Source organism: Thermobia domestica, chromosome 7 (genome assembly GCF_964235325.1).
Source record: "Thermobia domestica chromosome 7, izTheDome1.hap1.1, whole genome shotgun sequence".
Lineage (NCBI taxonomy): Eukaryota > Metazoa > Arthropoda > Insecta > Zygentoma > Lepismatidae > Thermobia > Thermobia domestica.
Window position 1 is genome coordinate 61,781,834 of NC_137460.1, and position 112,328 is coordinate 61,894,161.

At 35.9% G+C, this 112,328-nt stretch overlaps 1 protein-coding gene across 1 annotated transcript; it reads right to left on the minus strand.

Annotated features, from left to right (window-relative positions):
- Window positions 1-9,688: 9,688 nt before the first annotated feature.
- LOC145688887 (nose resistant to fluoxetine protein 6-like) lies at window positions 9,689-98,473 on the minus strand. The gene is made up of 14 exons (XM_081763052.1): window positions 98,163-98,473; window positions 51,933-52,114; window positions 46,947-47,128; window positions 41,279-41,505; window positions 38,494-38,661; window positions 36,388-36,481; window positions 33,233-33,361; window positions 29,389-29,554; window positions 25,362-25,441; window positions 23,264-23,359; window positions 19,772-19,901; window positions 16,347-16,521; window positions 13,119-13,261; window positions 9,689-11,383 (listed from the first exon to the last, which is right to left on the minus strand). Exons 1-14 carry the CDS (start codon window positions 98,431-98,433, stop codon window positions 11,243-11,245), a joined length of 2,184 nt encoding a protein of 727 aa, XP_081619178.1. The 5' UTR covers window positions 98,434-98,473; the 3' UTR covers window positions 9,689-11,242.
- Window positions 98,474-112,328: the final 13,855 nt, after the last annotated feature.

Consider the following 112,328-nt stretch of genomic DNA (forward strand, 5'->3'; position numbering starts at 1 on the left):
GACTCTCGGGGAAAGTGTAGAAGAAGTAAAACTTCACCATTCCACGTGCACTCCTGGGTTGGGCTACGAATTTTTCAGCAGCTCCACGTACATTTCTAGTCAATATGGTAGACGTCATGTCAGTACTTTGAAACAAAATAAGTAAGGGAGCACTAGTGCATACCAATTACTAACTAAAGATCAACACTCTGACAATACGTTTTATTGGGAGCTAAACAAATAATCGATTTAATTCCATACATTTATTATTATTATTTGCAGGAAGGGAAAACAACTTTTTTTCCTTCAAAAAATTAAGCCCTGGTAGTCGCAAATTAAGCTGTTATAAGCCTATCCTCCAAATATTGAACGCCAAGAATAATGTTTCAGGAAATAGAAGTATAAAACCTTTAAATAAAACAAAATATGAAACCGAAAACTTCAAAACTGGATAAATACAAACAAGTTATGCAGTTGGTTTTACCTTTCTTTTGTTTCTAATCGAAGTTGATCCAATGAGAAGAAAACAAGTCGACCAAATCACTATTGTTCGCTAGGCACAGTAATTAAAATTCATAAGAAAGAACTGTACCTAAAATTTACCGGAAAAGGCGCTAAATTAGAAAACAGAAATATACGTGCATACCCAGACGCTCAAAGAAGAAAGCTTGAGGACTAATCTGCCACATAGTAAATGCATGGAAAGTAGACTACAATTTGACAATGAGATTGGTTATGATACTGATATAAAATACTATATGTAGAATGTTTTATGATTGTAGGAGTCTGGGGGGGCAGTCTGGATGGCAGTCAGGGGGGCAGGAGTAGCCACCAGGGGGGCGCTCGCCCCCCTTGCCCCCCCTCTGGCGTCGTCACTGAGGGGAAGAATATGAAAATAAATAAAAACTTAATAACTCTTGAACCACCCGACCGATGTCGATCAAACTTTCAACTTAGATAAGGTTCAGACCTGTAATGTTTTTATCTCACTTTTTAGGTGCAACATAGGGGAGGGGGAGGGAGATATATGTAAAAAGAAATGAAAGTGACTGGCTTTGTGACTTCATCACTCTTTAAACCACCCGATCGATCTTAAGCAAATTTTCAATGTAGATGAGGTTTGGATCTGGGGTGTTTTTTATTATATCACTTTGACGGTAGAAGTTTGGGGTGAGGGAGAGAGAAGGAGAAGTTTTAAAATAAATAAAACTTAATAACACTTGAACCAAACTATCACTCTGAATCAAATTTTTTACGTAGATGAGGTTCAGGCCTGAAATATTTTTTTATCATTTTACTTTGACTGTAAAACTTACGGGAGGAGATATATAAAAATAAATAAAACTTAATAACTCTTGAACCACCCAACCGATTTCGATCAAATTTTCAAACTAGATGAGACTCAAACCCGAGATGATTTTTGTTCTATCACTTTGACGGTGTAACTTAAGGGAGGGGAGGGGGAGAGACATTTAAAAATAATCGAAAATGACCGATATTAGTGTCGAATCCATAGTTTTCGGGGTCGCTGAGACGAACAATGACGCTTCCGATGTCATGCATCAGAACATAAGGAGGGGAGGGGGATACAGACGTATAAAAATGATCGAAAATGACCGAAATCAAAGAGCGCTTTGGTAATAGTAAAAATTGACTGACTAACGGAACATAATACTATTTTTCTTAATTTAACCCAGGGAAGTGGGTAATTGATGTTAGTTATAACTAAAACAAGAATCCAGTTTTATATGTATTATTGAAATCTACAAAACAATATTTCTTTATCGTTATTGTCACTCAAGTTTTCATCGGAATGGTTTTACTGGCTGAAAATAAAAGAAATTGTCATACTTAACGTTAGGTCTTCATATCGACATTGTTTCAGTACTTTCCAAGTTCCAAATGTAAATTTAAAAAAAATACAATTTGAAGACTTCCTTTGCCGTTAACTGATACTTGCTGCCTGGCCAATATAATAGTGCCTCAATGCAAATACATTTCTACATTTAAATTGAATTTCCCTACTATTTTAGGGCATTCTTACACAAGTTTTAATGATAATGATAAAAAAAATAATATAAAGAAAAGTTCGCGCGTCTAGTTGAGTGATCGTAAATCGTGTTGTGGTACATTACTGAACATTTTGGACTTTCCCGATAAAGGAGTGGAAAACTATTGAAATCCGTTGCTTTCATTAAATTGCTAATTTTATTAGATCTTCACGTTTTGAGGTCCCCTGACTGCGTTTACGCAGTTCTTAGAATTATGTTATTTGTGTCTGCGATTATTTCATCCTCAATAACTCAATATTAAGTTTCAACCAATTTTCTTCAAATTTGATATGCACAAGTTATTGACCTATCTCTCGAGCTGAGTAGATTTTGATATAAATAGAACAAAGGGTGTAGAAGAGGCTTGGGTCTGACAAAAATCTCAAGATATTGTAGATGTTTGGTTCTGGCAGAGGAAAATCCTAGAGTGGGTCTTTGACTCGGCCATCCTGACTTTTTTTTTTTTTTTGTATGAAGCAAGAGAATATTTTCTAGTATTTTTGCAAATGTCATATGTACCACTCACTCAGCAACAGGTCACGTACCACAGGTTGAGAAATCATGCTCTATCCAAATTGGAAGTAACAGAGATCAACCACTTCTGGTTTTAACATTGATCACTACAGAGCGAAAACGGTAAAATATAGCGGTTTTCTGAACTATGTTAAGAGTCCTAAAAATAGGTTTATATTCAATTTCCGTTGTATTATCTTCAGTAAAACCGGAAGTGGTAGAAATCTAATGACACTTCCTATTTTCCTTTTTGAGAAAATAGAACACGTCATACAAACCGAATTTCTTCACATGGTGTACACGTGACAACGCTGTTTGTTTATCTTACGGAAAAATTCTCGGAAGCTTTAGGCAACATCTCGTGTGTATATTTCATATCAAAGCTATATAAGCACTTCTAATTTGTTTCATGGATATATCCCACAACAATACCTAGCAATTTCCCATTCCGTGAAAAAATAAGAAACGAAGAAAGAAGGAAAAAAAATGTTCGTGGTTTCTGCAGAAAGATAGGCAGATTATTATGATTACATAACTGGGGCTTCTGCACGAAGAAAGTTCAAAGCACTACATCCACAATGTAAATTCCTTGTTTAGTCAGGAATTGTGTGAAGGTAGTTAGTTAATCTTCCCGGAACTGTAACTTTTCAGCGTTTGCATTTCTCATCTATCAATTAGAGTGAACGCTTTCTACTTTCCTTCCACACACACTCACACACAAAAACGCAATTCGCCTTTCACTTTTCTTTGGCCTTGAACTTGAGTATCTCTTTCGCATTATAGTATCTCTTTTATTCCTCTTTTTTTAAAGCATAATAATATGTTAAGGGAACGGGGAAATTGCATAAATGATGTAATAGGGTGATGAATTTAATCATATATGATTAACCTATTCGATGATTGAAATAATTATACTGTAAGGTCCAAAGTTGCTGAAAAGGAAAACACGCCAATCAGAATCATTAGTATGAGGGAAAGTCAAAAAGTAAAGGGACTCTTTGAGAAAAGGAACATTTATTCTAATGATAGAAAACTGAAACATACGTTATTTTTCTACATAATCTCCCTGCACTTTAATGCACTTTTCCAAAAATTTCACAAGTTTTTGATTCCGTCGGAGAAAAAAAAAAAGTTTTTCGGTTGCGCCTATAACCAATTGAGCACCGCATCAATGACTAGCTGATGGTTGACGTTTAAATGTCTTAACTTCTGGTGATTGTAGGTGTTTCCAAACCATGTCTTACTTTCCGGTTCGTGATGATGTACACAAGTTTTATCTACAGTTACGATTTGCTGTAAAATTCCATCTCCCTCGCGACGATAACGGGCCAAATGTTTACGAGAGATGTCCAACCTTTGTATCTTGTGCTTCGCAATGCACAGCTGTTACCATACTGCACTTTCATTCGACAAATAATTTCCGCAGGTTTAACACCTTCCGTTCCGCAAACAAAAAGAGAATCACTGCCCTCATTTCCTCCTTGGTGCAGATCGACAAATGGAGCTGCCATGTATAATGGTCTGCTACATTCCAACGACTAACGCGGGAATAAGAGTGGCACGTTGCATAGAGGTGTTGCAGACGACACTAATTCAGCACTAGATACTAGCAGTGTTACCAAATCCTAGTGCGAGAAATTGCAGAAGTCCCTTTACTTTTTGACATATTCTTGTATGATTCGGTGATGACATCAATGTGGTTATATCGGGAAAACCAATAGAAAAAAATTGAGAGGAAATCTGCCATTTTTACCGACAAATTGGTAAAGTAATTAATAGGGAACAGACTAATTATAAATCATGATAAATCGATTCTCTTACATTTTAGTTTTCCAGGGATACCCTGTATATCACCTAGAATAAAAATATCTTCTCATTTCCTCCAATATTCTTGCAGGACAATACTTTTAGGTGTAATCATAAATGACGATCTCCCATGGTCTGCGTATATTTTGCCTTACATAACTTCAAAGTACGGCGTCGAGAAAAGCACTTCTTAGAGTTTACTATGCCAAGTTTAATTCACTAATTGGCTTCGGAATAATACACTGGGAAATTGCTGAAAATAATTTAAGCACTTTCCGATTGCAAATAATAATAATAATAATAATAATAATAATAATAATAATAATAATAATAATAATAATAATAATAATAATAATAATAATAATAATAATAATAATAATAATTTTAGGATTATCCACAAAGTCGTCATGTAAAAAGATTTTTATAGAAGCAAAAATGTTAACACTTCCCAGCTTATACATTTATAAATCTATTCTTCTTACTGTGAAAAACAAGCATTTTTTTTTTAACCTTTAACAAAAATGTTTATAGTCATGACACAACACAAGGAAGCAACATATTTGTGATGTATCAAAAATATGCTAATATAAACAAAAATATGTATATGAATTGTGTTAAGTTGTATGATGGTGCACAACAACTGTAATTTGCCAAATTCTTGAGTGCAATCAGGAAATAGTCTTCGTATTGTTGGAAAGCCATTAGATTTTAAAAAAGAAAAAGTGCTCAGTGATTAAACTAACAACAACATTAAGATGGTCTAAAGAGATGGGTAAAAGTTATAGCTCTGGGTGGAATGATTTAATACAGGATAAAATTCACCACGAACTTTTCTTCCTGCGGGATGACACTTCTCATTTCCAAAAGCTAAAGATTGGTTCGTTTTTCAGTGGATTAGAGCACAGCATTTAATCAAATACATGGAGTCAATTCATTTTATTTTTTAAAATCAAGATCTGCTAAATACTTTTAGCCCTCCGCGATGATCTAGTGGATAAATCTCACCTTTGGCACACGAGGTCCCGGGTTCGATTCTGGTGGGAGAACATTGGAATTTAAATCCACTAGATGGTTCAGATCCCGCGTTAAGCTGTAGGCCCACGTCTTATATAGACTTGGTGCTGAAACAGACGCTCCTCGCAACCAAGTATTAAATATGTTTCCTACTTTATAGGGATCAAATTAAGTAAAATTATTTTAACTGTATAAAAAAGAAAAAGAAACCCAAGTGAATATCCAAGATTCCACAAATATCTAAAACTGAACACTAAGGAAAGCAACTCGTAAATTCTAATCATATTCAGAGTGCCAAACTTTGCTTTGAAAGTAAAGCATTTTTCCATAATTTAGTATAGCATATTGCCTTGCGGCGGCCCCTGGGGGAAGGCTGCAGGACTGCAGCCCCCCCAACATAATTCCATATTTCCGATTCGAGACTTAATAATCAATTTTTGTATTTATGTCCTTTTTACGCGCGTTTTGTTCAATTTTTCACCTCCTTGAAGCAAATTTGTTGTTCCACTTCACCCCCTGGGACTGTCAGTACAATCTCGCCTGGCCTTTCTTACGATGCTGTGATTCTACTTCCTCCTCTTTTCAGCATGTCTATACTGGTAACGTGTGGACTTCAATACATGCAGTCCTTTCGGATGCTTGACAGTTTGCGCAAGCGCGCTCTTCTCGTTTTGTGTTCGTCTGCTTTGATCAGCGACGAGTACGTATATTCAGGCTTGCCAACTCCATGGAAAATATCCCCTGGCATATCCTATTTAGTTTCTGATTTTAGCTTCGAGTGGTATAATCCCCCTTTCTTTCATTAGCAACGCTGAGTATACTTATGTTGTTTAAGGTTTCTTTGTTTGTCTGCTGGCGGGGTGTTTCTAGTAGGCAACTGATTTATGCTGTGCAATATTCGATTATATTTAATTCTTTCAAAATGTGATTATATTTAATTCTTTCAATATTTGCGTGGTGTTAGTTGTGGTTTTTATCTTCTGTATCAGTGTTTCCAAAAGACAAGTGAAAAAATTTATGAAATATCAAACTATACAATTAGAATTTTTTGCAGTTCTTTTAGAGTGGTCTGTTTCGTTCTTATGAGTGACCTTCTTATTGGTGCACCTGTAGTGAGTAGGGCAATAAATGGAGTCGAGGCCAAAGTGAGAGAGGTGTATCCTAATGCTTATTGTGTGCACTGTTTTGCTCATAAATTATATTTTGTAATGGAGAGAGCCACCAGACAAAACAGTAAAGCCAGAATATTATTTTCTAATCTTTCTGCTATTATGTTTTTTCTCTCGCTCTCATAGCAGAACAGCAGTTTTAGATTCCTGTTTTGCAAAGCGGATACCCAGTGGTGGACCAACCAGATGAAATTTTAAATCTAGGACTGTTAATGTGGTGCATGAAAAGCAGGAAGAACTAATTGAATGCTTCCAAGTTTTGTCACAATCCGAGACCTCAAGCACTACAACAATAAATGAAGCGTCTGCCTTGTAGTGGGAGAGATATACCCTAATGCTTACTGAATTGAAGAATTTTGTTTCTGCCTATTTTTAAACTTAGTTACGTAACATCTAGATATTCTACATAACCAACTACATAGTTATCATATAGATGCAGGAAAAGTTCAGTCATATTTATCTGTCTTCACTACTGAAATTAATAAAATCAGGGAATCAATAGGACTAGTTGATATGGAAACGTAAAATCAAAACCAAAAGAGAATTGTTTCAAATACACAGTCAAGAGCAAACGCAGCCAAAGAAGTCTGACGTTATTTTAAAGCAAGTAAACCTACGCTTCCATTTTACAGACCACTTATGTATATTCACTTCTGCAGAAATCTAATTTTGATCAATTTAGTGCTTCCTTTCCAGAAAAAAATCTTCAATAAATGTTCAGAGCTCTTTCCTGTTTTTGATATAGATGAACTTCATACTGAACTTAGTGTAGTTTATGCAAGAGAAGAGATCAGAAAACTTGGTGGTGCTGTGAATTTCCTCCAGATATTATAAACAGTAGTCTTGCTTTCACTTTTTCTCAAACTTTTCCATTTCAATAGAAATGGAAATGGTTGAAAAAATCCCTAACTTCAATGATAGAGTTATCGAAAAGTTTACTACAAGGAAGGACCATGGTATGGAATTAATTTCTAAATAAGGTGTTTTATTTTATGCAGCCCTCCTAAGTATAAGTACCGCGAGCCGCCACTACACGCTGGATATTATCTTAAGTTACTAAGAAAAAAAAATAGTCTTAAGAGTACTTTTAAAGTATTGAAAGAGTTCCTTAAAGAAACATCCTATTTATCCTGGTTTTATTTATGTTACAAGAATATAAACACTTAAGGAAAACATATCGAATTTAAGAGTTTTATTTTCTATATACAGTACATTACATTAATCGTACACACATATACAGTATTATATGGATCGATCATCTCTTTACAGAATTGTATAGTCTGTGAATTCTTTGTTTACGACTTTAGTGAATTGTCAACAATTATTTACAAATAAATAAATGTATTATTACATTTCTTATAACTTGGAAGGATGGTATTTAAAAACATTAACTGAGATTTTCATGGCTAAAATATGCTTAAACAAATGACTAGATTAGATAGATAAACAAACACATAATATATAAAATTGCAACATACTACAAATTACTAATCAGATTTGTTGTTTCGAATAGCCGTGTACACAAGTAAAAAAATAAATAAATATATATTTGAAACTGTATGTAAATTCTAAATTATAGAAAAAAACAGCAGAAAAAGGCCATTTTTCAAAGCCTCAAATAAAGTATATCAGCAAGATGAAAACACCAAAACTAAATAGAAACGGGAGAAGTTAATCAATATATTGGGTAATTACGATTAAGAAAGAACTATAGTGTTACCAAAATGTCTTGAGCCGTGGCAAAAATTTGAACTAAACTTACACCCACGCGTTGAGCCAATAAGGGTTCAGCTGTTGCTAAGCGAGAAAGCACTAGCGAAAGGGAGTGGAATTTTTCAGCCGATAGCAGCGCTTGGAATGGAAGACCAGGTGTCAAGTCAATATGGCATGTCTTTAGTAATGAGGCTATGAAATTGTACACGGACTAGAGATTAACATGCATCTTGATAACTATATCTAGTATCACAGTAAACAATAAAACATTTTACCTACATTCCTGTAAAAACCCCGACAGTCTTAAAACTGAATTATCGTAATAATATTTAAGTTATGATCTGTTCGTTGTCACAAATAACTGAACTCAGTGCTCGCAGTTTGAGAGAAATTTACCGAATCTAAGGAAATTTTCCAAAAGGGGAAAAAGGGATTTTTTTTCGATAAAACCGTGAACGTCCAGGTAAATTCTCGCGCTGACTAATTGACTAACATAAATGCTTTATTTATAATATTTTTTTTTAGTTTTTCAGAAATAAACCAATAGAATACTATTAAGTGTGTGTGTATGTCTGCTCAAAGTAGCATAATTTGCACCCTTTGTTGACTGGTTATATTTTTATGTGTATTTTTCTGTAAAAAAAAAAAGTAAAAATTTTAGCTAAAAACAAATGAACAAAACAAACATGGTTGGCACTTTCTTTAATATAGCTAAATAAACTATCGCATTATCTGTCAATCGATACAATTGGACAATCAACAAACGAGGGAAAATTTGATAAGAAAAAGGGAAAATCCGTTGTCATTCGAGAGACATTTTCTTAACGAAACCTACGAATACTGACTGAACCCTGACTTCGTAGTTTAGTTATGTAAGATGCATAGACATCATACTGGCATGCCAAACACTATTTTGTACTTCGATATTTCTATTTTTTTTAATACAGAGAGGAAAAAGACATCCGCAGAATTTTTCGCAAAAGAAGAGAAAGTTTGTAGTCTTTTGTATCTAGTTTTTTTAAAAATATTTATGGCCTTTGGCAAATAAGGCTCAACTTGGATAGGGGAAGGAAAAAGACGGAGAAAGTAATCTTGCAGTGACTGATTTCTGTGGTGGTATCTCACTGTCCACGGCGTAGTTCTTACAAGGCTGTCTATATTCTTTATTATAAATTAACGAGAAATGTTACAGTTTCGGAAGTATATCACTTCCTTCTTCATTCTCGTTAATTTATAATAATAAAGAATATAGACAGCCTTGTAAGAAAGTTATGTTTAATTTATGTTTAAGATGGACACAAGGCCTTTTTATAAAAATATCTAAGGCGTAGTTCGTAGCAAAAAGACAAATTAGAAATTACTTCTGTATGTTGATCACCTAATACCTTTACAATAGAAATTGGAAACATAAAAGAAATAAAGAAAAATCGGAGAATTAATTAATAATATATAATTGCGGTAACTTAATTCATGTTATTTATTTCCTTGAATTCTAGGAAGAATCCACAGATCCTCCCACGATTATGCTCTTTAGGCTAAGGAAGATAATGATTAAAGCAAATAAATTATGATGGAATGAATTGGCGAAATGAGAAAATAGGAAGAAACGCGAGTATTCCCAGAAAACCCACGTACACGATGTTGTCCACCACAAATTTACTTGATCAGGGATCGAACAAAGCACCCCAAGCACCAGGCATAAGCGCTCTACCAATGAGCCATCGTGCCCCATGTCCCTCCATTTACGAACGCCCACGCACTTACACTAGTAATTATGTGTAATCAACCATAAATAGATAAAAACTACCTGGACATGTGTTTTTAACGCAGATTTTCCTGTATAAACGATCCAGAATAAAGCAACAGTTCATCATGCAGTTTAGGTTGAATCTTTAAGGCTTATGTAAGAGAGAGTTTAGAAGTAGTGATGTCAACTGGCTCGGCTCAGTTCGGTTCAACTGAGCCATCAGCTCGAGCCGGCTCGGTTGCGATGAGCCATCGGCTCGGTTCGGCTCAGCTCAGGTGAACCATCGGCTCGGGTAAGCCGTCGGCTCGATTCGGCTCAGCTCAAGTGAGCCATCGGCTCGGCTCCGTTCGGCCCAAATGAGACGAGGGCTCGAGCCGGCTCGGTTGGGTGAGCTGTTGGCTCGGCTCGGTGGTGACTGAGCTGTGAGCCGAGCCGCTCGAGCCGTTGACAACACTATTTGGAAGCATGACTTGAGTTTAAAAAAATGAAATATTTGAGTTTTACGTCCCACGGTTATGCCGGCTGGGCTAATGGAGACGGTGATGATGAGTGATGAATGAAATGGTGGAATAAAGAAAGTGGGAGGAAACGGGAGAACCCTGAGAAAACCCACGCACACGGTGTTTGTCCACCACAAAGTTCACTTAACGCGGGCTGGGATCGAACCCGGGACCCCAAGCACCAGAGGTGAACGCTCTACCACTGAGCCACCGCGGCCCGACTTGAGTTAAAGTAGCATTTTTGTACTTCAAGCAGTTTCTCCTATTCCACGTCCTCAAAAATCAGATCTCACGTCAGTTGCTTGCTTATGAATTGATCTGTATTAGTAATTTCTAACTGAATGCTCTGTTACGTCACAGTTTTCTACTCCTCTTCTCTGTAAGCCACGCAGTGAAGAAAAAGAGCTGGAACATAACCCGACGTTAATTTTAAAAAAAATATATGACAAACCAACAAGAACATCGATAATTTAGTCGATGGTTTCGCAGTCATACTGTTCGTGAATCCATGACTAACTGTCAACATATGCTTTTCTCATCTCCTTCCCTATCTGCGCATTGTGTTTCACTGTTTGTTTTTTCCAAGCGAGCGTCTATGCCATACATTAAGCCAGTAGTAAAAGACTTATCTATATCGTGACAACGCGTGACAATAAAAATCCAGCAGCGCTATAAAACTTTTATAACACAAAATAATAATGTTGTTAGAACCTCGGCGCAGACGCCATTTTGTGCATAGAGACAAGTGAGTCACACTCGTGGACTAACTGATTTGCTTTTCCTGCCATCAAACATTAACTTGATAAGAGACAAAGACGGCACCTCCACTGCAACACAAAGTAAGAATCCTGCAAGGTATGAGAGCGAAACAAAGCCAAAGAATAGGATTATCTGTTGAGAAAAGAAATAGGAAAAGATAAATTACTATTTAACACAATATTTCATCAAAATAATCATACAACGTTTAACGAGAAAAGAATTTAATTAAAGAAATAAACATGCTATCAGGAAATTGGAAATTTGAATTTTCAACGCTAGAGAGATACGTATTATGTTCAGAATAAACTTATTCATGGAATACTAAAGCCATATCATAAAGCCATTTCTCGCTATATCTTCCCGTTTTAACTCTATAAAAAATACTGTTGAAGCCAGAAGTGGTTTTAGTCTTTTAGATTCCAGTTTTAGTAGAGAGATTAGAGTGGAAGTGGAGTCTATTCTTGGGACACTGAATCGATTATAAAATCTCTAAAAGTCAGAATTTAATACATTTAAGCTTAACATAGAATCGAATATGATTTATTACTTAGCATATATGTATATGTTCATCAAAAGAATTAATGTTTGGTTGAAATATTATATTTTTATATTTTGTTTGGTGAATTTGTAGATTTTTCCGTTACTGAATTTATTTAGCAAATACAATATTTGCTTGAACTAGAAATACAAATCGTTGAGCTAAGCAACGTTTATTTAAAAATAATAAATGTGTAACAGTTTCGCCAACTAACTGAACATATTGGTTTCATCAGACACTCACTGAACAAAGCAACGTTTATTTATAAAATAATAAATATGTAACAGTTTCGCCAACTAACTGAACATATTGGTTTCATCAGACACTCACTGAACAAAGCAACGTTTATTTATAAAATAATAAATATGTAACAGTTTCGCCAACTAACTGAACATATTGGCTTCATCAGACACTTACTGAACAAAGCAACGTTTATTTATAAAATAATAAATATGTAACAGTTTCGCCAACTAACTGAACATATTGGCTTCATCAGACACTCACTGAACAAAGCAACGTTTATTTATAAAATAATAAATATGTAACAGTTTCGCCAACTGAACATATTGGTTTCATCAGACACTCACTGAACAAAGCAACGTTTATTTAAAACTAATAAATGTGTAACAGTTTCGCCAACTAACTTAACATATTGGCTAAATCAGAAACTGTAACAAACAAGAGGACGTTGCGTATAAATATAAATGGATCCTAGAAACTAGCTCTGAACACTGATTGGCTGGCCAGAACGGACTCAGCCAATCATAATAGAAGTTGACAAAAGTCTGTTGTTTGTTACAGTGCCTGATGAAGCCAATATGTTCAGTTAGTTGGCGAAACTGTTACACATTTATTATTTTTAAATAAACGTTGCTTAGCTCAGCGATTTGTAATTTTAGTTTAAATTATAGCAAAGCTAGTATGAACCAGTTAGTACGAGTTACTGTATTTACAAATACAGTATAAATTAAAAAAACAAAAACTTTTGTATTTTCCTAGCAAATAACATGGTAGTTCTGTCTTATCTTGTTGGACTAAATTTGTTTATTTTAATGAAAATAGTTAAGTCACTATGTTAGGTTACAATATAGACATATTCTGTAGTGTAGAGAATAGACATATTTCTGCAACATATATTTTCGATTTTAAACTTGGGGGTTAGGTTAGGCTTGTTTCATTGTTATTTTTCATCTAAACTATTTCAAAAATGAATATTAGTCTCTGAGTTTCCTTATCTCCGATTCTCCATTTTTACATATTATAAACATAAACAATAAAGCTAGGCTACTTGATACATGCTTAAATTTTTACTACGTGTCGTATACGTACCATCAATTGCATATAGAGATGAAACTGCCCATCACTTGCTAAGAATAAACTTCTAATAATGAATGAATGGATAAGATATGCACAGTACGAGAGTCTACTCATCGGATAGAACCCTTTCCAGCTTAGAAACCTGTTCACAATTCCTGGAAAGCGAAAATAATTTATATACTTATTATTTATAAGCATTCGTAACACGTAATCATAAGTATCATATTATTACACTAGTTATAGTTAGTACTGTTTTTCTAACAGTATGCGGTACCAGCACGTTTTTCTACAGTTTCTTTTAATTTTATTTGTCTAGTCATTTTATTATTTTTTGTATTTCTGAAATGAATTTTCAAATTTAAATCACTTTGAAGATTTACTCAGCAGCATATTATAGGTCTATACATTTAAAAGTTATACGATATTTCTAAATACTTTGCAGTAGTTGCTAATTTTATTCCACATCTGAAGAATTTGACGTGGAATAAAAGTGGTTGTGTCTTCATAGCCACTAAAATTTTGCTTAAGGTTAGTTTAAAGGGACAAGTTTTGCCGATAGATGTCACTACAGTCTTCGTATCTCTCTAGTGTATTTTTTTATTTTTCACGAAAATTCACGATTTTTCTTACAAATTTCAACCTACAAACTTCAAATTTTTAGAGAAGAAACTTCATAACCTATCGAAGACAACAATCCGTGCCGATTTTTTATTTTGAATTTTCTTCATTGTTGAAATAGCTTGAATGTTGGAATGGATATTCAAACTTTTAACAATGAAACTATTTCAACAATGAAGAAAATTCTAAATAAAAAAAAATCGGCACGGATTTTTGCCTCTGATAGGTTATGAAGTTCCTTCTCTAAAAATTTGAAGTCTCTATGTTACAATTTGTAAGAGAAATTGTAAATTTTCGTGAAAGGTAAAAAATACACTAGAGAGATACGAAGACTGTAGTGGCATCTATCGCCAAAACTTGTCCCTTTAAATCATCCTTAAATGAAAGAGAAGCAGTTCGTTGTTCCTGTATGTTCAGGAAAATGAAGTCTCAGATAAACTTTATATTATTTCCTCTAAAGCACACTTTGGCTACAATTGTAATATATCTACTAGTAAATGTGAAAAGGAGATTATTTCGGATAACTCCTATAGTAACTTTATCTTTAAAAAAGCCTGTGACAAACATCTTGGCATTTCAGCTAAACGAATAAAACGCAAGCTCTGGCGCGACGTTGCCAAGTGGTAAAGATGTGTGGCTATAGCTAAGTAGACAAACTACAGCGCGATCAGGTGGCAGGGATAGACGTGGATGTGTACAATATAAACGTGGCAATACCTCTGGGCCTCTCATTTCCTAGCAGCATTTAAAGGGAACTTGGACCGCCGCCTTCAAATGCCAAGATATTTGTCACGCCGTTTTTTTAAGGTCATCTGTGCTTGTTTCAGGAAGTTCTTCATTGCTGTTAATCAGGAGAGTAGGATCACCTTTCACACAAGTTAGAGAAGAAATATTTATAAAGCTTAGAAATGTGGTGTTGGAGGAAGATGGAGAACATAAAATGGACAGAGAGAGAGTAACAAACGAAGATGTTTTGAAACGGATAGAAGAGAAGGGGATGGTTTTAGCTCATCCTTTGTAGGAAGGCCAATTGGACTGGACACATCTTGCGAAGGATTTGTTTCTTCACATCGTCACAGAAAGAAAGATGGAAAGAAAGCGAGGAATAGGAAGAAGAACACAATTAATCGATGATTTGAAAAAAATGAAAGAAAATATTGAAAGTTTAAAGAGGAAGCTGAAGATCGAGAAACGTGGAAGAAATACTTCCAGGCCCAAACCTAAAAAAAGATCCGCCCAAAGGCAGAATACTTAATAATAACGCGGATGCAGGACTACTCCGATGTCGTCGTTCTACGGTTGATACCAAAATAAGGAGCGTTCTGTAGGGATGCCCATGAGACGAGTCGAGACAGGATTTTCCTGACAAAATTCGAGTCGAGACACGGCTCTTCCAATAGAAAAATATATATTTTTCGAGTCGAGACATCACTTTTACAACACATTTTCGAGTCGAGACAGCCATAAATCTCGTCTCGTGCGCATCCCTAGCGTTCTGGTAAAAAATGAGGGTATGTCGGACGACATGTTAAATAAGCCGAGGTGAACCAACCTGAAAAGCTCCCGGCATGCAAAGCCGTTAAACACATCATCTGTTATCGAGCCGAGCCTGTCCTTAGTCAAATTTGACCACCAAATATAGGAATCTTTAGTTCGTAGGCGATAAGTTATATTTGGCCGCCGAATTTCGTTCAGATTTTTAAAATTTTTAAAAATCGTATTGTTAATAACAGCGTCAACAATTCCACCCATATTAAATTCTGGATTATTGTCAGTGATGTTATGCTTTGTTTGGTATACGCTCGATACTTTTCAAAAAATCTAGTGTATACCCACCCACATATACGCTCATCCTTTCGTAAATTTAAGGTCAGTATACTATAAAACTATTAGGTGATTATAAGCTGTATTCTCCCATATACACTTCGTTACTTTCCTGATTAACAGTACTAAAACGCAATACCCTTATGTTTTGTTATTTTTTTGCAAAACGTTTCTGTATTTGTATTACCCCAGGAGTTACTACACCAGGAAACCACATTAAATTCTGGGGTATTGCAAAAGTACCAAAACCAAATAATAGGTAGGAATGTTTGATTTAAGAGGTGGTGAACACCGATGTAGAAAAGCATAGTTAATGGAAATAGGAATCCCAGTAAAGCCGGTCTTCTTAGTCATAGCTTCCTTGTACTGTTAAATGCCAGGCAATTTGGTTTCATATCAAAATAAACAGTTCAAGCAGTGTTTCTTCCAGGCATACTTTCAGAGGGAGCTTTTCTCCCCTCCTCCCCGGAGTTAAGAAAAAAATAAATTGCTTTTCTTCGGTGTACCAAAAGAGTGACACAGTGCAGCCCCCTCACATTTTGATTTTACACCCCTCCCCTGGACAAAATTCTCGAAAGACAAAAAAAAGCCTAATTTCAAGCGCGCAGTGCGCCAAATTATTGATTCATGACACTTTACACTCCTTTTAGTTTTGTATTCGCTTCAGAGATGGCAGCCTTAGTATGTATACAGAGTGCCACTATACGGCACAATAGTGAACTATCTTGCAGAAATCTTTCAAGTTTGTAAATTACAATGAGAAATTTATTTAATTTCTGTTTTGATAATCTTTCTTACCTCCATAGCCTGAAGAGCAAGCGATGATGACCCAAGCGACAGCAATTGCCCAGAAGGTCCTACTCAGAGCAAGAAATGCTGCAGACGTGTATCGATTAAAAGTTAGTTTGTACGGGAAAAGCGCCATACAAACTAATAATCCAATGGAGAGCAACCATAGAAATACAGCTAATACCTGTGAAAGTAATTTACAAATATCAAATTATCACACAAAATGTGGAAATATCACTTTCAACTTAGCAAGAAATTATAACTGTTTAATAAGGATTACACTTAAACTAAGTAGTTCGTTTTTCCAGCTTTTATATGTACCGAATGTCATTCACACACAAATGGATGGAAGTAAATTAGCATGACTTTTAGCAACGAGGCTATAAGAGACATGGACTTGCAGTCTCGAGCTGCATGAGCTCCCGGGAATCGAACCCGGGGCTTTCGCGCCAAAAACACGTAAGCTAACCAGGACAGACATAATCATGAATTTTATCCCTATCATAAATTCTACAATATGATAACGCTTACGAAGAAACAATATTCAAAGATGAGATGTACGCCAACTGATAGACCTCATCGAAATGAACAAAATGATATGGTTGAGTGAAAATTCTCATGCGCAATTTACGAGAAAACGATATTTTTTTTAGTAAATCTAAAAAAAAATTGTTGTACGATAACCAGATCGCCTTTAAAAGTGGAGCTGATGGCGGAGTATACTCTCATCAACAGTGTCACTTCAGATTTTTGTTGGGGAAGGGGGAACCCTAGATGTCTTTAGATTTTCAAGTTTCTTCTTTCGTATATTATTATCTTATGGAGTAAAATGTATACAAATGTCAAATAAGGAGGGGAGGCAAATACCTCCCTCTGGAGGCCCAAGTGACGCCCCTGACTCTTATCAAACTTTTCATTATGGCAGTAATAACATTTTTCAAATCACATTGAAATGAAAATATCATAAAATTTTAAAACATAGGTAGACCCTACTAATTTAGTTATTCCAGACTGAATTGAAGGAATTCAAGTAACTTCGTAACACATATGAGAAATGTCAGAGAACTACAAGTAACAGAGGTTCGATAGGAAAAAAAATATTTAAAAACTTTAAAAAATAAAATGTCAAAGTTAAAACTCAATGGTATACAACAATCTTTCCCGATTGGTAGTCCGCGAACACCCAGGAGTCCGTGAAGCAGATTTTTAGGGGATCTGTGGGATTATATATGATATACTTCATATTTTATAAAAGATACAAATAATGCCATGTATTGTACATTGTGTGTTTGCAAAATAAATAAAGGTTTCTAATTTAATCCTTGTTAATATTGCTACCTACTTCTCAAGTACAACAACTACTACTCATATACAAAAACTTCACAGTGTGGGGTCCGTACTTTGCCTTAGAAATAAAAAGAGTACGTATTCAAGTAATTGGAAACTACGGGCATACAGTATTTATATATCAAAATATGTGCCACTAATTTCTAGGGCAGGGGGCGCGGTGGCTCAGTGGTAGAGCGTTCACCTCCGGTGCTTGGGGTCCCTGGTTCGATCCCAGCTCGCGCCGTGTGGACTTTGTGGTGGACAAACACCGTGCTCGTGGGTTTTCTCGGGGGTTCTCCCGTTTCCTCCCACTTTCTTCATTCCACCATCTCTCTCATTATCACCGTCTCCTTTAGCCTAACCGGCATAACCGTGGGACGTAAAACTTAAAGATTTCATTTCATTTCATTTTTTAATTTCTAGGGTAAGGCTATCTAAATGCAATGCTTTCGGTACTCCAAAATTTGCCTGCCATTTGAGTATGGAGATGGGATTATTATGCTTTTCTTTCCTTTTTTTTTTTTAAATCGTTCAAAATATCTGGAATTTATACATTTCAACATCTACCCCATTTGGAAAAAGAGTGGTAGGAAACATTGCTTTCTTGATGTTTCTTCTATTTTACTTGTTATATTGTTACAAACCGCTAAAGTGTCCGCCGTTAATTTAAAATTACGAGGCAAACATGTGAAGCATTCAAATCTCTGGTTTTTAAACCAACAAAGTGGTTAACTCAAAGTAAAGTTCAGTGGAATTTTGGAACATTACCTATACCTGAAACTAACCTTTCAATCCAGGCCAGCTTCCAAGGCATTCAACTATATTAAAATTAGTAATAAATGAAATATTTAGTTCTAACCCCTTACGGTTATGCCTTGTAGGCTAAAGCAGATGAGAAATTAATAGCAAAAGAATTGGTCGATTCAGAGCGTGAGAGGAAACAGGAAAATTACAGACACGACCCTAGAAACTCATATAGCATAGCATCGAACGAGAGACTCCCTTCTTTAAGAGGTGGGTGCTCTACAACTGTATCTCGTTCACCAGATTGAGCTTGCCTTCATTTTCCCATCCTTTGGGGTTTAATTTACTAAATTCAAGAAATTGGGTATTCTGTTGTTGAAAGAGATTTCTATACACCAAAATTCTTAACTGTGTGTCGAACAGATCAAAAGAAACATACGAAGGAAGGAATTTTTGTATTTATTGTTGTTTTAGCTTCTGCTGAATAGTTCAAAGTGTAAAACAGAAAAAGGTTAAAAGCTAAATAGTTGTATTACTCTCTGTATACTGTCGGAATTGAATTAAGGAAGGAATGTATAAGGAAAAATTGATTGATGTATAAGAAGAGAATTCAAGAAGAGTGCAGTTTCTATGTTAGAGGTCGTAGGCTGGAAGAGAATATAGACTATTTAGAATTTTTTCATGCGTATTCTAAGGGAAAAGGAGAGGGTTGAATGGGAAAGAGGTGGTTTAAAATGTATGTAATAAATAGAATATCTTATGAGCTCCTCATCTTAGGAAAACAAATTAACACATTTTGAAAACAAGTTAACATATGCATATGACTTACATCTAGAAAAGAATATTGTAAGGTAAGACACCATCTAGGGATAGGTGGGGAGCGAGTGACATGTAAAACATATCGAATACAGTCTTTATTAGTGACAAATCCATAGTTTTTGGGGGTCGCTGAGATGAATGGTGACACTCTCAATGTCGCCTAAAGTCGAAGTTGAGCTTCTATTGGCATGAGTATGAGAAGGAGTGAAAGATAAAGTGTCCAAAATTACTGAGATTAGTGTCAATTCCATAGTTTTAGGAGTCGATAAGCTAATTGATGACAATGCCGATGACATTTAAGCCTTACGTTTAGCCAAAAACGTGCCTGTTAGGTGGCCTGAGGGAACGCCGAAGGTGTTGCTTGTACAGTAGTTATTTATTTTACTTACTTCTTCATTTTCTGACAGGGGCTGAGCCCAAAGCTTTGCTCATTGTTACTTATTCTTTTCAGTTTATTTTCCAATATTGTACATAAACCGTCCGAAGCCGGACACTTCTGCTAGACAATATGTACTATTAAGTCATTTCTTTACAGTACATACCTTGCTAATCTCAAGTTTAATTTCACGCCGGCTTAACCACCATCCCGTACAAATTCCAATTAAATATGGTGAAATCCTTGTCCACGGTCTTCCATAAATAAGGTCAAAATTCTGTATATGTGGTTCATGCCTGCCAAAATAAACAAATTATTAATATACATATATACAAATAGCAGTTATTAACAGCTGTAGAAGAGATAGAAAAATGTATATCTGCCCTCATCATATTATGGAAGAAATATCCTGAATTTTTCCTGTTTCTAAGTAAAGTAATCTGTGAATTCACAAAATTCCCGAAAATCCATCAGTCCAGAAACTAAACCTCGAGATCCTACCCTCTAGACATGGCTGCTACAATTAGGTTGTATGGTTTTATGCGACTGTCTATTTTTTTTCTTTTTTTTAAACTTTGAACCATGCTTTTGAAGTGTTACAATAGTAGTACTTCGTAAAACTGCTCTTCATCGAAAGACAATATTGATGCATCTCTCAAAATTTCATACAAAAAAGCTGAAAAACAAAAAGTGGTTATGTTTGTTGTTGCACGATTGCTGCGACTACATCCAATAACATAGAGCATGTAACAAAGATCTTCCACATCATTCATTAAAAAAAAAAAGAAAAAAAAAGACGAATATTTCTTTCCCCAATCAGTTGCATTTTTTCATTATAGTACTTCTTTAAAACTTAGCATTGAACAAAAGTGAACAAACAATACGTATAACTTATACAAGTTTCCTAACTGTGAACAAAAATAACCTTCCTTGATTTTTGGATCTAAAGATCCAATATATTTCAGGCAAAAAATTTCTTGTAGACTTTATATCTGGGAAACTACATATAGGTCAAACCCAAATACCACCTAACTCAGTATGATGTATTCCATAAAAAATACGAAAACCCGATTTAGGAGCCATTCAAAAATTTTGTGGCCCCTGATCCAAAAAATCCAATATATTTCATTCGATCACAAATTTTCTTGTACGCCTTGTCTCGAGAACTACATACAGTGTGGCCAAACCCGAACTATCACTTAACTCAGTATGATGTGCTTATTCCGAAAAAAAAAATACGAAAACTCGATTTAGGAGCCGTTCAAAAATTTTGTGGCCCCTGATCCAAAAAATCCAATATATTTCATTCGATCACAAATTTTCTTGTACGCCTTGTCTCGAGAACTACATACAGTGTGGCCAAACCCGAACTATCACTTAACTCAGTATGATGTGATTATTCCGAAAAAAAAAACAAACGAAAACTCGATTTAGGAGCCGTTCAAAAATTTTGTGGCCCCTGATCCAAAAAATCCAATATATTTCATTCGATCACAAATTTTCTTGTACGCTTTGTCTCGAGAACTACATACAGTGTGGCCAAACCCGAACTATCACTTAACTCAGTATGATGTGCTTATTCCGAAAAAAAAAACAAACGAAAACTCGATTTAGGAGCCGTTCAAAAATTTTGTGGCCCCTGATCCAAAAAATCCAATATATTTCATTCGATCACAAATTTTCTTGTACGCCTTGTCTCGAGAACTACATACAGTGTGGCCAAACCCGAACTATCACTTAACTCAGTATGATGTAATTATTCCGAAAAAAAACAAACGAAAACTCGATTTAGGAGCCGTTCAAAAATTTTGTGGCCCCTGATCCAAAAAATCCAATATATTTCATTCGATCACAAATTTTCTTGTACGCCTTGTCTCGAGAACTACATACAGTGTGGCCAAACCCGAACTATCACTTAACTCAGTATGATGTGCTTATTCCGAAAAAAAAAAAAAAAATACGAAAACTCGATTTAGGAGCCGTTCAAAAATTTTGTGGCCCCTGATCCAAAAAATCCAATATATTTCATTCGATCACAAATTTTCTTGTACGCCTTGTCTCGAGAACTACATACAGTGTGGCCAAACCCGAACTATCACTTAACTCAGTATGATGTAATTATTCCGAAAAAAAACAAACGAAAACTCGATTTAGGAGCCGTTCAAAAATTTTGTGGCCCCTGATCCAAAAAATCCAATATATTTCATTCGATCACAAATTTTCTTGTACGCCTTGTCTCGAGAACTACATACAGTGTGGCCAAACCCGAACTATCACTTAACTCAGTATGATGTGCTTATTCCGAAAAAAAAAAAATACGAAAACTCGATTTAGGAGCCGTTCAAAAATTTTGTGGCCCCTGATCCAAAAAATCCAATATATTTCATTCGATCACAAATTTTCTTGTACGCCTTGTCTCGAGAACTACATACAGTGTGGCCAAACCCGAACTATCACTTAACTCAGTATGATGTGCTTATTCCGAAAAAAAAACAAACGAAAACTCGATTTAGGAGCCGTTCAAAAATTTTGTGGCCCCTGATCCAAAAAATCCAATATATTTCATTCGATCACAAATTTTCTTGTACGCCTTGTCTCGAGAACTACATACAGTGTGGCCAAACCCGAACTATCACTTAACTCAGTATGATGTAATTATTCCGAAAAAAAACAAACGAAAACTCGATTTAGGAGCCGTTCAAAAATTTTGTGGCCCCTGATCCAAAAAATCCAATATATTTCATTCGATCACAAATTTTCTTGTACGCCTTATATCTCGAGAACTTCATATAGTATAGCCAAACTCAAACTATCACTTATCTCAGTATGATGTGCTTATTTTGTAAAAAAAAAAAAAAAAAAAAAAAAAAAAAAACTTGATTTAGGGGCAGTTCAAAAATTTTGTGGCCGCTGACCCAAAATGTAGTTATTGGACAAGATCGCAATCTTTTGATCCATTTCTTTTGATCATTCCTAAAATTCTTGTTTGAGGAAAATCTTTATGTAAAACGTTTTGTGAAAATTTCACACTTCACAGTTGATGGGACATAACTCCTGAACCGTAAGTATATATGCAATATGTACACTCATGTCCAAAATTATTGTCGCATGTCTATAAATATGTTGTTCTAGGAATATAATTTGATAACGAATTCGTCCAGTATTTCTTATAATGTTAGTATGTGTATAATCTGCAAAGACATGTATTTAGCAAATTTCATGTCAAAAGAGCAATAAATAAGAACAATAAAACGAAAATAAAATTTTCTTGTCCGTTTAGCAACATTTTATTTTACTCATTATAATTTTCGTATTTATAATTCTTTTCCTATGAAATTTACCACAAATATGCATTTTCCGATTATACATATAGTATCAGTATTAAAAGTACCCTGCAATATCATTATCAAATTATATTCTTACAAGAAGACTGTTATAGATATGCGACAATAATTTTGGACATGAGTGTACATATTTCACATACTTATATGAATTGGTCAAGGTCGACCACCATGTGAAGTGTGATCTACATCGGATGTGTTCAGCTGAATTCGTACGATAGCCTATAAATCTATAGTGTCCTTGATTTTTCAGGTAAAAAAAAAATCAACAAAGGTTGAAAAAAGATTAGCTTCTGGTTATTGAATACCAAACTTACCGAACGGATGCATTTGCTTGGTATGCAATGAATGCTGTCCAAGTCCAGGAACCAACAAGCAGAAAGACTAATGCTCCAACAGCTACTTTGAAATACCTGTAACGAAATGCAATTGAAACGTACTAAAATTAAGAAAGTCTAAAAAAATATATCTGAAAAGAAAATAATAGTAACATTGTAAAAAGTTTAGATTAAGATATCTTCCCTTATGCCGTAGTTATATTTATTATTATTATTATTATTATTATTATTATTATTATTATTATTATTATTATTATTATTATTATTATTATTATTATTATTATTATGATTATTATTATTATTGCTGTTGTTTTATGAGAGTGCATTATTGTGCTTAACCTACAGAAATATTTCCAAAAAAATATATACACAGTTGCATATTATAGTCGGTTCAAAGACCATACTACAAATTTACAGCACAAATTTTTAAAGCATGATATTCTCAAAAGTATGTGAAGTTGCTCCCCTTCCCCTACTTTCAAATTTCGACTCGAAACCAAAACCAATCGTTTGTTTTCCGTTTGTTATTGATTGTTTTCGAGTCGAAATTTGAAAGTGTGGGGCCAGTATGAAGTTGGCCGTCCCAGCTTTATTTTATGAATATCTCTTTACGTTTTTCGAAACAAACTATTTTTGTCTTCAAGACAATCAGTAACAAACGAAAAACAAACGATTGATTTTGGTTTCGAATCAAAATTTGAAAGTGTGGGGTGGAAGGAGGGGGGGGGCAACTTCACACACGTATTCTCAAAGACATATTGCGAAGCGTTTCAATTCACCATGCATATCCATTTGCACTTCTATAATAATATCCTTAACGGAAAATTATCCTTTCACAAGTCTACGTCTTTACGTCTTTAAACAGTAATATCATATTTTCAGGATAAATATTTAAGGCCATTAAAGTTTCAGGTATTCACGTAATAGTACTTATTTCCTCCGATACAAGAATTCGTACATTCTGCTCTGGAAATCCATGGGCTGTCACTACGATACAATTATTTATTTCTATTATCATTGCAAATATATCTACTCTGAAATGATTTTCGAAATAGAGATGGTCACTCGCAAGTCAGTATATAAAGATAAGGGTGAATCCAGAAAAATAAATTTGTGAAGAAAAAAATAAATAGAGAGCAAAAGGAAATATATACGTTCCATTTCAAAATTATACAGCTTTACTTATTCCCACTGGAACAAACGGAACACGAGAGATATGTACTTTGGTGGGGATATTGTTTTAGGTCACCCATATGCGATTGTTTCACTTTTTAAAAACCGCTTACACAGAGAGTTAGTTGCTGGCAATAAAGAAAAAGTTTGTCGAACTGTCATTGCTGTGAAGTCAGGAAAAGAATTGAGCAGCAGTATTTGAATAAAATGCTTTTATACTGTTCAACTGTTTCAACACAGCATAAAATTTTATGATAGAAAGACGGGGACTGTCATAGCGCTGCGTTGCAACTAGGTGATGCACACGAGACGAGTCGAGACAGGATTTTCCTGAGAAAATTCGAGTCGAGACACGGCTCTTCCAATAGAGAAATATACATTTTTCGAGTCGAGACATCACTTTTACAGCACATTTTCGAGACGAGACTGCCATAAATGTTGTCTCGTGCGCATCCCTAATTGCAACATTGCTACCATCAGCAAATACTATTACACTATTCCACTTGACCTACTGAAATTTATAAGTTCTCTAAGTACATTGAGTGTTACTAATTAAAATAATTTGTTCGAATTATCCGAAGTCTTGAATGCATAAAACATAGTTATTGGTAGATATCTGTAATTAATTTCAGGGAAAAAAAAATGCAGTCTCCAGAACTCACTTTTCGTACTCTTTTTGCTAGGACTATTTTCACAAATGCTTATCAATCTTATTACACCACGCTTATCCTCAACATTAAACCATTTTCTAATCTTTCATTTCCCAAAATCTCAACCTCAACCTCAACATTGAAATGAAATGTGAGTAAAGCTAAAGTTGGATCTTCTAAGAATTCATTATACTTGTTATTAATAAAGCCAAAACAACAAAATAAAATAAAATAAAATAAAAAGGCATAAATACCTTACAGATATCATTACAATGACAACTCCAATAAGATAATACTGAAAGTCGTTGGATAAATACCAGCTCCATGGTATGCACTGCCAAAGGAAAAAAAAATATTTAAAAAATGAAATGAATATCAATACCTTTTATTATTATTATTATTAACTTCAGACACTCATGTGTAGTGACGTTACACCAGTGCTTGCGTGGCGGCATTTTCAGCGTCCTTGCGTTTTTACTCGTAGTAATATTCAGTGCCGTAACTTAGATTTTTTCTGGGGAAGGCAAGCATTAATACGCGTGTTTGGGCTCTCCTAGAGAATTTTTTTTTTTTTTAAATTCTTGGGCCCCGTTTTTCCACCTTTCCCTTACTCTTTGTGGGTCCCCTGGAGCCTGTGGACCCTCCCTCACGTCCCTGGGCCCGTTCCACACAGGACAAATTAATGAAGGATATAACTTTGACGAATCTCAAACAAATTCGAATAAATATTATTTCTAGGGTCCCCAATAGTAGACATTTTTTACTGAAATGGGCCCACGACTCATTTTTATTTACTTTCGTGTGCAGTTTTGTTTATGTAATGTAGTGAACCTGTTAAATGCTTCATTTATAATTTCATATAAGTATCGTATAGTCTATGGGGTAATAAAATTTTGTCATAAGTGGGCCCCCCTCGAAATCGGGGAGCTTCCCTGGGGGGTAGTTGCCCCCTGTTCCCCCACAAATTACGGCTCTGGTAATATTATTGCAACTGAATATCATGAAAATAAGAAAATACTGAGATCAGCGCTAGCTATTGTGTTAATAGTTAACTAGAGAAAATAATATGTCAATCTATCCCAGCTCATTGGGATAAGACGCGTATTTTTCTGATAACGCGGTGTAAATGCCATCCACGCGAGCAACTGATGGTTAAAATTATCATTTGACACTGATTTGTTTATTAAGTAAGTAGCAGAATCACGTGTACACCACGTAAGAAAGGTAGAAACCGGAAGTGGTAGTAAAATTCTACAATTTCTAGTGTTAATAGAGAGCAGTGGCGTATTTACGATTTTGTTTCGGGAGGGGCTTTGCTAACTTTCGGGGGTGGGCTTTGCCTGAAAATGTGAAAATTCTGCAAGATATTTCATATAGTTTACTATAGTAAGTAAGATTTCGGGGGGGGGGCTTAAGCCCGGAAGCCCCCCTTCCTAAATACGCCACTGATAGAGAGATTAAACTGGAGATGCAATATATTCTTGGGACGCTTAATTGATTTCAGAAATCCGTTTCTCTTTCTATGTATATGACCACCGTTTTAACTCTATAGTGATCAACGTTAAAACCGGAAGTGGTTGATTTATGCCATGTTCTGTTCTAATAGACAGAGTGGAGATGGGATAAACAGTATGTATCCATTGGATACTTAACTAATTGCATAAAAAACACTTCTTTGTTTCTAGTATCGTTTTTGTTATAAGGAGATTAACCTTAAAAACAGAAGTGGTTAGTTTTTGTAATGTTCTTTCTTAACCCTCTCCGGGAAGGTTGATATTTGTCACTTTTGATTTGAATATAGGATTAAGAGAGAAGATGGTGGCTATTCTTAGAATGCTAAATCGACTCCAAAAAACCACTTCTCACTATCTCTTATTGTTTTAACTCTATGTAGATCAATAGTGGATTTTCATCACTTTCGGCTTTAGTAGAGAATTAAGCATGAAGATGAAATGTGTTTCTGAAACGTTAAGAGGCCTCATCACTGCGAACTTAAAATACCGCTAATTTTGCAGTAATTATGTGATATCTTCAAATAGATAAAAGTTAATCGAAAAGTGGAACAAGATCTCCCTAGACATTATTTTTGCGTGAGATACCGTCATTACGACTCATTTATCTGCTTTCGATTTCCAGCCATTTAGAAAATCGGCATTTATTTTCGCGTTTCTAAATAACTGCAAACGGAAAGCTACTAGGTGACTCGTGATAACAATGCCGCATGCAAAATAACATCGTCTAGGGAGGTCTTGATCCACTTTTCGATTATCTTTTATCTATTTGAAGATATCACATAATTACTGTAAAATTAGCGGTATTTTAATTTCGCAGTGATAGGAACTCTTAATCGATTGCGGAAAATCGTTTCTTACTATTGTAATATCACGCATTATTGTGTTTACAAACACCCAACACATGCTTCTATTTCCAAACATTAACCACGTGAGTCTCGATTATGGATTACGATGGCTGAAGACAACAATGACAACAGAGACCGCACTGGTCGTGTGACGACTTTGGAACAATAGTGCTACCGCCTCACTTGGATAACCTATACAACCGAGAGGCATCAGTCTGCAACTGGTCACTCTTCCTCTAGCTTGCTCTGGAGCTCTAGGATTTTTGTCATAAAAACCGGTAGTGGGAAAACGATTGCAGACAATCAAAGTTAAACCGGAAATAGTTTATTTTTACCACTTCCGGTAGCAACGATCTCGATTTCTAACTTTTGACCCTTCACATCCTGACAAAAACTTATTGTAATCCATCAAATAGTTCATGAGATTTTTTTTTGTCTCCTGATCGGACGGACGGACGGACACACAGACTGAGTAAATATATAAATAAGTTTCGGTAAACCAAACTCCTTAATAAAGTAATAGATACTGCAAGACAATTTGACACAGAAAATAAACTACAATATTATTAGTGTATATAACAGATACACAGGATGTTAATAAACTAGACCGACAAACTGAAACAGGTTATTTCTGATATCAAAATAAGGAAAAAAGTTCACATGGACCCGTGGTCAAAAGTGCATAGTTTCAGAGCTAGGACTGTCCAAAACCGTGGGAAAATGAACTTTGGAGGTGAATATTTCCAAAGCTATAGCTATTGAGCTGAAATGGCATGTCATTGTCTTAAACTTATAATCTGTTCTATCCAAAAATACATGATTCTGTATCGTTCAGTGGCGGCGCAAAGGAATGTCCCACAGGAAATGGGGAGTCCCGGATACTCCGTTACGACAGATAGACCCCATTCATGACAGATAGAACAACATACCACTAAGTTACAAAAAGTCGTTGAAAGACCATCAATATTTTGAACAAAAGCAAGATGGCGAAGGATTTTTTGGTGTGTTGTGTGTGGTTGCATACCTACAGTTGGGGCTGAATGTAGTGGATAAAAGGAAATCAAATAAAATCATTACATTTGCAGGTTTATGACCTATAGTTATGATCTGTGTGCTAAAGGAGACAAACATTAATAATACGTAATGATTTTGAAAGAATTCACCCACTGAGAGTTTGCGAAAAAAAGGGAGTTTCCCCCACAAAAAAATTGAGTTGATTTTAGTTTAGCGTCCCTTTCAGCAGCGAGGCTATATGAGACGTGGACCTACTGATTAACGTGGAATCCGAACCACATGAGCTCCCGCCGGGAATCGAACTCCCCCGCAAAAAAAAGGAAAAAGAAAAAGAAAGAAAGAAAATAAGAACAAATAGAATGTTCTTCATCACAAACTCATATGTCGTAAATCTAAAGTGAAACCCCTTGCCATATAGGTGCACACTATCACTGAATTACAATGTACGCCTTTTCTCCCTCCTTCGTGGCGAACAACATATTGTTTACAACGCATGGGAACTGATGGGGGGGGGGGATTTCATGCCTACACTTGAATAAACCTCAATTACAATATACATTAACAACAATGACATAACTAGCAACAATGATAACTACTTAAAAGCATACATTTACATAATCGAGTTATCGAGGTTACATCAAGGGAAATTCGACTTATAGAGGTAAATATCGACTTGTACAGGTTCGCAATATGATTATGGAACCCTTAAAATTCCACTTATCGAGATTGTAATTTTTTAAACATTCGACTTTACATACGTTATTTTAACATTGAGTGTTATGGAGAGTTCAAGGGAATGTAAAAAAAATCGAATGATTGTTATTTGTCTTCTCTTAACCATGACACACATATATTATTTGTACTATTTTCAGTGTTGTTTGTAAGTAATTGTATTGACGAGTACTCACCATTTCCCTATCGGTGAAAATTGTGTTGACATATAGTAAATTCCTCCACATATAATTTCTGCAATTCTCATAGTCATTTCTTGCAGTGTCGTAGAACGCTTGGGAATAGAACCAGGCGTTCGACACGGACACCAAAAGAATCAGCACAAAATAAGGTGGAGTAAGCCTGAAAAAAAAAATATTACATTTTTTTTTAAAACCTACTAAGTAACATAAATTAAATCTATAACATACGAGGGTATTTCCAAAGATTTTCATTATCGCCCTACTGGTGATAAGCCGTTCATGATGTATAGCGCCATCTATAGAAGAAATAATGTATCAGTTTCAACGGTTTAGCTGCGTCAGTTCGTTGAAGACACTTATTTGAATTAGGGCCTTTCTATTTCGACTGTGCCCTCGAAAATATGTCAAATATACTTCGACCCCATCCCCGCCACCCTTTTATGTAGGAAACCCTCCCTTTGCTTAGAGGAAAAAAGTGAATGACCTCAGCTGTGTTGCCAATTTGTCATTCAGTCGTTTCTCAACGAGTCTCAACGAGTGAAGATCGTAGGCTACTTAGAATGGCTAACAAGACAGAGCATAGCGAAGTCCGTGAAATAATTCGTTGTGACAACGCTTCCGCATCCAACAATTGAAAGATCTCGGCCGCAGCAACTTGTCCCTCTTCTTTCGAGGGAGGTAGGGGAAATTACATATCGACAGCAGCGCCATCAAGAGCACAGTTGAAATAGAAAGACTCTAGTCACTCTGCGTTGAGCTCGTATGTCACTTCATACCAAATCTACAGCGTTAAATCTGCGTTATAGAGGTTGAATCTACGCTGAATCTCGTCGAAACCATAGTTCTTGCCTGCTACCTGACAACAACAGCCATGTGAACAACCATTATAATGTAGTATGCGAGCTCTACGCCCAGTGACTGCTTCAAATAACTGCCTCCAACAAACTGATACGGCTAGACGGTTGAAAGTGGTACATTATTTCTTCCATAGATGGCATTATATGCCATGAACGGATATACTGGCGCGATATTTTAGAGTCAGACCGGAAATTTTTGAAAATACCATCGTATATATATATATATATATATATATAGTGTTTCAAAACAACATCAACAACGTTTGGGAGGTGATTCTTGACACCAAAATAAGACGAAAAGTATAGACCAACCTGGGTGCACAAATGTTTCCTTTCGCAATTATTACATTGCCGAAACCATTAAAAAAATGAACTTTAAAGGTCCATAGCTCCAAAATTATAGGACCTACGTAGTCGGGTTAAGACTTTTCTTAGGAACTAATATGTGCTCTATCCAAAAATACATGTTTCAGAATCCTAAGGTACTCACGTAACAATTTTTGTACAGACAGTTTGGTTACGGGCATATAATCTGAGGTACTCACTAACTATCTCTATAAAAATTGTTGCGGAACTACTGCAGGATTCTAAAGCATGTGTTTTTGGATAGAGCACATATTAGTTCCTTAGTAAAGTCTTGATCCGAATACAGTATATCCTATAGTTTCGGAGCTATGGTACATTTTTTAACGTTTTCGGCAACCTATAACTTCGAAAAGAAGCATTTGTGCACCCAGGTTGGTCTATACTTTTTGTCTTATCTTATCTTGGTGTCAGGAATCACCTCCCAAACGTTGTCGGTTGTTTTGAAACACCCTATATATATATATATATATATATATATATATATATATATATATATATATATATATATATATATATATAGAGAGAGAGAGAGAGAGAGAGAGAGAGAGAGAGAGAGAGAGAGGGAGAGAGAACGAATATTCGGATATTCGAATAACAGAAGATAAATTTATCGAATGATGAATATTCAAATTATTATTCGAATAATTTTAACAGCACTCAAGAATGAAGTAACATTACCAAAGTTGATAGCAATGTAGACATAAAGTTTGTACGGAACAACTTAATTACACGAAGTTAACACAGTTCTATACCTTATTATAATAACAATTTAAAATATCTGGATATAAATCTTAAAAGCTTTGAAATAAGTTTCAAATAGGAAATGATTTTTTTTAAAGTGAAATGACATATTAGTTTAACGCCCCATAATTATGCCCGGATTATTAATGGAACCGAATGATTGTAAAATTAGTTTTTTATGGTCTTCCACCGGGGATCGAACCGGGGACCACGTGCACTACAGACACACATCTTTGCTTCAGGTAGAGATCTTAAAGATGAAATATGTCCCAAATGCCGAAAAAAGAACTTAATTTCCTTTTGTAAAAATACTTTTCACAAAAGAAAAAAAAAACAGTAAAGATATCCTTATACGTATGAAAGTATATGTGTTAGCAAAATTTTGATAGCAAAGATGGATTGCTCGTGTTAAAACACTATAGAAACATGCTAAATTATGCCTGGAAGAAAATATGTGTAGACGAATGTTATCTAAAAAAGCAAAGTTTTTTTTAAAAAAGAAATTGTATTTTATTCAGTATAAAACTAGTTCAAGTTTGTATTGCCAGTGAAACTTCATTCTTGAATTGATAGGTAGTGAGATTCTCATCAAGCACTGGATTGGCTGTGGTTGATCATGATACAGAAGTAGTGATGATTATGATGATGATGAACAGAGTAAAATGATTAAATTCACTATGTGGATAAATATTCTATTGTTATCTTCTAAAACTAAAATTTCAAATATAATATTATATAGTATATTGTGTTTTCAACAAGCTAAAGAAGATGAAGTTACCTATGCAAAACCATATTTCTTACTGTAATTTTACAAAAGTAAATAATAAAACCTAAATTTTGTTTTGTTATACAAAGGGTGTTCAAAAAGTTTTGCACAGTGGTTTGTAATTTTTTTATTTGTTGCAGGAGGAGAATGATTTTTTTTTTTGTGAACATACTTGGAACATTTAGCTATAAGTTGGTATATAAAAGTATTTTCTTTTATTTACAGGTGAGCCATAATGGTCTGTGAAGTATATGTCAGGTTGCGACAACGGTCGGTGATGGAGTTCCTCTTCAAGACCGGCGATGACTATGCCACATCGATTCACAGGAAGTTGCTCCCTGTTTATGGGGAGGAGACATTGGATCGGTGGATCGGGAGTATCCAGCGGTGGTTGCAGAGGTTTAAAGAAGGTGATTTCTCTCTGCTGGACAATCCACGATGCGGTAGACCATCGACAGTAGTGAGTGATGTGAATAATGAGACCATTAATCAAATCATCCAAAATGACAGATGTGTGAAGACTCGACAGCTTGCTGAAATGGCTGGTTTGTCATTGGGTAATGTGGTATCAGTGGTACAGTCACTAGGGTACAGAAAAATCTGTGCACGTTGGGTGCCTAGATTATTGACAAGAGAAATGAAAAAGATGAGGAAGGGTGTGTGCGAGGGTCTCATGACGACCTTTACTGAAGAGTGGAAACAGTGTTTTGACGGCGTCATTACCCAAAATGAAACATGGTTGTTTTTTCCGAACCTGAGAGCAAAACACATCTGAAGGCCCACCTGCGCGGTAAAACATTTGATAGTGAGAAAGACCTTCTTTCCTGTGTCAAGCGATGGTGTAAAAGCCAATCCCCAGAATTTTACCAGAGTGCATTTACATCATGGAAAGAACGTTGGACCAGATGCGTCACAGCTGATGGAGGCTACATTGAGTAGGTTCAGTGTATAGCTAAATGTTCCAAGTATGTTCACAAAAAATTTCATTTTCCTCATACAACAAATAAAAAAATAGAGACCACTGTGCAAAACTTTTTGAACACTCTTTGTATTTATTACTAAATTGTCTATATAGCAACAATGTATTTCTTAAATCATATTTCCTTACCTCCAGTATCTCTTGAAGACTAGTTGAAGATATTCTTTCAAATAAGAGAGCATTGACTTTCCTTTTGTTGATGAGGATGAACTCTCCTTAGGTTTGCGACGAAAATACGAAAGGCTGACTAGAAGTCCGCTGAAAAGTTATTATTATCATTATTATTACAAATATGAAACTCTGCTGTAGTTTATACTCAATTCACATTAGATTTTAAGGACAAACTCACAAAATATTTTTTTTTTTTTTTTTTACAGCGTCAAATGCATATACTGTACAAATGGGACAAACTTCATTTTTTATACTTCCAAATTACGCAATGCATAAATACAATATAGTGGTTAGAGCCTTGGACTCATGTCTGCGTGGTCCCAGGTTCGATTTCCGGCCGGTGCTATCTAATTTTCGGCGTCCACCCAGGGTCGTGAGGCAAACTGGGGAGTCATGTGAAAACAAGACGTGACTGCTAGTAGGTCTAGAAAGATCGTGATGTGCCCGTTAGGGACAGAGCATCGCAGTGCGGTGACCACGAGCTCGCTGGACGCTAGTGGATGGCGCTGGAGCAGGCTTAGGCTCACAAATGGGTCGTTATACCAAGTGTGTTTTTTTTTATTACATACAATATGATAAAACTTTTTGCAAGATTATATCCGCTGTCTGTAAAGAGATATCAGAGCAAACAGTTAACAGTTTGCGAGAAGTGTTTTTTTTTAATCGATTCAATATCACCCAAAATAGATTCCATCTCCTCCATGAACCTTCTTTTTAAACCAGAAGAAGTAAAAATCAACAGTTTCCGGTTTCAATTTTGATAATTATGGAACGAAAACGGTAGTAAATATCAACAATCCTTATTCAATCAATTCAATTTTTTTTAAGGAATAGGTCCCATTTCCTATATTAATTCTCTATTCAAACTGAAAGTGGTGAAAATTTATGGTTTTCGATTTTAATACTGATTGCTATAGTGAAAAATAACAATAGAAAGTGAGTAGCAGTTTGCTGATATGGATTCAGTGAAATCTTTAAGTTGTACGTCCCATGGATACGCCGGCTAGACTAAAGGAGACAGTGATGATGAGAAATGAATGAAAGGTTGGAATGAAGAAAGTGGGAGGAAACGGAATAACCCCGAGAAAATCCACACAACACATGGCGTTTGTCCACCACAAAGCTCATTTGGCTCAAGCTGGAATCGAACCAAGGAAACCCAATGCACCAGAGGTAAACGCTCTACCACAGAGGCACCGCGTCCACATGGATTCAGTTGCGCAAGAACCGGCACCATCTCCTATTATTTTCTTCTGTTCCAACAGAAGTGATAGAAATATACTTTCATTTCCGATTTCAATGTGATTATAATGTTTTTCATTGTCCAAGCTTTGCTTTCTACAGAATTAAATTAGATTTATATTCATTACTGAGCAAAACAATACGTTTATAGTAAAACTTTATTATCAACGTGTAACAGTTTCGCCAACTACCCACTTGGCTTCATCAGATACTATTAATTCATAGATAAGGGCAGATTTAATATATAAGAGACACTGAAAACATTCTTGATTCCTGATTGGTTACTCTAAACTACAAGAGCCAATCCCCTTAAATCACACTCACACACACACAAAGAAAAAAGTCGTTATTCCACCTCCTTCTAATCAGGATTCAAAGAACTTTTCGCTGTCTCTTATATACGCGTATTAATTCTCCCACTACTTGTATATTCATAGCGTCTGATGAAGCGAAAGTAGAAAGTTGGCGAAACTGTTACACGTTATTAATTTGCACAACAAACGTATTATTTTGCTCAGCGATTAGCTTAAATCTAACTCAATGTGGATTGTCTCATTGAGTGAAATTGGTAATAAGTGGTGATAAACTTCCTCACCCAATATGGAGTCAGGATCCCAATAATAGATTTCATCTCAGCTGTTATCCTTCTACTGAAACCGGAAGTAGTAAAAACTAATGCAGCTTCCGGTTTAAATAATGATTTCTGTATAGTACTAACTGAAGGAGATAGTAAGAATCTGTTTTTGACATAGATTTACCGTCCGATAACCAGTTTCAACCCCTGACATTATCTCTCTATTGCAACCGGAAGTTATAGCGCTACTACTTCCGGTTTTAGTATTGAATACAAATGCAACCGGAAGTTATAGTTCTATTACTTCCGGTTTCAGTAATGAATTCAATTGCAACTGGAAGTAATAGCTCTACTACTTTCGTTCCGGTTTCGGTATTGAATTCATAGGAAACTCAGATGTTTGCTTTGGATTTCAAGAGGATCATTATCAGTATTTTTCCACCATTGTGCTTTCTGGAAATTCATGAACATCGTAGCAGAAAAATCTCCCTCCCTTAGCGTGGAAACATAAGGAGGAAGCACGGTAAGAGCTCTATAGGGAGTCCTCACAGGTATACGTCCGTAGGGAGCAGGTACGTTAGTGATGGAGGATATATGCATAGACGATATTGAAGAAATCTATAAAGCATAAAAACAGCGCATTTGTATAGGTTAGAACACCTGTCATAGTATCACACTAGTAACTCTATACATGTAAACATAAAATACAAGTTTCTTACATTCCATCAGTGGAAATTAATATGTAACACAGTCGTCTTTTAAATACACTCATTCATTTTAACCTAGTATAATACTTGTCATAGTTTGACCACTTGTAAATATAAAATACTGGTTTCTTACATTGTGCAGAAGTGCACCATCAGTGAAAATTATTATCTTAGACAATCTTTCTAAGTATGAACAAACGCATTTTAATCGTAAAACTTCCATTTTCACGACAGTCTACTGTATCAGTTCCTTATGTTCAAAGATAGTGTCGTTCAAACCAAATAATTAAATATATTTTCAGCTATTCATACATTTTTTTTTTCGAAATTCGGTACTTGAATACTGAAAGAAATTTTTAATTATTCAAATAAATAATTTGTGAGAATATTTTTTAACATGGTCATTCAGAAGTTTGTTCTCCAAAGAACACATTCCAAATAAATACGAAAAGTAGGCCTATATTTAGTTAAGAATAAAGACAATTTGAATAGTTTCCCTTAAGCTGCCATAATCAGTTGCCTATGTTATTTTCAAATGCATTTATAGGGTCTCAGCAGACACAGTAAAATAAAGCAATTAAACAACTTACCTCATCAGAAAGAAAGTATCCACAGCATATAGACCACTAATGGCGAGGAGAAACGTTGTTGATTTAGTCATGGTTGCTGTATCACCTTTGTTCACTATGTGAATTATTAAAACATAAAAGGTTATTAATATAAATTAGTGAATTATAAAAAATAATTACTAAAATCTTACAATAACACGAGAGCGCTTGGTAAGTTCCTGACTCCCCACGAGAGGGCACTCCGATCGCAAGTTTCATTTTGTAGTTAAAAGTTCACCTCTAAATAAATTTTGAAGATTTTAATTCTTTTACTTGGTATTGACAGCGCTCTAAACCAGATAAGTGTGTGTTTATCATCTTAAATGTAACATCACCTTTTGCGAGGAAAATCTATAAAGGAAACTTAAAAAAAAAAAGAAAGAAAGAAAAAAACTTGTAAGGAGAGAGTGCTCTGTCTCACGAAATGGTGCAAAAGGGGTTCACAGAGTTTCATTGTGGTCGCACGAACAGTGATGAGCGTTCTGGTAATCTAAAGAATGTCACATTTGAAGACAAGGTAAATAAAATTAATTTTACTGTGTTGAAAGATCGTCGAATAAAGTACACATGGTGGTTAAGATAGTAATCATCTCAACAGAGCATGTTTCTAATATACTTCTTGAATATTTAGGTAACTAAAGAGGAAGCTATTGGCAAAGTAGGTGAAACAATTGTTCACTGTTGACCAAAAGCGGAATTGCATGAACATGTCAAAACACTGTTTGAACATGTGAATACACAACTCAACTGAGTTTTAGAGGTCTTATGTCACTGTTGACAAAACTTGAAAACATTACTACAAACTAAAAGCAAACAACAGTCAAAGAAGTGGATTTTGGCAGGAAAATGTGCCTCAAGAAAAACATCCTGGTAATGATTGTCTTCCCATGATCGTATCTTCATTGACTATCTGGAAAAGGATAAACTATTATATTTCAGTATTTTACTTCCTTTTTAGACCGTTTTCACTAAGAACTGATAAGAAGGTGACCCTAATTAGCGAAAAAAACATCTTCATCATGACCGTGCACTAGCCCACAGCTCTGCAATTGCCATGGCCAAAAACGTCAAATTACACTACGAACTGCTAACTAGTCACCATATTATCCAGACTTGCCTCCTCTAATTTTTTTCAGAAGCTCGAAGTACTGGCTCGATAGAAAAAGATTTCCATCTTATGAGGAAATCATGCTTAACATAAACGTCTATTTTATAGCATTTCACAACTATTTTATAGCAACAGTGGCAGATCCAAGGGGGAGGGCTATAGCCCCCCTTTGACCCTCAGGTATACACTGGATAAAATGGGCTTCAATCGTGCTTTACACTGCATTAAACGGTAAAATATGGTTGAGCCCCTTCCTGGATCATATCCTGTATATATATATATATATATATATATATATATATATATATATATATATATATATATATATATATATATATATATATATATATATAAGAACTCAGTCTGATTTTAGTTCGATATATGTTAGGATAACATTGAACAACATATATCGAACTAAAATCAGACTGAGTTCTTTGTTTGAGGCTAAGAACTTATTTATTAGACTAGGATTAGATACCCTATATGTTGAAAAATATTTAATGTTCAGTACGAAACACCTTTTTTTTTTTCATTTCAAAGTCGCGGACTTATCAATTGTCCCTCGTGAGCAAAAGAATCTGGTATTATATGAAACAAATGGTTTTAAAAATTTAGAATTAGCGAAAAACATCAGAATAAATAAAATATAGGTTAAGAAAATATTTAAGAAGGTTGATATGATAATATCTCTTGTCTCACGTCGTATTTTAAGTAGAGTAAAAGAGTGACTTCCACATAAAAAATAATATTAATAATATTACCCGTAAGAGGAGATTAAAATACATTGCGAACATACTCTATTGAATGAAATCACTTAGATTCAAGGAATGTCTTTTATATCAGAAGAAATGTTTACTACATAGAACTGATGATAGGACTTAATTATTGCATATACCGTATAAATAGGCGTGAAAGTTAGTTCACCCCAAAATGACTTACACTTCGTATATACAGGGTGGCGCACGAAATGATCCACTTACCGCTATATCTCGACGGTATCACACACGTGTGAAACATTATAATCCAAATCATACTGATTGCACGTATGCCGTGCATAGATAAAATTGACTTGGAACTTTCTTTCGTGGTGAAGACCCATTTTGTGTTAGATTTGATTGAAAAGGCAAGTAGAAAGGACATCAGATATCCTGTAATAAATGAGAGAATAAACATACAATAAGAATTTAGATAAATAATTTTAAATACAGTTTTATAATTTAAATGTCCTATATTAAGTGATGAGATATGAAAATGCCACATTAAAGTAATCCATCTATTCATAACAGATAATGTATACAATGAAAGTAGTTGCAGTCTTTGGTATTCTGTATTTAAAAACCGATTTATTTTTATTACTAATAATGACACACGTATTACTGCAATAATATTTTGCATCCTTTTCATCCTTTTCTTTCTCTTTGGACCTTTCCCTGCAGTCTTGAATTTGGTATCGTGCAAATGAATGGCATACTATCTGAAGCAAAAATATTCCATATATACCAAACTATTAGTTGTTAAAAAGAAACACATTCTATCTATGCTATGATCTCATTATTCCAAACAAATTAATTTATATATAGACTAACTACTAAATATGACATCCATAAGCCTAATTAGCATTATCTGCCAAAATTTATATTTACTGAAGTATCCAAAGCTTCTAAATAAAAACTTAATTTATTTCAATGACTTTAAAAAACAAACTGTTTCCTAAAGGGAATTAGGAAATTGGGGAAATTTAACGACTGACATATGTTCCTTGAGCTTGTAGGTAAAAGGACACGTAATTTGGTAGGGCCTATATGTGAGGATTTCATTTTCTTCAGAGAATAGCAATCTATAATTAACCCTCTTAGGACTATCTGAGTTGTTCTGACATTCCGTTGTATAATTTTTCTATTTAAAATTATATTAAAGATTGTTTGTTGAAATTGGCAGATTAGAATTGTACCACATAGAAGTGACCCTATGCTTTGGTCCTATGTTTTCAACCCTATGCTTTAATCCACATAGAAGTGACTATGATTGGTATATATCCCTACTATCAAATACTCCATACTGTGTTGTATGATACATAACTTTCTTCTTTAGAATGAGAGTTTTACTTTTATGTATATTTGTAGCACTCCTTTTTCAATTTTCTTTACACTGTTGCACTTTTTAAAAAATATCTCTAACCTACTGTTGAACTCAGTCTACTGTTTGCTTTGAAAGGGTAAAGATGGTAAATCCAACTCCGTTAGTTACAATGTTAAAACGTAAGATATGAAAAATATCTTACTGATGGTAAATGGAAGAAAGAATAAAAGGAGTTCGTCCAATTTAGAAGCAAAAGATAACACGAAATGAACGATATTATCATAACATGTGTTCAATGGATACTTTGTGTGAATATAGGTACTATACTCTCTTATCAATGTGCCAATTTTCTTTCTCGTGAGTGTGTTATCATGCTGTCGCTGTCACCACTATATCTCAGTTGGCAACATTATGTTTCTGATACTGTGTTAAACTGAAAACTTTAAAATAATTGTTATTAGTGACACACACACATCCCAAACAGTGTAAGGAACGACTTTATATATAGACCTTACACTAAAACGGTTACTATAAATATCGTAAATAAATTTAGTAACTTTTGTTGCAACTCTTCACAACAAAGAATTTCGAAGATAAATAGGTATATTCTATTATATAAGAACTGAAGCTTTTCTGTCATTATGAATATAATTCCTCTATCAAAAAGGTGAATTCTACGTCGTCCAACGTTTCGAGAGTCGACAATATTGTTCTAGTCTTCAGGGTAAAGTATGAGAGGGATAGAAACTATACATAAACCACCTGTCAAATTCAGGACTTCGCTACGTTCAGTGAAAGATGATTTAGGATCTAGGACACCAAGAATGTACCGTATTCCATGTGAATGTGGGAGAACTTATATTGGACAGACTAGATGTACAATCGAAATTTGACCAAAAAAAAAGAACATTCCAATTATATCAAACGACAGCAAGCAGAAAAATCAAGATTGGCAGAGGATAGCATAACTGAGGGACACAACATCTCTTTCTCGGGAACAACTTTGATAGCAAAGTGTTCAGGCTACTGGCAAAGAAAAGTGAAGGAAGCAATAGCAATACTAGAAGAAGGCAAGAACCTCAATAGAATACTGGCCTTCAACTGAGCCAAACATTACTTCTCCTCAATGGAAGAAAACGTATATAAAACAACCAATCAGAACTAGCCAATCAACCCAGCAAACAGCCAATTACAATCAAGAAATAAATTGACGTTGATTAGATCGCCATTGACCAATCAAATGCCGCCTCCTTCCTTCCAGCACCTATATAATAAAGGCATAATAAAGAGTTTTTTAATCTCTCATACTTTATCCTGAAGATGAGGGAAATGTTGTCGGTTCTCGAAACGCTGGACGAAGTAGAATTCACCTCGCTGATTTCCCGAGAACAATTATATTCAGATCTATTTTAATTCGCTTAAGTATGTATTTTAAGCATGTTAAATAAAACACTTGCTATAGTGAAAAGATAATATAATAACACTTAAACACCCTACATCATTTTCTATATCGTTATTTGTACGTAGCCCTCAGAGTGTTAATTTGCACAAATTCAATGTCGAAAACAAAGAGAGAGTAGATGTAAATTATTAATCAAGCTATAACATACTGGAACATTGGCTAGTTTGATATTTTCCTAATTATGACATGGACACTTCTAGACAACATATTTCCGAATCCTTTACCTTTGTTTCTATCGTCTCCTCTTTCGACATTCTCAAATAGCTTGCATGTAACTTTCTTGATGATAATTCTTATATGTGCAAGATGCGTTTTATCATCTTTCAAAGCCACATGGACGCTTCTTTCCTGTTGATGATGATGTATCGTGGTTTCTTCCTCGTCATCTGTCATTACAATGTCTACAATCGTTCCCAACACCATTAAGACTCCAAGACTACTAAACAGAGCCCTGGAAAGATTCGAAAGAATAGGTTTATTATTGCAATTGAAATAAATGAAAAATAGCTAATATGTTATTTACAAGTAGAATTTGCGTAAGGAGTACGTGTGTCACTGTCACGCATAACCAAAATTGGAGTTTCCGTTACTGTTACTGTTCAGAAAGCCATTTTATATAACCGGATGTTCGTTTCCTGATTATTCCCCTTCGCTAGAGGGCTATTTGATATAACCGAAATTTAGTTCGGTTATTGTTTTTAGGATAAAATGGCACCCGAACAGGGACAGTAACTGAAACTCCAATTTCGGTTATACACGTAAAGACAAACAAGAATCGGCTAGTGAACAGTGAATTTTGCTACAAATAGAATACACAAATAAATAACTTATTCGAGCAAAATAAAAACTGTTATGATAACGAACGACATATTTTTTCGGCGACACAATAGTATTTTCTTTGATTATTTTGTCGAAAACTGAGAATTCACACTCAAGCATGTTATCTTGTTTAGCTCGATGTGATCTATCGACTGATACATATATCTTGTTATTTTGACAAGATTTTAGTTATACAGAAATTAAAATTTAGGACTTAGTGACATTTTTAGGCTATATCTATTCACCACATTATGTACTGTCATCTTGCTAATGAAGAGTTTCATAAGACTATGTTTCAATATAAGTCCCATCTCAATAAGTGATATAGTTTTCGTACATTATCCATTTTTAAGTTTACAAATTAATTATATTTTTCCTCCTTTTCTTAAATGCTGCGAACAAGCTTTTTACACTTACGTATATAATTTTGTTCAGCTTAATAAGATCTATCTTATTTTTGTATTTTCAATTAGTGCATGTCTCATATTTCAACATTTCTTAACGTTAAGTACTAAAAATATTGTACATTTCTTTTAATTGACTTAGGAATAATTAACATCATAAGCAATATGATAATAAAAACAATGAGAAAGGAAGATGGCTTGGAAACTCTATTTTCAAGTACCAGTTCACAGATCGACATTTATTCAGGATGATTAGTTGCTATATTGAAACCCAGAGCATACTCTTCATGAATCTAGAACGACTCCATGATATCTAATAATTATAATTTCATAATCTAATTTTCATTAGGCAAGTTATGGTAGCTTATTGATTATTTTTACACTAGACAGACGATTCTTAAGGTAGAGATAAGTAACTTTTATTTGTACCTGATGGGATAACTAACTAAATAAAACTGCCGAAGTTTATATACTGTATTTTAGTGTATAAAAGCTATGTCCTGCAAGAAAGGAGAAAAGTTGTGGCGTTGCGCGAGCATGTACTTGATTGGGAAACCAATGGCGGAGAAAGCCAAGGGAACTTTCAGCTTCACAATGCAGGAGAGACAGACCTCAGTTGGCTTTCAACAGCAGAGGCGTCATTTCAGGTTTTGCTTGGGGTAGGAAGATCCTTCATATAGATACAGGTATATATATATATAATAACAGGATATTAATGAACTATATCGACAAACTTTAAGAGGTGATTCCTCACATCAAAATAAGAGAAAAAGTTCATATGGGCGAAAAGTACATAGTTTCAGACCTAGGGCTGTCCAAAATCCCGAAAAAGCCAAATTTCTAGAGGACCTATTTCGAATTCGAGAAACATTGGATGGTGGTCCTTATCAGCGTAAAGGAAGTCACATATACGCAATCCAAAAATGCATATTTCATTAAAGTTCAATGGGTGTACAGAGTATTCCATGCAGGGTAAAATTCCCAGACATGCCATTAACCGAATTTTGGGATATGCTCTGATATTATGATTGGTCCAAAGCAGGCACGCGATAAGTCTTGATAACAGTGAACACGGAATCCTTTGGCAGGATGTCGGAAGTGTTAAGGATCGTCAGCAGCACGGTCGCTCGTACTCGGGAAAACGCATGCCGCAATGTTTTCTTTCACGCTAATAAATGAAGAAAACGTGAAATATACCGTGACGAAATACATCACATCACACGTTCTTCCGAACACAAAAAACATGGAGCTGCCAGTTCCTAACACTTCCGACTTTCCTCCGAAGTATTCAATGTCCATTGTTATCAAAGCTTACCTCCTGCCTACTTTGGACCTTTCTTGAAATCAGGGTATATCAGAAAACTATTGAGAGCATATCTGAGAATTACACCCTTTTTCTATACACGTATTGAAAATTGACGACATATGCACTTTTGGATTGTGTATGCGAGGCTTCCTTTATGCTGATAAGGACCACCATCCACAGGTTCTGGAATTCAAAATAGGACCTGTTGAAATTTTTTTTCGCAATTTTGGACAGTCCTAGCTCTGAAACTATGCACTTTTCCACCATAGGTCCATATCAACTTTATCTCTTATTTTGATGTGAGGAATCAACACTTACAGTTTGTTGGTATAGTTCATTAACACCTTATATATATATATATATATATATATATATATATATATATATATATATATATATATATATATATATATATATATATATATATATACGAGGGCTGGAAAGAAAAAGTGACAACACTGTCCTATCCTCGCACAGGGAATTTTGAGCGAGCTGCAGTTGGCAACACTCGTAGCGGGTGGGTGGAGCTATACAACGCGGGTTGTGGCGCTAGTGTACGTACGGCAATGATCGTAGTGAAGTGTGTTAAATGCAGGTTGGCAAAGCACACCACTCTAAAGGTGATATTTTCCAAGTTAGAACAACGTTCATGGATAAAAATCGAAGTGGCCCGTGGTAAAAACGCCACGGAATGTCACTCCGGACTACATGAAGTATGCGGGAATGACGCATTGCCGTATCGGACTGTGGCATGTTAGGTAGCAGCGTTTCGTGCAGGACGTGGCAGTCTGCAACAGGAACCAGGTAGAGGACTCCATGCGGTCGACAACCGAGTCATTGAATTGATGCAATCGTTGCTGTATGTGGACAGGAAATCGACTGCGAAGGAATTGGCGAACGAGGTAGGAACATCCCATACCACAGTGTTGAATGTATTGCACAATGTCCTTGGGTACCGAAAAATTGCATCTCGGTGGGTACCGCACCACTTTACAGACGTTCAGAAATGGCTGAGATACGCCCTCGCAAGGGATCATTTGGCACGGTACAGACGGGAAGGTCGCGCGTTCCTGGACAGGGTTATCGCACTTGACGAAACATGGCACGGTCGTATGAGCCAGAACTGAAGCGCCAATCAAATGAATGGCACCACCCATCATCTCCCCGACCCAAGAAGCTGCGTCAGGAACCTGGGAATGTGAAGGCAGTGCTGATAGTGGCATACGATGTACAAGGTGCCATTTTATGGTATGCAGTTCCTCCGAACCATACCGTCAATGCAGTGTACTACTGCAGCTTTCTGGAAGAACATCTTCGTCCTGCACTCTGCAGGAAACGACCCAACTTCATAAGGGATCTACCCATTGTTTTGCATGACGCAGGTGTTGTGAGAGACTTGTTTGCACGATGGGGGTGGGAGGTTCTATAGCACCTACCCTATTCACCGGACATGAATCCATGTGACTTTCATCTGTTCCCTTTGATGAAAGAACCACTACGAGGGATGCGTTTCCGCAGCAGAGATGCCAAACTTCGAGCTATAGGGCGCTCTCTTGCAGACATCAACAAAGAGGGCACCGCTGCTGGTATTCTGCGACTTCCCCACATCAGGCAACGGGTGCAACATGCTGCAGGAGATTACATTGGAGGCCTGTAGAAATTTTATGATTGTCCAATAAAGGGTTCGTGAATGATTTGGCTGTTGGCACTTTTTTTCAGCCCTCGTATGTATATATAAAGAGAGAGAGAGATAAATAGATGTATATCTCCACTAGTCTAGTGTGTTGCAGAAATTAATTGATGTTTTAAAAATACTGAATTCATTATTAAAATTTTTCTAACAATTATACGTAAGAACCTTGCTTGGAAATAATTAATTCCATTAGTGAAAACCGCGTCCAAATATGGCCAATGGTTCTTGCTATAATCGTGAATATGCACATATAAATACAAGTCAAACTTAAAACTTTTTTAAGTCGGTTTAAAAGGTTGCAAATCACTTCACTTCCATATGTTGCACTTTTGAAAGCATAATGCATTGTGCTTACACAAGAATTATGGAGATCTGGTGAGTAGATAAAACAACTGTTTACTAGCTTAGACACGTGAAAATTGCAACTTTGGAGGGAACAACTGTGTCCAAATTTGAATAAATTACTCCTAATCTGGCTATGTATACACCCTTGGTCACTTTGCATTTTGGCACCTTTAGAGAGAGCTGTCCAAGTTTCAGTACATTAATCACAAACTTTTCATGCGTGCACTCTTATTCACACACCACATAAACAGGGAGTAAAAAAAAGTTCCCGATATACCCAACCAAACCTGTGTGGTGTTACGGCTTCATGTGTACAAACGTCTGGTCAGAAATGTGAGAATTTAAAGATATGTGAATAGTAACGATAGCATGTACGAGCCTCGTCGCAATTGACGCATGTGGCAGAAAGTGTCGACGGAATTCCTAGAAGTACGTTGAAATGTGTAGGGAAGTGTATAATCTAAGAGACTATTCAGAAAATAAGGTTGTTTCTTCTCAGAACTCAAGAACTTGTTTTCGCTCACTACTGTCGTAATATTTATTTCAATACATATATTTAAAGAACTTGTATTTCTCTCACTATTGTCTGAATTCTTTGATCTGAAATGTCTATTTCAACAACTAGTTTTTCGCTCACAACTATCCGAATTGTTTGTTCTGAAACAGCTACCACAAGAACTAGTATTTCGCACATAACTATCTAAATTATTTGTTCTGAAACGTCTACTTCAAGAATTTGTGTTTCGCTCACAACTATTTGAATTATTTCTTCTGAAACATTTACTTCATAAGTTGTATTTCTCTCACTACTGTCCGAATTGTTTGTTCGCCATAAGATATAGTAGCCACCCATTGACGTATGATGGAGTAAAAACCATTTACGTTACTCAAAGTTCCACGTCAACTTTAGTGAGTGAGTGTGTATGTGTGTCTAGGAGGCTTAGGTGGGCAGGTCATGTAGCTAGAATGGAAGAAAGTAGAAACGCTTTCAAAGCCTTGACTGGAAGACCCATAGGAAAACGACCATTAGGAAGACCTAGGCGCAGATGGGAGGATAATATTAAGATGGATCTCGCAGAGATAGGAATACAAAGTAGAAACTGGATGCAATTAGCTAAGGATAGAAGTCAGTGGAGAGCTTTTGTGAACGCGGCACTGAACCTGCGGGTTCCATAGGCCATAGAGTTAGTTAGTTAGTGTGTATGTGTGTGAATGCAGGTAACAAAGGAACTTAACTTATACTAATACGATATCATACTCTTCAATTATACCTAAGAGAATTTCTTTGGCAAATATTACCTAAGAGAAGATACAAACTAACTTACAGCATGATAAGATACATAGGCTCTTTCCATAAGGAATATTTGCTGGTTAATGTTTTCACCTCTATGATGTTGAATTGTCTTAATGGCCCCTGGAAGCTATCTGTTGACAGCAATATAATGCTCCTTACATCCTTAATGGAGCATTCCTGCGGAAGGCAAACTCCCATACTGATCAAGTGACTCTGTAACACAAGATGTACAACTTGATATGAAAAGAAATAAGCAGTTCTTACAGTTATTTTTTAAATCCTTACGAGGAGTAGTTGGAAAGTAGTGCGTCTATTGTTGTAATTTTATTTGTTAATTGATTTTCAAAATTATTAAAATTGCACCTCATAGTTACACTTATCCTCTGTGTAATGCACTCGTTTCCTTTGTTTCAAATTGTCGTCGTTGGTGTGCTAATGATTGAAGAATATGGCGACCAACATTGAGATGAGATTGAAGCAGCGAGCCGCCATTGATTTCCTGTCAGCTGAGGATAGGGAGTCTATCAAACTTCCTCGTCGAATAACAGCTGATTACAGTGACGCTACCGTTGATGTCAATACGATGAGACAGTGGGTCAGGTAGTTGAAATAAACAAATCCGGCCACCTCAAGTGTGTTTGATCAACACCGTAGTGGATGACTTCTTACCACATCATATGAGCAGAATCGAAATCGTGTAGACGAAATGATTTGCGGTAACCGTCGAATCAAATAACGACAGATTGCTACAGAAATTAACATTTCCTAAGCAAGTGTGTACTTTATCGTAACTGAGGTACTGGGGTATCACAAGGTATATGATCGTTGGGTCCAGCGAATTCTGACGCAAGAGCACAAAATTCAGAGGAAGCAAATTTGTTAGAATATTTTGACCCGGTACGAGCGTAAGGTTGAAGCTTTTTCCAGCGCATTCTCATGACGAATGAGTCATAGGTGGATTATTTTGACCCCGAGAACAAGAGACAGTCCGGGTTGGGGTACCATAATAGCACATTTCCACGTCCAAAGGAGTAGAAGGTGGTCAAATCAGCGTGTGAAGATATGGTGACTATTTGGGGGGAGAGATTTTGAAGGTGTCATGCTCATTGACTTCTCAAGACAGGGAACCATAAAACTTCTCAATGCTATGTGGAAAGATCGAAGAAGGTCAGCATATTGTGTTCTGCGTCTGGAAGGGCTTTGGTCCAAGTCTGCATCACAACAACGTTCACCCGCACACAAGCTGCTAAACATAAGAGGGGTTTAAGTGCCTGCTGTTCAAGTACGTACAGCCTCCGTCTTGCAGATTTCAGCTCTTCACAAAAATGAAAGATTACCTTAAGGAACGTCATTTTTAATCTGATGACGAGGTGAAAAACCACTATTCAATCCTCGTGTCGACGAAAACTATTGGAATTCTTCTCCGATCAGTCACACCTGACTAGTCACTCGTCGGTGTAAGTGCGTCGAAAAAATGCGGATAAGTCAAAAGTAAACAGTGCATTATATAGAGGATAAATGTACCTATCGGGTACAGAAAGAAGTTTGAAAAATCGGTTAACAAGTAAAAAAGGTTACAGCCATGGAGGCATTACTTTTCAATCAACCCTCGTACAATTAGACTCATTTGCAACATAATCTTTAAAACTAACCGAAACATAACAAAAATATCAATTTACACATAACTATGTTATATTTAAGCTCATTTGTAGTGCAATTTAGACTAAGGTGTTGTAAACTAAGCTCAAAAATAAGTGCATTCGGAAGCATGATAATATACATATGGAGAGCTGCATCAATTTGAAATAGCTTCTGGAATCCCTATTATATAATAACGGCAGGCACATAGCCAAGGGGGGTCCGGCGGTCCGGACCTCCCCCCTTCGTGACCAGAAATGAAAAAAATTAAGGAAGGATGAAACAAAATGAAATGAGAAAAAGAAGGATCAGCGTTAAAAATTAAAAACTACAGGAAGCTTTTGGTTATTTTTTCTTATAAGGAGATTTGTATTACTTGCAATACATGGTGGCGAGGTGAGCGAGATATCCTGGAAGAGTCAGGGAATATGAAATTTCTAGAAAAGTAACGGAATTCTCAGAATTTCTGCTACTAGTCAGGGAGATTTCAAGCTTCCGAAAGCATAGTGCCGTTGTGTAACAGCGTGGACATTTTTTATCATAATTTTTCGTCATCGCATCCTTGCAGTATCAAACATGTTATTTCAGAAACAATTTTCTACTACTCCTTTAATTTGCCATTTGGAACAGACAGTAGTTGACGGAATAATAAAAACAAAAATTTATGTGGAAAGAAACTTCTGTTAACATCTAATTCAACAGAGAGAGAGAGAAAAACAGATATTGTAAAATAATTTACAGGACATTATTGAGTATGTACTTTTTATAATAGTGAATATGTACTCTTTCTAATAGTTGAGGTGATAACGAAAGGAAAATTGTTATATTTGAATGAACTGCGTTTAGGCCTATTCTCAATGTGAGTAAGGCTAATGGTCTCGTAAGACCTAAAATACGAGAAAAAGAGCAAAGACATTTAGGCACATTTTCAGCATAATTTGGACTCATACACTATAACAATAAGGTATTAAATATAAGAAAGGGAGCAATTAGTGTTTAAAATTTAGATCTATTTGCAGTAAAACTTCGGCACTACTAACCGTAAATAATCAAATGGCTAATGTATGCTTCCTATGCACATGAATCTGGGTTCAGCCTTTGGTGAAGATAGTAAGATACGCGTAAAAACTCGTGTTATGTGTTTCAACTTTCTCTTAAGCAATAGATTCCGCTTCACAGAGCTCAAATTCCACCAACCAACCAGCTAATTACCTCTAAACTCAACGGTATACCAGCAGTAATTTAAGATGCCACTAATCACATACCAGCTGTAAAAATTTAATAATGCCGTAGTGTACAAATGTTTATTTCTCTCCCTCATTTTTCTTTTTTTCTTTCTTTCTTGCTTGTTTAAAATACATATTACTTGTATATACTTTCACTGGTGAATCAAATTTGTAGTAAACTTGTAATAGCGTTTCTGGTTATCTTTTCCTATTTATGAAAACGTAATCTTCGACACGTTTATAGTACTATTAGGGCCAGGCCTAGGCAATTTGCTGCCTCCTGCAATGACATCATTTGTCGCGTCTCCCTTTCTCAAGAAAGAACAAATCTTTAAAAAAGCCACGATTTTAAGTATGCTACGCCATTATGAACAACGAAGGGGAGGGAAAGAGTAGACACACTCTGAAAGACCTTACGCTACAAATACAATCTCATTGTGTCTTTTTTTTTTAAAAAAAATAATAATCCATTATGTTAGTGACAAATAAAGCAAACACACATGCAGAGGAAAGATGTTAATCGTTTTTATAGAATTTAATATCGAGCTTCAATCTTAATATATCAGTTCGCAATTCCAGTGCAACTAGCTCTTTTATCTTTATTTCTTTATTTCCCTTGTACATCTGTTAAAAAGTTTTTCCCAGAAAGCTAGTTTCCACCTTCAACGATAAGGAACTTTTTGTGACAAAGACAAGACTAGTTTTCATATCAAAACTATGATAAGTAACTAAATGGAAAAGATGTCCGCTATTGTTCTAGAATTGAGATATTTGACAACAATCAAGCAATTCATGTTGGAATTTATTTGACCATTTGCTTTAGCACTGTCCATGTCATCTTAAACTAATGCAACCTAAACATGGTTTATGATTGTAGTATTCAAATTTAACAAAAGTCTTTCCATCCTTAGAACAAAGTAGACGTAAACAAAGCAAAATGAATTACTCCGCGACTCACACGTGCTTCGGCAGCGAGAGACGTGAACAGCAAGGTCGTCTGCTTACTTACTGTCGTCGCATAATTTCCAGACTATAAGGCTACAGTTTGTTGGTAAATAATTAACGGACTGACACTGACTACTGCTATGTTAGAGATGTACATTTTCTTAAATCCTTATATACACGAGATTGTCTCTTATTCCTGTTGTCTTCTTTTGTGTTTTATAACACGAGACAAAAATGGATTACTGTCACACATCGTCGCCGTGAAACTCTGCATTCTACAATAATTTTAAATGAGTGGGGAAGGCGCGTGAACGCATACGCATGCGCAGTAAATACTATGGGCCTCATGCAGAGTCGTTCTGACGCGTGATTAGTAAAATACTAAAGAGTTCGATTAACATATGTTTCATGCAGTAGTCAGGCTTTTAATATAACGCTAATCATACGTTAAAACGACTCTGCATAAGGCGGTATATGTCCAAATACGAGTGAGGTTGAAATAAAGCTACATCTGTTGTTAAATATTATATATATTGCGCTTATTATCACAAACTGTAGGATAAATTCAGATATTTTTATTTGAAATTATTATTTTAGTAGGGATTATATTGCGGTAGGATACTAGTGCACTGAGACCAACAACCAATCACTGGTCATCGACAAACTGGTAGTCAGGTGGGTTTGTTTACATCTACTTTTTTCTAAGGCTGGAAAGAGAATACCATCATCATGAAGTCTGTTTCCAACAAGAACTGTTTATTTTAAATAATATGTTTATGACAGATTTTGCCCCCCCTCGAAATTTGTCACCCCATGAAAATGCACGAGTTCCACGTATGGTAGATCCGGCCCTGGGTGCTATGCACCTGTTTTTGATACTTTTGTAGTTACGCGCAATGACACATACTATGCGCAGGGAAAATAAGTGAAAAAAAAAGGCGTTTGTTACGATGAAAGAGGGTCAATGAAAAGTGATAACTTGTTTAACTACTTCTCAAAACGTGCACATAAGACAAGTCGTATGTGTATGAGCATACCGGTAGTAATTTATTTCCAATTTGACCACTGTCTAAAACGCAAAACAAAAGAGCAAGCAATGATGTAATTTAAATGCTTTTGTAATATAATTGAAATTACACATACTATTGTGAAACAAGTTTTAAAATACGACAAAAATAACGGTTTAAACAATCAAAAGAATGACTAACCTCTGATATATTGTCCACAGTGATATTCAAATTGAACTTTATTCTGAAATAACCGGTTTGGATGGGCTGTGACCTTGAACTTGTATCGTTCTTAGCAGCTGCAAGACACAATTTTCGGGAACCAATCCAGTAGTTGTTGCCCCAGAAGAAGTTATTAGGATTCCAGCCAGAAGCGTCTACCACTGAAAATAAAAGCAAGAGTTAATGGTATTTTGCAGCAATGCAAAGGAAAGTAATGAATTACGTAAGTGAAAGCTAATGGTAACTATTTTGTTATTATCAACTGAAGACTTGCTCGGGGGGGGGGGCGTGATTTTTTTCATCACAATTGCCATACGTAGTGAGGTAGGTTATTACTTGTCAAGTTATTGAACATGTTATGTATAAAGATCTAAATAGTTCAAGATCGTTCAGTCTACCTTCGCAATGAATGTTTATCACACGTCAGGAATAAGTAATACTGTTTTAGAATCAAGAGAACTCCGTCTAAATTCATATACTGTAAGTGATTATTTTGCCAGTATTTCACCAGTCTCTCTAACATAAGCCAACGTCGCGAAAGTATATTTTAAGTATTTTATCGAGTGTCTTCTGAAACTTTTCTTTGGTAATTGTTTGGAAATGGGGGGCCAAAATTAGTGAAAAACACGATGATTTACAGGAGAAATGAGTTGATAGTGTTGAGAAAATATCGTAGTATACACAATTTTTTAAAGGTAGGTAAAGGTAAGTGGAAGTGATTGTCCATTTTATGTCGAGAACAGAACCCAACGAACCCCTGTGGGGCTTCTGACCCGTTCCTACTACTACTACTACTTCTACTTCTCTACTGCTACTACTAGTACTACTCCTACTCCTACTGCTACTACTACTACTACTACTTATACTATGGATCCTAATTTAACATATGAAACTATAAAACGACCGAATCGGAATAGAATATCGAAAAAAGTAGATAACAAAGCTGCCCCCCTACGGCTAAACAATAGCCTTTTCTTTCTACAATATAAATGTCCTGGTACAGGGGCGCACCCACAGGGGAAGCTCATCGGGTCCGACTCCCCAAGAAAACTTCGTAACTCAATATATAATACGCGTTCATAATGAAACTAAACCCTATACTTGTTTAGTAGAGAAAGACTTAATATAGACTAAAAAGTTGACCTTAATTATCATCTATACTATTTTTATGATTTTAAAAAAAACAATCTAATTTTATCACTTTTCGTGAGAATATGTGTCAGTACTTAAAAATTGCTTCTTTTTTTTAAACTGTAGAATAACATCCGTTCAATATTACATAAACATAGTGTCTTGAATCATTGGAAGTCCCGCAAACCTTGGACCTCTCCCAAAAGAAATTTCTGGATGTGCTCCTGACCTGATACTATTTCAAAACCAGATTTCACTACCAAACTTTATTAGTGAGTGAATTGGTTAATTTTCTTTTTTTTCTATTATTAATGCTATTTAGTGATGTAATACCTAAGTATATTGTTCTATTTATGATCATATTCTGTTTGCACTTAATTTGCATTTTATTTGTAATTGTGTGTTATAATTGCTATTATTTGGCGTACCAATATGGCATTTCCGCCATAAAGTCAGATTGCGATACAAAAAAATATTATCTATGAACGAAAGAAGAGAGCTAACAATAGAATGTTATTTCAAAATAGATATAATAAAGATAATTTGATATATAAAACAAAAGAATAATTTCCTGTGTTTAAATACCAAATTTTGGAAGCATAATACGTAACTAAAACTATGAGATTCTAAGTATGAAACAGGTGAAACAGAAGCAATAATTTATAATATCAATTAAATATTCAACGTTAAATTTGTGTGACCTTTGACTTAATTATCCGTCTCCCTTAGCCTAATGGGCATAACCGTGAAACGTTAAACTAAAGGATTTCACTTCATTTATTTTTTATGCGTTTTTTCGTTAATATACAGGGTGGCCCAAAAGTAGGTATACACCCCTGCATTGATCAAGTATAACATTCTAGCTTATAGGTTTATTTGCTTCGGCTGTTCCGAGCTTAAGATATAAGTAAAAAGACATTAAAAACAAATAATAAAGAAACTAAGTCTATCTGTTGGATAACAATAAGACATGATATAAAAAGCAATGAGTTGATCAGTACGGGACTATATACCTAATTTTGGGCCACCCTGTAGATCGACAAATGGGGCCTTGGAACGAACCTGAAGCCATTCGTGTCAGATGGGGAGTGCTATTGCTTAAGAGTCAAAGTATCTGTTATGATTTCCTTCCATAAAATACTACTACTACTACTACTACTACTGATAATAATAATAATAATAATAATAATAATAATAATAATAATAATAATAATAATAATAATAATAAAAGACACATTAATGTTGCAAAAAGTATTCAATGGCACATGACATAAAACTAATCCTGATATCGAACCATATTACAAAGAGTATTAGCCAAATTGGAAACTTGAAAACGATACATTCAAACTATATTAGGTTCGAAAAATTAGAATGGATATAACTGTACCTGCGAACGGATCCGACATTACTATAATCAATAAAATAGACCAAGAAGTAATTATCATCGATCTGATTCGCAATATAGTACAACGCACGCAATTGGAACAGTTAAAGGCTCAACATTTTCGAACAAACCTACAAACTTCAGTAATTCTGGATATTTGTCATATTAGGCAGGATTTTTTTTTTTTTTTTTTTTTTTTTTTTTTTAAGGCGAGGAATTCTTCCAATAATCACACTTTCTAAAGACAGCCGTCAAAATTATTAAATTAAAACTAGCTTAAACCGAGATACGTGTAGTACTGATACTAATCATGATAGTAATAACGAAGTATTCAAATCAGTTTACGCTAAGCAACTTTATCTGTATAAGGGAAAGTTTTTCTTTTTTTCTTTTTAAATATTTCATCATCAAAATTCCAAAAAATTCTCACCTACTAACAAGCAGTTAAATGGAAGGAGAAAATTTTTACATTTAAACTATTTTGTGTATGAACACATAAATTAAGATAGAGTCATCCAATTTAAGTAATATAATGTATAATTTACTATATCCTTTTCATTTTTACGTTTTTTTTTCTTCTTTAGCCACGCACGCAATAGTTTATCATTAGAGAAAAATGGTGATTGTGAAATATTTTCTTTGTAAGTCGGAAGCTATGTTTTTTTGTTGTCTGTTTTGTGTACATATGTAGAGAAAGATGGGAGAAAAAGATTACAGAAATTGATATCCTTTGGCAATTTAATGGGACAGTAGTACAGTATATGTCTTCCTTTTATAAAAGTTCCGTATTGGGGGCTGACACTCTTTTTTTTTTCTTTTTTTGCTTGTTTATCACAGGGAAAAAAGAAAGGTAAAGAAAAAGAAGAAAAGAAAGGGACAACCAACAAAACTGTGATGATAGAATTTCCTCAACGATCTTTACTTTCACAAAGAAAACAAAAAGCAAAAACATTTTTAAAAAAATATATACCAAGCTTTATTCTTTAGGAATGTTGTTGAAGTTCCGTCGTGTGTCCGGCAACTCTGAACACATGGAAGTACAGTGTAACTAACTACACCAATTATCTTTGGTACTTTCTCCGATTTCATTTTATTTCGTTTAAGATTAGTATAAGCTAACCTTTTTTAAAAAGTATATATCAAAGCCCACATTTACATTTTTATTACCTGTTACAGACATGATCACTATCATTTGCTTGGATCATGGTTACAAGTTTAAAAACATGCAGAAGTCTAAACAGTTAAAAAAAAGTGAAGTTAATTATACAAGACTACAAAAAGCTATAATAATAATAATAATAATAATAATAATAATAATAATAATAATAATAATAATAATAATAATAATAATAATAATAATAATAATAATAATAATGTACTCTCCTAACGGAATCAAACTCGAACCAGGGGCACGCCCACGCTACATGTTAGACCAACGACGCGATATGTTATCATTATTACTATTATTATCTAATTTAGAGTTTTTATGATGTAGAATTTTGTGATATTAAATATCTATTGTGATAAATGTAGATATTAGTAATAGTTTCATGAGAAATAGCTATTACCAGTGGTGTTTTTACGATTTTGTTTCTGGAAGAGGGGGGGGGGAGTTGCTAACTTTATTCCTGGAAATGTGAAAATTTTGCAAGATACTTCATTTACTTTAAAACAGTAAATAAAATTTCGGAAGGGGTGGGGCTAAGCCCCAACTTATGGAGAATTCTTTTTAAAGACGACTTTGTGTATCAAAATTGCGAAAGAGCTTACAAATATTACCCAATAAATTAATCTAACGACTGTTCTACTAATTTTTGGGGAACTTCTGAAAGAAAAGTAGTTTTTTTTTTTTTTTGAACATTTAAAGATACCGCCATGATTGATATATCTATTGTTAAACTGAGGATAATCCTCTTGGGAATTGTCGGTCGCAAAATATGATTGAAGAACTCCCTGATTATGTAAATCAATAATCCTAACTAAAAAAGGCGCGAGAGAAAGTAGCGACATTTCAGATTTTGCCAAAGGCAGAAAAATTGTCCACCGACATAAGAATTTTATGTTTTTATTAGTATATTAGCATAAATTTATTAAAAATACGTCATTCTCAAATTCGGAGCGAGAGTTATTGCCAAATGACGACCCTAGCCCAAGACAAACTTAGTAGTGTTTGAAAGAAGCATTCTGAATTCCTTTTAAACGCTATTAGCGATTGAGAGACTGCGGTGTTGCCACCTCTTTGTACATTTCCGCGTCAGTCTGTTTGCCATGTGGCCAAGTAGCTAATGCAAAGCGCATCTCTCTGTGGCCCGGCGCGCTGTAGAGCGCCTGTTTAGCTACCACATGGCAACGTCATATCACAGCTTTCGTTTCATTCGTTGAGATCACATGCTATCAAGTTTCTCCCACGCTTCAGTTTCCGCCTCATTCATATTTAACTGGTCTTAAGCATAGAGTTATACAGGGTGTTTCAAAACAACACCGACAGCGTTTGGGAGATGATTCCTGACACCAAGATAAGACAAAAAGTATAGACCAACCTGGGTGCACAAATGTTTTCTTTCGGAGTTATATGCTGCCGAAAACATGAGAAAATGAACTTTAAAAATCCATAGCTCCAAAACTATAGGACCTAGCGCAGTCGGGTCAAGACTTCATTTAGGAACTAATATGTGCTATCCAAAAATACATGTTTCACAATCCTAAAGTACTTACACAATAATTTTTATAGAAGGAGTTTGGCTACAGGCATATAATTTGAACTACTCACTAACTACCTCTATAAAAATTGTTACGGGAGTACTGAAGAATTCTGAAACATGAATATTTAGGTAGGGCACATACTAGTTCCTAAATGAAGTCTTGATCCGACTACAGTAGATTCCTTAGTTTTGGAACTATGGACCTTTGAAGTTCATTTTTTCATGTTTTCGGCAGCCTATGACTCCGAAAGGAAGCATTTGTGCACCCCGGTTGGTCTATACCTACTTTTTGTCTTATTTTGATGTCAAGAATCACCTTCCAAACTTTGTCGGCGTTGTTTTGAAACACCCTGTATATTTACTGACAAAATACCCATAGGATATTTACATAAAAATACTGGGCTAATTAAAATTGTTCTTTTATGTATGTTTTTCACTATATTTAAAGAAATGTGGTTTACCAAAAACTTTTTTATGTATTTTATTTACTCTGTCCGTGTGTCCGTCCAGTAGACAAAATTTCAATAACTACTGAACCGATCATCGCCAATTTTAGCCAGGATCTAGAGACCAAAGGTTATAAATTGAGTTCGTTGATAGGTGGTACTCGAACTGGAAGTGGTAGAAACCAACCATTTCCGGTTTTTAACGTTATCATCATAATAGAGCAAAAACGGTTATACATAACAAGAAGCTACAATCAATTAAGCATCCCAAGAATATATTTAATCTGCATCACTAACTCTACTAATACCGGAAGTCGTACATTTATAGTACAATTTCCGGTTTCAATATTGATCTGCATAGAGCAAAAGCAAAAAGGGGAAGCAGGATTTTTGGATTCGATCTTTCTTTACTCTATTCAAACCGGAAATGACATAAATCAATCACTTCCGGTTTTAACGTTAAACGCAATAGAGTAAAATGAGTAATAGATAGCAAGTTGGCCTTGTTTTTGGAATGAATTAAGCGCGCAAAGAATATATTCCATCTCCATTTTTATCTCTCTACTGAAACAAGACTTGCTGTAAATCTAACCACCTCCACTTTCAGTATTCATTGAGATAATATCACATCATTAGTAAATATTAAATATAATAAAATTGGTTACCATGGCGATACTAAGAATATAGGCTAATGGGAAGTGTATTGTTAATAGGAGTCTTGGAGGGGGCGTGTAATTAAATTTTTTACTGCCGGTTCCAGTCTCCTCTCAAGTACATCATAGTTTTTTGCGCAGGGAGTAATAGGTAGGGAAAAATTCAGAAAATTGTTGACAGGTAGACGACGGTAGCAATGGAACTTTCATTGTTAACCAGTGTAAAAAAAAAAACTCTAACTTATATTTTGACGTTGAGTAAGCTATGAGAAACCATATTCCTTCTCGTGGTGTACCTCGTACCACTACTAGTTTTAAATATAGCGAGAAATGTAACAAAGGAAGTAATCCATCATATCATTTTTTAAAAACCTTTAAAGGAAATTGTACTCCTCATTAGACTTGCAGATTATCCTTTTCCGCTATACGGAAAGCAGCCTTGTAGGTATATTGACTGCAATTAAAATATAATTACTAATAGTATTTTATGTTGCACTTTGGTAACTTCTATATCACATATAAATTCATATTTATAAAATGAACAATATAAAAATATATATAAAGATGAGCTTTAGGTAATTATATAGAGAATTAAACACTATGTGCAACACGTGCATTTGCACGGTGCGGCAAAATCTGCCATAACTGTTTATTTAAAATAAATATTTCTTATTGGAAACAGACTTCATGATGATAGTAGTTAAATTTACTAAGCTGACCTTCTATTTGAATACTACATTCATAAATCACGTAAGGTTACATGGACAGTGCTAAAGCAAATGGTTAAACATATCCCAGCATGAATTGCTTGATTGTTGTCATATACAAGAACTTAATTCTTGAACAGTAGTGAACACCTGTTTTTATTTAGTTAATTAGTTATCGCAGTTTTGATATGAAAACTAGTCTTGGCTTCGTCACAAACAAGTTCCTTATCATTAACCCGTAACTGGGTGCGTAGGGGTAAATTTTACCCCAGGTGTGAACGAAGAAAGAGATAAAAACACCACGCAATTTGATTTTTGTTCTTTATTTCATTGTTATCTCATATTATATATTAAAACCAATTTTAAGTGGCTGGTAATAATCTATGTAATGCCATAAATTTGTTTGCCAATAAACCTGAACAATACGTTAATCACAAAAGTAAAATAACATTAAGATAAAATTACCCCCACGCGCCTACTAACGGTGTATAAAAGAGCGTAGCTGGTTAAGAGTTAATGGTGGAAACAAGTTTTCAAATTATTTTCTTAACAAATATAGAAGGAGAATTAAGAAATAAAGATAAAAGAGCTAGTTGTACTGTAATGACACTGAAGTTCAATATTGAATTCTATAAAAAGGATTACCATCTTTTCTCTGCAGGTGTATTTGCTTTATCTTTCACTAACATACTACATCGTTATCTATAGAAAAAGTAGACACAACGAGATTGTATTTGCAGTGGTAGGACAGCGAGTGCACTTTACCTCCCCTTCGTTGTTCATGATGGGGTGGCATACTTAAAATCGTGGCTTTTAAGATTTTTTTTTTTTTTTTTTTTTTTGGAAGAAAGGCGGCGGCAAATTATGCCTTTGCACGGGGAGGCAAGTTGCCTAGGTCCAGCCCTGGTCAAAACATGTTACCATAGGCAAAGCTAGTCTCTCATTGATTGATGGATGGATTTGTGTTTACATTCTCTGTCAGGGGAAGGCTACACAGGATAAGAACTAAGGTCGGCCGAATATTGACCAGAAGACAAAATAGTCGAGCCAAGGAACGAGATCCTGTAAACAATGCAAAAAAGCCTTGCATCTTATATCCTCTCAAGCATCTCTCTCCAACGTTATGACATGACTGAGACACACAGTCAATGCACTCAGGCCTCTCTCTTCACATTGTTGACAAAAACTTTTTTTGGTTACCTTGTACGAGGAACGTTCTAAAAGTAAGTTGCGTCATTTTTTCATACGGAAACTTTATTGCCAAACACAAATGCACCATGGCATCATGAACTATACATTTTCGACATAGTCGCCCCACATTGAGACATTTGCTGTAGCATGCAATCAGTTTGAAGAGTCCACTCTAGTAAAACTCGGTGCCCTGTGATGTAAGGAATTGTTGTACAGCAGCTTTCAATCCAGAGAATAGGTGGAAGTCCAATAGGACAAGGTTGAGGCTGTAGGTAGACTGATCCAATCTTTCCCATCCGAAGCGACGAATCTGATCTTGTATGATCCTTGTTGCTGTGGTTTTGCATTGTCGTCCAAGAGCACAACACCTTCACTCAAGAGCCCTTGTCTCTTTCGTCGAATAGCGGACCTGAGTTCGGTGAGGGGTGTTGCAGCAGCGTGTCGCATTGATGGTCCCTTCATGGAGGAAATCAAGGAAAATCACGATTTTCGCGTTCCAAAACACAGTAGTCATAACCTTTCCTGCAGAAGGTGACACTTTGAATTTTACCTCATTGGTGAATTGGGATGCTTCCAAGTCATTGAGCCGGCCTTGGTTTCTGAAGTAAAACCTCATCGCCTCTAATGATTTTGAACATTAACTCATTTCCCTCTCGCGCACACTACATCAAGTGATTGAGGCCGGTTCCCATTCTTGCACTCTTGTGATCGGGGATCAAGTTTCTCGGCACCCATCTTGCAGACACTTTTCGGTAGCTCAACACATAATAGAGCATTCATACCGAATAACAGCAGGCTCTTCCATTGGCGACCAGGTTGTCAATACTCGGCTGTCTGCCATCGTGATTTGTACTCGAATAATCTCGAGCACGCCGGTTTACTGCTATTCTCTCTTCTTCGTCACTCTGTGCATGCATCATTCCACATCCGTTGATGCTCATTGCGTCGTTCAACCAGCAACGGGTTTGGTTTCTTATGGCGGTTGTTTGTTCCACCTGGTGTACCATGTTCTCGTTCAAAACAATTGATGAAACTTACTTTCGGTACGTCCGGTCGTATTATGTAAGTACGCAGAAGTTCGTCGAGTGGGAGGGGTTCAAATTATCAAGTTCCTATAAATTCAGGTATGTTTATACACATATCTTAGTGTGTTAGGCTAAATGTTCTCATATTTTGCTCAAGTGGGAGGCGTTAAAGTATCGAGCTCATCTATTCCGTACATCACTATATCACCCAATTGAATATGCATCTCTGGACAGCCATAAAATTCCATACGTTATAACAACAGTATTGTTTCATTTATGCACTGTTTCGTGTTTTCTTCTCGATTTACAAGTATAAACATTCTGATATATATTAGGTTTACGATTCGCCTTCGCAGTATATCTATAGATACGGCAGAAAATTGACCTAGGGGTATCCTTTGTTCTGAGTAATCCACGTTACGAAAGCTAAAAATACATCAAATTACGACTGAATATTCGCTTAGCAATCATGAAACATACAAGTAAAACTTGTAGAAAACTCAAGGTAGAGCATTTTCTTTGCAAACAACAACTCTTCTTCTCCCCATTTCTCCATCTTCACAACAACTCTTCTTCTCCCCACTTCTCCATCTTCACAACTCTTCTTCTCCCCACTTCTCCATCTTCACAACAACTCTTTTTCTACCCACTTCTCCATCTGCACAACAACTCTTCTTCTCCCCACTTCTCCATCTTCACAACAACTCTTCTTCTCCCCACTTCTCCATCTGCACAACAACTCTTCTTCTCCCCACTTCTCCATCTTCACAACAACTCTTCTTCTCCCCACTTCTCCATCTTCACAACAACTCTTTTTCTACCCACTTCCATCTTCACAACAACTCTTCTTCTCCCCACTTCTTCATCTTCACAACGACTCTTCAGAAACATGAAATGCAGTTTGATTTTTCTTGACGTATACAGTACACAGTTAAAATGTCAGTCATTTACTGTATAAATACAGAATGCTGTGTTTTTCACACGACGAGATAAGTAATTTCTCTTGTCTCGTGGGTAACACTAGTTCACTGATGTCTTAGATTTCGAACGCTGTTTCCGTGTTACATGATTCCTGGAATAAAAACTATACAGGGACGGATCCAGGATGGACTTCTGGGGGGCGGTGGGTTGCAATACTGCTAGTTAGAGCTACTTTTAAGAGCTCCAAACTCTAGGATGGGGTTTATTTATATATATAAAATAAGGAAGTTTCCTCTTCTGGGAAGAAAATCGCCCCGATCATCCCTTGGATCCGCCCCTGAAACTATAAATCAATAAAGTGATTATACTAACACAATGGAGAATATTTATAAATCTTTAGATATGTGCAAGTCATTACACAATATTCCAATTCTAAATATGTTTTCAATGTTGTTATATCACACCCTTCGTGGACTCCCGTATCGCAGAACTGTTCTCATTACTTTTAGGTCAAATTCAAAAAATAATCAGGACACATATTTTGTACTTAAATTCATAAAGCGAGACGAGACTAGAAGAGCTTTCCGATAATTGCGACGAGACGAAACGAGGAAACATTATTTTCTGTCTCGTCTCTTCTCGTGAATTAATACTACCCTTAATTTTCCGAACTCTAAAAAAATAGAATAAAAAGAAAAACAAAAACAGGATCGGCATACGTAATGAAACGTTTGTGTGTACATTATTCAAAGTACATTCGTTATGTTTCATTGCTCTGAGTATTGAGGGAGTAAATGGGGGACACTCTCCTGGTGGTATCGACTGCTCCTCCTTCTCTGCACCCAAACATTTTGGATTGTAGTCTAGGTCAAGTAATTATTCTTGGTATACAAAAAAATAGCTGCCTCTCAAAAATGTCCCTGCTCGTCCAATCTTCTCACAAGTAATTAAATATTGTGTTGCTACTGCATACTTGTTTGTCAAGTTTTTTTATCTTTGAAAATGAAATCTTTGAGTTTGAGTTTTACGTCCCACGCTTATGCCGGTTAGGCTAAAGGAGACGGTGATAATGAGTAATGAATGAAATGGTGGAATGAAGAAAGTGGGAGGAAACGGGAAACCCCGAGGAAACCCACGCACGCGGTGTTTGTCCACCAGAAGGTTCACTTGGTGGGGACTGGGATCGAACCCGGGACCCCAAGCACCAGGGGTGAACGTTCTACCACTGAGCCACCGCGGCCCCCTCAAGATTTTTTATGTCGTTTCTCCTTACAAATAACTGGATGATAATAAATAAGAGAGTGTAAAATTTTATAGAACTTAGAGGGTTAAAATACCTGCAAATAAAAGAAGGCGTGAAGAATTTTAAAGGGCCTAGGGCTTAAAATAGCTGCGAACAAATACGGGGTGCAACATTTTATAGGACCCAGGGACTTATAATATCTTCTATCAAATAAGGGGATGAAACATTTTATAGGACCCAGGGGCATATAACATCTGCGAGCAAATAAGGAAATGAACAATTTTATAGGACCCAGGGGTTAAAATATCTAAATAAGAATGTGAATATACCTAGGTATGTCTTATCTTTGGTTGTTTTTTTTTTTCGTTAAGTACTATATAGAATATTTTGTCAGTTAAAACACATGTGTTACACAAATCTATGTATTCATACTCAATTAGGAATTTCTTTGACGCCTTTTATTCCGTTTGTCTTTCCCTATGCTTGATTAACAAAACATAGTTAACAATGAAACAATAAAAAAATAATATTAATAAAGTTGACAAAGCAACTCAATAATACAACAGTTCACATAGAAACTAATATTCTTAAGATTCAACTTGTCCAAAGACACTGCAGCGATAAATATTAACTTTGAGAAGAAACGCGAGTTATTAAGCGAAAATAAGAAAAACACCTTCCATTCTGTGTTTTAAGACTTGTTTCCTCTAGAGTTTCATAAAGAAGGAACAACAAAATGTCAAAAAGATTCAAAACGCTGTCTCCGGGCGAAATCCAATCTATCATTAACAGAATAAGTAGTAAATATAATGCACTTGCCGAAGGGATTCCTGAAGACTTGGAATACGCACAAAATATCAGCACTAATAAGCACTTTGCACAAAAGAAAAACACAAGGAATGAGACTGAAAGAAAACTACAAGATAATAGCCCACAAAACCAAAATAAAACTATATATTACAATGATGTAGAAGAAAATTTACCACTGTATTCTGAAGCTCTTAGTAATAACAACAGATATTTCAGTTATCTTGGTAAGGATACCCGCCTTGAGCCCTGGTGCGTTGGAACGCATAGAAAATTTGTCAGCTCTAAACCTATAATTCTCCCAGGAAAGCTTATCATATCAAATCTAGAGTACCACGTGACAGCAGCGGATATAGCAAACCTCTGTTGTCCATTCGGCGAGATACTCTCCCTTCAACTTCACTATGGTTCAGAAGGCAAATACGCCGAAGTTGTTTTCGAAAACAAATCCGATGCGATTAAAGCATTCCAACGATACGATGACACTCTTTATGGCCAAAAATACCTGAAAATGAAGTTGTTTGCAGCTGATTTCGTGCCTCTTACAGTGACCAAAGACGCAAATTCTGGCAAAGAGTACGAGGATCAAAATAACGACGCCATAAAAGAGGAAGATACACATGCCGGTACAAGTCTGAAGAGAATCCGTATGAAAAAGGAGCTAAGAAATTAACGAGTTGCTATATTCATGTTGAAGTGTAGTTCTCCTTGTAGCATGTAGTAAACATACACAGTACAGTGGTTGAAGTAAATATTTTGCACCTAGTCTGAAACTACAAACAACTTTACCTACTAAATGAAAATACAATTTGAAACAACCTCCATCTGATTGCTAAACTACAATTTTAAATTTAGATGTAGATATGCTTTCAGAAATTATGAACGAAGATTATTCTGACAATGTACGGCATAATCAATGTAAAAAAATAATAAAATAAAATACTTTGTGCTTTACACTAATTGAGACTATCAAACAAATGTATAGACATTTCTTAAAAAGAACAAAATGTACAAGAAAAGAAAAGATTAATACAAAATTACGATTTGAATGAGTGCCTTAAATGTTTTACTTCACGTAGTATTTGAAAAACGTTTGTTTGAAAATTTTCACATATACGGTAAAGCAAAATAAAAACAAAATAAAAAAGTAGTCTTTTTATTCTTTAATCCAACACTAATTCAAAAAAAAAAAAATATTATGAGCCGTAAGTCACTTTCATTTCGAAAGGATTGGAATTTAACTGGAAATAAAATGAACTGAATTTCTGGTTTATACGTTTGTGTCCATTAAGCTAAAGGAGACGATGAATTAATGGAAGTGAACGATGATGAAAGTATTGGTGGAATGAGAATGTGTGATGAAAGAAAGAACAGTGAGACAAAACACGAATACGATGTTGTCAATCACAAACATACAGAAAACCCTTGCAACAAAAGTGAGATGCCGTGTTCCCGTTCCTCACTATTTACGAATTCAGTGTACACAAGAAGCGAGGAAAGTTTTTTTTTATTTTTTAAGTAGAAGAGATTTTACCGTCAGTTTTTACCAGATTTATAAGGAAGAACAAACAACCTTTGTCACAAAACAGTTTTCCAATAATACTAATCTATTTGCCTCTACCCAGGGATGCAAATAAAGACTCGTCTATTCGCCCAGGGCGAGTAGTTCATCGGTGCGGGTGAGTTTTTAGTATCACTAATAAAATACCGAAGTTAAATGAAGGATTTCTATTGTGGGATGTGAGCTAGTAGCTTTTTTCTTGGGTTAGTAAAATTTTGTTACTTATTTGCATCCCTGCTCTATCCTAAAAACTGTGACCGAAACAGTTTCGTAAACAGGAACTAAAAATTTTCCTTTCATTTTAAGCATAAGAAACATTGTGGGGGGAAATGCTTGAAACAAGTTTATTACCATTTTTTTCCTTCTACCACACTTCTAAAGCAAATATATATATACATATATATATATATATATATATATATATATATATATATATATATATATATATATATATATATATATATATATATATATATATATATATATACAGTACAACCAGTACTAATTGGGGCTGAAGCCTGTTCGGATTTCGGGGGTTCGGATTACCCGGGAAATAATATTACGTACTTATTTCGTCACTGAATTGGCGGTAAAACAACGACTGAGGTTAGACAGGGTGGCCCAGTAGTCGAAAGGGCAGTGACCTTGACTGGCGGGTGTACACTCATGTCCAAAATGATTGTCGCATATCTATAACTGTCTTCTTGTAAGAATATAATTAAATAATGATTTTGAATAAGCATTAAGTCTAAAAATGTTAAAACCTTAAAAAAAACTAAATTTGTGTGATTAAATCTATTTCTTTTTTCATTTTCCAGCTGTAGTTATTTTTTTCTCCTGAGAACGTGTTCGGATTTGCCGGGTTTTCGGATTTCCGGGGTTCGGATTTGAGGGGTTGTACTGTATATATATATATATATATATATATATATATATATATATATATATATATATATATAATCTTCTCTTACAAAAAAGAAAAGAAAGGCCTTCTTTTGAAATTTACTGTTTTCAGCATATAGCATTCAGGAATCAAATATCACATTATTTAATATTATTAAATAAAATTCGTCTCTCAGTTTTGGAAAGTATACATGAGTGATACTCTATACACCAAGTTTTTTTTTTTTTTTTTTTTTTTTTTTTTTTTTTTTGTAAATTTCATTTACACTGACAAAAGTAGAATTAAATATATGAGTTTCTAAGGCAAGAGTAGAATTAAATGTATAAAACAAAATTTCTTATTTTGATGCGTAGATCGAATTCTATATATATAAAAAATTACGCTTTCATTATTTAAAAAATGAAACGTACGTTCTACATGGGCTTCTTTCAAACTGTTCATTTTGTAAATTCCTTAAATTTGATCTCTGTGATTTTATGTAACATGTTTTGTTTCAAGACTGTACGTGCAAGACAGTTGAGTTAAGAATTTGATACAAATCAACAGCCTTACCATGTACACTCATGTTCAAAATGATTGTCGTATATCTATAACTGTCCTCTTGTAAGAATATAATTTGATAATGATTTTGCAGGGTACGTTTAAGACGGATACTATGTGTATAATCAGGAAATGTATATTTGTGGTAAATTTCATAGGAAAAGAATTATAAATACGAAAATTAGAATGAGTAAAATAAAATGTTGCTAAATGGACAAGAAAGTTTTATTATTTTTACTTACTGCTCTTTTAACATGAAATTTACCACATACATGTTTTTGTCGATTATACACGTACTAACATTGTGAGAAATACCTGGCGAATTCCTTATCAAATTATATTCCTACAACAACATATTTATAGGCATGCGACAATAATTTTTGGATCTGAGTGTGCATTTGTTAAAGAAATCATTTCTGGGAGTTTAACGTAACTCCTGATATGACATTTCGTGGACAAAACGAATCTTTGAGTAGATTCTAATAGATAAGAAAACACCTACGAAACGTCCTTATACAATGTGAAGTTACAGAATTAAGAAGCACTGCGAGGTAACATGGAGAAGAATCGCCAAAGGTAGAAATGTAGAATAGTTTTAAAGACTTTTATCCAGTAGTGGATTGTATATGATAATATGTTAAATTGCCAGTGTAGTGTTCTATTAAATTAAATAATATAATATTAATATGTCTCTGCTCTCCAATTAATTTAAGCCCAACTATGGAATGATATAGCTTTAGTGCTAAAAAAAATATTTTTCTATTGTATGGAAGTGCGTTCTATTTATTATTATTATTATTATTATTATTATTATTATTATTATTATTATTATTATTATTATTATTATTATTATTATTATTATTATTATTATTATTATTATTTACTTATATCTTGTATATATTTGGATGGCAAACAGGAACTCTTTCCAAGCTTTATTCATTTTGAGCCCTAAAAATACTTGTTCTGCATTTCAGCGTTGTGACTCTGGCTCAGAAATGATACACGACACTGTACAGTGGTTCCAACAGGCCCAGAACCCGAGCAAAATTGTAATTTTTAAAGTACGAATGTCCTCATTTTTCGAGTGCATATTTTCTCTAGTATGTGTGGCAGTAATAAAACTGAAGGCCAGAGAGATAAGCCTCTCGCCAGAGGGCGCTAATAGCTTGAAATAGTAGGTTGTGTGTGTATGGTTTGCTCTGCAGCGTTAGTGCGTAAAATACCCATTGTTTCAATACAAGTTACAGTCAACTGTGATTTTTATTTCTGGTGAATAATGTGTTATGTGAATTGACTTGTATATTTTTTCTACTTAAATTCATAAAATAATACATTTGAAGATATACAGTTGGTTTTTGATGAGTTAATACATACCAATGTTACTAATTTAATTTGAAATCCTATTCTTGTAATTATGCAGAGGTGTAAAAATTTTCCGATGTTTCCCGATGCTTAAATCTACTGTTATGTAATTCTTCTAGATTCACCTCCCAAAAAAATAAATTGCTGTGTCCTGCGGTTTTAAATTATACTGTAAATAGTATCTGGCTATGCCAAATGAAACAGAAAGCGAGATTAACTCCGTAGCAAAACAACAGTCATTTCTATCGATTTTTTATATAAGCACGGGTTTATTCTCCGTTTCCAATTGAATATAAACTGTCTTTATTCAGAATTAATAACTGCAGCTACATATTATTAGAAATACATTTCTCTATACACAGGTTGAAAATGGAATATCGACACCGACGAGAAACGTAAATGATTTTACAATTACATTCTCATAGGAGGAAGGAGCAAAACGCATTCCTGTTACACCACGTAATACAAGAAACAGGGATAGAAGATTCAGACAAGAAAGGAAACATATTGACAAAGATATTTCGCGATTTTGTAGCGAGGTATTTCTCCCACTGGATGAGGCAGGTTGGAATTCACAGATATTTCTGAAAAGCAACGCAAAAAGATTGGACCAAGACTTTACTTCCAAAATTAATGTTGGAATTCCATCTTCTTCTTCTTCTAAGAGAAGACGACCGCAAGCGGCTTTTAATGAGAGCAGTGTTAGATCAATGAGAAAGGAAAACTGTGGACCTGCGACTGTCGTAGAGTGCAGAATCCTTAACATTTGCAGCAGCTGTGAAGGGAAAGAAAAAGTGTCACACAGACTCTGCAAAACTAATTGACGAAATGCAGAAATCGCCTACAAGAGTAATGAAAAGTAGGAAATTTTGCCAGACGGTTTTGAAAGCCGCCCTAATAGGAGATATACAGAAGATGACGCATTAGCTCTGTTTCTCGAGGCAGGTGAGACAAAATATTCCCCCTTCCATAGGCAAGAGGCGAAAAATCTAAATGCTGACATCTATCCTCATAAAGAATTCTGGTTGTCAAAAAGCGGTGTTATCCACAAAATGTAACTTCATCAGAAGAACATTCTGATGTTAATCTTTAAGATTTACTGGATCATACTAGACATGAACTGCTACAAGTGCAAGAGCAAGTATTGGACTAAATATATATAGAGAGTCATTGGTATTTTGTCCAAGTAGGGATTTGATGGGAGTAGTAGCCAGTCAGAGTATAAGCAAATGGTAGAACAAGATGACTTTTCAGATAACGACATATTTTTGACGCCATTAGTCCCACTAAAACTATACTATACTTCAATTTGAACAAACATTAATATGACACAATCCTAAACCATCTTCCAGACTCTTTTGTCGACCTATTAAATTTCAGTTTCGAAAAGAGTCCCAGGACATTATGAGAAAAGAAGCTTCCAATTTCGAATACCAAATTAAGAATCTCAGCAAAACAATATGCAATTAATAGAAATATAATGCAAGTAGAATATCAGCTTTCATTAATTATGGTAGTTGGAAAAGTATCCAGTGCTATAAATTCAACACCCATCCAGAATTGCTATATTTGCTATATGACAATGATGAACCAATTAGATATTCTGGCAGGAAAAGACATAGATATATCCACATTCAGATTTTTAGACTTTCCACTCTCCACTTAGATAAGATTTTTTGAATGTTTACTTCATTTTTCATATAGACTGGAAGTCAATCAATGGCAAGTAAGAGAAAACACAAGTAAAGAAATAGTTCACAGACGAAAACTAGCAATCCAGAAAAAAAAAAAACTTCAAAAGAGATCTAGGTGTTATTGTTGACCAACCAAAACATGGAGAAAGTGGTTCTTCAAATGACGGTAATACCGCCAGGACTTTTTTTTGTGTGTGTGTGTATGTGTGAAAGAAGGAGTTTCAGCTTAAATTACTGGAGTAGATCGTGAATTGATTCACAGGTTCGGTGTTATATTGTGCACGTTACCAAGTAGCTTTTCCGTCAAAGCTGATGCGTTACGGAAACAACGGAGCTCTTCGTTTCCCTACACCCTTGGTATTATACGCCTGCTCCTGATCATAAAGTTCTAAGTCACAGTGCAGCCATTGTTTCTGCAGCAGTGCTCCTCATAGGAAAAATGTCAGAAGAAGCACATGAAGCCAGGAATAAACATTTTAAAGAATACAGGCAGTTTCACTCCCGGAAAACTTCAAGAGAGGCAACAGATATTGACATCATGTACCACCTATTAGAAACATCAGACCTCGTGATTTCCTCACTAAGGTTGCCACTCCAGATGAAATAAAAAAAGGTGGCCTTCTGCGAGAGGTCATTGGTCTTCTAAATCCAGCAACCCAGCCACAAAATGGATTCTCCACCTTTGAAACTGACAGCGATGACAGTGCTTAAGTTTAACATATATGTCTCTTCTAATGAGATTTTATGCATTTATAAGTACCTCTTTGCGGTTTTTATCTCTTTCTGCAAATAATGAATTAGCATATATTTAACCAGAACACGAAATGTAGCAAAAAAAAAATAATAATTTTGACCGTGTTTTAGGGTAAACGGGACCACTGTGCACTGGTGTACTTGCTACTCGGAGCTGCTGATGGTAGCAGCATGATACTAGCGGCTGTTTTGTGGTCACACGACGCTGGTGCCCTCGCTACTCGCAGCTGCTAATATTAACAACCAACATTAGCATCAGATACTAGTGGCTATTTCGTGGTCACACAATGCTAATAATAGGCTATCCGGGTGTGGAAAAGTAAAGCATGGCATCTTTTCATCCTTACCGTAGTTTATTGAAACAGGCAAGCTCTTCATCTTTCTTTTTTTTTCTTTTTTTTTTCAGAAACCCTTCATTATACATTTGTAACCTGCCTCACCTAGTTCTCAATAAAAGCTTACTGAAATTTCCTAACCGTAAACTTTTTTTTATGTACTGCTTGTTTGTCGTATCCCACAATAATTTATAATTACGATAAGTATTCCAAAGTTGAATAATTTCGTCACTACCACACTTCAAAATTCTTACTTGATCTCCCATGATTCTGGAGCAATACTAACAGGTATAATAACTCACACGGCACTTTTATTATCAGTGAATCGGTCAGTTGACTAGAAACCAGCGCGCTACCTGCTGGTAGAATTGAGTATGTCCAATTCCAAGTAGTGGCGACTAACGCCAGCAGCGAGTAAGATAATAACAGCTTCTAGGTGGTCACACAACGCTAATTTGCTCTCAAATCTTAACTGCTAACACTATTAACAGTTATTACCAGCGTCGTGTGACAGAGGCTTTGCTGATAACATCTCTGAGTTCACTTATTTAAGTCCTTAAGTACCACTTCTACTTTTACATCGTGTCATTAGACAATTTTTGGAATTAAATCTATAAAGAGAAATGTGTTTGTTTTCTTTCGCTACATACCTAAAAGAAAAACAGGAACAAACAAGGAAGTGGTGTAGATAAGGCTCACCCTAATCGTGATACAATCCTCCATTTCATGAAAATAGATGCTTAGAATATAAAATATATATCCAATGTGAGTCTACAATTTGGATATCCATGGACATCTACTAGATTTCCATGAGTGTCAAATTAATATTTAAAAACATCGTTATCTAGTTGCATTGGGAATATCCCATGCATATAACATACATATATTAGTCATATCTAAGTAAAACACGTGTACTGATTGGACATTATTGTGTTTCGTCTTGTCTCATTACTAGCTCAGAGTTGAACATACTCTCTGGAAATAGTTGTACAAAAAATAATACTCTCTGCAAATAGTTGTACAAGAAACACCATTGACATGAATATCCTTTCCGTTCTACTTACCAGCAAGTAAAGTATTATTCTCTTTTTTAATTCTTTTTTAATGACCATTGAACGATTAACATTTAAAAGAGAAAGATAGGTTTTTGAGTTACATAATCAAAGTGGCCTTGACACGATGATATATCCAGTTTAATGCCAGCAGCAAGACTACGACCTAGCTTATAACTAAGACACCGACTTCTTTTTAATGAATTAGAAAATTTAAAATACGGCATTAAAACCAAATTCTTATCCTAGTGCTAATGGGTTTTGGTGTGATTTTAAAGAAAGTCCATGTTTATCTTTCCATTGGTTTGGGATTTAATGTCATTTCTATCATCAAGCCTACGGAAGAAACATAGACTATAGATAAACGTGGGCTCACTCATGAGCTATCTCAAGAGCTTCCACCAAAAAAATCGAATCCAGATTTATCATTAGTTTCTATTTGAAAAATTACACAAACGTATATTTATATAGTAAAAGAAGAAGCAGTGTTACGTGTATATTATGTAAAGGAGTTTGATTTCTATAATGTGATATTTTCTAAATTATTATTGAAAGCGACAGTAGTAGAGGATTTCTATCATTTATGGTTTCAATGGATACTTAAGGATGAAAACGAAATGTATCTTTGTATGCTTAATTGATCGCAGGAAACAACTTCTGTCTATCTATTATCGTGTTTGCTGTATTAAAATCATCATTAAAACCATAAGTGGTTGATTTTTTGTCACTTCCAGTTTTAAACAGATATTAGAATGAAGATGGAATATATTCTTAGGACACTTAATTGACTACAGAAAACTCCTTTTCACTATCAATTATGGTTTTAATTCAATGGCTATCAATGGTAAAACTGGAAATGATTGATTTCTGCCACTTTTAATTTGAATAAAAAGTTAAGAGAGAATATAGTGTCTGTACTTAGAAAGGTGAATTGATTCCAGAAAACCGCTTCTCGTTATATATTATCGTTCTTGGTCTATGTAGATCAATATTAAAACCGGAAGTTGTAGTGGATTTATTTCACTTCCGAATTGTAGATCGTTGAGAATGGAAATGTGTTCTCGGAACACTTAATCGATTGCAGAAAACTGCTTCTCTCTTTCTATGACTGTTTTTTGCTCTATAACGATTAACGCTAAAATTGGGAATGATTAATTTATATAATTTTCGATTAAATAATATCAGTTCCAAAAACAAATTCAATTCCTAACTATTCATTCTTTACATTCTGACCAAATTTCGTGATGAATGATTAAGTACTTCTTGAGATTCATTGTCTCCCGGACGGACGGAAAGAGTAAATACAGTATATAGACGAGTTTGGGTAAAACAAACTCCTTTAAAATTATTTGCGAATGTACAAATAATACGTGCAATAAATACATATATTAATTTGACATTTGATCACTATAATTTAAAATGTAGTTAAATTCAACATGCTAATTAGATACTTACAAAACTGTGCGGTAAAACTCTTACGCCTACGACAATAGATACACGCAGAAGTATCCGTCTAAGTAACGGAACACCAATTGCAGAGCTTGGGTGTGCATTTAAATTAGTCTATATTCACTTGCTAATGAGGTTGACAGCAAGAAACTGGACAAGACAAAGGCTTGTATTGTTCTTTTCTTTTTCTTTTTTTAACAATTTGCAACATGATTTTAATCTTCATTTGTAAGGATCTCCTACAGCTATTTTGTAAAACAAAACTGCTTCGAATATAAAAAACCAAAGATAATCCATAGTTCAATAAGGCAATTTGGACTACAATTTACCAAATGCTATAAAATTGTAGATTATGAATGGACATTCTTAATGGTATAGATCTGTTTGCACATTTACCGGCAATATACATAAAAATCAATAGAAAGTACAATTTCCATATATATTATAAGTTAAGTCACTTTTAATGAAACTGGATTGGTCCTTAAACATACAGACGTAAATTTAACATTAGCAGCATGGGAATACTTTCAATGCGGCCAAGTTCCAAGGTGAGTAAACAAACAACTTATTCAACAATATCTAAGTCGTGCATGTCTTGCTGGATAATACAAATTCCATAGTAAAGCTCTATTTAAAACAATCTCGATCGATTTCATGCATGTTCCCACTTGTGTAAAACGTTATAAACAACCGGAATAGCATAATGTGCCACGAAAATGTTCCGAAACATTGCCGTACAACCCCTGTGCTGTTATGCAACCATAATTACAATAGAGAATGCATGGTTGTCTATAAGCATGTTATTTCGCCGTAATTAATCTGCATCCGTTGAGGTGTTTCATAGTCTGGCTAGAAAGATTACCATCAGATCCTACAGAGTTTTATATGGGACCACCGAAAAGGTATACTCTTTCACAAGAAAATAACATAATCAAAGACAGTGCACTTGAGTGAAGTTATGTGCGAACATTCCCAGAACCTCTGTGTATATAAACGGATTGAATTGAGAATCTCTTGTTTTTGTTTTAATCGGTTAAAGAAAGGAAGGTGGTTAAGTTAGCAGGTTCTATTCAGTATTGTATTATCCACCTTTCATTTTCTTATCATCTAACGGTCTCATCTTTGGTGTGAGGGTACCGGGTTTGATTCTGGTGGGGGAACTCGGTCGTAAAAAACTTTTTCAGACCAGCCATCGTGAGTGGAGATTTTCTGGGTTTTTCTCATTCACACCAGGCAAATGCCGGGATGGTATCTAACATATAGGTCCCAGGCCGCTTCTTTCCTTCCCTTTCCATAGATAGTGTCATCGCCGAGGGACGTCACCCCTTATATGTGATGGGCTAACATGGCCATAGAGGCCGAAAACTCAGAAATCTAATTTTTAATCCTAATTCCTAATTTGCTTATCATCATTCTAAAAGATATATTAATACTGATTCCGGTATCAGAAGCAATTAGGTATTATTAGCTCAAGTTGTAGGTGAAACAACAACTCAATGGTAGAACGTTCACCTTTGGTGCGAAGGGTTCGTGGTTTGATCCAATATCTTAAGATGTAGTGGACAATATCATGTACATATGTTTTCTTGGGCTTCTCCTATTTACTTCTACGGTATCATTCCATTAGTTATTTCTTGGGATTCTCTGTTTACTTCCGCGCTATCATTCCATCAATCATTTCTGAATCATTTCTTGGGAATCTCCTATTTACTTCCACACAATCATTCCATCAACCATTTCTGAATCATTCACTTCCACTAATCATTCGTTTCCTTTAGCCTAACGGGTATAACCGTGGGGCTTAAAAGAGAAGATAAAGGTTCCCTAACAGCACAATTACATAGCAGGCGTATGCCTATTATGTTCCCTCAGGTACATGGGAATGTGTCCAGTATGTGCCTTATGTACCTCTGAGAGAGAAATCACATGGATGACAAGTGATAGTCACAGTCTATGTCCACCCCTAGGCACATGCCTGACATGTACCTTTGGAATATGCCTAGTATTTTTTAGGTATGTTCCTCATGCCATAAGCGTCGATGAACCACAAAATTACTCCCCCAAAATATGTTAAATCGCCTATATGCCTAATGTTTTACATTAAGGTGAGTCTGAAAAACACTTTAAATAAGTGAAAAAAATGTACCCACGGGTGAGTGCGAACCACCAACCTTTCGTACTAGACGCGTGCTCTTCCGACTTGGCCACGGAGGCGATGAAGAGAACGTCGCTTGTAGAGGGATAAATTGTTGAGTTCTTTTGAATTTGGCTAATCAGAGTGCTCCTTCAACCGCGTACGGTATATTCGACGATACCGTTTGAGATCAGATAAAATCTGCTCGCCATGTAACTTCATAACAAAACGACGAGTGTCTATTTACATTATTTCATGGATCTTCCATATTCACTTTCAAATGATCGGCGACATTTGTCACCTAATAAAGTTGATGCGTTTGTTGCTTGTAGTATACAATCGCTTAGAAAAAGAAGCAACAAATGCATCAAATGTGGGAGATGAATTTAGAACATCTGAATGGCGCATGTCTAGCACATCTTGTACTGTTAGGGTATCTGAAACTGTGTGTACCTAAAGGACGTATCTAGAACATGACAGATAAATGTCCCGAGTGACGACATAAAAACAAATGATTGTTAGAGTGCGAAACTGAGCCAGACTATATTTGTGGCACACAGTTGCAAATATCAATTAGGTGTAACAAGTACCTAAAAGTATAGCTAGCTTAAGTACGTACTTAGCACATGAATATCATATGTGTCAAGTGTCGGGTACCTAAAAAGTAGCTGGGGCACCTAAATGGCACATGCCTAGCACATTTTGTGCTTTTAGGGTTGCGTGTCAAACATTGCATTTCATTTTCTAAGCAATAAGTCCTGTCTAATATAACTTTATCCCGAAAAAGGAAAAATTCTAATCATAAAATCAATCTATGAGGATACACAGAGAAAAATCCGTTCTCCGGACAGCGGTATATTGTACAAATATACGGTATCCTCTTGCTTACTATAGAAATCAGTACGGAGCATACGTTATACGTATGCTACATAAGCACTGTCCTTAGATGTTGCATCATGCCATTGCAGAATGTCTGACATCTAACAGTTTTCCGTATATCAATGCATATACTTATGTTACCTTCGTCAGCTATATGTTATATATGTCCATTTGTATGTGAGATCCTGACCGCCTACATTGTTTCATACGGAAAGTACGTATAGATGGAACACTTATACAGAAAGTATTATAAAATATGCGTTTTTAGTTATACGTCTGTTGTATGTTAAGTCCAAAAACTACAGGAATGACGCATGTAAATTATCTTTTTAAGTACGCCACCTACAATTTTTTTCTCACAAGTAAACCTTACGTTTGGGTGAAGCGAGTTGCTGACTGAGACACATATGAGAAAGTAGTACTAAATGTGGTTAGTATTTCAGTGAAGTTGTAGGTGCGAAGCTCCAGGGGTTTAGGAGATACAGCTACCAAAACATCACATGGAAGTACAGAATAGTCTTCATACAGTTGGAGGTAAAAGCTCTGTAAGACCTCTTGTAACGACAAAAGGTAAATAACAAATATATGGGTATATATTAGGACTAGGAGGAAGTCATATAGTAAGGGTATACCTGACGGCGGCCATCTTGAAATCCGCCATTTTGAATTAAAGTTAAGTTTTTAAAATAGGAATAGGGTCATGTGATACATGATTTAAGGCGCAAATTTAATCAGAAGAACAATGGTCTCGTTAATTTTGAGTTACGCACAATTGGTAAAAAGTTACAGGGAAATTAAATATTGTTGCAGCATATGTATTAGTCCTTTACCACACCTTGTAAATTTTGTTTTAATGATAATAATTAAATAAAAAGCAGGTGGATAAATATAAGGTCTATGGTAAGATTTGCCTTGATGGTGGGCATGTTCAAATCCGACATTTTGAAGCAGGCAAAATTTTTAAACAAAACGCATAACAGTGATACCTTATTAATAGCAAATTTTACCATAACTCCAACGGTATAACCATTTTTGCTTTATCATTAACCAGCACAAAATTAAATGGATCGCTCCTTACGACTATTGCTTTGACGGAATTGTTAACGACAGGTGTGTCAAGTGTAACTCGATTGCCTTTGTCAGGTGTGCTCACTGTGAGCAGAGCATTTGTGCAAGTGATGCACTCTTTTCTGAACTACATATTGATTGTACTAATTGAGGACTTTTGTGGAAGAAAGACCCAAGTTCAATTATGAATCAATTCCTCTTTGGTCATTTTTCCTTAAATTAGCAACTTGTGAATGCGATAACAAATGCCGGTTCATGATAAAGCAAAAATGGTTATACCGTTTGAGATATGGTAAAATTTGCTATTAATAAGGTGTCAATGTTATGCGTTTTGTTTAAAACTTTTGTCTGCTTCAAAATGTCGGATTTGAACATGACTGCCATCAAGGCAACTCTTGCCATAGACCTAATATTTATCCACCTGCTTTTTATTTAATTATTATCATTAAAACAAAATTTACAAGGTGGGGTAAAGGGCTAATACATATGCTGCAACAATATTTAATTTCCCTGTAACTTTTTACCAATTGTGCGTAACTCAAAATTAACGAGACCATTGTTCTTCTGATTAAATTTGCGCCTTAAATCATGTATCACATGACCCTATTCCTATTTTAAAAACTTAACTTTAATTCAAAATGGCGGATTTCAAGATGGCCGCCGTCAGGTATACCCTTACTATATGACTTCCCCCTAGTCCTAATATGTACCCATATATTTGTTATTCACCTTTTGTCGTTACAAGAGGTCTTACAGAGCTTTTACCTCCAACTGTATGAAGACTATTCTGTACTTCCGTGTGGTGTTCTGGTAGCTGTATCTCCTAAACCCCTGGAGCTTCGCACCTACAACTTCACTGAAATACTAACCACATTTAGTACTACTTTCTCATATGTGTCTCAGTCAGCAACTCGAGTCACCCAAACGTAAGGTTTACTTGTCAGTGTAGATAAAAAAATATTGGCAACGTAGCTATAACTTTTCTTACATTGTTCATACTGACTTCTGTCCTCGCTTATTTTATTGTAATGGTGTTGTGGTCATGCTGTGAAAGTTTGATCCTAATTCCTTCATTTGTCTTCCTTTTGTTGCAGATAGATCATATCCGCTCCATTAGAAGTCTGCACCAAAGAATGACAACGAGAAGTAGAGATGCAAGGGCTCGGAAAAAAACCGGCTTTTTTGGAAAAAAAAAAACTCGGTTTTTTCTGCTTCGCTTTCTTGCTTGGGAAATTTTGGGCTTTTTTTTTTGAAAATTCTGCTTTAAATTGATAAACCAGATTTTGTTTCGCTTCTCTACAACACAAAAAGTCATTTAATTAATGGTTGATGCCGATAATAATATAAAACCTCGAAAATAATCCATGAATTTCGAAAAGATATTTCAAACAGTTTTACTTCTCAACATGTTTACATTATGAATTCCAAAGGATTAACCAATGTATATAATAAGATTTTTTTTTAACCTCCTACATACAAAAGTAAGCAGGGTTGGCAAGAGAAATGGTTGTTTTTGAAAATGCCAAAAACCCGTTTTTTGGGGGGAGTTTAAACTAGGCTTTTTTTGTTTAAACCAGGTTTTTTTGGGTTTAGATATTTTGCTTTATGTATTTATATTACATATTGACAGAAATAAGTTTGTTTCGCCTTGGTGTTATTATGCAACAACGGGGTTATGCTGGAAGAGGTCACATAAGCTTAAAGAAGTCCGGTCAGTAAATTTCTTAAATTGAGAAACTCCCGCCCTAGCCATCTGGAAAATCCCGTTATTACTCTAAATATAAAACAATAACGGAAAAAATCCTGTTATTACTTTGCATGTAAAATATAAAGGTCGACGTATCATAATCCGTACGCTAAAACTGAGGTATTAAATTATAAATTTAGTGCGTACATATCATTGAAAGTACAATCCAAGCTAATGTTGGAAGCTACGTAGGCAATCGATAAATTTTGTCAATTTATATCAGTATATTTAAGCAACCTTGGCTTCTTTATAAAACAACAGGCATTCAGGCATGCAGAAATATACAATTTAGTTTCGTTTCGTATTTTCAGGCTTAACATCCTTACGTAATACCGAGATTATCAAGGAGAAGACTTTCGCTTAAAGTGACATCCGAACCGCTACTTTGTTTACGCATGAAAGAAGGGTTGTGGTTCGACCGAGAATTGAACATGGGACACCTTGATTAAAAGGTGAAAAGGAAATAAAACTAATGCAGATGGTTTGCTGTATGGAAACGTCACCATGAAGTTCACACGATTCGCATTTTTCGTACCTTTTATTTTTTTTCGGTTTAAACCAGTTGTTTATTTTTAAAAAAAGAAGAAAAACAACTGGTGTAAACCAGCCAACCCTAAAAGTATAATAAATACTTCTTTTTTAAAAAAAATACTCAAATAAGTAGCAAAATTCTATGTAGTATTTTTACTTCAAAATATTCCATACCCTCTTTTTGGAACAAAATAAAATTAAAATAAAACATAAGAAAAATACTTAGATTTATATGATACACTTAAAGGCTGCACACCTAGAGCTTTTGGTTTTGTATATTCTTGAAATTCTACAGTTTTACATAAGCACCATCACGGTTTATTCAGTCCTCAAGTTTTCTGTATTTTTAACAAGAGGGATTGAACATGAAGGGTGTGAGATAAGAACATGGTAACCCATAATTTTACTATTTTAAGAAATTAGAAATTTTCTGCTGCACAATCCATTTTGAAAGTCGGAAAGCTGATTTTTCACATAAGTCTATACATGAGGGATTAAACGAAGCGGTATGCGTTGCTGCCTATCTGATGCTGCGTAACTCAGCAATTGAAAATTTGTTAGTTACCATGTTCTTGGCTCACACCCTTCATATCATTATGGAACTCTCCCCACCCCACCAACACACACACAAGAAAAGGACTACGGAATATATTTAAGTTAAGATAAATACAACTGCACAACAAACATGATTGACTGGAGCTTTTGCGCTTCTATCGAGAAGTCCGGAATTCAACTCAGCATTCGACCATTCTGACAAAACTTTTCTTCATTCCATCTATGAAGTAGAAATAATGCGCGTACTGTGAGGTGGCTGACTTCATTTCTTATTGTTTTTAAATCGTTATTATTACTAATTACCAGCAGTGACGGTTTTGCGAGGGTTAGGGGGGGTGGTCTTTCGGACTGATGCCTGTTCCCCAAAATTACGGAATGTCTAAAACAAACGAAATATCTATTAGTTATGCCTTTACTCATAAACTTTAAGCTGCCGTCAAATAAAAATTACGAATGTTTAGAAAAACTAAACATTAGTAAGAAAAAAACCCTCCCAAAATAATTTTCTAAATCCGCCACTGATTCTCAGTATAAAATGATCTTCAAGGTTGTATCCGGAAGATTATCGCTAAATATATAAACGAAACGAAATACAGTATTAGTTATGCCTGTACTCATAAACTTCAAGCTCCTCCCAAATAAAATTAGGAGATTTTAGAAAATGAAACAATCAGAGAAACCCGTCCCAAAGTACGGTACGTTTCTAAATCCGCTACTGATTTTTTGTATAAATTAGTATTCAAGGTTGTATCCGGAAAATTATTGCTAAATCGTTGCACAGCTACAGTATAAAAGAAATGTGGAAATACGATTAGACGGATATATTGAAAAACGTACGCTTTGACGGATATATAGAAAAACGTAAGTTTAACTTCTGCGTTAGAAGCTAGAGTACTAAGCTCTTAGAAATGAAACAGACGACAAACTGAAATGATATCGAGAAGAAAAAATATCGATAACTCAAAAGTTAAAATTAAGTTAAATAGCCTCTAAAATTGCCCTCAAATACTACATTCTTCATGTTAGCTTTAATTCGTAAAACATGTGCTCCATCCATCTTGATGGTGAATTTTAGAGCGAAATATGGCATTTAAGTCATGGAATTCTTATCTAAGTATAGAATATACTATAAGAAAGCTATTTAGATAGAAAAATCATGAAAATGAAAAAAGCCAAAATTTCCAAAATTCTCGTTTTTTTCTGAAAAAAGCCGGCTTTTTATGTGAAAAAAACCATCGATTCAAAAAAGCCGGCTTTTTTGCATTTCTAACGAGAAGTGATCCGGTTTTTGTGGTCGGACGGTGTAATCGTACCAGGGGCCGCAATGTATTCATGAAATCCATGTAAAATTCAAAAAATGGTCGTACAAGTGTTAAGTACTTGGAAAGAGCCGTAGATGGTCGTCAGGCTCCTTCCTCGTGCGTAACACTTTGTGCGATCAGTTTTAAATTTTTCAATCCGTGCGTAGACACTCCGTTGCGGCAAGACACTGTTCCCGTATTGTGCCGAAAGTCTTTGATAAATTGTGGCTGCTGATACATCTTCCGACCACAAAAACTGAATCACTGCTCTCTGTTCCTCTTTGGTGCAAACTTCTAATGGAGTGACCATGATCTATCTGCAACAAAAGGAAGACAAATGGAAGAATTAGAATCAAACTTTCATAACATGACCGCAACAGCATAACAATAAAATAAACAAGGACAGAGATCAGTAGCTACATTGCGGATACTTTTTGACGTACCCTCGTAACAAACTATTTATATTTATTTAGAGATATTTAATTTCCAATTAAATATTCTTAAATGGTATTGGCAATACTAGCAGCAAACACTCAACTTTCCCCTCAGTTACCATTACAGAACGGGAACTAAAGATTTCATTTAGAAATAGTAATAATCTTTATGTGACCCGTACTAAAAAAAAAAAAAAAAAAAAAATCGTGCTCTGCTTTTCCGGACAGTTACCTTGTTGGAAATAAACTCATACTTCTTTGCAACAATTCGCTTGTAATGCAATAACTGGCAGTGTTGTCTGCAGATATTTTAATGTGTGTCCTTTGTTTAAAGGTAATTAAAAGAGAGTGTTTGCATTTAATAAATAATAAAAATCTGTCCACACGTTTTAAAAGATTATATCTTGCAGGAAGTTGAAGAGATCTTTTATAGCTCTAAAAGTTACGTTATATTGGATCCTGGTAAAAGTGCTGCGAGATTTATAGCAGTATGCTTTACTTAACAAAAGTGAATGTAACGAATGATTGTTTATTTGATAATATAATACTATAACCACTTAAGTATTACATTGAACATCATAAATTCTTTTTTTGTTCACGTGGTAGTTTAACAAGAAAAAAAAATGAGCCCGTTTCTACGATTGTAGTCTTACATAAGTATTAACGTATTTTAGAATAGTTCTCGTTCTTTCCACCTTGACAGACCTAAAACAAGTAGCTAAGCTTGTTTTACAAGATTTTTTCTAAGTAGCATCATTCGTATTCGATAAAAAAACTAGCTTCTATCTGTTATTGGCGGAATTTAATAAATTGGCTTTGCAAAGTAACTATTCTAAATAATATTCGGTATAGTCATAATTACTTTCAATTTTTATATGTAGTATTTGTAATCTTAGCTCTTTACGCTTCAGCTTCATTATTTCCAGTTCTTCATCCACCGTTTGGAACATAAAGGAAAGAAATTGTTTGGTTGGATAGCAGGATCTCGAAATGGATTATTCCACGGATATCCCACAACATCATTTTGAAGGAATGGAAGTCTTGTTGTGGCACAGTTTCTGTGGCCTTCTTTAGGTACGCATTTACGTTTGCGTGTAGTGTTATGATAAGAGGACCCACTTTTCCTCCCCTGTCACCATTCTGTCCGAAATGACTCACGTCTGTGATGAGTGAGCAGGAAACAGCAGATGTCCACAAACTGCTGCTTTTGTTGAGGTGTTTAACGTATGGGATATCCATTTAACGAGTTTCGATGCGAACCCAAAATCCTGCAGGTGACGACGAACGATCGAATGGGTGACATGGTGTTCTCTGGCCAGTTCTACAACAATTTGCATTGGATTTTTTTCCACTGCTGCTCGCAGGGCAACGTTGTCTACCTGCACAGGGCTCTCTTCTCCGTGGGTTATCGGCGAGGCCGTTGTCTCCAGACCGAAACCTCTGGAATCACCTCTGGTACTTCTGCACATCCACAGCATCCTGACCATGCCACTGAATGTCCATGGTGAAATTTATACAGCATGACATGCCGTATGTGGTCCTGCGACACTGCCATAATAAAACACAAGTCACAATTCCAAAACATGGAGTAGATTCCAAAACCGAGCGAAGTAGCTGAAATGGCAGAGCGTTGGCTTTGCATTCGGGAGGTCATGGGTTCGATTCCCGCTGCGGATCATCCTTACTGGGGTTTTCCAGGGTTTTCCTCACTCGTACCAGGCGAATGCTGGGATGGTACCTATTAAACAGGCCCTGGCCGATACTTTCCCAAATCCTTTTCTTTGTTATTGTTTTTGTTGTTAGATATCCAGTGTAAAATGGTCTCTGAGCTGTATCTGGTGATTGTTAAATAAATAAATAAATAAAACACGAAAAATGTTAATTTAAATTTAATTACTATACAGTATGTCGTAAATCGCACAGATTTCGAGCAAGAGGCTACCGAAAATGGAGAAAGCAAATTCCGAGTTGTGTATCTTAGATATCTCATACCTTCGCTTTATGACGAGCATACACCACAAATATCTAACAATCCTCAAAATTGTACCGTGGTACATATATGATATATCTGCGAGATTCATTGTATGTCTACATAGTCAGCTCTCCCCTGTTGTTATGCATCCACGCATATAATTATTCCGTCATTTGGAACATACACTTGCCGACAACAAATTCCTGTTTCCTAGTTCCTTTTCTCCGTATTTACTTCGATCCACCTTTACTTCACAAACTTTTGAGGAATCACTTACGCAATCATTGAGCATATTTGTTATTCTCCCGTTTTCGATAGCCTCTCGTTTGGAGACTAACTTAGAACACATGTTCACATGAACATTTTTTTGTTCGTATTTCGATGTGCAGAATTACCTCCAAAATTTATGACACGGATTTCATTAACAGCCTGTATAAGTAAGTCGTAACTTATTGTTCTCAGAAAATTCATTTCAACATTCCACTTTTGATATACAGGGCGTTTCAAAACAACACCAACAACGTTTGGGAGATGATTCCTGAGAAGAGATAAGACAAAAAGTATAGACCAACCTGGGAGCACAAATCCTTCCTTTCGAAGTTATAAGCTGCCGAAAATACGAAAAAAATTAACTTTAACAGTTCATAACTCAAAAACTATAGAACCTATCGTAGTCGATTCAAGACTTCACTTAGGAACTAGTATGTGCCCTATCCAAATAACCAAGTTTCACAATTCTGCGGTACTTCCGCAACAATTATTATAGGGGTAGTTGGTAAATACTTCAAATTACATATCCGTAGCCAAACCCCCTCTATAAAAATTGTTGCGTAAATACCTTAGGATTCTGAAACATGTACTTTTGGATAGCGCAAATATTAGTTCCTAAGTGAAACCTTGACCCGACTACGGCAGGTCCCATAGTTTTGGAGCTATGGACCTTCAAAGTTCATTTTTTCATGTTTTCGGCAGCCTATAACTCCGAAAGAAAGCATTTGTGCACCCAGGTTGGTCTATACTTTTTGTCTTATCTTGGTGTTACGAATTCCTCCCAAACGTTGTCAGTGTTGTTTTCAAACACCCTGTTTTTAAGCATTTTCTAATAGTTAAAACAATGTAGCAGATTGAGTTGTAGCTCGTGTATTTGTATATGTTTTGTAATAATAATCATATGGTGCATCAGTTACTATAAAGAAACGCAAACGCTTCTAGAAGAAAGATACATAAATTATACAGCAACTTTTAGGCAATTTTCTTTTTTCTTTCTAAAAGCATTTTATAATGATATGAAGACCTACATTCATTGCATACAATAGACAGAAGTTGTCACTCCTATATTCAATTGTAGCAGGTAGATATACACTCTTCCGTGCTAAATACTCTATATAGAGGACAAGGTTATATGAGCATTAAATACTGTAATTAGTTTTGGCGCCCCGAAGCAAAAGTATGAAACGCTCACAGCGGTAAGCAAAATCTTACTAGAAAGTGATTGGGAAAAACTTGACCTTAACATAGATATGTCTTTTATGAATGAAAGGAATTAAGAAAACAAATATATATACCTATAGGTAAAAATTAATTAGTATTTCTGGTAGTTAGGCTAACGACAGTTTTTAAACTTAAATTTTGCTTTTTTGACTTTTATTTGCGAAATGAAAAGAGGAAGGAAAAAGAAGTGTTGAATATATATATTTTTTAAAAAAATCCTTACTTTCCTTCCTAATATAACTAAGAGCAAACTAGGACATCCTTGGTGAGGACAGTTTGCACAGGAAACGAACACGGAACTTCCGCATAAGGACTTGAGCAACGTATACTAACGCTTCCGTCATGGTAGTCAGAATATTTTAAAACATAAGTAGCAGTATCTCGTCCTTACACCAGTAGCACACTGCATAAAGGAATTTGGTTAGAATATCGTAAAGTAAGTTAATAGTATGTAACCAATCTGATGTTTGTGTAAACTTAAGTTGCATACCAACAGGGGATGGTTAATCTATAGTAGTCCCCAATAGGAATGCATGAAGCGTGAATCCATATCTTCCATCCATCAACCAGCTCGATTCCTATGTTTTGAAAATTTTCTACATCGAGGCCAAAATTGATGGTAATCCATCATGCCATTATTGAGTTATTAATTCTTTTGTCTCTCCCGAACAGACGTAAACTGAGACAGAAAGGGTAAATTTGTAAAGGAATTTTGGTTAGTAAACCAGACAGGGTAAATATATAAGTTTTGGTTGGTAATCCAGACGGTAAATATATAAAGGAGTTTTGGTTGGTAAACTAGACAGGGTAAATATATAAAGGAGGTTTGATTGGTAAACTGGACAGGGTAAATATATAGAGGAGGTTTGGTTGGTAAACTAGACAGGATAAGGACTTGAGCAATGTATACTAACGCTTCCGTCACGGTAGTCGGAATATTTTAAAACATTAATAGCAGTGTCTCGTCCTTACACCACTAGCACACTGCATGAAGGAGTTTGGTTAGAGTATCGTAAAGTAAGTTAATAGTATGTAACCAATCTTATGTTTGTGTAAACTTAAGTTGCATACCAACAGGGGATGGTTAATCTATAGTAGTCCCGAATGGAAATACATGAAACGTGAATCCATTTCTTCCATCCATCATCGAGCTTGATTCTTACGTTTTGACCATCTACATCGAGGCCAAAATTGATGGTAATCCATCATGTCATTATTGAGTTATTATTATTATTATTATTATTATTATTATTATTATTATTATTATTATTATTATTATTATTATTATTATTATTATTATTATTATTATTATTATTATTATTATTTGAGTCTCCCGAACAGACGTACACTGAGACAGAAAGGGTAAATTTGTAAATGAATTTTGGTTAGTAAACCAGACAGGGTAAATATATAAATTTTGGCTGGTAAACCAGACGGTAAATATATAAAGGAGTTTTGGTTGGTAAACTAGACAGGGTAAATATATAAAGGAGGCTTGGTTGGTAAACTAGACAGAGTAAATATACAGGGTGGTCCATGAGTCTTAGTACAGTGGATTATTTTGAAAACAAAGATGATTAAAGCAAATCTGACTAGCGAAGGGCGGACTTGGGTAAAGCAGCTACCGATTGATGCAAGCGTGGTAAATGGCAGCCATGTTGATGGCCGCCATCTTGGATCCAGATTATATTTGTTTTTTCAAATGGGAAGGTAGGCATGCAGGGACTGCATTTCCCTGCAAGAAAACAGTGTTGGTAAACCACACAGGGTAAATATGTAAAGGAATTTTGGTTAGTAGACCAGACAGGATAAATATATAAAGGAGTTTTGCTTTGTAAAGTAGACAGGGTAAATATATAAAGGAGGTTTGGTTGGTAAATCAGACGGTAAATATATAAAGGAGTTTTGATTTGTAAACTAGACAGGGTAAATATATAAAGGAGGTTTGGCTGGTAAACCACACAGGGTAAATATAAATGAAGGAATTTTGGTTGGTAAACCACACAGGGTAAATATGTAAAGGAATTTAGGTTAGGAGACCAGACAGAATAAATATATAAAGGACTTTTGCTTGGTAAACTAGACAAGGTAGGGTTGGTAAACCACACAGGGTAAATATGTAAAGGAATTTTGGTTAGTAGATTAGACAGGATAAATATATAAAAGAGTTTTGCTTGGTAACCTAGACAGAGTAAATATATAAAGGAATTTTGGTTGGTAATCTAGACAGGGTAAATATATAAAATAGCTTTAGTTGGTTAACCAATCAGGGTAAATATATAATGAAGTTTTGGTTGGTAAGCCAGACAGGTAAATATATAAAGAAGTTTTGGTTAATAAACCAAAGTTCTTAACAACTGAAAACCTTTTGTATGGTAGAAAATTCCATTCCGCACTATTAGATACCATTCTTTAAAGATAGTATTGTAATATAATATTCAGGAAATATACCAATATGTTATGAAAGCTAGTTTCTTACAACAAACATAGAAAAAGGTTTTCCATTAAATTGAATTTAACTTGTGCTCATTTAGTGTCTTGATGAATGATTGTACTAGAGTTTAGCGTCTCTTTCAGTAGGAAAGCCATATGAGACGTGGACCTACAGTTTAACGTGAAATCCGAATAACATAACTCTCGCCGAGAATTGAACTCGGGTCTTCAAACTTAGTCTCTTTAGTTGATATCAACCGCTAAACTAGTCTCAATTATTGGTGTAAAGTCTAACTCTCTCTCTCTTCGTATGTCATCAAAATACAGTTCAATTAGCTAAAATACCCTGAGTTGGGTTTATGTATCCCAGATCGTGAGTCGTTCATTGAGCATCGTGCTCATTCAATTCAATTCGAAGTTGATATTGTTGGACTTATCTCCTTAGTTGTTTTCAAAAATCTTTTACGTACCTCTAAGTTCAGCTTACATATCGCAAAATCAATAAAATTAATTTAAAATCGTATTACTTTAATTCCCTGAGATTACGTAAGCTGCAGATCATGTAACTTGAATGATTGAGTTAAAATTAGCCTTATGCTAATTAATTGCAATTCTATTACGTGGGACTGAAATTCAACGATCGTTCTATTGACCTTATCTCATTAAACTAGATTTAAATCATTCAGTCTCAACCTTCTCAATTGACCTTATCTACAGCTTATTCCTGTCCCTGTAACTTCTACTCACTCGACCCAAATCTTTAGTCATTATCCGCTTGGCATTTAGCTGATAAACTTCTTAATTCTAAATGTAATCTGGTCGTGCGCTCATAACTTAAATCCTTACTCTTGAGCCATTGAACCTGGCTACCTTTCCCTTTTTTGATTCAGTTTAGGCATCTCGAAGTGAACAATAAATAGAATGATGACTCTGAAGAAACTATTTCTTTCCTGGACAGATAAACAGTGATATCTCAGGTTACCAGTTTATTAATGGAGATTACGTTCATTCATTCCACATACCTCAAATTTATTAACCCTCCGGTGCTTGGGGTCCCTGGTTCGATCCCAACTCGCGCCGTGTGGACTTTGTGGTGGACAAACTCCGTGCTCGTGGGTTTTCTCGGGGTTCTCCCGTTTCCTCCCACTTTCTTCATTCCACCATTTCATTCATTTCTCATAATCACTGTTTCCTTTAGCCTAACCGGCATAACGTGGGACGTAAAACTAAAGATTTCATTTTTTTCAAATGTATTAACATAAAAATCAATTAAAATGGGATTTCATGCAGAAGACTAGTTATGAGTTTCGATCGATTGATCGAGAGAGAGTCTTACATTTAATTTTAGCAAATCTTTATTAGAGTAGACAATGCATCTACTTGACGTTTAAGAAGTGTACTCTGTGTGTTTTTTTCTCTAATTCTTATTATTGTAAATAACAATTAGTGAAAATTTGTTGCGAAAATTCGATTAAGTCGAAATCCCCAGCCTTAATGTCAGTAACTCGGGAAATATTTCCCTGCACAGGGTCACAATTTGGAGGAAGCAAGCAGAGCACGTGTCCCTGACACCTAAAATGATATATAAATTGGGAGCGCTAATTTTGATTTTGATTTGATTTTAGCATCCCTTTCAGCAGCGAGGCTATGTGAGATGACAAATTTTGTGTTTTTTGGCCCGAGTGACACAAACTGTAGTTGCGAACCTGAGGGCATGCTTGCTCAGTAGTAGAGCGCGTACCTCTGGTGCGTGAGATCTCTGATTCGATCCCGGACCAAGCAATTTTGAGGTGGACAACATCGTATCCGAGGATTTTCTCGAGGTACTCCCGTTTCCTCGCACATTCTCATTCCATCAATTCTTCCATCATCATTCATTTATCTTAGTCATCGTTTCCTTTAACATAAAGAGCATAATCGTGGGACGTTAAACTGAAAATTTTTAATTTCATTTTCATTTCTAGTTGTGAACCTGGCTTTGACAGGAGACTATGTGTATTTCACATGCTTACTAGGCAAAACAGTCTATCTGCATGGCAGGTTTAGTCAAGGTTGGATTGATTTTGTAGGTCGCAAGTGTAACGATATCTTGTATTTTCTGTATAATTTTTAAATATCTTTTCTTATATTTCCGACCAATGTGTGATTTTAAAATAGGCACTAACCAGTTCGAAGAAGGAAAAGAAAATATGAAAAATAATTGATTCGAAGATTATTATCAAGGATATTATAAAATAGAGGATCTGTCTATATGTATCTTCATCCTATTAAATCAATGAAGCCAAAAAACAACAGAGCATCGCCAAATCTGATTGGCTACTCTCGTTTCTTTCATCGCCTGATTGGCCACTTTCGTTTCCGCCATGATTGTTGGTTTAAAACATTGCGATCCTATTGGGCAGAGTGGGCAGAGCTGGGGTGGTGAAACTATGACGTATGGCTTCAATATTTTGTTGTAAGGGCAGATCCTATATTTTATAAGATCTTGATTATTGATATTATGTAGAGATCGTGATTTGATGAGTTTTTTTCTTTAGGTTGTCATAACAACGAATTGTAAATAAATGTTACAATTCCGGATCCATCTTAAAGAGGAGGATATACACATAATCTTTAAAGGTGTGTATTTATTTTAATAATTGTGTGCCACAACAAAAAGAAGGAAAATTAAATTCCGTATAAACCGTTTTATGTGATTTTTTGTAGCTTGTTCTAAATATAAATATGACTTAGGGTCTTTGTATAAGTGTTGTCATATAAAATATTGTTATATAATTTTGGTGGTCCTCGCCGCAGGATTGCCGTTATACATGGTATGGTATAAGTGGAATTACAAACAGAACAAATTTTCTTATGACCAGTTACACTAACTTTAGAGTATTAGAGACCACACACATGCTGTCAATGAATCTAAATTTGTTCTCCTTTGAATCAGTTGTCCGTTTTCTTTTGTCAGCTGCAGGCACAAGACGGAGTGACCGGTTGTTTCTTTGATTAATGGCATTCTTAGCCTTTTGAAGGAAAAACAATGGTGTTTGATTTCTTTTTATAGAAAAATCAACTAAAGGATGAGAAGTGTTATTTTACATAGGTATAATAATAAATAATAAACACAGTACAGTAATATACAAACCAATGAAGTGCGAAAATCTTTATAAAGTACTCATATTTGCCCCTCTTAAAAAACGACACTTCGCCACTATGGAAAGGTAAGGACAAAACATAAGTAATTTTCAAAAGGATATTCTATTTCTATGATTTTGTATTGCTTACAAAGTGATATTGGTATTTATGAAATAGAAAATAGCTACTCAGTCCGAAGATTCAAAACGCATAGTAAAGTTAGCACAAATTAGATTTATGAAAAAAATTACTAAAGAGATTTCAATACATAAGCTATACAGAACTGCTCATAATGTATTGTCGGATTTAGAATTTGATCCCTTGTCATAAGAGACTGTGGTATATTTCAAAACATAGGGTTCTAATGATTAAATTATAAAAAGTCACAATAAAACAATATGAAAGAATTAACAAATAGATCAGAAACTAAAGAGACATGCTCATACAATCAGGCAAAATAAAGGACTCAAGTAATATATTAGTGGTAAATATATTACCACTAATATATATTAGTGGTAAATTGAAGGAAATAGATAACCCTGGCAAAATTTATTGCGATATTGAAAAAAAAGTTTCAAGTTAAATCTATGGCTATTTGAGAATGTGTTTTCGAAGCATTATCCCTAGAGCGAATGCGACCAAAGTGGCTATTTGGCAACTTTACTTTCGCCAGAGTTATAAATCATAATGTGAGCCAGTCAGGATTTCCAGGTCTTTTTTCTTTTCTTTTTTTTAACAAGTCTATAATAGCAGAGTTCCAGTACTCTGCAAAAATCATCTTCAAAGCAGGTGTTTCTTGCTAAAATCCCCTTGCCTGGCAACACGTGTTTCCCTTTTTCCCTTCCTTTTGATATCTTTTAAACAACAGGCGGTTTATTGTTCCGAAATGCACCAAATACGCGGGAGCTGATATTTTCTCCGCGTTTTTATTGTTTTCTCGTTTGTGATTAGCCATCCACATTTAAATATATGGTCAGCGCATTCCAAGCGTACGCATGAGCAATAAAAACGCTTTGCAAGCGCTACAATTAGCCGGGGACTTAGTATTCCGTTTAAAATTCCCCCAATAGTAGATTTTTATCTCTCTTAGGTCGAAAAATGCATCAAATTTCTTACGTGATGAAGAAAAGAACTTTAGAACTGAATTTGTAAGCAACATTCACACTCCATTAAGCAAAGTAGGTATAACGGTGTTGGATACAAGGGAGAAGAAACATAACTTCAAAAAACTGGTATAAAATTTACAGGAGCAAAAGGGTGAAGAGTTTATTGATTAAGATTGCTCAAGTGTTTTCTTTTATTACAATAGAGCACGGTATATTACTGTAATGAAGACTTTGCATACAAACACACACACAAAATTAAAAGTTCTGACACACACAATTTTATTCTACTTGTTAATAGAAGATTCGTCCTCTCCTTCAAAAGTTGGTTCAATTTTAGCGAATATTTTTCTCTCAGAAGAATGTATGCTCTTAAAGGGGATCATCGATTTAATACAATTTTTTATCATGCTATCCTGGAATGTTATACAACCTTGTTTAAAAGTTTGTGATGTTGGTTGCAGAAAGACAAGGGACAGAAAGATAATTCCTTACAATAAACTCCAAACGTTTTAGTGTGCCACACTACTTCCTGATAGTAAACAGCCATGCTAATTGCTGCATGCACAATTACTTTTGTGTCTAACGATAATAGATGTCACTACTTGCAGGATTGGCGTGCATAACGAACTCCTTGAATAACTACATCATAAATGAAATAAAATGAAATATTTCAGTTTAACGTCCCACACTTGAGGAGTGTATTTCCAAAACATGCTAAATCCGTTTGGTAGAATTCTGCAGAAAGGGCAAAAAAAAAAAAAAAAAAAAACTATAGCTTTTTACATTGAAACACTATTGCAAGTGATATTTCAAACAGAATTTACAACAGAAAATAATGTTTGACCCAAAAAATAAATAAATAAATAAATAAATAAATAACGTAAGAGGTTCCATATTATACTCTTCCGTATTCAATTCAAAATCGGATATTTTTGGATTTTTGGAGTTATGGCATTTTAGAGTGACGATGATTAAGGCCAATGGTTGATGATGCGAGAATTGGTGGAATGAGAAGGTGGAAGGAAACAGAAGTACCCCGAGATAACCCACAGACAAGATGTTATCCACCACAAACTTATTTGGATGGGGATCGAACAATGGACCCCACGCACGAGAGGTAAGCACTCTACCTTACCCACCGTGTCCCCCATTAGACGTTTTTTTTAGTTGATCCTGTAAACAGAATGGTTTGAAACAGTTTTGCGGGGAAGATCAAAAAGGAATTCTGAACATATGACTTGTAGAGACAGAAAAATGAAAACTTAAATTTCTAGTTTTATGTCCAAGGATTATGGTCTTGAGGCTAAAGGATACGATTTAGTAATGAAAAATGAATGATTATAAAAGATTTGGTGAAATGAGCATGTGGGAGAAAAAGGAGAACCACGAGAAATCCCATGGACACGATTATGTCCTTCATAAACTCACATGACCCGGTATCGAAGAAGGAATCCTTCGCATCAGAGGTGAGCGTTCTACCATTCAGTAACTGTGCCTGTTCTACCGTAAAAATAAGGATGTAGAACTCCTGAAAGAAAGAGAGGTTTTCAGGTTTTCTTTCTCTTTTTTTTTTAATATGACTGTACAGTGATGCAATTCAGTGATGCAAAACAAAGCCTAAACGTAATTCATTCTTCTCAGAAGAGATGACTGGATTTCAACGTCTATATTCTTTTCTCCATTGACCACGACATTTAAGAAACAGAGCAACCCACCTTGATCTTACTAAATTATCTTATTAGGTGAATAGTCAATCAAAACCATGTCTCATTCCCGTCGGTAATTATGTACGATTATTAGAAAACTTTACGTTTTCAATATTTTAAATTTATATTTCTAGCAGAAATTATGTCGATTACATAATAATAATAATAATAATAATAATAATAATAATAATAATAATAATAATAATAATAATAATAATAATAATAATAACGGGTATACTTTCTGGAATTCTAATGAAATTATTATCCTGACATTTTCCTATTAAAAGAACGGAAATTTTTGAGGCAGAACGTGTAAGAATCGAAAGTTATTTGATAATCAAGCCAATACTTCAAAATACCATATTCAGATCACGTCTTTCTTGATAGCATCAAAACATAACTATATTTTGAGGTGGCCCTGTCTAGCGTAGTCGCTAACGCTCTCGTGTTTGGAGCAATTACTCTGGGGTTCGATTTCCGTTGGGGACACTCGGTCGAAAAAGTGTAAAAAAAAAATCAAGTCAGCCATCCTCATTCACAACAGGCAAATGCCGGGATGTTACCTAATATATAGGTCCCACGCCGCTTCCTTCTTTCCCTTTCCTCCGATATTGTGATCGCCGATAGATGTCATCCCTCGTAGGTGACAAACTAACATCATCAAAAATGACGAAAGTCCAGCAATCTAGTTCCTAATCCCTAATTATATCTTGAGGTGACGTTATTAAAAGTATTGAAGTTACTGTGTCTGTTCACTTTGCCCACCATACATTATTAAATAAAGAGAAATTTGGACTATTAGTACAATAATTGATATTTTTATGATGATAATCCTAATGTTGTTTTTAAACTGAAGTTCTCTTGGCTTAAGTAATGTTGTATAACTTGAAGTATTAGCTATATATTTAATTAAAAATTCTAATTGATATCGGAGAATGTACGAATTGACTACGAATCTTCATCAGTTTTTTTTTTCACCTGAAAATTCAGAAATATTGTGAGAGCGTTTCGAAATAGTATGGTTTATTTGGCAAATACGTTTGTTTATAAAATAATAATAATTATATTTTTCGTGCTATATATCATACAATTCAACGTCACTGACAAGGAAACCGCCCCAACCTCACACGTCCGAATTGGACGAAATTTCGTATAGATACTAATTTGAGGCCAGTAAATAACGTGGAAATAATCATTCGATTCGCTTTTGCATATTTTACGAGATATACAGGGTGATACAACACATAATGCAACATAAGACAATTATGTAATCCGAGTCCGACTTAGACGAAATTTCATATAGATACTAATTTGAGGTCGGTGAATAACGAGAGAATAGTCATTCGATTCGCTTTTATGTACTTTACGAGATATACATGCAAAACAATGCAACATAAGACAACTATGTAACCCGAGTCCAAATTGGACGAAATTTCATATAGATACTAATTTGAGGTCGGTGAATAACAAAATAATAGTCATTCAATTCGCTTTTGCATAATTTACGAGATATAAAGGGTGATTCAAAACAGAATGCAACATAAGACAACTACGTAATCCGAGTCCAGCAAGAAATTGTAATCAGGAATGTTGATCCTCCGTATATCATCTGTTATGACTTATGAATGTCGGTAGAGATTAAGGTTTCATTTGTGCATCACGTGATCTGCGTGCACATCTCCAACGGTGATTTCGAATGTACTTGCATTAGCCTGTCGTATGAATCTTCGTGGGTAAGAGAGAGACTTGCTATATTTGAATCGTGTATGCAGAATGGCATTCTGACATTCACAGCAAGCGACATTGACAAGCAAGGCGCGGCGTGCCGCAAGCGAACATGCGAGTTGGGCTGTTTCTTTTGCCAAACTTTGTCTATTACTGTTTACAGTCGTTGGAATCCAGTTTCCCTTCTAATGTTGACCTTCCAAGGTGCTACTTCAATTGGTAAACGGTGCAATTTCAGGGACGTATGTCCTCAAAGACTCGTACTTCTTTCCAGAATCTCAACATCGAACAGTGTTTCTGCTTTCATTTTCATGTGGAACCTCCTTTACTCAACGGGAGATTTTCCTACGACGCCACTGCGTTTCTCATTATAACCATGAGATTCCGCATATTCATTTTGCTATCCACGTGTGAGCTTTCATCGTTCTATACCGGTAAATTACAGAATCCTTCTATGTTATTTTACTTTCGCATCATCCTGCATATCTTGCAAAGTATTCAAAAGTAAATCGAATGGCTATTCCCACGTTATTCACCGACCTCAAATTAGTATCTATACGAAATTTCGTCCAAGTCGGATTCGGATTACATAGTTATCTTACGTCGCATTCAGTTTTGTATCACCCTGTATATCTCGTGGATTACGCAAAATCGAATCGAATGACAATTTCCACGTTATTCACTGACCTCAAATTAGCATCTATGCGAAATTTCGTCCAATTTGAACTCGGATTACATAGTTGTCTTATGTTGCATTCTGTTTTGCATCACCCTGTATATCTCGTAAAATAAGCAAAAGCGAATCAAATGACTATTCCCACGTTATTACACCGACCTCAAATTAGTATCTATACGAAATTTCGTCCAATTCGAACGTGTGAGGTTGAGATGCTTTCCTTGTGAGATAGACTTATCTCCGAGTTTCCATACACACAATGAACAAACTAACTAAAATGAAGTAAAACGCGATCCTCATTCAGGACATACCTAGGCGATATGGGAAGGATTAGGAATTAAATTTCTGGGCTTTCTCGATCTATGACCATGTTAGTTCGTCATATATGAAGGATGACGTCTCCCAGTGATCACATTATCCGAATAAAGGGAAGGAAGCAAGCGACCTGGGATCTATACGTTAGGTACCATTCCGGCATTTGCCTGGTGTGAATGAGGAAACCCCAGGAAAACTCACTCAGGTTGGCTGACCTGAAAAAGCTTTGACACCTTTCCGACCGAATGTCCCCACTAAGAATCGAACCCGGAATCGATCTCACCAAAGACGAGAGCGTTAGCGACTACGCTAGGCGAGGCCACTCCTAAGAGATGTGGATACAAGGCCCCGCATATTCTTGACTTTTGTGCTTATAGGAACTGTGATGTAGTGAACCAACACTCCAACCGCCTATTCTCTCCTGGCTTCTCTATGTATTTCCGACTGGCTGTGTTAATCCCTGAGTACGGTAACCCTGGAGCAAGGATGTAAGGGAAAATAAATCCCGCCCGCAGCGGTGATCGAATCCGGACCGTCTAGTGTGTACGCAACTAAGTTATCTTTCCTACAACGCCATCGCAGCTCTAACAGTGCATTGCATTCAACAATAAAGAGAAACTGAGTTGTTTCTTTTAAAAAAATATGCATGCATTTCCTTCAAAATGAAATGAAATCTTTTGAGTTTTCCGTCCCACGGTTATGCCGGTTAGGCTAAAGGAGACGGTGATTATGAGTAATGAATGAAATGGTGGAATGAAGAAAGTGGGAGGAAACGGGAGAACCAGAGAAAACCCACACACGCGGTGCTTGTCCACCACAAGGTTCACTTGGCGGGGGCTGGGATCGAACCCGGGACCCCAAGCACCAGAGGTGAACGCTCTACCACTGAACCCCGCGGCCCCCGCATTTCCTTCATTCCAGCAATCAAGTAATTATTAGAGTGGTACATTTGGAGGTATGTCCTTAACTGGTACTCTCCACACAACTCAAAATGTTAACTTTTCGACCTTGAAATATCTTAAGAGAAAATACAGCTGCAATAAATAAGAAATTGAAAATGAAAGTAACCACCTGAAAAAAAGTAGAAAAAAGTAAAAGAAAAAAGTAGAAAAACATGCCTTATTTGTCTCTAAATTCATTAATGGTTGCTTACTCTTAATGGCCCATAGTTGTCCTCGCTGAAGACCATCCAGAAACTTGGTCATCGAACTGTTGCACTCATTGGACACTTGTATTTCTTGCATCCTCCATATTACTGCCAGGCGATAAGGGTTGAAGACATCAAGAAGCGAACTCAAACTGTAATTGGTAGTTGATGACGGTATTATCGACCTATCGGCATTGTCAAAATCTTCGGAAGTGACTGCTGAAGAAGACGAAGATAACACCGCAAGAGTCACCGCGATCGCTATCAAGGACTTCATTATCGGATTAATGCACGAGAGAAACTGACCATGACTTCTCAATGGTATTATGTTTATCTGGACAATTTGATAGGAAGGGGGAGTTACTCTGCAAAGGGAAATAACATATCGCAATGACAAAAAAAAAAAAAAAAAAAAAAAACGAAACAAAAAGAAAGTAACATACGTACATGAACAGTGTTGCAACATATACAAAACCTAGACCTTCTTTGTAACAGACTTTTTCTTGTTTGTTATATAATTCTGTTCAACATACCCGGAAGGTTTTTATTTTATAAGAAAATAGTTTTTAACAACTTAAGATTTTTTAATTGTGTCCTGATGCATGCAATGGCCAATACAGAGGGAATGTTTTTCAATTGGTGTATGCTGTAGACAGGTGTTTCACTGTGTTAAACGCCTGCCTTGTCCCCATTTAACTTGTGAGTCGTTCATTTGCGTAACATTCATTTAATGTTTGTGAACGTGACTCAACTTGCAATTTTCACCTCTTCTGTTGCACTGTCAGGGTCTCCTTTTCCTTTTTTCTTTCTGTTGAAAAATCTTCTTTTTGTTACATATATTGGTTAAGGCCATGTTTAAAAGAGGGTCTGTAATTATAACACCATCTTTATCTTGTACTGGTTATTTGACTGTAGGGCTTCCTTGTTTGGGTTACCATATCAAAATTATCGAATACCGAAAATTAGTTTACAAAAATCTGTTATATATATATATATATATATATATATATATATATATATATATATATATATATATAGTAGGAAGTCGAAAATCCGAAGTAATTGGGACCACAGGTAGTTCGGATTTTCGAAAATGACCAAGAAAATGTCATTTAAGCTTAAATATACTGTACGGTATGCTCTTTTATCGATACAGTGCTTATACAGTACACACAGTAATTACAATACCGTACGTAAGGCTACTTACATTTAATGTTTCTGAAGACCCTGCTCGTACACTAAATTACAGTACATATTCTTGTAACTCACGCTTAAAACTTAACTTGTATAGGCCTAAGGGAAAATAAAAATAAAAATATATATGACAAACAATTACATATGAATGAGCTTTTGTAAAAACATTGACTTCACACAACGCCGACGGACAAACCTATTGTTTATTGCTAGCGCTAAGACAAAATGTGAAAAGCTTCTAGGGACCGCGTTCGGATTTTTGACGTCCTACAGTATATATATATATATATATATATATATATATATATATATATATATATATATATATATATATATATATATATATTTCATGGAAACGTCTGGAGTTGGAAGCACATCAGATGCCTGGGCTGGCAATGGTCAGATGGCGACTACAGAGGCAGGCTGTTAGTGGAGGTGTGATACAGTAAACTCCACACTACTCCAATTTGAAGTATGAACAATAAAACGACACTGTAAAGTGATAGTGTAAAATAGGTGATCTCTCTGGTTTCCAAAGAGAGCAAATTGACATTCTGTTATGTGGCGCGACTGTTACGAAAGTGGTAAATGAGTTAGGTCTGTCGCGAGGGACAGTGACCAAGGTGATGACTCCTACAAAAAGTAACGACAAAATCGCAGCGGCAAAGAAGAATGGTGATCAGAAGTAAACCCTACGTGACAGTGACAGGAAAACCCTCGGTGATAATAGCAGTGACGCCGACTCAATATCGCCGTGAGATTGCGGTGTAAGTGATGAAGGAACTTAAGTAGCACCTCCCATAGCCTGGGTCAAAAGTCCCACAGTCCACCGCGAGTTACTAACATGAGCATATAGAGTCAAGTTGCATGGGCAGAACAACTGATAAGGGCCCATACCACTTTAGCACAACGCCAATGATGTTGCGAACATGTAATATAGACCACTGGTGATGGAAGATGTGTGATATGGTCAAATGACTCATTGTTTATCTTATTTCAAACTACTAGTTGTGTTTCTGTTTGGCGGATGCCCAAAGACGCTTATGATCGTCAGAGTCTCCGCCCAACATAGTGGCGGCTCTGTGATGTTATGGGCCGTAATATTCTGGTTTTCAGTGTCCGTGATGTCATATCTCAGGATGATTATGCTCCCATTTGCACAGCTGGAGTTCTGCCGGCATGTATTGTAGAATATTGGTATGAAGTTAAACATCTTCCTTACCGTATCAAATCCTCGGATCTCTGTTCCACATATTGAACATCTATGTTCCGCTTTCGGGACACGAATCCTGTGTAGTTTTCCGCCTCCATCATCTCTCTACATCTTAGGGATTTAGGATTTTGATTTCTGGGCTTTCGGCATCTATGGCCATTTAGCCTGTCACACAGAAGGATGGCGTCTCTCAGTGAGCACGCTATCCGGAAGAAAGAAAGGATTGGGGAAGAAAGGAAGCGATCTGGGACCTATAAGTTACATATCACCCCGGCATTTGCCTGGTGTGAATGAGGAAAACCAGATTTTTCAATTTGGCTGGTCTGAAAAAGCTTTTCAGACTTTTTCGAGGAATCGAACCCGGGTCCGTTCGCACCGAAGGCGAGAGGGTTAGCGACTACGCTATGCGGCGCCACACACTCTAGATTTGCACAACTTCTAAGCATATTGTACGTATATATAAATTTTGAAAGCAGCTTATCTTATAATTAAGTCGACGATGTTAAAGTTGAATTGTTACAGGTACTGAATAATACTTATCGGAAGTCCCCATTTTCGACAGAAGAAATGCATTATGATCTTGTAGGAATTATACATTTCCATAATCGATTTATCGTTCTAAGAATATGTATTATTTTCTCTTTTAACCGTCTAATCAAACTGGAAGTGGCAGAAATCAACCACTTCCGGTTTCAGTGTTGACCACTATGAAGTAAACATGGTAATAAAAAAGCGAAAAGTGATTTTTCGCAACCAATTAAGCGTCCCAAGAGCATATTCTATTTCCACTCTAATCTCTCTACTAAAATCAAAAGCAGTAGAAACTTAATGCCACTAACTAACTAACTCTATAGCGTATGTATGGAACCCGCACGTTTAAGGCCGCGTTCACGAAAACTCTTCATTCATTTCTGTTCTTAGCCAACTGCATCCAGTTTCTACTTCATATTCCTATTTCTGCGAGATCCATCTTAATATTGTCCTACCATCTTTGCCTATATCTTCCTAATGATCTTTTCCCGATTTCAATATTAATTGAAAAGATACCTACCACACCACACAATATAAACCAAACTACTTCACGTGCTGTACACATGACACTGCTATTTTTCAAAATGGTCCATTTCATTTTTCTTCCGACTTTCTATCAGAACAGTGAAACTCTTATTTAAAAAAATACAGTCTGTTATTTCGTTTCTTTTTAGTATAAAGAAATATCAAGAACCAAGGGAAGGAAACCATGGATTTATGTTACAGTGATCTATATAGATCTACTATGTTTATTATATATATATATATATATATATATATATATATATATATATATATATATATATATATATATATATATATATATATATATATATATATATATATATATATATAACAAGTCAGTGATATTCTGCTTATTATGATTGATAAGACATCCACATAAAAGACATTTCGTGGGAAACAAAGAGAAAATTTTCACAAGGATTACTATTCACCAAAATTAATTAATAGTTGTATCCTTTGAGATGATATCTTAGACAGTTCTACCGTAAAATGATAGTGTTTCTAAGAGTTTCTTCTTTTCTTTCTTCATAAAATCCATGTACGTAACAAAAGTGAATGTGAGTTTCTGTCTGATGACATCACGTAATAACTAATGAACCAATTAAAATGACACTTGGCATGATTATGAACCTTAGGCCACCCATCTATCATATTATATTAAATTTATGAAAACACATATCTTAAGGGGGCAGAGAGCAGTGGCGGATCTAGGAGGTAAAAACTGGGGAACCAGCCAGAGCCCAGACTATGTTAGCTATATCATGAGTTTACTTTAAACTTTCAAAAATATATAAATAATAGCTTCAATAATTTTTGTCACTCAAAAGTGTAGGACGCACGACTAGATTCGCCCTGTAATTTACTCATTGCCTGATAATTGAAGGGACAACATCTAAGGCATTTCTCTTGGTTATTTATTTCATTTGTCTGTAATTTCAACGAAGGTGTAGAACGGTAACCTCAAAAGCTTTCGTCTTCATTATTTATTTTACACATTACTTCTTTTAACAAAGGCTTGGAGACAGACGGAAACGACGAAACCTTATTCTTCCTTTGCATATCAGCTGACTTGAGAATCGATACGAGCATTATTTATTTTATAATTTCTTAAGAGTCTTCACTACAGCGAAATTAAACTACCGCTAATTTTAGAGTTTTTCTGTAATATCTTCAAAACAAATCAAAATATTCGAAAAGCAGAAACGTAGTGAACTAGACAATACGATTTTGCATGTGATACTTTTGCCACAATTCACCTATCTGCTTTTGGTATGCCGCTATTTACAGAACCCGCAAAAATGCTAAATCTATCTACAGTTGCAAATCGGAAGCAGATAGATGAGTCGTAATAACGGTATCACATGCAAAACCCTATTGTCTAGCTCACTACGTTTCTGCTTTTCGAATATTTTTATTTGTTTTGAAGATATTACAGAAAAACTCTAAAATAAGCGGTTAGTTTAAATTCACTGTAGTGAAGACCCTTAACTTTAAACGAAGACGTGGAGCGGTAAGAAGAGGCATACCAGGTGGAGTGGGAATTGATAAGGTTATGCCCAGAATAGACAGAGGCAACTTCAAAGACGTTTCACATCACTATTTACTCCACTTATTTCTTTATTTTCGTCAGGGAGGGCAACACTGAAAACGTTCCCAAGGAGTTAACAACGGTAACGCCCACGGTATTACCTTTCGTTATTTATTTCACTCATTTCCATATTTTCAAAGGGAGCTCTGAAGGAGTTGTTCTCTGTTATTCATTTCACTTGGCGTTGCCCATAAATTGACCGGAATCGTTATTTATTTCACTCATTTCTATATTTTCAAAGGAAGCTCAGAAGGAGTTGTTCTCCGTTATTCATCTCATTTGGCGTTGCCCATAAATTTGGCCGGAATCGTCATTCATTTCACTTATTTCTATATTATCAAAGGGAGCTCTGAAGGAGTTGTTCTCCGTTATTCATTTAATTTTGCGTTGACCGTAAATTGGCCGGAATCGTTATTTATTTCACTCATTTCTATATTTTCAAAGGAAGCTCTGAAGGAGTTGTTCTCCGTTATTCATTTCACTTTGCGTTGACCGTAAATTGGCCGGAATCGTCATTTATTTCACTCATTTCTATATTTTCAAAGGAAGCTCAGAAGGAGTTGTTCTCCGTTATTCATGTCACTTGGCGTTGCCCATAAATTTGACCGGAATCGCTATTTATTTCACTCATTTCTATATTTTCAAAGGAAGCTCTGAAGGAGTTGCTCTCCGTTATTCATGTCACTTGGCGTTGCCCATAAATTTGGCTGGAATCGTTATTTATTTCACTCATTTCTATATTTTCAAAGGAAGCTCTGAAGGAGTTGCTCTCCGTTATTCATGTCACTTGGCGTTGCCCATAAATTTGGCGGGAATCGTTATTTATTTCACTCATTTCTATATTTTCAAAGGAAGCTCTGAAGGAGTTGCTCTCCGTTATTCATTTCACTTGGCGTTGTCCATAAATTGGTTTAAATCGCTATTAATTTTATTTACAAGTTAGTTTATTTTCAAACGAGGAAGATTGAAGAGATTTCTCTTTGCTGTTCACCTCACACGACATTATCCGGGAATTGTCAGGGAAAATATCTTCAGTGTTGTTGTTTGTTATTTGTTTCACTAATTTATATATTTTCAACGGAGGTATCAGAATGCAAATGCTTTAGATTTTACCTTATTTTCCCGCGCATGTCCGCTGGCCTCGGAATCGACAGGAGTAGAAATGTTAAAAGTATTGCTCTTGGTTGTTTATTTCATTACTCCTTTGGTTTCAAGGAAGGTGCAAGGGCGGTAACGCTGAAGGCATGGAAAATAGAGAAGGAGGAAACATTACGGATGTTTATCGTTACATTTTCGTAAAATATTTATCCTAAGAGGGAATAGGTTCACAATTTAGAGATGGCCAACATTTTCCGGAATCCGGACCCCCCCCAAAAAAAAACTTCAAATTTTCTCCAAGCTAGGATCTAGTTAAAGCGCTTCCTCTATTCACGCTTTCAACCCGGACAACGGTGACAACAATAGTATGTAGATTCACCTCATTTCACAGAAGCAAGATTACTGAAAAATTGAAATGAAAAATAAATGATTAGCTATTACTCTCGCAGATTATACTATGCATAAGCATGTAAGATGTTATGGAACGGAAGCTCCTTCGTGGCTATATGGTTAGCATACACGCCTCTGGCGCGGGAGACTCGAGTTTGATTCCCGTTGATAGTTCATATAGGCCAGATCCCACCTAAAACTATAGGTCCATGCCTCATATAGTATCGGTATTGGAGGGACGCTGATGTCCCATTGAACCAAAATCGTATAGGACGGCTATGTCTGTCTGTTGAGTTTGAGAATCCTGCGATACTTTCGCAATAAGTTTCATATAGCCCTTTGGGGATCCTATGGTACAATTTGTACCATATGCACTTTTCATGGTACATTGCGTTATTTCTCTTCTATTTGAACTTTTTCGTCCGGGTTTTTTTGTTTTCCAAGTCCAGAGACCTTGTAGAAGACATTACGTATGGTTTCAGACCGTCCTGCGTCCAGACATAGGAGGTGATGACGTCATAAGTCAAAAATTTATTTTCTCATTTTCTAAGCCTATGTTCAATATTTTTTGGGCGGGCTTATTTTTCTACGTAGAAGATTGAAATTTTGCACAAACATTCAGTCCACCGAGTAGTATTTACCAGATTTTTTGTTCCGATGTCAGTGCTAAAACAGGGAGGGAACCAGAGGGGAAAAGGGGTAAAAATAGGGATTTTTTACCCCCAAAATCCCGTTTTTCGTCATTTTCCCGCCTCACATACATGATAGGACCACGTAAGTCATACCGTCTGAAAGGCCGTTCCATTCTGAAGAGAACGACGGTCGAATTATTATTCTAGGGTAATTAGGGCCGTCTCAGTGAATTTTTATCCAAATATACTTCTGTATAGGGTAAAAGTGGGGCATGGTAGGAAAATTTTTTCTGGCGGGCCTATTTTTTCACGTAGAAGATTGAAATGTTGCACAAACATTCAGTCCACCGAGTAGTATTTACCAGAAGTTCTTTTTCCGATTTCTGCGTAAAAACAGGGGGGGTCCAGAGGGGCAAAAGTTGAAAAAAGGGAAATTTTGCCCCAAAATCCCTTTTTTCAGGAATTTCCCGCCTTAGATACGTGATGGAGACATATGAATGGTACCGCCTGAAAGACAGTTCTATTCTGAAGAGAATGATTGGCCGATTATAGTCCTAGGGTAATTAGGGATATCTCGGGAATTTTTTCCCTGAGATCATAGTGTTTTATGGTACTTTGGGGCACTGTGGGAATTTTTGATAAAAATTATCCCGCCCTTACTATTCAAGATAGAAACTTGAAATTTGGCACACACATTCAGTAAACCAAGTACTATTTCTCAGATTTTTTTTAGATGGCTACGATCACACAGGGGGGGTCCAGGGGGGACCAGAGAAAAAAATGTGTCCTTCCGAAATTTTCACTTTGGCATTTTTTCCACGCTTGTGGTATATGGTATGGGAATGCAAGTGATACCATTTGAAAGCCAGCTCTATTCTGAAGAGAATGAGGTATGAACCATGATCCTAGAATAAATAGTGACGATACAGTAGCTGCTTGACTGAAAGTCTAAAAAATAACCCAAAAAGCCAGGATCCGGAAAGGGATAGAGGTACTTGGTGAGTACTTCGAATTCTATGGCCGTATCCAAACTCCTTCTATAAAAATTGCTGCGTGAGTGCCTTAGGATTCTGAAATATGGATATTTGGATAGGACACATACTAGTTCCTAAGTGAAGTCTTGACCCGACTACGGTAGGTTCCATAGTTTTGGATATATGGATCTTTAAGTTCATTTTTTCATATTTTTGCCAGTCTATAACTCCGAAAAAAATGCATTTATGCACGCAGGTTGTCTATACTTTTTGTGTTATCTTTGTGTCATTAAACACCTTCCAAACTTTATCGGTGTTGTTTTGAAACACCCTACACACACACACACACATATATATATATATACAGGGTGGTCGTGCATGAATGTCGGAAAATTCGTGAGATGAATCTACAGGTAAAAACAAGCAAAAAATGTCATATGAACATTGGGTGAATGCGGCTTCGTTTGGACGCTAGAGGCGTCTGAAATGTCACCTTCCGAGGCGGCAATTTGCAATATCTCAAGAACGGAGAGAAATACGAATGTCGGGTCAAAACATATCAAAGGAAACCACATCTGAAGAATCCAATTATGCATAAGTGGTTTCGAAACAGTGGCGGCGCTAGAGGGGGGCACAAAGAAAGTGAATGAAACATGGAGAAAAGTGAACAATTTACACTGAAAAATTGTAGGAGGGGATGTTACTTCGAATATGCAACAACAAATGTTAATGAACAAAGGCAACAACGGCTAGTCCGGGGAGGCGGATTGTAGGAATACAGTATCTTTGTAATGGTGAGAAATAGGAATGTCGGGTCAAAAGATATCAAAGGAAATGCCATCCGAAGAATCCAATTATGTATAAGTGATGGCGAAACAGTGGCGGCGCCAGGGGAAGCACAAAGAAAGTTAATGAAACATGGAGAAAAGTTGAAATTGGTGAAAACACAACTATTTGAAAGCAATCAGGAAACAAGGAATACAACTCTAGGTGTACTGTATGATACATGTCCGATGACAGAGGGCGCATAGCTACAGTAGGTGGAACAAGGGGGCGTGCAGAGCGTCGCGTAGTAGAGTTAGTTATACGAGTAGTGAAAGCGTGGGTAACGAGAGCGTTCGCATCAAAGGTGCAGAGGACAGCGCACAGTTCATTCGTACTGAATGGGGCAATGACAGTAACAGCACAAGCGTTTTAGTGCTACACTCTATAGGCAGGGCAGTAATCCATGTGTATGTGAATGTGGTTTACTTTGTGTCGTGTGAAACAGTGTTGATGTTGACAAGTGTTATGTGTAATGCACCACAATGAATAGGGTAGTATACACTAACGCCGAAATGGCAGATATGCATTTGATGTACGGCTTAGCGGAAGGTAATGCAGAAGAAGCACGTAGGTTATATGCGGAACGCTACCTAGATCGACAAATTCCAGCACCGGGGATGTTTATTCGTATTCATAAGCGATTGCGGGACACTGGGTCATTCCTTCCCAACACAGACATTCCGAGACGACGACGCGTTCGAACACCCCCCTGGAAGAGAGGGTACTCTGACATGTGACCCGAAACTCAAGTATTAGTACCCGACGAATAGCAAGGCAGGAACACGTTTCGTATCAAGTCGTGCTAAGCATCTTGCATAGTAATAATCTCAGACATACCACGTACAACGAACGCATGCGTTATACGATGGTGACTATGAAACCCGATGACGTTTCTGTCGTTGGTTATACCGCCGCTGCCGTGTATCACCAGCCTTTCTAACACAGGTATTGTTCTCGGATGAGGCATTATTCACACGGAATGGCATCACAAATTTCCACAATGACCATCGATGGGCACTCAACAACCCGCATGCAATTGTAGAGACGAAGCATCAACAGCGTTTCCAATTGCATGTGTGGGCTGGTATTATCGGCGACAACGTTGTGGGACCACATTTCTTACCACAGCGATTGAACGCAATATTGTATCTGCAGTTTCTGACTCAGAACCTACCTATTCTGCTTGAAGATGCGCCACTGAGGACATGACAGTGTATGTGGTTTATGCATGATGGCGCCCCTTCCCACTCATGTCACACCATTCGTGCATATCTGAACAAAACATTTCCACGCAGGTGGATAGGTCGTGGTGGAAGACAAGCATGGCCCTCACGTTCACCCGACCTGAATCCCCTAGATTTTTTCCTGTGGGGTTACGTGAAGAGTCTCGTGTATACACGACCACTGCATGATGTTGAAGATCTTCGCCAGCGCGTATGTGCTGCATTTGCCACATTACGGCAAACGCCAGCGATATTGGCACCAGTCAGATAATCCTTACGCCATCGTGTAACTGTCTGTCTCGAAGAACAAGGAGGACATATTGAACAGCTGCTATAGAATGGCATTATGTTGACCATGGTAAGTACAATACCTCTTGTTTTTACAGTACACTGGGTCTCATCTTCCATACGTGTTTTTTTTACGATCTGCACGTTCCATCACTAAGAGTGTTTAACAGTTTCTTTGCAGCTCCCATGCGCCGCCACTGTTCCGCAGTACGTGTGCATAATTGGATTCTTCGGATGGGATTTCCTTTGATATCTTTTCACACGACATTTCTATTTCTCTCCGTTAAATTGATACTGTATTTCAACATTCCACCTCTCATAGTGTCCCTACAGCGTAGCCATTGTTGCCTTTGTTCATTAACATTTGTTGCTGCATGTTCCATATAACATCCGCTCCTACAGTTTGTCAGTGTAAATTGTTCACCTTTCTCCGCATTTCATTCACTTTCTTTATGCTTCCCCTGGCGCCGCCACTGTTTCGCCATCACTTATACATAATTGGATTCTTCGAATGGCATTTCCTTTGATATCCTTTGACCCGACATTCCTATTTCTCACCATTACAAAGATACTGTATTCCTACAATCCGCCTCCCATAAAGTCCCTACAGACTAGCCGCTGTTGCCTTTGTTCATTAACATTTGTTGTTGCGTATTCCAAGCAACACCCCCTCCTACAATTTTTCAATGTAAATTGTTCACTTTTCTCCATGTTTCATTCACTTTCTTTGTGCCCCCCTCTAGCGCCGCCACTGTTTCGAAACCACTTATGCATAATTGGATTCTTCGGATGGGGTTTCCTTTGATATGTTTTGACCCGACATTCGTATTTCTCTCCGTTCTTGAGATATTGCAAATTGCCGCCTCGGAAGGTGACATTTCAGACGCCTCTAGCGTCCAAACGAAGCCGCATTCACCCAATGTTCATATGACATTTTTTGCTTGTTTTTACCTGTAGATTCATCTCACGAATTTTCCGACATTCATGCACGACCACCCTGTATATATATAGGGGAGACGGGGGTAATACCGGTCATTGGGTAATCCCGGTCACCCTGATATCTCGAACACGATGTCTCGTGAGAAAGTTTAACATGCCTACCCTCTTGCTGTCTGTCTTAGAACTCCACACGTGAAGCCCGCCAGTCTGGTGAAGAACGATAAAGGAACAGAAAGTGAAATTGTGATTTCGCAACTTTTCATCTAAAATTCATAGATTCGAAGAAGTGCTGTAAGTACCATTATTATGATAATTATTTCGATAACAAATTTTCATTTAATATATATTCCTTGTACATTTTAAACGTGCATTAAAGTTACTTCGGAGTTTACGATTAATCGTGGTGTTATTATGTTTACGACAATGTCCGCGATGGAGGTAACAACAGTCATGCTGACTGGCATTCCCTGCTGGGTACCGGCATTTCCCACAAAAATTTTATTGTCCGCTAATTGTCATGTAGATGTGTGCTAGGTATGTGCATGAGATAGTGCATGTAAAAATACGAACATGTGTGCCATTTACCAGAGACTGAGTGTAAACATGTGGTTTTGTTATACGCTTAAGAGTGGACTGGACCTTTGGTCCAGGAAAATGTACAATTTGATCTTTACCCGGTTTTTTATAAACGACAGCAGATAGTGAAATGTAACTTAACATGATCAAAAATAATACTGCTCTATACAACCCGCAACTGGTTTGAATCACCTTCAATGCGTCATCTTTAGAAATTCGCAGCGGTGTCGGAATATTAAAACCATAAAGTTCTCGGTTAAGACACCAGCTAGAACAACGAACTCAACGGCATGCCACTTTCATGCGGCTAAATTCCCTGAAAGTAATAAGACCACATGACTTCGCGGCATTGTTCAGCAAAGCATATTCTCAGGTAGCTACTGTTGCGAAAGCCGTATCTGCTTTTTAAAGCCACTAATATTTATTCTATGGATGGGAACGTCTTTTCTAGAGAGGGTTTTGTGGAAGATGTACTGTCATGTAAGCCTAATGAGGTTGTACATACAGCTGTAAAAAGCTGTCAATCTCTAGACATTTCTGCAGATAATAACCACCTGACAGCTCCATCTGCATCTGCAAATTCTCCGGAAATTCAACCTGGAACTTCTACATCTGGATCGACGACACCTTTTCGTGAAAAAGTTCTGCTCAGAAATTTTTACTAGACTCGAATGAGAACCAGGAAGAAAGAAGAGAAGCTGTTGCAGGAAAAGGCAGAGACAATAGTCAAGAAGATATGCTTCAAGAAAATACCTTTCAGGAATTCTAAAAGACGTTTGGACAAGCCTTTTGAAAACATTTTTCAGAAGGTAACAATATTCAAATAAGTGATAATACAAACCCGGGGATTCTTCTAGTAGATCGAGTGCATACATGTTTGGTTCGTGAAGACGTTGGCCTCCATGATGAATTGTGGTATAGATGTACTGTTTGTGGTCAATGGGCTTATTCAGAGTGTTCTAGTTGGAAGATTGCTGAAGGGTACATGTGCAATAATTGTAACAGGAGGCGTAAATGGGTCTAAGTGTATTAGGGGCCTAAAATGTGGTATAGATGTACTGTTTGTGGTACATGGTCTCATACAGAGTGTACTGGTTGGAATACAGGTGAGTAATACTCTCTGATATAGGTAAATGGAAGTAAGTTCCAAACATAGAACATTAAATGTATATTACAATTACTTATGCGAACTGTTAACTCAACGAGTAGTCAAATATAGTCACGAGTATTATGACTGTCATTACCCCGTCTTATGGGAAATACCGGTCAATCGTATGTATTTTTTCTTTTTGTATCTGGAAATAACACTAAAGTTGCAAATGTATTTATTCCTATGCTATCTTGTACTTAAGACTCTACATTACATAGTTTTCTGACGAACCTGGAGTTGTTTAGTTATTTTTTGACATTGAAATAAGCCTTCTTGCTTAGGTGACCGTCATTCCCCCGTCTCCCCTATATATATATATATATATATATATATATATATATATATATATATATATATATATATACAGATGGTGATCAGAAAAATGGAAACACCTGAACGAAATTGCAACTTACCAGAATAATATGGTGTCGGGCCACCTTTCACCTTCAGAATGTGGGATGGAGACATAAAGGTCGTGAATGGTAGCAAGTGGAATTTTACACCATTCCTCGTGCAGGGCATCGGCCAGTTCTGTGAGAGAGGATGAAGGTGGAAATCGTCGCCGGAGTCGTGTTTCCAAGACGGACCACAGATGTTCAATTATGTTGAGTTATTGGGATTGGGCGGGCCAGGGGAGGTGTTGAACTTCATACTGATGTTCCTCAAACCACACTGCAACAACACGAGCTGTGTGAATGGGTGCATTATCATCCTGGAAGATGGCGTCATTGTCCGGGAACAACATCCGAACCATAGGATGCAAGTGGTCTCCTAAAATTGAGACATAATCGTTGGCAGTGATTCGTCCGCTAAGTGTGACCACAGGACCCAATGAAAACCATGATATGGCGGCCCACAGCATCACCGAGCCGCGGCCATGTTTCACAGTTGAGCGGAGACACTGCAGATCATAAGCTTCTTTGGGCGTTCTCCACGCATAAACACGGCCCGTGGTTGGGAATAGGGTGAAGGATGACTCATCCGACCATATCACACGTTTCTAGTCCTCAACGGTCCAAGTTGCAT

What these genes read in the sequence shown, in the direction of transcription:
- LOC145688887 (XM_081763052.1), bottom strand. Translation starts at nt 98,433, where the DNA reads ATGAAGTCCTTGATAGCGATCGCGGTGACTCTTGCGGTGTTATCTTCG. An exon ending in CCTATGTATCTTATCATGCT is followed by an intron (nt 41,506 to 46,946) that starts GTAAGTTAGTTT and finishes GAATCTTTCCAG; the next exon opens with GGCTCTGTTTAGTAGTCTTG. An exon ending in GTCTTCAAGAGATACTGGAG is followed by an intron (nt 29,555 to 33,232) that starts GTAAGGAAATAT and finishes TTTTTTTTTCAG; the next exon opens with GCTTACTCCACCTTATTTTG.